Source organism: Meles meles, chromosome 4 (genome assembly GCF_922984935.1).
Source record: "Meles meles chromosome 4, mMelMel3.1 paternal haplotype, whole genome shotgun sequence".
NCBI lineage: Eukaryota > Metazoa > Chordata > Mammalia > Carnivora > Mustelidae > Meles > Meles meles.
The window spans coordinates 135087743-135221661 of NC_060069.1; the positions used below are offsets into that span (position 1 = coordinate 135087743).

General features: G+C 37.9%; 2 protein-coding genes across 3 annotated transcripts; one reads left to right on the plus strand and one right to left on the minus strand.

The window, feature by feature from the left end:
- Positions 1-12393: 12393 nt before the first annotated feature.
- LIPI (lipase I) lies at positions 12394-60609 on the minus strand. The gene is made up of 9 exons (XM_046003692.1): positions 60298-60609; positions 58194-58302; positions 55188-55289; positions 48940-49029; positions 47581-47643; positions 45718-45807; positions 29239-29350; positions 22164-22340; positions 12394-12481 (listed from the first exon to the last, which is right to left on the minus strand). The coding sequence occupies exons 1-9, from the start codon at positions 60607-60609 to the stop codon at positions 12394-12396; spliced, it is 1143 nt and encodes a 380-aa protein (XP_045859648.1).
- A 21677-nt stretch (positions 60610-82286) lies between these two features.
- Positions 82287-96101, plus strand: RBM11 (RNA binding motif protein 11). 2 transcript variants are annotated; one of them, XM_046001530.1, is made up of 5 exons: positions 82287-82412; positions 85928-86090; positions 87581-87653; positions 91858-91954; positions 93634-96101. In XM_046001530.1, the coding sequence occupies exons 1-5, from the start codon at positions 82317-82319 to the stop codon at positions 93919-93921; spliced, it is 717 nt and encodes a 238-aa protein (XP_045857486.1). In that variant the 5' UTR covers positions 82287-82316; the 3' UTR covers positions 93922-96101. The 2 variants fall into 2 exon arrangements, with proteins under 2 accessions (XP_045857486.1, XP_045857487.1); XM_046001531.1 differs by having other exon boundaries at positions 93637-96101.
- The last annotated feature ends 37818 nt before the right edge of the window (positions 96102-133919 follow it).

Below are 133919 nucleotides of genomic sequence, written 5' to 3' on the forward strand. Positions count from 1 at the left end.
AGAATGAGCCTTCCTGCATTCCGGTCAGGATATACAGAAACCTCCAAGGGACACAGCACATGTCGCCCCAAGGAAGGTCATTGCACAGGCATAGACAAGATGGAGCGCCTAATAAGGAGTCGGTATTGTCAGCCATCCCTACAAAGGAAATTTCTGTAACTTCCCCTCCCTTTTGCTGTGAAGCTTAAATGGCTCTAAATTAATAATAATAATAATAAAGTCTTAGTAAAAGAAAATGTTTCAGGCAGTCTCTGAATTGAGACCATCTGGCTAACAGTTAAGCCAGACGACCAGCTTCTAATGACTTCATAGCACAATCCTGCCCTGTCACAGACTGTGAACACGGCAGGACTTCTCCGTAACTTCTAAAGTCGCTGACACCAATGACCCATGACCAATGCCTTGCTTCTTGCCTCTTCTACCATATATATGTAAAGGCAGTAGTTAGCCCCCATGCAGACAACAGTGTGTTCTGTTACTAGGTGCTAGACATTGTGATGACTTAATCCTTATGCCAATCCTGTGAAGAAAGCGTGATTACTGCCAGCATTTCTCAGGTGAGGAAACTGAGGCAGAAAACTTAAGTAGTCCGATGAAGATCACCAGCTGGTATGTGGCAGAGCCAAGATCTGTACTCTGGAAGCCTGGCTCCTGGGCTTGGACTTGAAACCACAAGGTCTCACAGAGCTGCTGTAGGAGTCCTCCTCCCACAAAGTCAGAACCGTAGACATTCTGGTTCTCTGGAAATGCACTCCCAAGTGTTTAAGATGTGAAGTCCTGAGCGACTACCAATAGCCTTCCGCATCTTATTTTGTAAAATGAGATTTCGGGGAAGAGCGAGCAACAGTAACGGAGGCACAGCATTTTTTCACTTATAAATTTATTCATCACAACGTTTTATGCACAAACACATAGTTTGTGTGTGCTTTGCACAGTTATAAATAGATACTCAATCTGGTAAAATGTAGAGGAAGTGGGCAGAGTATTTTTAATCTTGATAAAATGCTTCAAAAAGAAGCCCATTCTCAGGCTCTTTGGGGTCAGGTATAGGGACGTTTGTGGGCTAGATTCTTTACCGCTTCCTCAGTAGCCTTGAATGTAGATGTTCCGTGTTGAGTCCATTTTTGATCCTCGTAACAGCTCGTCTACGCAGTACCAGTCCTTCTACCTGATTTAAGTGATCCGATGTCTAGGAAGTTCTTGCCATTAAGGAATGATAGTTCATGGGCATTTCTGTTGAGATCTTTTTTCTCAGAAACCAATTCCACTTTCCCCTGCCTACATTTGAAAATGCATCCTTTAATTCGTTTCTTCTAATCTCTTTCTTCGCAGTCCATCAATTTTATAGCAGACAATAAACACTACACCCACTACTGCAACTAGGAGTGATGACTGGCATTATTTTTATGTCACCTCACAATATTATGGTTATTATTTTTTTCATAATAATATAAAGGTAGTAACTCTTAGTTACTTCAGTCATTTCTAGTTCAAGTAGTACTAAATAAAGTTAAATTCATAGTACCCTTCTCGATTGAGAAACTGGGATCATTCTTCATGCTATCTTAGAATATGATAGCATAGTAAAGGTGTATAGTTATGTAGAGAAAAAGAACCGGTTTAAAAATTGGATTTTAAAAAACTGGATTTGGGGTTTTTTTTTGGGGGGGGTCTCATTTCTGCACAATTTGTGAGCACTGGCTGCCTTGTTCAAGAATCTTTTCAAGAATATCTGTATAGAAAACAGCCTTGCCGTATAGAAGCAGTGTCTCCTTCTGGAACGAAGGACAGGCTTGTTTACTGTTCAGTATAATATAGAGCATGTCCCTCTCTGGCGAAAAGTCCTGGCAAGTTAACTACCATAGTTAAAGATGGAGGTTCCCTAAGCTTGTAGTTGTTCTCCGCAGTGCAAGGTGCAGACATCGCTGGGCCCCTTTGTGTTGCCCTGTGAGAGTTGTGTACTCGGCTACGCTATTGCTAAGACCAATAGGGTTTTTTCCCTCTGAGCCAGAAGTCTTAAGTCTTCAGCCGGCATCTATACAACTGTGGCAGAAAAACTTGTTAGCTTGCAAGTAGGGTAATGTCTAGGCCCCTTCTAAGTTACTGACAAAAAATCTAAAATATTTTTAATCCACAATGTTATACATAGATACAGGTTTGGGGTGAATTAGTGAAGTGGGGGGAGGAAAGAGAAATTAAGAGGAAACGCTAATAGGGATAGGATTTATGATTTTTGCATTCTACTTCTTTTTGTTTTTCCATGTTTTTACAATCGATATGTATATAAACAGAAAAAAAAATCAACGTTTCATAAAAATAACACACCAGGTATACATACTTTATTGCCAATGTGAATTACACTTCTTTTGAAATGGTCGTTCCAGTGTTTTCAAATTTAGGAATATAGAGAAGTGATGAATTTTTCTGTATCCTTTTACACTCCATAGCTTTATAGCATTCTTATTTGTTACAAGGGTAGCTGATTCTATTGTGTTTTGTTGGTATAGGGTATTACCATCTACTAATAGCTTTAGAAAGGAGGACGCAGAGTTGGTGGTGTCTGTAGATGGTAGTAATACATAATATGTTACTGAAGTGTCTTAGATAGCATGCTTCTGTAAGCTATATATCATATATACCTTCTCTGTTGTCCATCAAATTTATATGTATTTTATATACACATGTTTCCATCTCACATTTTATTTGGGCAAAATTTCCAGATAAAAATAACTACTAACAGGGGCACCTGGGTGGCTCAGTGGGTTAAGCTACTGCCTTCGGCTCGGGTCATGATCTCAGGGTCCTGGGATCGAGCCCCACATCGGGTTCTCCATTCATCAGGGAGCCTGTTTCCCCCTCTCTCTCTGCCTACCTCTCTGCCTACTTGTGATCTCTCTCTGTCAAATAAATAAATAAAACCTTTAAAAAACATAACTACTAACAGTGATAACAGGTTTCCTTATCTTGATTCTGATTTCCACAAGAGTAACTTGGCTCTTGCATTGCTGATCCAGTGAAAACCATTGATTTAAGTAAGTATTATCATCTTAAAAATTTTTCGTTTTCCAGCATGGAGGTTCCTCAAAATGTTGAAAATAGAACTACACTATGACCCAGCAATTGCACTACTTGGTATTTACCCTGAAGATACAAACGTAGTGATCCAAAGGGGCACGTGCACCCGAATGTTTATAGCAGCAATGTCTACAATAGCCAAACTATGGAAAGAACCTAGATGTCCATCAACAGATGAACGAATAAAGAAGAGGTGGTATATATACACAATGGAATACTATGCAGCCATCAAAAGAAATGAAATCTTGCCATTTGCGACAATGTGGATGGAACTAGAGGGTATCATGCTTAGTGAAATAAGTCAATCGGAGAAAGACAACTATCATATGATCTCCCTGATATGAGGACGTGGAGATGCAACATGGGGGGTTGGGGGATAGGAGAAGAATAAATGAAACAAGATGGGATTGGGAGGGAGACAAACCATAAGTGACTCTCAATCTCACAAAACAAACTGAGGGTTGCTGGGGGGAGAGGGAGTTGGGGGGGCGCGTTATGGACATTGGGGAGGATATGTGCTATGGTGAATGCTGTGAAGTGTGTAAACCTGGTGATTCACAGACCTGTACCCCTGGGGATAAAAATACATTATATGTTTATAAAAAATAAGAAATAAATAAAAAATTTTTAAAAAGTTTCATTTTCTTTGTCGTTTCATAAAGTTTTATTTTGTCCTCTATTTTTTTGAGCTAAGTTTTGGATTTTGTACTGGGTTGAATAGTGTCTCCCCTCCTGCCATTCCCCAAATCCACATGCCCTCAAAACCTCAGAATGTGACATTATTGGAGAATTGGGTTTTGGCAGATGTAGTTAGTTAAGAAGAGGTCATGCTGCACCTTTCTTCCCTCAACATCCATATTGAGTAAGTTGGCTTGTTAATATGCCACCTTCAAAATACTTGAGTCTAATCACTACATCCAGCAAAACAAACAAGACCAAAACGACAATGACAAAAACACCACAGACCGGGGCCACCATGATCACAGCCTACTTAGTGGTTCCTCTGTTTTCCCACTTACCTGCCTAGGGGAGTGGCCTTCCAGTAATGAACTCCAAACACTGTTACTCTTCTGTTTGAATGACAGTAGTGGTTTTATGTTGTATTTAGAATAAAATCCAAACTATTACACAGCCAAGAAGATCTTTAAAACAGGGCTTCTGCCAACATCATCAACCTCAACTCCGGTCACCCTGTCTCTGCATTCATGAACTCCCGGCTCCACTCTCTTCTAACACACTTTCATTCCTCAGGTCCTTACACTTGCTATACCCTCTGCTGGAAATGCTGTTCCCTAGATCGTTGCATGGGTGGTTCCGTCTTGGCATCCAGGCCTCTGTCGTACTATCATTACCCTCTTAGGGAAGCTTTCCCCGACCATTTCAACTAACTCAGTCCCTCTAATATCCCTATATATTTTCCTTGTTATTTTTCTCACCACCTTATCACTCTCTGAAATTGATTTTGTTACCTTGCTGATTCTTTCCTTGAAGCCTACCGAGTTCAAAACCTGCTCCCTTTTGCTCATGGCTGGGTCTCCAGCAAGATGTCAGGCACACAATATACATTCAGCGCATGTTCGAAGGAATGAATGTTTACATAGACACATCTCATTTACACATTCTAGGTGCAGCACAAAGTTTGTCTTGCCACGATCCATGCTATATCTATTTCATGTTTCAGAATTCATATTGCTTGACTTTTGCTGCCTAATAAACCATCCCAACACAGCGTCTTAAAACAACCACCACTGGATTTAGCTCGTGATTTTCTGAGTGTATTTTGTTTCTTCAGGTCTGACCAATTCTACCCATCTCTATGTCTGTGGTCAATCTGCTGGATGGCAGTTGTTTGGCTGAGGTATCTTAATTTTCCTCCATTCCTTGTCTCATCCTTCCAGCAGCCTAGCTTGGGCATTTTATTATTTTTTTCCCTTTTACATAATTTTTTATTTTTATATTTATTTTTTTAATTAACATATAATGTATTATTAGCCCCAGGGGTACAGGTCTGTGAATTGCCAGGTTTACACACTTCACAGCACTCACCATAGCACATACCTTCCCCACTGTCCATAACCCCACCACCCTCTCCCTCCCCCCTCCCCCTGGCAACCCTCAGTTTGTTTTGTGAGATTAAGAGTCTCTTATGGTTTGTGTCCCTCCGGATCCCACCTTGTTTCATTTATGAGCTTGGGCATTTTAACATGATGTCTCTGGGATCCAAGTCAAGAAAGTACTTGTCAGGTCTCAGGTTGGGTTGCATTTGCTATTGTCCCAGTAGCCAAGGTAAGACACATGTGCTTAGATTCAGGGTTTGAAGGTGTTATCTACTGGAATGGTTACAGGGGGATTTGAACAAATCGGGTGGTATTATGGAAACAATCCACCCCAGGTGGAAAGCCACCATACACTGTGTATATTTGTTTCCAACAGTATAATTTTCCTGGATTTCTGGGCTACTGATGGCTAGAAAGTGAAATAATGTAAGAGAATTTGAGAGTGGAAATTTTCTTGGTCTCAGAAAAGTATTGAGTTCGAGTAGATAAACGACCATATACCTCTGGCAGGAGAGTGAAATGGAATCACAGTACAATGAGTCAATCTCTCTTCCCTCCCCATTCTCAGTTCAACCATCTGCGTCAATGTACCATTTGTGTCTGGTTATTATAACTTCCTTCTGAAGTTTGGAAGATTATAAGTAATTTTCCTAGATTGCAGATATTTTCAATCCTAGATTCTGTGTATTTCCTTGACTTGTTCAAATGAAAGGGAGGTAGGGGTGAATCCATCACGGTTGGCTTCCATCATCATAATACTATGGTGTCTTCCAAATTTTTCTTTACATTAAAACTGCTCCTATTCAAATCTACAATTATTAGTCAACTGTTACTTTCTTTGGTACAGATTATGGGGAAATATGGTTGAAATAAGTTGGCCCCTATGATCAGTAAGTCATTATTTCACAGAAACTATATCTTGTGTTTCAGAAGAAAGTTTCTTCAGCGTAGTGCTCTAGGTCATGTGGTTCCGAGAATACATTTAGCGTGATCATTAAGATAAAGTGTATTCTTAATAAATTCAAATTCTCTTTGTCACTCTCTCTCTCATCTCATACCCCCCTCTCAACTTAAAGAGTCTTCTTCTAAGAGTAAACCCACCTTCTAAATCCTTCCTTCTTCATTTACTTTGACAACCCTCATCTTGAAAACTTTTTCCACAGACACTTTCCCAAGTGAGCATCTTTCCTACCAAGTGTTAAAGAGTAACACAACACTAACATGTACGGGAGAGTAAAAAAAAACTCTTTGATAACTTATAACAAGCTCAACTGACAAAGGTCCAGTGATTTTAGAATCTATGCCTATTGCAGACATTTTTTTTTCTTTTAACCTTCAAATTGTTTCCTTTCCCAGGGAGTTTTTTTTTTTTAACTATTTTATTTATTTGACAGAGAGAAATCACAACTAGGCAGAGAGGCAGGCAGAGAGAGAGGAGGAAGCAGACTCCCTGTGGAGCAGAGAGCCCGATGCAGGGCTCGATCCCAGGACCCTGGAATCATGACCTGAGCTGAAGGCAGAGGCTTTAACCCCTGAGCCACCCAGGCGCCCCTCCCAGGGAGTTGTTTTTAAAAGACCTGAATTTTACATTCTTCAATGCATTTCGAGTGTTAGTGTTTTAATATTTGAATGATATATGTGGAAGAATTTTTTGGAATTGAGTTCTAAATGCAAATTATTCTTAAGCACTCTGTCTTGACTAACATCATCTAATGTTAAAATCTGGTTTTACTACATTTTTAGAAAAGAGTTTAAGACACAGCTAATATTAAATCTGATGTACTATGAGAGCTCTGTGATCTCTAACCAGAACAACTTGTAACATTTTGTTCTTCTAAATAGCCTGCAGTCAAATGGTGACTGCCTACTCTTCCTGACTAAGCTAAAAAGAAACTTACTGCTTCATTTAATTTTGTATTTATCATTCAACAAAAATTTATGAAACCCTTGAAACAGACCAGGCATTGGTCTCAACCCTGAAAATACCAGGATGTATAATACAAAATGTCCTACTTGGGAAGATCACATCCTCGTGATGGATACAGACAAGCAAGCAAAGAGTTAATAGTCCATGCTTTAACAGGGACATGAAATAGCATCTCTGGGAAACAGAGGAGGTGAAAGCAAAGGAAGTGATTTGTTGAGACATTAACAAGTTAACTATGGAAAAGACCAAGAAAAGGACCAAGTGAGAAGTGAGGACAAATCTGAGTTAAGGACTGGAAGGTGCTAATGGGGATCAAACAGGAAAGCTAGAAAAGTATTCAACGGAGTCCTAGAAAAATTAGGGGAATGATCTGTTGCTTTGAATCTTCAAACATTTTCTGCAATATTATGTTCCATTTGAAACACTTTAATCATGACTGTTAGCCTACATGCAAACACATTCTTCCATGTCCCTGTGAGAAATAATTCTACCCCTAGCCAAGAGCCTAGCATTCCAGAAACTTAAGCCATGATACAGAAATCCAAATTCAATTCAACACCATCTGCATAACCAGCTGTTCACCTCCTATATTTCCTTCTTTTTTTCATGTATCACATGTTCATGGGAAAAAAGAAATTATGAATGAAAATGTTATCTGTGCTTTGAAGTCCTGCATTTTCATAACCCCAAAGTCATCCACTGATGTTCTCTGACAGAGTCATTTATGCCTCCTGGAGAAGCAGACTATATTGTCTTGAGGCGGGCCTCAGGTATTTGGTAACTGTTAACAGGGTCTTCATACTAAGAGCCTAAAAGCATATTTCAGAAAACCAGCATATGTGTCTGGCAATTTGCTAGAATGGTGACATTCCACAAGACCCTTGGCAGCTAGCAGGCACTCACCAGCCACATCACAGTTTCTGAGTCAGGCTCTTCTTTTTGGAATATGCCTTCTTCTCCAGCGACTTCCTGTTCACACGTCCATCCATTTAGTCCACAAATATTTGCCTAATGCCTATTACAGACTCAACAGACAATAAACAATGAACATATCTTTCAAGTATTGTCAATTACTCAAAGGCTTTCTTTTTGCTCTTTTACTCCCCGTGGTCACTGAAGGTAATAAAAGTATCTAACTTATAGGGCATTTTTAAGTACTAAGTGAAATAGTGCAAGTCAAGGACTTAAAACAGACTGGTGGGGCACCTGACTGCCTCAGGCGGTAAAGCATGTGACTCTTGACCTTGTGATTTTTTTTTTTTAAGATTTTATTTATTTCGTTGACAGACAGAGATCACAGTAGGCGGAGAGGCAGGCAGAGAGAGAGGAGGAAGCAGGCTCCCCACTGAGCAGAGAGCCCAATTTGGGGCTCGATCCCCGGACTCTGGGATCATGACCCGAGCCAAAGGCAGAGGCTTTAACCCACTGAGCCACTCAGGCGCCCCTTGACCTTGTGATCTTACCTTCAAGCCCCACCTTGGGCTTAGAGCTTACTATCAATCAATCAATAAGTCAATCACAGACTGGTCCATAGTAAGAATGCATTGTGTATTTGCTATTAATATTATAATAACATAAAAAACAGCATTAATACATAGGCCATAAATGTTATGGCCCACTACTTACCCTAAAGATACAAATGTGGTGATCCGAAGGGGCACGTGCACCGAATGTTGATAGCAGCAATGTCCACAATAGCCAAACTATGGAAAGAATCTGGATGTCCATTAAGAGATGAATGGATAAAGAAGATGTGGTATATATATACAATGGAATACTATGCAGCCATCAAAAGAAATGAAATCTTGCCATTTGCAATGATGTGGATGGAACTAGAGGGTATTATGCTGAGCAAAAGAAGTCTATCAGAGAAAGACAATTATCATATGATCTCTCTGATATGGGGGATTTGAGAGGCAGGGTGGGGGGGTTGTTGGGGGTAGGCAAGGAAAAAATGAAACAAGTTGGGATCGGGAGGGAGACAAACCATTAAGAGACTCTTAATCTCACAAAACAAACTGAGGGTTGCTGGGGGGTGGGGGGTAGGGAGAGGGTTGCTGGGTAATGGACATTGGGGAGGGTATATGTTATGGTGAGTGCTGTGAAATGTATAAGACTGATGATTCACAGACCTGTACCCATGGGGCAAATAATACATTATATGTTAATAAAAATAATTTTTTAAAAATAAGAAAAATATTATGACCCACAACAATTTTATGAATGAAACTAATTAAAAGTATTCTTATAATTGTACCTTGTCTATTTTGGCCACACATACACACAATTTAAACAATTATCCAGTACATCAGAATGGTTTTACAGCTTATAAATGATGCAATTTGGGTTTTTTTAAGTGTATAGTTTATTAAACAAAATCTAGGATTATACTTCCTTGTCATTTCAGTCAACTATTGTGGGAACCAAGGTATAACATGATGGTTTATTGGTGATTTATTTTTTTAAATATAAAGCTTATTATGCCATGGAAACACAAAACAGGCAAATCAGTAAAACAGTAATACAATATTTAATTAGAAAAATCCTAAAATTAGCCTAAAAATAATAAAACTATGCTTTTGAGAGGACTTTGAAAGACAAAGTTGAGGCTGATTCTGTGGTGCATGCCGAGTAGGCATTCTGAAAGATAAAGAATCTAAACATCTCATCTCCCTGCTTCCTTTCCTATCTGTTCCAGAACAGTATGTCTTTAAAGCAGCCTGGCATAACGTATTTTGTGCATAATAATGTGTGTACCTTTTGTTGTCTCAGATAATTGTTGTTGAAAACTGTGCATCATTATGATCCTCCAAAAAAGTGCATTTTATTTTTGATCTATGATTTTTTTTATTTTTACAAATAAAAATTCCCTTTTTATTTTTGATCTATGATTTCCACAAGTTAAAAAAATATGATTAAAATATTGTCTGAAGACTATGAACTTGAGGTTAGAGGAGTCAAAGCCTTCTTCCTTTATCTCAAAAAAAATGGGAAGAATTAGGATTCTCGAGAAGTTATTGCAATATGGAAACTTCTAAACATTTTGCAAGTTTATGTCTTCAAGTTATCCTTGGAAGATCTTATGGCAACGAAGTTTTATTATGAGGGTTGCAGGACCCATTAATACGCTCTAAGTCTCTCTATTATGCAGAGACCCTAAGCAACCAGGAACACTGGAACAGAATTTCTGCTCCTTATAATGTATCTATAGTGCATTTTATTTAATTTTAAATGCCATTAATATCACCAAATGAGACTCAAAAGTTGTTGGGGCTATCTGGAAAAATAATTGGAGGGGATTAGAAAAGTGAAATTGCATGAGGGTTTGTGGTTTTGTTTAAGAATGTGGGAAGTCTGTGAGCAAATGCTTACCTGACAGAGTAGAGTGGGGGTCTCTGCAGACTTGAGTCCGAGGCCTGTGGAGTGAAGGGCTAGAACAGAAACGGAAGGAGCTGTGTTCAAGGACTGTAGGACAGTCTGGGGTACAGGCTGCACTGATCGGATCCCTAGACAAAAAAGTGAGGAAACTTCTACTTATTTCTGTCTGGAACACACATCTAATATTCAAGGGTCTTCACACAATGGCCCCAATTAGCCATCAAAAGACTTATGAGGCTAAAGTCATCATTGTGGAACTCATGAGTCATGGCAGGTATTATAGACTGAACTGTGCCCTCCCCTCCAATTCATATACTGAAGCTCTAACCCCCAGTACCTCAGAATGTGACTATAATTGGAGATGGGGATCTTTAAAGAAGTGACTAAATTAAAATTGAGTCCATTGGGGTGGGCTCTCGCCCAATCTGACTGGTGATTTCATAGGAAGAGGGAATTTAGACACATGAAAGAGACACCATACACAGACAAAAGACCATGCATGTAGGATACAGCAAGAAGGTAGCCTCTGCAAGTTGAGGAGAAAGGCCGTCGAAGAAATCAAGCCTACTGACACTTTATCTTAGACTTAAGGCCCCCAGAACTATGAGAAAAGAAATTTATGTTGTTTGAGTCACACTTTCAGTGGTATTTTGTTATGGAAGCCCGCAAACTAATACGGCAGGAAGTCAAAAGCAGAGAGACTGTGACTGTAAAGGACAGACTGCCTTAGAAACATACATGAAACAAACCTTGGGAGTATTCAGACTCAGGTGAGAGAGAGCTGAGACCCAGGAATCCTTCAATTTCTTCATCAGTGGAAGTAGCAAGGCCAACCTCACAGGGTCTTTTAAGGATTAAATAAATTGATATATATATATATATATATATATATGTTAATAAACTGTGTAAAAAGACAGTGATGTATGTGTTAACTATCAGTATTTTTATTATTATCATTACAGGCAGACACTAGTCAAAATATTACTCAATCTTCACAAAAATTCTTAGATTGACCGAGACATGGTGAGGTGAGTTTAGCTACTTAAGTTCACACCACCAGTAAGTGGAACCAAGATCTGACCTTAAGCCAAATAGATCAAATGGAGCACTAAACAGAAGTTATATTTATGTTCACAAGATTTACGTTAATCCAAGTGACTTCTCCAAGTGACAAATTTACAATTAAAAGCATATGGTGCCTGGGTGGCTCAGCTGGTTAAGCGACTGCCTTCTGCTCAGGTCATAATCCTGGAGTCCCCGGATCTAGTCCTGCAACAAGCTCCCAGCTCCATGGGGAGTCTGCTTCTCCCTCTGACCTTCTCCCCTCTCATGCTCTCCCTTGCTTTCTCTCTCAAATAAATAAATAAAATCTTTTAAGTAAATAAATAAATATCTATATTCACTTATTTTACTACTGCAGTCTGAGATGTAGAGAATGATACTATTTAGACAGTACTGAAGCAACACGTTTCTCTTTTTGTCTAAAAACGTAGTATCTGTTAATAATAAGCAATTACAGGAAATACTCAATGACAAACATTTGAGGTAAACAGCAACAAACAGCTTTTGGAATACATTCAGAACGTGAGGCACCTGAGTGGCCTAGCTGGTTGATCATCTGACTTGATTTTGGCTCAGGTCATGGCTCAGGGTTATGGGATCAAGCCTGGGCTCTGCACTCAGTACGAGTCGGCTTGCCCCTCCTCAACCCCTCCCCCTGCTTGTGCTAAACCTCTCTAAAATAAAATAGATAAAATCTTTAAAAAAAAAAAAAAAGAATGTATTCAGAATGTTTTATTATATGCACTTTAATAGTTTTCTATATTTTTTATTTTAAAATTTTTTTCAGGAAGTAGAAATATCTGAATCCCAGACTGATCTAAAAGAATGCATTGATCCCATTTGCAAGTTCTTTAATTCACAAACAAGTTTTTATATTTGACAGAAGAAAGCATTTTATATTTCTTTTGATGTGCATGTGCGTAGATTGAGAAATACTTCCACATTTTCATTAAGTACAAAATTGTATTTGCAAAGTGGTGGTCTATGGAAAGAGAAAAAGAGAGAGAAAAAAATAATTATTAGTAAAAAGTGGCAAAGTTTATATTTTTTCGTCATAAACAATAGGATATTCAATACCTGAGATTGATTAGTTTTCCAAATGCAGGGACAAACCTATGGCCTCGTTTCCATTCCATCTCATTTCGCTATACAGAGATGAAGTAAGACACAATATTTAGGAGAAAGAAAAAACTCTCCGTGTTTCAATTTCTGCTCTCCTTTATGCGTCATTGAGGTATTTACTTTATATGGAAGACATTTTTGGACACTGAAATAGCTGAAGCCTGAACTCAACACTTAGTGGCTGGGCCATTTTTTCTATCACGACAGGCATCATTAAAGAATGGGGCTTAATTGCATACACAGATTTTCTAATAATCTAATCAGTCCTCTTTTCCACCTACTAAAGTGGAGATGATAACCAGTAAAGAATTCTTTATCTTGGAGAGATTTTGTATTTAGCGTTTGAAGACTTCTGAAAAGTCAAGTCACTATGAAGAATCGAGCATCTTGTCTAGTTTTTATCTTCCCATTAATGTCTTTCAAAGAATCTTAAAAACCTTCTTAAAATCCTTAAAAAGGTAATCAAGTAGGATAAGAAAAGATTGGTTAAAGTTCAGGAAAGGAGCTAAAGAAAAAAAATGGTTGAAATAAATAGGAAATAAATAGGGAATTTCCTATGTGAGCAACAGCAACTTAGTCAAGGAAAAGGGGCAATTCAGCTGCACCGGTGCTGACGGCTCCCCTTTACTTGACAAATACATTGCTCTAGTTCAAGATGTACATTGTTCCCAGGCTCCTTCTAGCTTGGTTAGGACATCATCGGACAAGTTTTTTAAATATTCTACAGCATTTTTAGGTTAAGTTATTCAATTTTTAAATAACTCAATTTTCTACATTTGCTAATGTGTTTAAAAGTAATAAAATATAGACATTCATTTATTATAAACACAGATACAGAATAGTATGGTATCTTCCATTTGAAATAGTAAAAGCATCTTATATGTTAGTTAAAAAGTAAGAAAAAATAAAAATAAAAAAGGAGTAAAAAATATGTTAATAAAAAAGAATAGGGCATCTTGAAGTTTGAATTTTAATACTGTAATAAGTGTAAAATAGTAATACTTCAATCTTGTAAGAGATTTAGGTGTCAGCAAAATTAGCTTTTTGTTATCAAAGATCATCAACCTTCTTTCTTTATTAAGAAGTGTGGGAAAAGGGGCGCCTGGGTGGCTCAGTGGGTTAAGCCACTGCCTTCGGCTCAGGTCATGATCTCAGGGTCCTGGGATCGAGTCCCGCATCGGGCTCTCTGCTCAGCAGGGAGCCTGCTTCCCTCTCTCTCTCTCTCTCTCTCTCTCTCTCTGCCTGCCTCTCTGCCTACTTGTGATCTCTCTCTGCCAAATAAATGAATAAAATCTTTAAAAAAAAAAAAAGTGTGGGAATGATTCACCACTTTTCCAAACAAATGTATATATACTTATGTCAATTCTTTATCTATCCTGCTATATCTCTTAATCACTGAATGTGCCTTCAGTGTTCTGGATCTTCCTGATCTGCCTCATTTTTCAGTTGTCACAGTAGGACAAGTGTCATTAGACTTCATATTAGGTAAATTACCTCAGCCTTAATCATCGTATTCACATATTTACAATATAACATCAAGGTGAGTATGATTTTATTTTTTTTCCACAAGAAAAGCTCACAACCCCATTTCCATTAAGATATGTTCAATCAGTAATATAATAAATGCATATTTTTGAATTAAATATAATTAAATATTCCATATTTTACAAAGTCTTTACAAGCATTACAAGACAGTTTAGGCAGGTTTACAATGCGTACCCAAAGTTCACTTTCACCAAAATGTGTGAGAAAAATTAATTTTCTTGATTTTTACATTGAGAAAAACCTATCTACTACCTCTGCCATGGCTCTAAGTTTGACATCATTAGTCCTATGTTATGTTATTCTATAGTTCCTTCTCAGCAACCCATAAAAAGTTTTATGAAGTTCTTTCCACAGTTTGGCGACCGTGGCCATTGCTGCTATAAACATTGGGGTACAGATGGCCCTTCTTTTCACTACATCTGTATCTTTGGGGTAAATACCCAGTAGTGCAACTGCAGGGTCATAGGGAAGCTCTATTTTTAATTTCTTGGTGGGTATTAGGGAGGGCACGTGTTGCATGGAGCACTGGGTGTGGTGCAAAAACAATGAATACTGTTACGCTGAAAAGAAATAAAAAAAATTTTTTATGAAGTATAATTTAAAAGAATACTGTGTTTTCATGTTCAACTACCATGCAAAGATTATTGTTTTTTTTAATTTCAAAAGGGCACAGAATATTGCATTTCTAATGCTTCACTTACACAAACCAGTGAAATGAATATATTACTTTGATAAAGTATCTAAAATAATAAAAGAAACCTGTGACAAAACACTCCAAAATTCAAACATAATTCTTTTATTTTAATCCATGAATTGTTCCAAATAATAAGACATATATAAACCTATTTGAAAAAATGCCCCAGGGCTTTTGTATGATATATCACCACATCCAAGCTTATAATACTGTTTTTTAAAAGTTACTTAAGGGCGCCTGGGTGGCTCAGTTGGTTAAGCGACTGCCCTCGGCTCAGGTCATGATCCCAGGGTCCTGGGATCAAGCCCGCATCGGGCTCCCTGCTCAGTGGAGAGCCTGCTTCTCCCTCTCCCTCTGCCTGCTACTCTGCCTATTTGTGATCTCTATCTGTCAGATAAATAAATAAAAATCTTTTAAAAATAAAAGAAATAAAAGAAAAAAAATAAAATAAAAGCACAATGTCTAAACACCTATTAGTTTGGGGAAAATAAAAACCAAACAACAAAAACATTGGGGAAGGTGCAGTCTTTGATGATGCAGGAGAAGCAATGGAACTCTGCTAAGTGCCAGTGGGAATGCAAAATGTACAGTCACTTTGGAAAACAGTCTGGCAGTTTCCTCTGAAGTTAAACATACACTTCCAGTATGACCCAGCCATTTCACTTCTAGGTATTTATCCAAGAGAAATGAAAACTTATGTTCACATGAAAACCTACACGCAAATATTTATGTTGGCTTTATCCACAGATAGCTATCAAAAACTGTGAACAAACCATATGTCTTCAAACTGGTGAGTGAATAAACGAACTTTGGTATATACATACAATGGAACACTATTCATCAATAGCATTCCATTGGTAGAAGCAACAAAATGCATGAAGTTTGAATGTACGAAGCTAAGTGGAAAAAGCCACACTCAAAAAGGTACACGCTGTCATGATTCCTTTTTACATAACGTTCTGGAAAAGGCAAAACTAGAGACAGTGGTTGCCAGGGACCAGGAAGGGGGTTATGGGCACCTGGGTGGCTCAGTGGTTTAAGCCTCTGCCTTTGGCTCAGGTCTTGATCTCAGGGTCCTGGGATCTAGACCCGCATCGGGCTCTCTGCTCAGCAGAGAGCCTGCTTCCCCCTCTTTCTCTCTGCCTGCCTCTCTGCTTACTTGTGATTTCTCTCTCTGCATGTCAAATAAATAAAATCTTAAAAAAAAAGAAAGAAAAGCAGGGGGTTAGCCCAAGACAGTTTTTGTCATTCATGGGAACGTCCTGTATCTTGAACGTGATGGTCATTACATGACTCCATGAATGTATCCAAACTCATAGAACCATATACCAAAAAGAGTACATTTTACCGTTCACTCAAGTTTCAAAAAGTAGCTTTAGTCCAACTTCTCTCAGGAAGTCATCCCAGGTCTCCTGCACTGTGAATATATATTCCTCTCAGTCCCTAATTCAAAGGCCCCACTCTACTGGAAATGCCCCGAAGGGGAATTTTGCTGTAGCATCAGAGTTTATTATACAGAGATCATTACTGTTGACTGCATACACAGCTTATCTAGACCATAAGGCATCACATTTTTAAAACTCACATTCCCAATAATTTGGCAGCGCTAATTCTCATTAATTGCACATTATCTGTGCGGACAGATCTAAATGGGAAAAGCAGCTAAACGGTTACGGTAATTATCTAGGTAATTAAACTTAAAGCATACATTTCATCCAAGCATCTGTTAGCATCCCCAGCCAGGAGGGAATGTTGAGTTTTCTAACCACCCACAAAATGTATTGTTGGTTCCCCACCCCGCCCCCGGCCCTGAGTAGAAACAACTGCATCTAAATTTTATAAATTTAGTAAATGTTCATTGCTTATCCACTGTTAAGATTTTACATAAAAATTGAAATTACAACATGGTACTGGCACAAAAACAGACACATAGATCAATGGAACAGAATAGAGAGCCCAGAAATAGACCCTCAACTCTATGGTCAACTAATCTTTGACAAAGCAGGAAAGAATGTCCAATGGAAAAAAGACAGCCTCTTCAATAAATGGTGCTGGGAAAATTGGACAGCCACATGCAGAAAAATGAAATTGGACCACTTCCTTACAACACACAAGAAAATAGACTCCAAATGGATGAAGGACCTCAATGTGAGAAAGGAATCCATCAAAATCCTTGAGGAGAATGCAGGCAGCAACCTCTTCAACCTCAGCCATAGCAACATCTTCCTAGGAACAACGGCAAAGGCAAGGGAAGCAAGGGCAAAAAATGAACTATTGGGATTTCATCAAGATCAAAAGCTTTTGCACAGCAAAGGAAACAGTTAACAAAACCAAAAGACAACTGACAGAATGGGAGAAGATATTTGCAAACGACATATCAGATAAAGGGCTAGTATCCAAAATCTATAAGGAACTTAGCAAACTCAACACCCAAAGAACAAACAATCCAATCAAGAAATGGGCAGAGGACATGAACAGACATTTCTGCAAAGAAGACATCCAGATGGCCAACAGACACATGAAAAAGTGCTCCACATCACTCGGCATCAGGGAAATACAAATCAAAACCACAATGAGATACCACCTCACACCAGTCAGAATGGCTAAAATTAACAAGTCAGGAAATGACAGATGCTGGCGAGGATGCGGAGAAAGGGGAACCCTCCTCCACTGTTGGTGGGAATGCAAGCTGGTGCAATCACTCTGGAAAACAGCATGGAGGTTCCTCAAAATGTTGAAAATAGAACTACCCTATGACCCAGCAATTGCACTACTGGGTATTTACCCTAAAGATACAAACATAGTGATCCGAAGGGGCACGTGCACCCGAATGTTTATAGCAGCAATGTCTACAATAGCCAAACTATGGAAAGAACCTAGATGTCCATCAACAGATGAACGGATAAAGAAGAGGTGGTATATATACACAATGGAATACTATGCAGCCATCAAAAGAAATGAAATCTTGCCATTTGCGACGACGTGGATGGAATAGAGGGTATCATGCTTAGTGAAATAAGTCAATCGGAGAAAGACAACTATCATATGATCTCCCTGATATGAGGACATGGAGAAGCAACATGGGGGGGTAGGGGGATAGGAGGAGAATAAATGAAACAAGATGGGATTGGGAGGGAGACAAACCATAAATGACTCTTAATCTCACAAAACAAACTGGGGGTAGCTGGGGGGAGGTGGGATTGGGAGAGGGAGAGGGGGCTATGGACATTGGGGAGGGGAGGCGAACCATAAGAGACTATGGACTCTGAAAAACAACCTGAGGGTTTTGAAGGGTCAGGGGTGGGAGGTTGGGGGAACAGGTGGTGGGTAATAGGGAGGGCACGTTTTGCATGGAGCACTGGGTGTTGTGCAAAAACAATGAATACTGTTATGCTGAAAAAAATAAATAAAATGAAAAAAAAATTGAAATTACATGCATGCTTATTTTTCCTCTATAGCATATTCCAATTACTTTACCCTATTTTTTTGACCTATTAACCAATGAGTAAATTGGGTACAATAGCTGTCTATGCAAAAATGATTAAGAGGACAGGAAGTCACATATAATAGCGGACACATCTGTCTGCTTTTTCCCCCTTTCCCTTCCCCTTGTAATAAGGGACTTAAAAAGGAGAAAGCAACCAGTGTCTGTAGACTCACCACCAACCTATACCAAAGTGTGAACATTGAGTGCTGGGGTGGAAGGTTTGAAAATATTCCTCCTCCTTGATGTTCCTTCTATAAATATAGAACAAGGAAACTGTTTACCATGCAGATAGTTTTCTGTGCATCAAGAGTCGATATTCATGATAAAGCAAGCATTGGGGTGAAGAAAAAGCACCAAAATGCCTAACAATAAAGAAAAGACTAATTTGAATACCCCCACAAAAGATGGAATATAATGGCTGCCATTAATTTATATTTTGGAAGGAAAAAATGCTTCTAATCAGGTCCACGGTATTGCACAGCTCCAAGTACATTACGTTCACCTCGTTATCTATGCGAACCATGATGCCCACAGCTCAAACTGCATGATTCTGCACAGAAAGCTGGCTTGTCATTTAATGTAAATAATGAGATTCACGATTCACTTGTCACCCGTGTGATGATAAGTAAGCCTGCCAAAATATTAACAGTGATAGCTCCTGCTTGTAGCATTACATTTGAATTAAATTTTCCAAATACTCCACAACGGGAATAAATCACTATATTAATTAGTGGAAAAAATGTTTATTCCTATCAAAATAACAGCAACTAGAAGAAAAGAAAACAACAACATCAAAACCCACGAAAAGTCTGGCTTCAAATCATTGCAAAGGCACTTCTCAGCTGAGCAACCTCAGACATGTTCTAGGAAGCCTCTCAGTTTCTGTTCCCTCACTAATAAAAAGAAAATACTTAGCTCAGAGAAGTGTCGCAAAGGTTGCAAAAGCAGTGTCTGGGATGCGGTAAATCTTAAGACACTTAACCACTATTATTCATCTTGAAAACGGCTTACTAAATGTTGAAACTATTCAACTAAACGCAACGCCAAATAACTAGGGAATTTAACAGGAAGTAAGTAAGGTATTCAGGACAAAGCTATAAAATCACTGATTCAAATATTTAACTAATTTGAAAAGGGACAACGTGTCTGGGTGCCTGGGTGGCTCAGTGGGGTAAGCCGCTGCCTTCAGCTCAGGTCATGATCTCAGGGTCCTGGGATCGAGCCCCACATGGGGCTTTCTGCTCAGCAGGGAGCCTGCTTCCCCCTTTCTCTCTGCCTGCCTCTCTGCCTACTTGTGATCTCTGTCTGTCAAATAAATAAATAAAATCTTAAAAAAAAAGAAAAGGACAACGTGTCTAAAGTTATACATCAATACTCCATGATATATTGGAGTAAATTATTTGAGGAGTTACTACAATGTTCAATCTCGAGTTGTCTTATCAAGCAAAATGCTACATTACAGCTATCCAGAACAATACATAGAACCACTTCAAAAACCTAACTTACCCCCAAATCGTTTGAAGTATTCAGATCTCGAAATATCTGAATTTGAGTGACCCAGCTTAGCTATTCATTTATTGCTTTCATTCACAGGTTAACTGCATCAGCTAATCAAAATTATATTGAGGTTTTTTGTTGTTGTTAAATCAATATATAACTACAGTAAGATAAATTATAAGCCAATCCACTTTTAATTAATGTTTTGCCTGTTTTATCAAAATATTTTCAGCCTTTCTGTAGTGTCCTGTTATTTTTTTCACCTTAGAGGTCATATTATCTCCTCCGGTAATACTACTTTTAACATTCTTCATCCTACTCTCAGTGTATAACCTCTGATTGAATTTGATCCCATCTTGTCACAGAGTAAGCATAAATCAAAGGACTTACGTTCCTGGCCAATCAGAAGAATCTACTTCCCTGACCACAGTGAGGTTCAAAGGTATGTACTTGCCCAGTCAAAGTCAGTGACGTGCCAAGAGACAATAAAAACTCTTTTCCCACCCATCCTCATGGGATTTGAATTTGGAATCAAGCAGCAGCCAAGTTGGTATTATAAAGACTGCGGATAAAGCAATGTGAATGGCAAAGCCAAGAACTAGCACAGAAATGCACTTGGTCCTTTGAATGTAGCTAAGCCAGGGACCATTATCATCATCATCATCATCTTCTTCTTTTTTAAGATTTTATTTATTTACTTGAGAGTGAGTGAGAGAGAGAGAACATGAGCAGGGGCAGAGGGAGAGGGAGAAGCAGGCTCCCCTGCTGAGCAGGGAGCCCGATGTAGGGCTCAATTCCAGGACCCTGGGATCATGACCTGAGCCAAACGCAGATGCTTAGCGACTGCGCCACCCAGGTGCACCCTCCCCCCAATTCTCCTCTTTTGATAGAGATCTCATCTAAATGCATATTCTTATCATTTATTAATCTTATTCTCTAAAAACTCTTATTTAGTATGGGCAACATTCATAGAAAGGTAATTAAGGAATCAAATATATAAATACAGAAACATAAAGAGAAATAAAAAGAAAGCTCTGTGGTGAACCGAAAAACAGTGATTTCTAGCAATCCGCAAACCCGTGACTATTGGCTCTCAGTTGACTCTCGTGATTGGAATAAATCACATGTCACATATCCAAATAGACAGATGGTCAACTCATTAAAGAGGTCTTAGTGGTTCTTAGTGCTTTCACAGAGGTGTTTGTATGGGAATATGAATTCTGCCATGGTGAACACATACATCAATATCACGGGGACAAGGATAATAGGAAAACCTCTTCAGTTATGAGAACACAGAACTAAGAAAAGCATATTAAATAGACATATAAATACTGCTGAATTCTATCATCTTCAAAAAAAAAATCTAGTCATGATATGGAATGGAGATATTTGTGATATAACAGACAAACCAAGACATCTGATCGTAAAATTAAGGTACAGAGTCAGATTTTCCTCATGCTGTTACTGTATATATGCTAGAGCTTCACTTCTGCCAATATACTCTTAGGGTTGAATTTCCAGTGATATATAGAATCTTAGATACAACAGATGAAAATAGACTTTTTTTCTCTTCCCAAATAAAAATAAATTTAAGACAAAGAAAAAAATCATTGAAAGTCATGATGACTTCTATCTTCTATGACATATACCTCCTTATGCAGTTTTTAGCCATTGAGCCCCAGGCAAAAATTGTATAAAGGAATCTCAACCACTCTGTAAATATATATGTATACATAAGAAATTATTGATCAACTTCTGAAGGAAGACATCTGTCTCTCTCTTTTTTTTTTTTTTCATTTTTATTGTGTCTAGTGCAACGACTGCGATTGTGTTTTTTCTTTGCTTAGGTAATGTGACTCCAAACTGAGTTTCATTCAAACTAATTTTCACTTTTAAAAAAGTGTACTTTGTACCTTTTAGATATTCTAATATTTATGTGAAATATAACCTGAAATACACAATAAACAGATATTTGAATATGTAAACTTTTTTTTTAAGATTTTATTTATTTATTTGACAGAGAGAGAGAGAGAGATCACAAGTTGGCAGAGAGGCAGGCAGAGACAGAGGGGGAAAAGGCTCCCCTCTGAGCAGAGAGCCTGATGCAGGGCTGGATCCCAGGACCCTGGGATCATGACCCGAGCCGAAGGCAGAGGCTCAACCCACTGAGCCACCCAGGCGCCCCTGAATATATAAACTTTTAAAACATTTCTTAGCATACCAATATTTTCAAGCTTAAAAGATTATACAATGAGAGGTGCCTGGGTGGCTCAGTGGGTTAAAGGAATATACAAAGGAATCAAAATTTAGTTTTCTTACCTTTCTGGATGCGTAAGTGATTGTAACATGATACGTTGGATGTTGTAACCAACTGGGAGACATTGCAAATTTGTGTCCTGAGAATATGTCAAACTCATACTTGAAATATTTACAACATCATTTAAAAATTGAGCAAGAATCTTGATTTCTTGGAGATCATTAAATGATGTGTTCTCCCTAAAGAGAATTTAATATGTTCAGCATATCAATAAAATATAATTTAATTCTATAGTCAATGTCATGTTAACAATGCAAGATAGAATAATTTAAAGGAAAAAGGCCAAACAGTATTTGTGAAAGTTTTTGATAGAATAATTTAAAATATGACTTGGCGATTGCACTACTAGGTATTTACCCAAAAGATACAAACATAGTGATCCGAAGCACGCCAATGTTTATAGCAGCAGCAATGTCCACAACAGCCAAACTATGGAAAAAGCCCAGATGTCTATCAACAGATGAATGGATAAAGATGTGATATGATATGTGTGTGTATACACACACACACACACACACACACACACACAAAATAAGCCATTAAAAAATTAAATCTGACCTTTTGCAATGACACAGACAGAACTAGAGGGTTCTATGCTAAGAAATAAGTCTATCGCAGAAAGACAATTATTATATGATCTCACTCATATGTGGAATTTAAGAAACAAAACAAAGGATCATCGGGGAAAGGAGGGGGAAAATAAAATAAGACAAAATCATAGAGGGAGATAAACCATAGAGACTCTTAACTACTGGAAACAAACTGAGGGTTGCTCAGGGTAGGTAGTAGGAGGATGGGGTAATTGGGTGATGGGCATTAAGGAGGGCACATGATGTAATGAGCACTGGGTGTTATACGCAACTGATGAATCACTGAACTCTACTTCTGAAACTAGTAATACACTGATTAATTAATTAAATTAATTAATTGAATTTAAATAAAATAAACATTTAAAAAACTAATTTAAAATAAGTTAAAACAAAATAAAATAAAAATATACATACCTCCATACAAAATTATTTGGGGATACTTTCTGAGAAAACAATGGGACATCTTATCTTTCTGACTTGGTGTCTAGATTGTACGTTTAAGATTCAAGAAGTTCCCTTATGCTTCTTTGTTTAGACACCTTAACAACTATCAGAGTTCCCTGAGTGGGTTGGATACTCAAATAATAATTTTTCATTCTTCTGTGACATTTTACCAAGTATTTGTGAATTAAAGGAATAATTATAAAAGCTTCAGATTCAAAAGGAAAAAAATAAAGGTAGAATTAAATAAGTATATTTTTCTGAGCATTTACAGTGCACCCAGAACTGTAATAAAGTTTGACATACTTGACCTTATCTTAACAACTCCCTTTATTAGGTACTTTTAGTATTGCCATAACAGATGAGAAAACTGAGTATCAGAGCATGCAAGAGCCTTTCCTAAGCTAGTGACTGCAAAGCTAGAATGCAAACACAGTCATGTCAATGTTCTTCAACACTCTACTCAAATTGCTCATCTTTGTGTGCCAGGAGCATTGCCTGGAGTCAGTTAGATCAGTATGGATCTGTTTAACTACAAAGAGAACTCCAAAGAAGAAGGAAATGGAGGAGAAGAAGCAGAAGTAAGAGGAGGAGGAAAGAAAAGGAGAGTGAGAGGAAGGGGGAAGCAAGGGAAGAAGACAGAAGAGAAGAAAAAGCAAGAGGAGAGAAAGAAATTAAAAAAGAAAAACCTATTGTACTGGGACGCCTGGTGGCTCAGTCAGTTATGCCTCTGACTCTTGATTTCGGTTCAGGTCATGATCTCAGGGTCGCAGGATCAAGCCCTACGTGGGGCTCCACACTCAGCATGGAGTCTGCCAAGATTCTCTCTTCTCCCTCTCCCTTTGCCCCTCCCCCTGCTCGCATTATGTCCCTCTCTCTCTCTCAAATAAATAAATCTCCAAAAAACACCTGTTGTATTAATTCCCTCCTTTAAGGCAACAATGATTTGTTGAACAAAGGCAACAACACACGTAGAACACATGAAGACTGTGTCCAGTTCTTGTGCCATCTTACGTTTATTCCCACCTTTTCCTCTCTTGATTCTTCAGAACAACTAGGCCCCAAAAAAGGTTGTCATCACACTCCTCAAAGCCCATCTCTGCTCCCTGCAGGCACTGTTATTACCTCCTCTTTCACGGAATAGAACATCAGTGACCCTCTAATTTCTATCCAAGACCTTATCTGGATTTCTCAGAGATACTTCCAAGTCAGACATCCAGATGGGAACAGGCTAATTTTCCCTACAAGTTCACACCCACTTTAATGATTTCGAATACCAACTGTTTGTTCAGGATCACCAGATCTCTGCCTCTAGCTGAACTCTGTCTGCTGAGATCCAGACATACACATCTACTGTTATTCACCATGTCCACTTGGATATCTCAAGGATGTCTGCAGCTCAGTGGGTTCATATCTAAATGACATCTTCCCCAATGATCCTCCCCACCAAGAAACAAAACAAAACAAAACCCGACAGCTTTAGGATGTCGTGGTGGTTCAGTCGATTAAGTATCTGCCTTTGTCTCAGGTCACAATCCCAGGGTCCTGGGATCAAGTCCCACATTGGGCTCCCAGCTCAGCGGGGAGCCTGCTTCTCCCTCCCACTGCTGCTCTCCCTGCTTGTGCTTTCCCTCTCTCTCTCATAAATACATAAATAAATCTAAGAGGGGAAAAAAAACAACCCGACAGCTTACAAATTTCTTTATCATTTTAAATGGTGCCACCACCAATTACCCAAGCCAGACAATGAAGATTCACCTATCTATCATAAATTCCTACTGATTATACCTATGAAATATCCTGGGTCTGCTTCGAATCCATCCTCAGTTTCCATCTCCACTGCAAGCACACAGGATACCACTGTTCCTTGCCTATACTCTTGCAACAACCACCTCTCTTTTCCCCATAAACCCACTGTGACCGAATTGTTTTTCCAAAATAAAGATCCAGTCCCGGCTGCAACCAGACTGCCCCAACTAAAACACTTCAGTGGTTTTCATTTTCCCAGTGAGGAAAACAGAATCCTAGAAATGCCCTGTAAGTTCTAGTTCTTACAAAATTGAGGGGTTTTCTAACTCTCTCACATCTCTCTTGCTTTCCCTGCCTCCATCCTGAGACATTATAAAATTCCTTCAGTTCTTAAAATGGGCTATGTTCCCTCCTACTTCAGGATCTATGCGTTTGTTGACCCTTCTGCCTTGAATATAGCAAAACATATGAATTCCTGCTCATCATTTAGGTGTCAACTAATATGACATGTCCTTAGAGAAACTTAGTGCCTTCACTATCCCCTATTTCATGTTTCCATACACACTATAATTTGCTTCAAGACATTCTTCATATTTTGTTTATACATTTTTATTTATTTTTGATTACTGTTATATCCTTCATTAAGCTGTAACTTTAATGAGGGTAGGACCATGTCTATTTTTCTCATCACAGTATCCTCAGCACTTTGCACAGTCCCTAGCTCAATGGAGATACACATTAAAAATTATTTGAATAGAGGAATGATGAACATCATCATTTTACTTGTATTATGTATTTGTAAAGTCTATTAGCTACAATGGACAGAAATTATGTAAAGACAGCACTCTAATCTGTCCAGAACTGTATCCCTAATTTCTAGTACAGTTACTGGCCTATAGAAGCTTTCAAGATATTATACTGAATGATTAAATTGGTTCCTCTCCATGACCTAGCTCAGTAAATGGCACCATAATTTAAATGTTTGCCTCAAAACTTGTTTCTTTTCTTCACTTTCACATATTTAATTAATCATAAAAACTCATCTATTCTAAACCCTAAAAAATAAATAAATAAATAGATAGATAAATAATTTCGTCCAGGCCTCCATCATCTCTCACAGAAATCATTACGACAGCCACCTCTCTGGACTTGTGTCACTCTCATATCTCCATTACTCATCCTCTGAGGGAATCATTCTAACTAGAATGTCCAAAATTGATACCTCCTGTTTAAATTCCTACATTGATGTACTAATATATTTGGCATCATGTTATAATGTGTGGGTAATTTTTAGTGACATAAAAACTGATTACAGTAGGATTTGGTATAAAAATCAGGATAAGATCCTAATTTTGCCAAGTGAAAAAAATAATGCACAGGGGTGTGTACGAGAAGAAAGAGGAAGGAAATGAGGATGTAGAGGAAGAGGAGGAGACAAAGACGTAGACCAAATAGTAAATGTGCACATCCCTGAATGATAAAATTATATATGCTTCTCCTTTTTTACTGTTTGACACATTTTCTACAGTGAACAAACAGTCCCTTTCAATTCTGAAAAGGGAACAAAAGGTCATTTAAAAGTTTCTGACTTCCCTGGTTTCTGAAATAGTTCAAATCCCAAGGCATGACCGAAGCTATTACCAAAGCGTTATTAATAGAAAAACAAGAAAGCCTATGGCCAGGCTTAAATGCACAGATGTACCATTAGTATGTCATCCATGTTTTATATTCCTTCATGAAAAATGCACTACGGCAAGTATGTGAATAAAATGCATCAATATTTCATGGTGTTCTGCACAGACACTGATGTTCACAAAGGAAATCAAGAATCACAACTTCATTGCCTTCTGAACAAGCTGGCAACAGCTTCTCTAGGACTTAAGTCTTTGTGCTGTTACTGAACTCTGGTACTTTCCTGTTTCCGTGCCTTTGAAAGCGCTCTCTCTCCACTCCTGGACTGCAGTCTCTCCCCTTCAAATGCTCCCTTGCTTCCGTCTCTGTACACACACAGCATGTAAGTATTCTGCTACTACAGAACTTATTACTCAGAGCTACCAACACACATGAGTCTCCTCCAGTATTCTGTGGCTTCCTTGAGAACAATAATAGTACTATTTTATCTTGAATACCCATTATTTGGTGAAATGCCTGAATACGGTCCATTGGTGCTGAAGAGCTGGATTCAAAAACCAAGAAAGCATGGGTCTTGTAAAAACAAATAAAGGATCATACACATATGTCTTATATACATGCATATATATCCACTATTTTAAGCGATTTAAAGCAATAAACTATTATAAACTATTATTATGACACTATCAGTGCTCAAAATGAAGTGGCAAGAACTTAAGTTTCTCTTAATAAATGATGGGCCATGGGGTGCCTGGGTGGCTCAGTTGTTAAGCATCTGCCTTCGAGCCCAGGGTCCTGGGCTCAAGTCCTGCATCGGGCTCCCTGCTCCATGGGAAGCCTGCTTCTCCCTCTCCCACACCCCTGCTTGTGTTCCTCTCTTGCTGTCTCTCTCTGTCAAAGAAATAAATAAAATCTTAAAAAAAAAAAAAAGATGAGCCTTGATGTAAATGAAGAATCTGAAATCCTAATTTGATTTATTTAATATTCTTCTTTGGGTGACTTGAGGGGAAGTTGAAGAAAGGGGGAAAAAAAAAATTGATGCTCACTCATCACCAGTCCTATCCAACTACTAAATTATCTATGCAATGCCATTAATCATTTTAAGAAAATTAAAGTTTTAAGGAGCTAATATTAAAAATATGTTTATCTCGACATTTAAAAAATTTTCCCTGACTTATAAGTCAGAATATTATTTCCAAGAATGGCCTTAGTATCCCATGATGAAGTAGTCTTTATGTTACTTCAGTGCATAGGTTCTCGCTATTTTATCATAATATACTTCTTTTACTATTATTTTTCTTTGTGAATTTCAAGGTTTTAAAGACTGATGTACAAAACAAACTTCATTTGCTATGAGTTATGGATACTTTTTACATTGTAGTATCATTTTAGATTTTAAACAAAGGTTAAAATTACAAATATCACTTCCATTGTTTGCAATGCTAATGTGCAAATATATAAGCATGCAGAGACTTTTCCCTAGTTCGCTTTCATGGTGGATTAAGTTTGGACATGATGACGTATGCAGGTCTGAAGCCCAACACACTTCAGATTTCATCAATTCGGTATTGTAACTACCAAGACTACAACAACAGTAAACACTGGACATACCAACTATGCTTCTTGAAATATTAATGATGTCATCAGGAATAAGTCCAAACTTAAACCAAACTGTTCTAAATCCAGGCACAACAAAATAAAATGTATCTTTTATTTCATCACTAGACATGGTACCAGTGAGCCTTTTGAAAAGTTAGGTTATTTAATAGATTTCTAGAAGTCTAGCCCAGCAGGTTAGAAACTACAATTTTAATAGTAGCACACACTTTCATATTCTTTTGTTTAACAGGAAATAACGGATTTCTTAGTTTGAGTGATTATTAAATATACAAATATGCATTTAACAAACTCAAGCTGAGAACATTCTTTGAGATGATTAGATAACTTTAAAAATATGTATATAGGGGCACCTGGGTGGCTCAGTGGGTTAAAGCCTCTGCTTTTGGCTCAGGTCATGATCCCAGGGTCCTGGGATCGAGCCCCGCATCAGGCTCTCTGCTCAGTGGGGAGCCTGCTTCCCCTCTGCCCCGCCTGCCTCTCTGTCTACTTGAGATCTCTGTCTGTCAAATAAATAAATAAAATCTTTTTTAAAAATATGAATATATACCTACGTATACATATATACACAAAGAGTCAAATAGAAGATTAAGTTAAAAAAAAAAACCCTCTTCTATTATTTGTGGGATTTGTGGTTGGGAGTGGTTCCCAGAAATGCTGAAACTGGGTCACTCTACTGACAGAAGTTGCCAGACATTTATTCACACCACTGTGAACACAGTGTTGCCTGAAAACCAGAGAGAATTAGAAGGCAAGGTAGTTTGAGAAGAACACTGGAATGAGAGAATGAGAGGGAAAAAAAATGTTTCCCCTATTGTTTGTAGTTCCTAGTTAGTTTAACTAACTAAACAAGTTAGTTAGCTTCGTATTCAGCATCTTCCACCATAGAATCAATGTATTAAAATACACACCTGAGATTCTTTTAACATTGAACATTTTAAGGCTCAATGGATAGAAAATTGGTACCATTTGTATCATATTCCAAAGTAGATGCTTAAGAAAACAAAACATTTAATTAATCAAAGAAAAAATACCAAATTATACTTACTCATAGAGCTCTGGCTCTTCAACCTTTCCAAGATGGTTTAATAATTTAAATCTAATATAGCCATCCTCCATAGTTTCATCCAGAAGAGTCATAGTGAGAACAAAATAATAGGCTATAACACAAAAATATAGAATGCAATTCACATTATTATTTTTTTTCCTTATTTTTGGTCCCTGTGCAGATACACATGTATGTATATATGTAATGTATATATGTATGCAGTCTAGGCACATATTATATATGCACGTAATATTGAGAGCCACTCATTTAGTACATGGGTAATATATTTTATTTTTTGGCAATTTTTAACTAGACTTGAAAATGAGGAATGAAAAAGCCTGCCAGACAGTCACAGGTATGGTGCAAAGCTGGCCAAATAATTAGAGAATACTAACTGGTCTGTACCAAAAAAAATTCAGAATTTAGGTCAATGAAGCACTTTTTCTTTTTCAATAGCACAACCAAAGTAAACATGACAATGTTCCTTAATTATGTGATGAATAGTCTTAGGTAAAATTGCCTGACAAATACAACCCCCAGTTTCACTGGTTGTTTAGGAATGACTGTAAAATTAAGTATGTCCAATTCTTCTTCAAAATGTCCCAGCTAAAAATTGATACAGTAAATCTTCCAGAAGTAAGGATGCTGAACTTATCCCTATATTCAATATTGTCTGAGCTACACAGAAAGTTCTGACTCCCTGGGAGGTTTGTTTGTTTAGCACAAGAAGAATTTATTAGGGAATATGTAGTTCAAATAATTACTGAGGGCCAGAGAATAAGGCTCTGCCAGAAACACCAACCTAAAAATTACAGCCCAGAACTGCGTCAAGATCCCACTATTCCCACCTTCAAGCAAGAGCTAGCAGATTAGCTGAGATTGCAAGTTTAAGATACTTTCATTTCTCTGATGGGAAGATGTTGATGCATCTGGAGGGGAAATACCCAGAAAGAGGGAGGACTTAAATTCACAGCAAAGAGCTATTTTTAAGTGCTCATTGAGTCTACCCCTTTTACCACTTAACGTCAATATCCACTTTTCCTCCCATACTTCAAGATGCCATTATTACTTAGATGCCCATCCCCCAGTCCCAAGAACAGCTAAGTGGACTACGTTTTGCTACAATCTGGTGTAAGGTGATACCCATTCTTCTATTCTATCCCAATCTTGTTGTGATACTGTAACTTATGGACTAGAATGCGCAGTCCATCTCCATCATACCTTACGTAAGAGAGGCAGACACTAGTCGCTGTGCTGTGAACCATCTTAGAAAAAAATGTACAAAAAACAAAACAAGGACTATGAAATTTTCCTGTGAAAATACGCATACTAGGGACGTCTGGGTGGCTCAGTTGGTTAAGCAGCTGCCTTCGGCTCAGGTCATGATCCCAGTGTCCTGGGATCGAGTCCCACATCGGGCTCCTTGCTCGGCAGGGAGCCTGCTTCTCCCTCTGCCTCTGCCTGCCACTCTGTCTGCCTGTGCTTGCTCTCTCACTCTCTCTGACAAATAAATAAATAAAATCTTAAAAAAAAAATACACATACTAAAATCATGCATGCTAGCTGTTAAATGCTGCTACTAACCAGGCAAGAGTGGTAACTTCTTGTTTTATTCCTGATGCTGAGTACTACCTCCAATAAGGTAATGTATTTATCACCGAACCTCATCAATTTCTAACACAAGAGAGTTGAGGACCACTTCTTTCTTTGAAGCGACTGCTCCGCTTTAGACAAAATACTTTGTTCCACCTCACCCAATAACCCAGATGTTCAGACTTTCTCAGATGACTTCTGGTAGCATGCCACGTTGAGATGTTACAGAATAACCCCACCTCTTGCTACAAGTATATGGAAATGAAGAGTGTACAATCCCTACATCAAATACACAACCAAGCTCAGACGAAGGTAGGAAAAATATCAGGAAGCAGAAATGCAGAGGAAGTAGACGCAAAACTTAAGATGGACTAAAGCTCTGGATAACTTCAGGACTTGAGAACTGGATGTAGGGAGGCTACGGCTACAGTGTCAGCTTCCATGCACAGGAGACCCGATGCCAAGTGACAGAGCTGAAATGAAAGTCCCCGCTCAGAGCCAGAGACCTTAATTCTCTGCTTTGCCATTCAAAGAGGAACTTGGAAAATTCCTCCTACTGGTTGTCTATGAGTCTTAGATGGGGGGAAAATTTTACCAAGACTAAATAAAACTCCAGGTAACGTGGAATTTTTTTTATAAGATTTTATTTATTTCTTTATTTGAGAAAGAGAGAAAGAGAGATAAGCAGACTCTGCCCTGACCATGGAGCTGGACACGGGGCTCGATCTCAGAATCCTGACCTCATGACCTGAGAGGAAATCAAGAGTCCCATGCTTAACCAACTGAGCCACCCAGGTGCCCTGGTAATATGGAATTTAAATTAGCACTCATCACTTGGTGAAGACTCCCCAGCCCCTCCAAATTATATTAAAAATGCTCCAAGACTATGCTACATAAATTCTGGAAAAAACAAAATCCAACTTGCTCTGAAGAAAGAATTTTGAAGAGCTGACTGTAAGGGCCTATTTAGCCAGAGCCATTTTGTTGTTTATGCCATAAACTTAGATTTCCCCTGTCCCCCCACCCCCAGGAACTTACTTAGAAACAAGTCTGGGAAACCAGTAAAATATGACTGACCAGCCCCTGATAACAGAGCCCATATACCAGGACGTGTCAGGTCAGGGGGAGGTAACAGAGCCCAGAATACAAGGATGAGTCAAGCCAGGTGGAGACTCCAATCAGGAAAGCACCTCCTTAACCACCCAAGAATGTGGGCTCTGCCTTTTGGGCACCAATTCTGACCAGAGTGATAGGCTAGTTCAAATAGCTACTATAGGGTGAATGGAATTCAACTGGTCACCTGTGTGTGGCCAAGCTCAACCACATAGCCTTTGCTCTATAAAAGTCAGTCTGTGAGGCTGGGAGGGGTCGCCTCTTTGCAAGAGATGGCCCTGACCGGTCAGTCTGATTCTCGATGCTTGGCACGAAATAAAGCTTTGCTTGACCTTCGCTTTGTATCAGTCTCGGTCCTTTGACCATGGACCCAACACTGACTACTGATTAAATTTACTACTGATTAAGTTTACATATATTAAAAGGATACATGAGTCTTTATTTTGAAATAGCACAAATATTTTTCTTTAATTTTTAAGAGACTTAAAATGACCATTGAGACTAGAAAATGATAATAATAAATCACAAATAAATAGATTAATTAATTAATTCGACCAGAAGAAAACTATAGATTATCTGCAGGATACAATTACAATGACAATAAATGAAGAAAATTTATCTGAAAAGAAAATTAATATCTTCAAAGTGCTGAGTGAAAATACTCTCAATGTAGAATTCCATCTTGAATTAAATTTGCATTCCAGAGTAAGGAAAAGATAAGGACATTTTCAAGGAAATAAACAAACCGAAAGAGACCCATAGTAAAAAGTCACTAAGGATGTATTTTAGTAAGATAGGAGTTAGACTCAGAAGGAAAAAGTGGTGGAGAGAAAAGATAACAAGAAAAAAGGTAGAAAACTGGGGCGCCTGGGTGGCCCAGTGGGTTAAAGCCTCTGCTGAGGTCAGGATCCCAGGAATAGAGCCCTGCATTGGGCTCTCTGCTCAGCAGGGAGCCTGCCTTCCTCTCTCTCTGCCTGCCTCTCTGCCTACTTGTGATCTCTGTCTGTCAAATAAATAAAATCTTTTAAAAAAAAAAGTAGAAAACTAAAATTGGCAAATGGGGTAAGGATTTGTTGTAATGATAACATTCCTAAAAAATACCGATTGTTAAGTAACATGTGAAATAAAATACTATAGAACATAATATTCAAGACAGAAAAGAAACCATAGGTTCAAAGTCTCTATGAGATAAATTGGTGTTGTGATAGAATTAGATAAAATTGGGAGTCAAAATTCAATTTTATGCATAAATCATCTTGCACTTTTATACATCTAAGAAACCACAGCCTCAGAATACATAAAGCTAAAATCTAAACAAACTTGATGTCTGCTTAGAAACAAAAGATTTAAATAGGATTCAAATTCCAACATAAGAAACAAAATGTCCAGGATGTGACTAAAAACTGCCCATTATACTGAGAACAAAGACAACCACAACTTTGGTGAGAAGGGACAATGAAATGATGCCAAAATTGAGATGAATAAGATGCTGGGATTATCTGACAAGGATTTCAAAGAAGCCATCCCAAAAATGCTTCAAAGTCAGTTAGAGCCTCTTGGAAAAATGAATAGAAAGACGTGAGCAAAGAAATGGGAGCTGTTGGTGCGCCTGGGTGGCTCAGTGGGTTAAGCCTTTGCCTTTGGGTCAGGTCATGATCTCAGGGCCCTGGGATGGAGCCCCGCATCCGGCTTTCTGCTCAGCAGGGAGCCTGCTTCCCCCTCTCTCTCTGCCTGCCTCTCTGCCTACTTGTGATCTCTCTCTCTCTGTCAAATAAATAAATAAAATCTAAAAAAAAAAAGGGAGCTGTAAAGGAAAACAAAGTAGAACCTACATACATGAAAGCTGCGGTAATGTACATAAAACTCACTGCATGTGCCTGTTGGTAGGTGGATGACAGAGGAAAGAAATCAGCGAATGTGAACACAGATCAACTGGCCAGTCAATCGCAGCAATGGAAAGAAAAGAGACTGAGGGAAAACAGGGCCCTCGGATAGCTGTGCGACCACAACAAAGGTACAATATCTGTGTTACCGTGTCAGGGAGAGAGAAAAGAAAGCGGCACCAAAGAATATTCAAAGAAACAATGGCCAGGGATTTTCTAAATTTGGTGAAGAAAACAAATATGCAGATTCAAAAAGCTGAGTGAACCTGAAATACAATAAACCTGAACAAATCTTACCAAGTTGTATCATAATTAAATGTCAGAAAACAAAAAACAAAGAAAAAAAATGAAAGCAGCCCAAGACAAATGATCATTATCTATAGGAGATAGATACTCACCAATTTGAGTCACAATGGATTTTTTTAAAAACATTTTATTGATTTATTTGACAGACAGAGATCACAAATAGGCAGAGAGGCAGGCAGAGAGGCAGGCAGAGAGGGAGGTTGAGAAGAGGCTCCCTGCTGAGCAGAGAACCCGATGTGGGGCTCCACCCCAGGATCCTGAGATCATGACCCGAGCTGAAAGCAGAGGTTTTAACTCACTGAGCCACCCAGGTGCCCTGGATTTTTGTTTTTAATCTGAAAAATGGAGGTTAGCATTTTTCACACATTATGTGGCACCTTTTACAAAGGCCAAAAGAAAGAGCTCAACTCTGAAGCTCATATCCAGCAAAACTATCCTTTGAGAATAAAGGAGGGATAAAGGCATACTAAGACAAAGAAACACTTAAGGAATTTCTTATTAGCAGACTCAATCTCTTAAATATTGTAAGGGATTTCTTCAAACAAAAACGAATTGAAATCCTCTTAATGCATCAAAAACAAAGAGGTAAAAATGGGAAGGGAAGACAGCTGCATACATACAATAGATTACCCTTTTCCTTGTGAATTTTATATACTTGATGATTGAGACCAAAATTATCACACAATCTGCTACTCAAGACAATGAGTTTTTAAAGTGGAGAATGTAAAGAAAACAAAATGCAAGTCAAGTTCTCACACTTCAGGAAACTGTGAAAAATCCTATGTGCTTACTGTCATGGTGGTAGACCTCTCCAAATAGACCCATGTCCTCATCTCTGGAACCTGTGAATATGTTACCTTAAATGGCAAAGCACAATGAAGATCTCAAATAGAATTCAAATTGCTGATCAACTGCCCTTGAAATGGGAAGATTATCTGATTTATCCAAGTGGGAGCAGTGCAGTCACAAGGATTGTAATCACAAAGCCTTAAAAGCAAAAGAGGAAGACAGAAGAGAATCCTAAAAAGAGATGGTGAAGCTAAAAGGGTTGAAGAGATGGAGTGGGTGTGATGGAAGACTCAAGCCACCACTGGGGAAGAAGAGGCCACGAGCCAAGGAACACAGCCAGCCTCCGGAAGTGCAAAAACTCAAGGAAACAGGTTCTCGCCTGGAGCCTCCTGAAATGCAGTCCTACTGACACCCCAATTTTTGCAGCGACATCTGTGTCAGTCTTCTGGCCTCTACAGGACTAGAAAGATAATATATTTTTGCTTTTTTAAGCCTTTAAATTTGTGGTAATGTGTTATATTAGTGACAGAAAATGAATCCGTATTTTAATGTGAAAAAGGGGAAGCTCTTGTAACAAATACCTAAAATAAGGAAGAGGTTTTTAAAATTGGCAATGAACAAAGCTAAAAGAACGTTGAGGAGCATGATTGAAAAAAAAAAAAACCTATATTACCTTGAACACAATGGGTTTGTTTTGTTTTTTTTTGCCATTTTATTTTTTATTATTTTTTTTCTTTTTTATAAACATATAATGTATTTTTATCCCCAGGGTACAGGTCTGTGAATCGCCAGGTTTACACACTTCACAGCACTCACCATAGCACATACCCTCCCCTATGTCCATAACCCCACTTCCCCTCTCCCAACCCCCCCTCCCCCCAGCAACCCTGAGTTTGTTTTGTGAGATTAAGAGTCATTTATGGTTTGTCTCCCTCCCAATCCCATCTTGTTTCATTTATTCTCCTCCAACCTCCCTAACCCCCCATGTTGCATCTCCACTTCCTCATATCAGGGAGATCATATGATAGTTACCTTTCTCCAAATGACTTATTTCACTAAGCATGATACCCTCTAGTTCCATCCACGTCATCGCAAATGGCAAGATTTCATTTCTTTTGATGGCTGCATAGTATTCCATTGTGTATATATACCACCTCTTCTTTATCCATTCATCTGTTGATGGACATCTAGGTTCTTTCCATAGTTTGGCTATTGTAGACATTGCTGCTATAAACATTCGGGTACACGTGCCCCTTCGGATCACTGCGTTTGTTATCTTTAGGGTAAACCCCAGTAGTGCAATTGCTGGGTCATAGGGTAGTTCTATTTTCAACATTTTGAGGAACCTCCATGCTGTTTTCAGAGTGGTTGCTCCAGCTTGCATTCCCACCAGCAGTGTAGGAGGGTTCCCCTTTCTCCACATCCTCGCCAGCATCTGTCATTTCCTGACTTGTTAGTTTTAGCTATTCTGACTGGTGTGAGGTGATATCTCATTGTGGTTTTGATTTGTATTTCCCTGATGCCGAGTGACGTGGAGCACTTTTTCATGTGTCTGTTGGCCATCTGGATGTCTTCTTTGCAGAAATGTCGGTTCATGTCCTCTGCCCATTTCTTGATTGGATTGTTTGTTCTTTGGGTGTTGAGGTTGCTAAGGTCCTTATAAATTTTGGATACTAGCCCTTTATCTGATATGTCGTTTGCAAATATCTTCTCCCATTCTGTCAGTTGTCTTTTGGTTTTGTTAACTGTTTCCTTTGCTGTGCAAAAGCTTTTGATTTTGATGAAATCCCAATAGTTCATTTTTGCCCTTGCTTCCCTTGCCTTTGGCGATGTTCCTAGGAAGATGTTGCTGCGGCTGAGGTCGAAGAGGTTGCTGCCTGCGTTCTCCTCAAGGATTTTGATGGATTCCTTTCTCACACTGAGGTCCTTCATCCATTTGGAGTCTATTTTCATGTGTGGTGTAAGGAAGTGGTCCAATTTCATTTTTCCGCATGTGGCTGTCCAATTTTCCCAGCACCATTTATTGAAGAGGCTGTCTTTTTTCCATGGGACATTCTTTCCTGCTGTGTCAAAGATTAGTTGACCATAGAGTTCATGGTCTATTTCTGGGCTCTCTATTCTGTTCCATTGATCTATGTGTCTGTTTTTGTGCCAGTACCATGCTGTCTTGATGATTACAGCTTTGTAATAGAGCTTGAAGTCCGTAATTGTGATGCCACCAACTTTGGCTTTCTTTTTCAATATTCCTTTGGCTATTTGAGGTCTTTTCTGATTCCATACAAATTTTAGGATTATTTGTTCCATTTCTTTGAAAAAAAAAATGGATGGTATTTTGATAGGGATTGCATTAAATGTGTAGATTGCTTTAGGTACCATAGACATTTTCACAATATTTATTCTTCCAATCTAGGAGCATGGAACATTTTTCCATTTCTTTGTGTCTTCCTCAATTTCTTTCATAAGTACTTTATAGTTTTCTGCCTATAGATTCTTACTCTCTTTGGTTAGGTTTATTCCTGGGTATCTTATAGTTTTGGGTGCAATTGTAAGTGGGACTGACTCCTTAATTTCTCTTTCTTCTGTCTTGTTGTTGGTGTAGAGAAATGCAACAGATTTCTGTGCACTGATTTTATATCCTGACACTTTATTGAATTCCTATACAAGTTCTAGCAGTTTTGGAGTGGAGTCTTTTGAGTTTTCCACATATAGTATCATATCATCTGCAAAGAGTGATAGTTTGACTTCTTCTTTGCCAATTTGGATGCCTTTAATTTCCTTTTGTTGTCTGATTGCTGAGGCTAGGACTTCTAGTACTATGTTGAATAGCAGTGGTGATAATGGACATCCCTGCCGTGTTCCTGACCTTAGCGGAAAAGCTTTCAGTTTTTCTCCATTGAGAATGGTATTTCCGGTGGGTTTTTCATAGATGGCTTTGATAATATTGAGGTATGTGCTCTCTATCCCTACACTTTGAAGAGTTTTGATCAGGAAGGGATGCTGTATTTTGTCAAATGCTTTTTCAGCATCTATTGAGAGTACCATATGGTTCTTGTTCTTTCTTTTATTAATGTGTTGTATCACATTGATTCATTTGTGGATGTTGAACCAACCCTGCAGCCCTGGAATGAATGCCATTTGGTCGTGGTGAATAATCCTTTTAATGTACTGTTGAATCCTATTGGCTAGTATTTTGGTGAGAATTTTTGCATCTGTGTTCATCAAGGATATTGGTCTGCAGTCCTCTTTTTTGATGGGATCCTTGTCTGGTTTTGGGATCAGGGTGATGCTGGCCTCATAGAATGAGTTTGGAAGATTTCCGTCCATTTCTATTTTTTGGAACAGTTTCAGGAGAATAGGAATTAGCTCTTCTTGAAATGTTTGGTAGAACTCCCCTGGGAAGCCGTCTGGCCCTGGGCTTTTGTTTGCTTGGAGATTTTTGATGACTGTTTCAATCTCCTTACTGGTTATGGGGCTGTTCAGGTTTTCTATTTCTTCCTGGTTCAGTTGTGGTAGTTTATATGTCTCTAGGAATGCATCCATTTCTTCCAGATTGTCAAATTTGTTGGCGTGGAGTTGCTCATAGTATGTTCTTATAATTGTCTGTATTTCTTGGGTGTTAGTTGTGATCGCTCCTCTTTCATTCATGATTTTATTTATTTGGGTCCTTTCTCTTTTCTTTTTGGTAAGTCTGGCCAGGGGGTTATTAATCTTATTAATTCTTTCAAAGAACCACCTCCTACTTTCATTGATTTGTTCTATTGCTTTTTTTGATTTTTATTTCATTGATTTCTGCTCTAATCTTTATGATTTCTCTTCTCCTGCTGGGTTTAGGGTTTCTTTCTTGTTCTTTCTCCAGCTCCTTTAGGTGTAGGGTTAGGTTGTGTACTAGAGACCTTTCTTGTTTCTTGAGAAAGGCTTATACCGCTATATATTTTCCTTTCAGGACTGCCTTTGCTGTGTCCCACAGATTTTGAATCATTGTGTTTTCATTATCATTTGTTTCCATGAATTTTTTCAATTCTTCTTTAATTTCCTGGTTGGCCCATTCATTCTTTAGAAGGATGCTGTTTAGTCTCCATGTATTTGGGTTCTTTCCAGCTTTCCTCTTGTGATTGAGTTCTAGCTTTAGAGCACTGTGGTCTGAAAATATGCAGAGAATGATCCTAATCTTTTGATACCGGTTGAGACCTGTTTTGTGACCCAGGATGTGATCTATTCTGGAGAATGTTCCATGTGCACTAGAGAAGAATGTGTATTCTGTTGCTTTGGGAAGGAATGTTCTGAATATATCTGTGATGTCCATCTGGTCCAGTGTGTCATTGAAGGCCTTTATTTCCTTGTTGATCTTTTGCTTGGATGATCTGTCCATTTCAGTGAGGGGAGTGTTCAAGTCCCCTACTATTATTGTATTATTATTGATGTGTTTCTTTGATTTTGTTATTAATTGGTTTAAATAGTTGGCTGCTCCTATGTTAGGGGCATAGATATTTAAAATTGTTAGATCTTCTTGTTGGACAGACCCTTTGTGTAGGATATAGGGTCCTTCCTCATCTCTTATTATAGTCTTTGGCTTAAAATCTAATTGATCTGATATAAGGATTGCCACCCCAGCTTTCTTCTTATGTCCATTAGCATGGTAAATTGTTTTCCACCCCCTCACTTTAAATCTGGAGGTGTCTTCAGGTCTAAAATGAGTTTCTTGTAGGCAACATATAGATGGGTTTTGTTTTTTTATCCATTCTGATACCCTGTGTCTTTTGATTGGGCATTTAGCCCCTTAACATTCAGGGTAACTATTGAGAGATATGAATTTAGTGCCACTGTATTGCCTGTAAGGTGACTGTTACTGTGTATTGTCTCTGTTCCTTTCTGATCTACTACTTTTAGGCTCTCTCTTTGCTTAGAGGAACCCTTTCAATATTTCCTGTAGAGCTGGTTTGGTGTTTGCAAATTCTTTCAGTTTTTGTTTGTCCTGAAGCTTTTTATCTCTCCTTCTATTTTCAATGATAGCCTAGCTGGATATAGTATTCTTGGCTGCATGTTTTTCTCATTTAGTGCTCTGAATATATCATGCCAGCTCTTTCTGGCCTGCCAGGTCTCTGTGGATAAGTCTGCTGCCAATCTAATATTTTTACCATTGTATGTTACAGACTTCTTTTCCCGGGTTGCTTTCAGGATTTTCTCTTTGTCACTAAGACTTGTAAATTTTACTATTAGGTGACGGGGTGTGGACCTATTCTTGTTGATTTTGAGGGGGTTCTCTGCACCTCCTGGATTTTGATGCTTGTTCCCTTTGCCATATTAGGGAAATTCTCTCCAATAATTCTCTCCAATATACCTTCTGCTCCCCTCTCTCTTTCTTCTTCTGGAATCCCAATTATTCTAATGTTGTTTCATCTTATGGTGTCACTTATCTCTCAAATTCTCCGCTTGTTGTCTAGTAGCTGTTTGTCCCTCTTTTGCTCAGCGTCTTTATTCTCTGTCATTTGGTCTTCTATATCACTAATTCTTTGTTCTGCCTCATTTATCCTAGCAGTGAGAGCCTCCATTTTTTATTGAACCTCATTAATAGCTTTTTTGATTTCAACTTGGTTAGATTTTAGTTCTTTTATTTCTCCAGAAAGGGCTTTTATATCCAGAGAGAGTTTCTCTAATATCTTCCATGCCTTTTTTGAGCCTGGCTAGAACCTTGAGAATCATCATTCTGAACTCTAGATCTGACATATTACCAATGTCTATATTGATTAGGTCCCTAGCCTTTGGTACTGCCTCTTGTTCTTTTTTTTTGTGGTGAATTTTTCCGCCTTGTCATTTTGTCCAGATAAGAGTATATGAAGGAGTAAGTAAAATACTAAAAGGGTGGCAAAAACCCCAGGAAAATGCGCTTTAACCAAATCAGAAAAGACCCCAAATCATGGGGGGTATATAGGGGATAAAAAGAGGTTCAGAAAAAAAAAAAGAAAAAATTTCAAAAAAGATAACAAATAAAGAAAAAATATATATATATTTGATAAACTACTTAAAAACGTTAAGAAAGAACAGCGTAAAGGTTAAAAAAATTTAGCAGAAGAAGAGAACAGAATTGAAAAAAAAATTAAATTAACCACAAGACTAAAGAATCATGTGGAGAAAGCTTCTCCTCCTCTGTAATTCCGCTGCTGTCCTTGGTATTGAACCTACTATCCTTGGTAGGTGAACTTGGTCCTGGCTGGATTTCTTGTTGATCTTCTGGGGGAGGGGCCTGTTGTTGTGATTCTCAAGTGTCTTTGCCCCAGGCAGAATTGCATCGCCCTTACCAGGGGACGGGCTAAGTAATCCGCTTGGGTTCGCTTTCGGGAGCTTCTGTTCCCTGAATGCTTTCCGTAGAGTTCCGGAAGACGTCACTGAAAATAGCGGCCTCCCAGTCTCCGGCCCGGAGGAGCCTAGAGCCTGGGGCCCCACTCCTCAGTGCGCCCCCAGAGAACAGCGTCCACTCACTCCTGTATCCCCAGCCTCCAGCCGTGCTCTAAGCTCACCCAGCCTGCGACCAGTTCAAGGTAACCCCGAGCTGAGAGCTCACTCCTCGGCTCTGTCTCTGTAGCCGGCTTCCCCATTCTAATACCTGCGAGCTCTGCAGCACTCCGTCACCCCCGATCCTTCTGTGACCCTGCGGGACCTGGGGCCACGCTGACCCCGTGTGGGTTTCACCCCGGTTTAGCCTCTGGAGCAGTGTCCCTCAGTGGAACAGACTTTTAAAAGTCCTGATTTTGTGCTCCGTTGCTCCGCCGCTTGCCGGGAACCGGCCCCTCCCCCGCGGTCTATCTTCCTGTCATTTTAGATTCACTTCTCTGCCAGTCCTACCTTTCAGAAAGTGGTTGATTTTCTGTTTTTAGAATTGTTGTTCTTCTTTTCTTCGATCTCCCATTGGATTTGTAGGTGTTTGCAATGTTTAGATAAGCTATCTAGCTGATCTGCTACCTGATGCAGTCTCAGCCTGCTACTTCTCCGCCATCTTGACTCCTCCCTCTTGAACACATTGTTAAGGGGAAATGCAGATGGTAACAACCCTGCTGGTGAGGCCTCAGAAGGAAGGGACATGTTATTGCATACTGGTAGAAAAAAGAATACTTGCGAAATAGTCACAGAAAGCCTAACAAAATTATGTCCTGAAATTTTATGGCAAGTAAAAGTTGTAAATAAATCTGGCCTTGTTTCTTATTGGTGTTTACGGTGAAACTGGGAGAGGAAAAACATAAATTGAGATAAAAGTGTCAGACAAAAACCAGTGTGGACAGAATGATTTGAAAAATCCTTATCAGGTTTGCGAAAGATACTGAAACTAAGATTCGTCATCAGGAAATCACGCTCTAGAGAAAAATCCAGGAGCATGGCTAGACAACTCTTTGGCTTAGAAAGATCAAAAAGTCAGTAGTCAGTAACACAAAAGCCTCTTTGAAAAGATGAAGTATGTGGTTCTTAGATTTCCCTCAGCCAGCTCAGCAGAAAGCCAAAATAGAGATAGGATTATCTACAAAATGTATTTGGAGGTACCTCTCTTTTAACAGAATGAATCTCTGACATATATGGACATCTACAAGGTTTATGACAGTGTTGTAGTAGCATAAACAATGCCAGCTTGGACTGAAGGAGACAAGGTACAAGATGAAAGAATGTTGTTGGACCTCCAAAATTTTTCAGGCAAGGAACGGGCTGTTAAAACTATCCAGCTGTAAGCGTAAGTTAACCATTGATACAAAAAATAAATAAATAAATAAAATAAAGTAAAAGAAAAAAGAAGAAGAAGAAAAAAAAGATGACTCTAAGAAGCTAGAACATGGAATCATGAACCCACACAGATCCCAGGGGAAATAAATCACAGGGAATTATTCCCAACCCTTGAAACCAAATGGGATTTGCCTCATTGGACTATAAAATTGCTTCAGATTATTGCCTTCATTTCCTTTCATTTTTTCCCCTTTGAACAGGAATGTCTATGACTAGTATCCTATGCCTGACTCAGCAATGTATTTGGGAGCAGATAACTTGATTCTTGAGTTTCACAGACTCATAAATGAAGGTAATTGTACCTATGGGTGGATTCTACCTAGAGCTTTATCCAAATCTGATTTAGATTTGGAATCAAATGATATGATTTGGAATTTTTTTATCTGATGACATTAGGTGAGATTTTTTGACTTCGAGTTGATGTCGTACTGAGTTGATATTGGAGACCAACAGAATCTTACTGACATATATTGAACACTGCACCCAACAAAAACAGGATATACATTTATTTCAAGTGCCTGTGAAATAGTCACCCAGATAAACTATATCCTGGTCTATTAAAAAAAATTCAAAAATTTAAAAGAATTGAAATTATATAGAATTTGTTTTCTAAACATAATGACCCTAAATAATATAATCAACGACAGAAATCAGTAATAGAAGGACAACAGGAGGGGCGCCTGGGTGGCTCAGTGGGTTAAGCCGCTGCCTTCGGCTCAGGTCATGATCTCGGGGTCCTGGGATCGAGTTCCGCATCTGGCTCTCTGCTCAGCAGGGAGCCTGCTTCCCTCTCTCTCTCTGCCTGCCTCTCTGCCTACTTGTGATCTGTGTCTGTCAAATAAATAAATAAAAATCTAAAAAAAAAAAAAAAAAGGACAACAGGAAAATCTCTAAATACATGGAATTAAACAACATGCTTGTAAATGACCCATGGTCCAAAAACCTACAGTAGCAAACAATGCTTTCTTCTAAGATTAGGAATAAGACAAGACGTGTGCTCTCACCATTCTTATTTAACATAGTACTGGAAGTACTAGCCACTGAAACAAGTCAAGAAAGAGAAATAAAAGGTGTACAGATTAGGAAGGAGGAAGTAAAAGTTTCTCTTTATTTGTAGATGATACGGCTGTTACATAGAAAACTCTAAGAAATCTATTTAAAAAGTCTAAGAAATAGGGGCGCCTGGGTGGCTCAGTGGATTAAGCCGCTGCCTTCGGCTCGGGTCATGATCTCAGGGTCCTGGGATCGAGCCCCACATCCGGCTCTCTGCTCCGCGCGGAGCCTGCTTCCTCCTCTCTCTCTGCCTGCCTCTCTGCCTACTTGTGATCTCTCTCTCTGTCAAATAAATAAATAAAATCTTTAAAAAAAAAAAAAAAAGTCTAAGAAATAATAAATGAATTCATCAAGGCACCAAGAAACAAGCTCAATACAAAATATTCAGTCCTGTTTCTACAAACTAACAACAGACACGGAATATAAAATTTTTAAAATATCATTTAAAATCACTCCAAAAATATTTTAAAAATAATTATTTAGGCACACATGTAACAAAAGATACACATGGCCTCTGTGCTGAAAATTACAAAATGTTGATGAAAGAAATAAAAAAATCAAAGTAAGTGTAGAGACATAACATGCCTATGTATCAGAAGACAACATGGTGAAGATGTCAGTTCTCCCCAAATTAATCTATAGGTTTAATGCAATTCCTAACAAAATCCCAGCCAAAGTTTTGTAGATGCAGAGAATCTCATTTTAAATTTTTATTGAAAGGCAAATATCCTAGAATATCTAAAATCATCATGACAAAGAAGAATGAAGAAGAAATAGTCATTCCATCTGATATTAAAGCCATAGTATTAGCTATAGTCGTTGATAATATGTGATATTGGAAAAGGGATAAGCAGATAAATAAAGGACAGAAAACGGAATCTAGACCAAATAGAAATATGCCTAAACAAATATGCTTAACTGATTTTTGATAAACGTACAAAAGCATTTCAATAAACCAAAGATAGCCCTTTTTCAACAAATAGTGCTGGAGCGAATGGAAATCCACAGGCAAAAAAACAAAAAACAAAATAAAAAAAACTGGACCTCAACCTAAACCCCACATACCATACAAAAACTATGAATTACAGACTTAAATGTAACGCGTAAAACAAATAACACTTTAAGAAAAAAAAATGTGGGAAAAAAATCTTCAGGACCTAAACTCAGCAAAGAGTTCTCAGACACAAAAAACATGTTCTATGAAAAGAAAAATGATAAATTAGATCTCATCAAAAGTAAACGCTTTTACCCTTGCAAAAGTCCTTGAAAAGATAGTCAACTTATAGACTGGGAAAAAATACTTGCAAACCAAGCATCCAACAAGGACTACTGTAAAAAATATATGAAGAAAACTCTCAAAACTCAATACTTAGAAAAAATGCAGTTGGAACATGGGCAAAAGACATGAACACATATTTCACCAAAGACAATATGTAGGAAAGACATTCATTATCATAAACCATCAGGGCAACAAAGATTAAAACCACAGTAAGTAAACACTATCCACCTATTAGAATGAATAACTTTTTTAAAATGATAACAACACCAACCGCTAGTAAGAAATCAGAGAAATTGTATCACTCATACTTTGCTGGGGGGATTGCAAAATGGTACAGCGCCCTGAAAAACACTTCGTCAATTTCTTATAAGGCTAATTAGCTTCTGACCCAGCAGTTGCATTCCTAGGCCTTCATAAAGGAGAAGTAAAAATGTAAATTCACATAAAAACTTGTATATAAATATTCATAGCAGCTTTATTCGTAACAGCCAAAAACTAAAAATATCCCTGATATCCTTCAAGAGATGAATAATTAAACAAACAAAAAATCAAATCCTTATTTGAATTGGACTCTAATAAATTTCAGAGTTCCTTGAAATTACATGATGGAATTTAAGTGGGTAGGAAGAACATTTTGGAGGAAATATAAATTAGTATATAAAAGCAATCATTTGTTCACTTGTTGAAAATGTTAACTTACTACAGAATGGACTCTTGCCAGTAGTATCCAAAAACACAGTGGTCTCTTTTCTTGTGTTTAAAACATCTTTCCATAGCTCAGCTTGATAACCTAAGATTTGAGAAACATTAGAAACCAGATTTCCATCAAACAGCACACAAAGCTTTCAAATCACTAAAGCAACTAAAGAATCAATGTGTTATAATAATAATTATAACAATAATTTATGATTTTTATAACTTAAAACCACTTTCCAAATAATTTTATAGTCTATTCATTTTAATTACATTGTAAGTCAAATTCAAGATTCACAAACAAATGCCCTCCCTGGAAACCTTATCAGAGCTGCACAGACTCATACGGCTACAATCCCTTTGTAGCAGTTTTTACTATTTTTCATAAATTCAGAATTTTACATGTACCTCCTTTTAGTAAATTCAGCAGAATGATTAGATAAAACAAACACAAAATGTAGTTCCATGAGTACAGCTCCCAGTTCTCCTACGTATACACATTCATAGATGTATGATGCATGTGTAATATAAGTAAGTGTATTGTATAGATAACATCTGTTATCTATATAGATAACAGATGTTATCTATACAGATAACGTCTGTTATCTATACAACACACTTACTTATGTTACATACATAACATATATTATGTTATATACACTATATTCCAGATACCTATGTTATTAGTACATTTGAAATATTATCACACATACACATATATTTAAAATGCTTCCTACTTTATGTATTTGTCTGTTCCCACACTTCTACCACCGGACTTGAAATCTGAATGTAATAGAAAGAACACTGAATTGAGAATTAAGAAGTTTAACTCTATTTCTCACTTGTGTCCTTACATAATCCTTCTGTTCACACTGGGTCACAGTTTTGTCACTTATATGGAAAAGCAATGAGACCAGAAAAGCAATCCCCAACATGACGTCTGGAGGAAAAAAAGGAATCCCACAAGACGTCTTCTGGACAGAAGGGGTCTATGAGAAAATAGGTCTGGCAAAGCCTGCAGATTGCCTGCCTCTCCCAGCAACTCTCTATGCGCCTTAGTATAAACCTCCTGCCCAAGAAAACTGCAGAAAGCTGTTTAATTCAGCCACTGTAATTGCTTCCCATTTCATTGAGTCCCTTCGGCTTTGGAAACGTTTCTAGCAGATCCTGATCATGACACTGATAAGATGTTACATGTTCATGACAAGCTTGGGGACTGGTGATCTCTTCGGAAAATCCTGAGCAAAAAACAGCCTCTGAGATTCTTTCAGCTCTACCATTCTATTTTTATGTGGATTCTTTTTTCCTCTATAATTTCCCACCGCCAGGCTGTCGTTATCGAAAGCTGCAATACGTAACCGTTCTTGCCAAGATTTATCGATTTGGAAGGTGTGAACCATATATGATTCATGCCTACTTGCTAATAGCAAATGAAAAGCTAACTATGGTTTACACCTCTCCACTTGCTCCTATCTTACCATAAAAATAAAAAGCCTCGGTGCCACTAAAAACGCACAAGTCTCAAGAAAAAAAAAAAAAATGCAGTCTCTTTCTTTAGTGGAAATACAGGTGAATAACAGTGAGATTCCTTCACAAAGCAAGAGCAAGGATCATCATGGACCACCAAATTTGCACACTACATTGAGCACAGTTGCTTAAATTCCACTGAGCCGTTGATTAAATTCTCTTCACTAAACACCTTAAAAATATTTAGTAGGAAATAAACTGTTTTCTCTGGTTGTTCCACAGGTAATTTTTCCATAAAATGCTAACATGTTCACAAGTAAATATGGAAGCTTCCAGCAAAAATACTAACAATTATGTGATTCATTTTCCACTAAAACTTAGAGTAATTGTAAGTCTCACTTACCTAGCCTAGGACATGATTTGCCCTTGTTGTAGTCACAGTCTACACATGAACCGGCTTTGAAATCTTCATATGAAGGACAAGGAAATGAAACAAAACTGCACTTTGTTTCCAAAGAGGCCATGAACAAGTAAACTGCTCTCTGGTGGTCACATTTAATATACTGAATTCCTTAAGTGTTAAAAATCAAGCAGAGGAACGACAGATGTATTAAACCAAGTTCAAGTAAACTAGAGAAAAATTAAAGGTTACATTCTACTCAATACTACACGCTTATGAATATTAAAGTGTTGACTACAATGCACAGTTTTATCTCGTGATTAAATAAGTAGTAACATTGAAAATTTAAATTTAGTAAGCTTTTACATAATATTTATAAGAAATTTTTCTGAAGTAGTAATTACCACAGGGAAAAAATGTTCAATTTCAGTAATTTGACAAACTCCATTAACACGGTGCTACCATAGTTAGTAACTATGTGCACATCTTCCCTTCTAACCCCACACCACTAACATTTCTACTCAGTGTCAGAGAGGACCAGGAAACCAGGTAACATTAAATAAAGCTTTATCATGTCTATTTCTTTCTCCAATGCCTCACATCCTTATAACATTTGACCAAACTTCTCTAGCTGCAGTGGCCTTTTACTGTGTGTTACTTGACCAGTTGTCATTGTAGACATCAAAACATTGCTTCCTATGACTCTGAAGTGAGCCAAATTCCACACCTGGAGCAGCGGCTCGGCTACTTATTTAAGAACTGAGTGCAAGAAGGCGACTGGTTGGCTCAGTGGGTTAAGTCTCTGCCTTTGGCTCAGGTCATTATCTCAGGGTCCTTGGGACTGAGTCCTGCATCAGGCTCTCTGCTCGGCAGGGGGCCTGATTCCTCCTCTCTCTCTGCCTGCTTCTCTGCCTACTTGTGATCTCTCTCTGTCAAATAAATAAATCTTAAAAAAAAAAAAAAAAGAACTGAGTGTAAGAGATTATGAATCTGTGCTTGTATGATATCAAAGTGATGGTAAAGATTAAATCCTGATACCAAACTCATGTTACATGACACTCGGGCCATCAGGGCTTCTTCACTGACTTAGCACTTCAAATGTTTAAAATCATGAAATAAAGCTGTTGAAACCAATGCAACGGATCCCACCATGACCAGATGGAATACCTACTGAAATACCTACTGATAAACTTTATGAACTGAGAAAAATCCAATTCAGCCATTTTTTGCCAATAACTCCCCCAATCATGAGCAAGGGTGATCAAAATCTTACCCACAGATTAAAAACGAAAAAAATAAATTTGATTTTCTTTCATCATATGTAATTCATTCAAATCATATGTAATTCATTCATTGGTATACCTGATAAAATGGACTTAGGACAGCCAGGTTGTGTTTTTCCTCCATTTGGATAAAAATCTATATGGCCCACGGGCTCTTTAATGCCTAAACCTAGGAAGAAAAACACTTCGAAATTACAAAGTGAATATAATCAGGTCAACAACACTTTTACAAAATAAAATCTTCCATAAATTCCACTGAAAGTGACTCCTAAAATTTGAATTGAATATATAATAGAGGCCATTTTTTAAAAAAGATTCATTTTTCTGGTATTAATGCCTCACATTAATTCTTCATGAAAATTTTATGTCATTAATTTAACATATTTACCAGTCACCAATTTACTATGGGTCCATCGCAGTTCCAAGAGCCACACATATATAAAAAGAAAGTAAAACAGAGCAAAACTCCTTTCTGTAGTGGAAATTACATCTTAGTGGAGAAAGACATAAAAAACAAGTACAGATACAGTATGTCAGAATAAGTGCTGAAGAGAAGACACAAGGGCCCTAAGAGGACCCCAAGTGCCTGGTCAGGGTGGTAGGCTGGTTGCACTTTTAAGTAGTTTGGTTAGGGAATTTCCCATTGAGGTGGTAGAGTCCCGCAGTGACATGAAGGATGTGAGTGAGACAATGAGACAAGTAGGAAATTATGTGAGCATACCTAAAGTACTCAAAGAAGCCAGGTTAGCCAGAGCATAAGAGGGAGCACCGGAGGAAATCAAGTCATATAGGACCTTTTAGGCAAGTGGGATCATTTGCTTACACTCTGGATAAGGCCTAAGACTTGGTACTAGATTCACTAACTGGAAAAATCTCCATAAGCTTCTTCAGCTGGAACAAATTGGGCCAGAGGGACATAATGTGCAGGTATGACTTAAAGGTGTCCGTATATCTGTGGAGCCTCCGGGCACTGGGTAAGGTGCAAATACTGGGTCCACTATTAGCAATATGGGGGTTAAAACCCAGGTAAGTCATGGAATGAGACAGGGTAGCAAGCTCAGAATATTTGGGGAATGTGATAATATCTGAAAATCTTGCTGCTGGTGTAGTCCCGGTGTAGTCCCGACTCTGGACGCTTTGGCCTAAGGCACAAGAAATTTCCTACAACAGTAACTCTTGAAAGTGACCCGCAATAGATTTACTAGATTTACGTAACAAAGACAAACACTGGGGTCTGACAGTAGGACTAAGATGCAGGACAGGATTTAGTGATAGTATCTAACAGAATTAGATAGCTGCTGGTGAGGTTAGCAGAGCCTGAGGACATTGGGCGTGTGTTATGGGGGAGGGGAGTCAGTGTGTAAGGAAAGGCAAAGCACAATTCAGATAACGTCCTAAGAACTCCTTAGAATCCAGGGAAGCATGAAAGTGATTTGACTGTGACCTGGTGAGGGTATGCTACCCAATCCTTGTTTACATTCCATCATCTGCTTGCATTCTTAAATATAACCAAAAAAAAAAAAAAAAAGTCCAATAAATTGATTTTTTTTTTAAATTTTAGAGATCCTTACAATTTCCCTATGTCTGAATTCAACATGGAGTTCCAAGACTAGGAGTTCCCGGTTGGAGACATCAATTTTCTCCCATCTGCCACTAAAGTAGAATCGAACCAAGAAGACTCCTCAGGAATCAGGGAGAAACAAAAGACATATTTATATTAACTTACAAGCAGCCCTTGATTCATTCAGGCATGTTTTTCCTCTTTACCAGAAGGAAGAGGCAGAGAAGTTTGGTCTGTGTAGGTCATTCAGTCCCTTGGATTCAAGGAGGGTAAGGAGAGTAGCTATGGCTTTTTAAATAAATTTTCTTTTTATTATAATTTAATATACATGCATACAAACAAGAACATAAATCTAAAGATTATTATAAAGCAAATAGCCACTATTTGTAACTGTTATGCCCAAATAATGGGTCCGTGATTAAAGGAGCGAGACTGATATAAGGCGAAGGTCAAGCAAAGCTTTATTTCACGCCAAGCATCAAGAATCTAACCCAACGTTCGGGGCCACACCTCTTACAAGAGAGGGCGACCCTTCTCTGTTTCACAGACTAGCTTTTAAGGGCAAAGGCCATGCAGTTGGGCCTGGCCACGCACAGGTGGCCTATGAAAATGTAACATACACAGGAAACTCCACAGTGCTGCTAGGTGACCAATTGAATTACAATTTACCTTAGTAGACATTTGAACCAGCCTATTACACCTTGATTAGGATTGGCGCCAAAAAGGCTCCCAGAGGGCGGGGGTCCCTACTCCTTGGTAACCAGGGAGACAGTATGCAAACTCCCACTGATAGGATGTCTCCACCTGGCCTGACCCACCCTTGCAACTGGGCTTTGTTACCTGGAGCTGGTTTCCGGGACTTGTCTCCAAGTAAATCCCCTGGGGGAAGGGGAGCAGGGACAGTATCTAAATAGGTCCTTACAATAACTATCACACCCATGTCAAGAAATAGCACCTAGAAATCCCTAGCTCTTACCTAATTACCAGCTTCTCCCTTCCTTTAAAAATAATAACATCTTTTAATAAAATAACTCTTTTGCTATTCTTTACCTTCCAAGGATGCCTCCCAAAACATCACAGATTAGATTTGCCCATTTTGGAACTGTATATAAATTGACTCATATTTCATGTAGCTTTTGTGTAAGCCTTTTATTATAAACTTGCTTTTTTATAATAATCCAAATTGGGTGTGATTCATTATCCATTTTTATATGTTGCAGAATTGGTTTACTAATGTGATGTTTACGTAGAATTTTTTCATCCATGGTTATAATAGAGAATGTCTACAAATTTTTTCTGTAATGTCTCTCAAGTTTTGACATTTTTATGATGGCTTTTAAAAAAGTTATAAACAGTTTCCTACTCTTTATTATTCTCTGAAATCATTTGTGTAAAAGTGGTCTTACTTTTCCCTTAATTGTTTGGTAGAGATGAATAATTTGCCTAGGATTTACTTTGGGAAGTCTTTAAATTACACGTTCTATTTCATTAATAATTATAGAACTATTCAAATTTTCTTTCTTAATTTCTCAGTTTGGTAAATGCTTTTGCTTTTTCATAAAAATTTTTCTATTTTATATATCATACCATATAATTGCACATTTTCATATTTATTTGCATAACATTGTTCATTACATCATAATATGATCAATTTCATACCTGTTGTATCTATAAAACTTTCTCTTTTTTTAAGATTTTATTTATTATTATTATTATTTTATTTATTTATTTGACAGACAGAGATTTCAAGTAGGCAGGCAGGAGAGAGAGGAGGAAGCAGGCTCCCTGCTGAGCAGAGAACCTGATGTGGGGCTTGATCCCAGAACCCTGGGATCATGACCTGAGCCAAAGGCAGAGGCTTTAACCCACTGAGCCACCCAGGCGCCCCTGTAAAACTCTTTTTCTATTTTATTTTATTTTTTCATATATATATGGATTTTATTTATTTATTTTTCAGAGAGAGAGAGAGTACAAGCAGGGGGAGCAGCAGACAGAGGAAGAAGGAGGCTCTCCAATGAGCAAGGCGCCCAAGTGGGACTTGATCCCAGGACCCTGGGATCATGACCTGAGCCAGAGGCAGACACTTAACTGACTGAGCCACCCAAGTGTCCCTTTATTTTATTTTCTTTAACGATTTTATTTATTTATTTGAGAGCAAGAGAGGGAGCACGAGAATGAGTGATGGAAGGGCAGAGGGACAGGGAAAAGCACGGAGCCAGGTGCCGGGCTTGATCCCAGGACCCTGAGACCAGAGCAGAGGGCAGATGCTTAACCTACTGAGCCATACAGGTGCCCTTTTTTTAATTATTGATATTCACTGTGCCTTCTATTTTTGTTCTATTTCTTCTCCCCAAGAATATAAATTGGAGGGTGGATATATAAAATTTAAGCATTCTATATTCCTCCATTTCATGGAAAGAAGGTAAAAATGAGATATCTTACAAGCCTCATGTAAGGGTTTCAAAAATACTTTCCATACTCTATGCATCAGGAAACCTGCCATAAGAAAAGTGACTACAAATTACCAGTTTATTTCCCTGGAATTTTTCTATCTTCTGGATGTTGGACTGTAATTTTTTCCTGATATCCCAGCAAGGATGTTAGTTCAAATTATCCAATTCATAATTTTGGAAGGCCACGTAGTGTTTTAACATATACAACTGAATATGGACAAAAACTACTGGTAAGTAGATGCACTCGCTGATTAATAGGCAAGGAAAAGGTAGTGTCTGCCAGATATGTACTGACCCCAAGTATCTCATTCAGAAATTCCCTGAGACAGGTGGACATGCAGCATCAAAATTCTGTGTGCCTCATTTGCAATGGTTGTGAAAAGATTAATCAAAAGTGCCAACAATGTGGCATCAAGTGGTAAGTTAGGTCTGATAGGCTGGTCATGTTGAGATGTTGAGACTGAAAGACAATACAAATAGTTTTTTTAATTAGGAAAAGCCAAAAATGCAAAGAAAAATAATAAGCCTGGGTGGCTCAGTGGCTCAGTGGGTTAAAGCCTCTGCCCTTGGCTCAGGTCATGATCCCAGGGTCCTGGGATCTAGCCCTGCATTAGGCTCTCTGCTCAGCAGGGAGCCTGCTTCCTCCTCTATCTCTGCCTACTTGTGATCTCTGTCTGTCAAATAAATAAATAAGATCTTTGGGGCGCCCGGGTGGCTCAGTGGGTTAAAGCCTCTGCCTTCGGCTCGGGCCGTGATTCCAGGGTCCTGGGATCGAGCCCCACATTGGGCTCTCTGCTCGGCAGGGAGCCTGCTTCCTCCTCTCTCTCTGCCTGCCTCTCTGCCTACTTGTGATCTCTGTCTGCCAAATAAATATATAAAATCTTTACAAAAAAAAAAAGGAAAGAAAAATAATAAAAAGTATGAAGAGCTAATTCAAAGGCCACAGGCAAAGCTGAAGTTGGGATTTCAGAAACAAAAGCTCAGAGAACTGCAGAGAACTGGGCAACAGGTACACCATGTGTGGGATAAATAAGTGAGCTTGGATTCCAAAGAAGGAACAGAACAACAGGCATAGATAGGCTCAGTCCCCTGGCAGGTAGCTATAGAAGCTGAAAAGTTGTGCTCTGTGGCATTTATGGCATTTGTATCTCTCACAAAGGCATTGGTATGAATCACCACAAGGACAATTCAGAGGACTATGGGAGCAAATAAATTACCCAAACCAAAGAGAAAAGAAACCTAAGGAAACAGGGAAATCAGAACAGCCTTAGCACCACTTCCTCGCTTTTCCAAGGTAACCCCGTATCCTGCCCAGGCCCATAACCACAGCACATGTAAATTATCAGCTGGTCAGAGCAACAAACTTGGGAGGCTTAGAGTCTGGAATCATAAGAATCCAAATTCTGGCTCTGCCACTTGTGGCGGTGACCCTAGCTTCCCGAACAGCAATAAAAAGGGGATGATATGTCCTTATATCATGGGGACTTAGGAGAATGCCATAATTTCATTCACAGAAAGATCTAAAACACTGCCTAAGGTATAGGAAGTGCTCAATAAATAGTGGATTTATATTTACTTTAATAGTAAATTTAATAGTAATGATTTAATAGTAAATTAATTAATAATAGTAATAATAGTAAATAATAATAGTAAAGTAATTAAATTAATGATTTAATACTAAATCATCAATTTCACATGAGGAAGGGCCTCGGGGCCATCTAAAATCTTCCTTGAAAGTGTCTATCCAAAGCACTCAGGCTCAAACTACCAACAGCCTGTTGGACATTTTCTGGAAGATAATTAAAAACAATAGAGAAATTATTTCCCTGTCTTTAAGGGAGGCTATTCTCCATCTGTGCCTGACACGGTGTGTTCACTTTTACTTGATACACATCACATGAAAAGTGAGTGGAGAGAACGGTAACCTACACACAGCAGGAACATTAAGCATGGGAGAAACTCTGATCAGTTAAAATTGTCAACAGCATGAGCAAGGTGAAGAAGTACATTTTATCAAGTTTCCATTTTTCAGGGTAAGACCAGTCCTTGAAACCGGAAAGAGGGTAGGCGGATGACAAAAAGTGCCATTTGACATCACGAAATCCAAAAAATATTGTTTGTGGGAAATAGAATCATTTTATAATAATTTATATTTTATAATAATTTATAATATATAAAACAATAATTTATAATTTATAATAATGACTCCTCATCACTTTACCCACTGCTCTTTTCCCTTTTATGTTCTCCTCCTCCCCAATGTCTACAACTTTCCATTTTCAAATAATTTAGCAATAAATCCTGCATTGTTACCATTGGCATCAGAATGGATAACATCCACAAACTTCGCATCAGTGTAAGCTAATCTGTCATTAGGTGATTTTCCAGAGAATTTTGGCCCAGCAGGGTCAAGACCTGAAATTCAAGAAAGAAACTATCAATCGATGAATCAGTTCCTACTACAGTGTTTATTAGATCATGTTTGCATTATTATTGCATTATAAGCATGTCTGTATAGTTTTAGCTTAAACTTGTGCAAAAACTAATATTAAGATAAATGAAACTGGATGAATAGCAAATATCTTCGTTATCTGAATGATACTTTCCACCAATCGTCAGTTTATCAACAATCTAATGTTAAGCCACACTTAGAGATGCCTCAAAACTGTAGGTTTTATTTTCTTAGCATTTTTACTTAAGAAGTACTTAGGGATAGGAGCACGTGGGTGGCTCAGTCATTAGACGTCTGCTTTCGGCTCAGGTCATGGTCCCAGGGTCCTGGGATGAAACCCCACATCGGGCTCCCTGCTCAGCCGGAAGTCTGCTTCTCCCTCCCCAGTCCCCCTGCTTGTGTTCCCTCTCTCACTGTCTCTCTGTCAAATAAAAAACAAAAATAAAACAAAAACAAAAACAAAAAAAGGAAAAAAAGAAGTACTTACAGATAAACTGCTAGTAACTTTATAGTTAATAATAAGTAACTACTACTGCCCTGAGAGGGAGGGGAAATGAAAAATATCCTGGTCCTGTCTTGAACCTCATGCCTTATTAGTTCATCCCAGATCTATCTGCAGTTCTAGTAAGATTTTTAAGTGCCAAATACAATTTGGGATGTGGCATAAAACATACTATTATCTTATCATTCATTTTTCACAAAAGTTTCCCACATACACACAAGAAAAGAAAAATGTATTAAGAGTTCCATGGGCTATGGTATATTTGAAATTTTTTTTTTAAGATTTTATTTATTTGACAGAGGAAGAGAGAACATAAGAAGGGGAGCAGCAGAGGGAAAGAGAGAAGCAGGCTCTCTGCGGAGTAGGGAGCCCCACATGGGACTCGATCCCAAGACCCTGAGATCATGACCTGAGCCAAAGGCAGACCCTTAACTGACTGAGCACCCAGGCACCCCATATTTGAAATTTTAAATAGAAATTCTAGGCTCATGACCTACTGGCTTGTGTTAAAAAGGTGAGGAGGGAAGGGAAGGAGGTAAAATTCAACAACTTGAGAACTTCTATGCAATGTAAGATACAATCATCTCAAAAAGATATTTTAAAAAATAAAATATAATGTTGCTCATCTCAAGCCCTTCTCCTATCCTAGTTTATTTAGCCCACTTAACTGAATGAGGCAGAAATTTCTCTTCTCATGAATAATTCTGATGTAGAACTACCACATTTGCTGGACTTTAAAACCTTGATGACTGCTTGGCCTATGGAGTCAATTGAACTGGAATAAAGTGTGAGTAAACACATCTTTTTTTCTTTTCTTTTAAAGATTTTATTTATTTATTTGACAGAGAGATCACAAGTAGGCAAAGAGGCAGGCAGAGAGAGGAAGGGAAGCAGGCTCCCTGCTGAGCAGAAAGCCCCATGTGGGGCGATGTGGGGCTCCATCCCAGGACCCTAGGACCACGACCTGAGCCGAAGGCAGAGGCTTCAACCCACTCAGCCACCCAGGTCCCCTGAGTAAACACATTTTAACATAAAGCAGGATGACTATGGTGGTTGAAACAGAATGGACTGTGGATGCTAGGAAATTTTGTATAAACTTTGGCTTAGCTGTTCCAAACTCTTTGACCCCCTCCACCTACATTCATTCCATTAACCTGTTTTCACACCTGAATAATGGGGATAATATTAAAACTGATCAGAGTAAGTATAGTAAGGTTATACTTAAGGTTTGTAAACATTCTGTCTGTGCAATTCATTCACCTCTCCCTGCCCCCTTTGCTTAACTTCATACTCTATTACTTTTATTAACACTTAAAATCATTATAAATCTTCTATGGACACAGATCTCAATAGTTGTTAAAAAGCTGAATTGACTTGGAGAGGGATACGATCTTTCCATTCTAAAATCACTACCATTCCCAAATGGAAGCATGAAAATCCATGTCTGCATTATTTGGTTACTAAGCTTTCTGGACGCAGGAATTCTGTTAAGAAAATATGAGGGGTCTCAGGATCTAGACTCCCTCAATCTGGGATATCAACTCCTGATTCTCTCTTCTGGTGTTCAAATAAAATTTTTAAAAGAACTGGAATGTGTCAAAGTTTATGGAAATTAAGTATATGGTTCTTTTCTTTTTTTTAAGGTATTATTTATTTATTTGACACAGAGAGAGCACAAGCAGGGTAAGTGGGAGAGGGAGGAGCAGACTTTCTGCTACCAGGTAACCTGATGCGGGGCTCAATCCCAGGACCCTGGGATCATGACCTGAGCCAAATGCAGACGCCTAATGACTGAGCCATCCAGTTCCACTTAAGTACATGGTTCTGTATTTAGTTAGTACATGAAAAAAGTTTTATATTTAATAGGTCAAATTTTCCTCTGTATTGTTACAATAATGTGTCCTTAAAATTCACTTGGGGTGGGGCGCCTGGGTGGCTCAGTGGGTTAAAGCCTCTGTCTTCGGCTCTGGTTGTGATCTCAGGGTCCTGGGATCGAGTCCTGCGTCTGGCTCTCTGCTCAGTGGTGACCCTGCTTCCCTTCCTCTCTCTCTGTGGGTCTCTCTGCCTACTTGTGATCTCTGTCAAATGGATAAATAAAATCTTTAAAAAAAATTCACTTGGGTTGCAGAAATTGATTTTCTTCATCCCATTTCTATAGGAGTACTTCAACTCTGTTAAGAACTAAATAAGAAACAAGACTTTAGAATCTAACTAAAACAAAGCCTAGCATTTGAATATAATACAGAAAAAGAATACATATGTGTCATTTCTACTATTTGATTATTGTGCCTGATAACTTTTAAACAGAATAACTTTAGATGCTTTAAAGAATGCTAAAACACATTTTATCCAAAAAATATTTTACCTGTTATTCTTCCAAGTTGACCTTGAAATATCTTCCCAACAAATCCACTAATATGAGCCCCTAAGCTCATACCTATGAAATGAAAATTATGAAGAGATGCTCCATGGTCCTGCAAGTGAAAATGCAATGTTATAATTTTCATTTCAGAAATCACAAATTATGCCCTGCACATCAATATTCTAGAATTTGTTATTTTTTTTCTAGTTTAATGTTTCTGAAAGAAGGAGAATGGGATTTTATAATTTGAAAACAACTATATCTTTGTTCAACATTTTCCATAAGAGATCTGATTTTTCTCTATACACTTTTAGTAATACCAGTACATTTTTAAAAAACCTTTGTTATCTGTTATCTAAACTAGTAAATGCAAAATAATACATTGAGTTAAACAATTTTGTTATAATGGTAATAGACATTTTAGGGTACTTACCTTGAATAAGTGCTTTGTAAATCTCATATCTAGTATTCACATTAGTCTTATGAGGTTTATTTTTATCCTATTGCCTCAAACTATTCCTGGAACCTATTAAATGTTGATTAACATGGTTTGATACTGAGTTGCCCAAAGCCACATATACTTAACTACTGTAAGGGAAAAAGATGGACGTCAAGTTTATAGACTATAAAAACAGATGAATCAATTACCTCCACTGTCTCTCTAGAGAGATGGTTTGGCTTTGTCCAAATTGGGGGATGTAAAAATTATACTATTCCTGATTATATTCAATGATTATTATATGCCAGGTACTGGTTAAAAATTAATTTCATGGGCACCTGGATGGCTCAGTGGGTGCTTCCCCCTTTCTCTCTGCCTGCCTCTGCCTACTTGTGATCTCTCTCTCTGTCAAATAAATAAATAAAACCTTTAAACAAATACAAGAAGAATTATTGTTTTGATATGCTAACATTTACAGCCATCTTTAATTTGTGTAGATGGATATAATTCTGTACCTAGTTATGAACTGTCTTATTTTTTTAAAAAAATCTTAAAGACTCAGTTATGGTATTTTGTCTTAAGGTACCCCTAATATGTTTATAATTAATCAAGTGTGAATTGGTAAAAGTGAGGGGAAGAAGAGCTTGAAAAGTAGCATACTTCTGCCGACCTTGGAGGGAATTCTTAGTACCATTTAGATTTGTCCAGGATTTAGGAGTAGGGCTGGGGTGAGTCAGTTACATTCAGGCCAGTTTAAGGTCACCTGCAGTTGAACGATCTACATTTACTATGTCAAGCCATATGGAGATCAGTGTCTGTTGTAGAGAGAGATGTAGTGGTGATGAGCACTTGAGAGGAGGGTGATTTCTGATTTGGAGAATTCTGGGGCTTGACATCTGCTTTGAGTTGTGTTGTGCTGAATTTCCAAGGCTCCCTGAAATTGAGCAAGCTCACCGGATCCAGGGAGAAGTCTGCATGTAATGGTCAGGAGTCAAGACTGGAAGAGTTCTGAGATCAAATCTACCTCTTATCTTCTGTGTGACTTTAAGCATTTGCTTAATCTCTCTGCCTTATCTATACATTTGGGATAACCAAACTTTGTAACAATATTTTATATAAGTATTAAATGAAATTAATTCTTTTTTTCTAAGATTTTATTTATTTATTTGACAGAGACAGAGTCACAAGTAGGCAGAAAGGTAGGCAGAGAGAGAGGAAGGGAAGCAGGCTCCCTGCTGAGCAGAGAGCCCAATGTGGGGCTCGATCCCAGGACCCTGAGATCCTGACCTGAGCCCAAGGCAGAGGCTTTAACCCACTGAGCCACCCAGGTGCCCCTCAAAACAATAATTCTTAATGCATATAAGAAAAAAGTATTTATCTTACTATTACTTAGTGGTATCGCACAAAACACTGTATATTGTAAAACATATAGAATATATAAAATTCTGGGGCGCCTGGGTGGCTCATCCAGTTAGGCCTCTGCCTTCAGCTCAGGTCATGATCCCAGGGTCCTGGGATCAAGCCCCACATCGGGCTCTCTGCTCAGCGGGGAGCCTGCTTCCCCTCTCTCTCTCTGCCTGTCTCTGCCTACTTGTGATCTCTCTCTCTGTCAAATAAACAAAATCTTCAAAAAAAGAAATAAAAACTTTAGAATATATAAAATCTTACCAAAAGATTCCGAATATAGCTACTCAAACTCACAGCAACTTTTCTGGTGTTTCTAACTGCTCTGTTGTAAAGAAGAGTTGTAGCACCTCGGTTCCAGTCTACTACAATTACATTTATATCATCTTGATTCAACAAAACCCTTAGGAAGTTCTGAAGCCATGTAGGAGTGGAGCCCGTTGGTCTGTACCCATGAATAAGCCAGACTGTTTTCTTGCTGACGTTGAAATTAATGTTAAGTGAGTTACTCTGCTCAAACAGTGGCTCAGCACAGTTGAAGGTGTTCCTTGTATACATCATTAAGGAAATCTTCATTTGGGGAGAAAACAAATCTTTGAGGGAATCCTTTATACCCAGATGAGAGAATTGAAGGCATGATCTTTTATTCTCTGAAATAAGAAAAAAAAGTCAGTTAAGCTGAATACTGGGATAGTATTTGATACAATTTCTATTGCTGTTACAAAGAACAGATTTGAACTTGGAGTGAGGATTTTATTTCATTAGTATTTCCACATAATACTCCGAGCAACGACAATGTTTAATGTGGTGATTATGTAAAAGACCCTTTGAACAAGAAGCATCCAAAATTTTTAAATAAAATATAAGAAGAAATTATTGGTTAAAAATTAAGAATTATTTTTTATCTGTATAAAATAGCAATGGTGTCACCAAAATCATTATTATTGTTAGTAAAGGGATGCCTGGATGGCTCAGTCAGTTAAGCACCTGCCTTCAGCTCAGATCATGATCTCAGGGTCCAGGGATCCAGCCTTACATTGGGCTCCCTCCTGGGCAGGGAGTTCTGCTTCTCCGTCTCCCTTTGCTCCTCCCCTACTACCTCATTCGTGAGCGCTCTCTCTCCCTTTTTCTTTAAAATCTTTTAAAAATACATTGTTAATAAAGAAAGTATTATGCCCACCAATAAAAGTAAACTAATTATGAGCTTAACAGAAATTCTGCAGAATAATATATATGGATAATAATCATTCAAGAAAATATATTTCATCTAACTAGTGATCAAATAAATACAAATCAAAACAATAGGGTATCATTTTCTTCCTATCAAATTCAACAAAAAGAAAAAATCATTTTAATACATAATATCTGTGACATGGATGCTGAGAGCATAGGTTGATACAACCTTTTGAAACTGAAATTATATGGTACACATACATGTGTTAAAAATATGTGATCTTCCTTATTTTCTTCCTAGGACTTAGATTAATGAAATAAACAATTTGTATTAAATGTAAAGACATTAATAACAGGATTATACACAACTGCATAAAAACTTAAAATATCTTAAATATGATAGTATAGTATTTTCATTGATGTGTACATCCTATATGTCTGCCTATCCATCAACCTACCTTCCTACCTACCTACTTACCTTTCTTACCATCTATCTATCCTAAAAGGAAGTTGGGCAGAATGAAATAACTAAGCCAAATCAATAGCAATAGCCATACAAAGGCAGTGAAACAATGGCTGTTTTTTAATTTTCTTTTTCACAGAGTCTCAGAATTGTAATTTCTTTCCAACATAAGCTTCTGATCCCATTTTTTTTTTTTAATGAGCATATGCTTATACTGTTTCAGGAAGTTCAACTTATTAAAAGATTAGGGGAAACGATCTGTCAATTTATATCAAAAATTCACAAAACTTTTAATATAATTCATGCCAATAATTCTACTTCCAAGAATTTATCCCAAGAAAATAGCCATTTAAACATATAAAAATGAACGACTATATATTATTTTAGCACTGGAGAAATAGAAGTGATTTAAATGCCCAGAAATAATGACGTGATTAAGTAAACTACAAATGTATTTAAAATAAATACATATTATATATGTATTAAAACTACAGACATATAATGCATATTCGAAAATCCATAATAATATGCACAAATTATAACCTACCTTTTAGTTTGGAAAATATATATGTGATATTATCACAATTATTCAGAAGATAAAGGAGGAAGAAAGTGAAGGAGAGGCACAATTAGTTCCCAGGTTAACAGGTGAGAGATACTCAGACAAGTGAAAACTTTGAAACAAACTTCATTTGTCCTAAGTACTAGAGAATGAGGAAGTGGAGAGGAGAAATAAATCAAACCTCAGTGAAACATCACTGCTTACTACGCTATACAAATTGCATAGGGAATTGTGTACATCCATCTTTCCACCGTCTGAAATGTTTCCATCAGCTGAAACTCTGAGAAGGCCAAATGCAATCAATATACCCAAACTGCCGGTCCACTCCAAGCCAAGGTAGATTTTACCTGGCTCTTGGATGAGTAATGAGGAATAAAAAGTAGGATCTCTCTAATAAAGTAAGGGACTGAAATCACCCAAAACAATCAACAGAGCAATCTATTATCTACCGCCCGATGTAGCAGTAGTTGCAGAAAATTCAATAGCACTCTCATTCCAATACAAGAAAAATCATGTCTCAAAAATAGGAAGACATCAAGAGAAAATTTGTTGAGGTAAAAAAACAATAGCATAAAATTAAAAGTGGAATAATGAGATACTACAACTCAAGAAAAGAAAAAATGCAATTGTAAAATAAAAATTTGTGTTACATGTGCTAAAACATGGAATGCTCACCTGACAGTAAGAAATGAAGGAAGAAAGATTTCAATTATGAAGGGAAACATAGATATGGGACAGGAAGTGATGATTAAGTGACAAGAAGTTAAAAATCATCACTGCTGCCCTGGGGAGAAGGAACTGGAGAGGGAGAGGGTTGCAGTTATAATGACTAAGGAAATAATTGCATTCCAGGGTGTGCAAACTGAAAAGACACATCACAATCTAGAGCAAAACAGTTACTCAGACTCACCAAAAGGCTTCCTAGAAACTAGTTTGGTTTTCTGATTGACTGACTGATTGATTGTTCAGAGAGAGAGAACACGAGAGAGCACATGCAGCAGGAGCAGAAGGCAGAGGGAGAAGCAGGCTCCCTGCTCAGCAAGGAACCTGATATGGGACTGCAGCCCAGGACCCGAGGATCACGACCTGAGCTGAAGGCAGATGCTTAACAGACTGAGAAAGAGAAAAACATCCTAAAAATATCAAGGCAGAAAATCCACGTTAAATTAGAGGAATGAAGTCACGATGACTTCAGATTTGTCTTCCAAAACAATACATTAGACAGATAAAAGTGTAATGAATGAAAGTTTTAAGTGAAAAAAAGTTTGTGGCCTAATGATTTTATATCCTTCCTAAAGTACACCATTCATAAATGACATAGTACAGTTCCTGACACCATCGCTGTTAAATAAATGTCAGGTTTACTGAAGACAAGATTCACAGAATCTCATAGTATTACTATAAGATCAAAAGTTCACATGGAAATAGGTAAGACACCAATACAAGCATATACATTATAAAACTGAGTGAAACATACATGCAATATCAAAGGCATTCTTATTCAAATGTTTGCTAAGAAAATTTAATTATTAGTATAAGTCAATATACTAATAAAATGGGACTATAAGTTAAAAGGAGTATAAAGAAAGTAAGTGTGGTACAAAAATTCCTTAACTGGGGATTCAAATGATGTCAGTTTTTTAAAAATTTTAATAAACAGATAAGTGTGGCTTTAAAAAGATATTGAAAACCTTAATGTTAACCACTGTGCTATATAAAACAGTACTCATAACTTTGTACACGCTAAAAAAAAAAAGTATAGCAAACAGTGTATATACACAAAAGATAAGAAAATGAAAAAAACATAGAAAGTAGAAAACATGAAACAAAATGACACAATTACACTAGAGGAGAAAACATATATGATACATAAAGTTATGTAATTGTATAAAAACTGTCCATTAAAAAGCAAAGAATCTCAGATTTCATTACAAAAATGAGCACTGGGTGTTTTAAGTGATTAATCACCAAAATTACTCCTGAAACCAACACTGCATTGTATGTTAACTAACTAGAATTTAAATAATATTTCTAAATGATACTTAGCTGTAAGTTTAAGAAGCACACAGGAAGTTTTAAAGAAATGGGGGAGGTATATTCTACACAACATAAAATAAAAGGAAAGCTGGTTGGTGTACTCGATTATAAGAGTACCTCCAATTCATCACTCTTTCTTGAATCCATGCCATTTTCCCTGTAACTTTTGAGTCATTCTTATACTATCATAAATTAGTGATTTGCCTCATTTCTTGATATGGGCACCAACATACAATTTGCCATGGAAAATAGGACCCTGCTAGACATAATGCAAGCAGAGGACTGAAATGGGCTTGCATGTTATAGAGCTGGCCTCTCATACTTCTGCCATCGCCATGAAAATATCCTTGGTCTGGCTGATAGAAGAGGAGAGAGAGGGGCAAAAGAGCCAAGTTGATGGTTGTTGCCTAATCAATTCCCACCTTACCCCACCCAGTGTGCGTAATACTTCTTTAAGTCATACGCTACTGAGGGAATGAGTTTTTGTTTTGTTTCATTTTGTTTAGCTTTACTGGGTCATCATATAATTGATTACATTGGTAATATTAGTATCAGGTAGAGAAAATAAAAACAGAAGTTTTCAAATGATAAAAAATGTTAACTAGTGTATATTAAAACTCCTAAAAAACACTAAACTGACTCAATTCTGGTAGATTAAGTTAGGAGCAGAAAAATAAAGTTCTAGGTATCAAAAACTTACCAGAATCCCCAATAAGACTGTCAAATTTCTCAGCAGAAACTTGCAGGCCAGAAGGCAGTGAGATGATATATTTATATAATTAAAATGATGAAGAGAAAAAATTTCTAACTTCAATTCTGTAACTAGCAAACTCTCCTTCAAAAATGAGAGCAAAATTAAGATATCCTTAAACGAACAAGAGCTGAGGGAGTTTATTACCACAGACTTGCTCTACATGAAATGCTAATGGGAGCCTTCAAGTTAAAATGAAAAGATGTTAGACAGTAACTTAAAGTCATATGAAAATATAAAGAGCTCTGGAAAAGGCAAATGCATGAACAAATATAAAAAACAGCATTTTTGTATTTTGATTTGTAATTCTACTTTTTATTCTTTACAGAATTTAAGACAAATGCATTAGTATAATTATAAACCTATGTTAATGCTATGCAATATAAAGATAAATTTTTTGTCATAATAACTGAAAATGAGGAAAGCACAGAGCTGTAAAGAAGTAGCTATTTATGTAAAAGTTAAGTTTTTATTGATGTCTATTTTTTAAAGTTAAGTTAGTATCAATTTAAGAAAGTTGTCGTAACTTTAGGATGTTACATATAATCCATATGATAATCACAAAGAAAATAACCTACAGAATACACACAAAAGAAAAGGAAAAGGAATCAAAACACGTCACACAAAAAATCAACTAAACACAAATAAAAGACAGAGGAAATAAAAGACAAAAATCAGCTATAAGACATATAAAACATATAAAAAACAACAAAATGGCAAAAATAAGTGCTTCCCTATCAGTAATAACTTCAAATGCAAATGGATTAAACCCCCCAATAAAAAGAAACAGACTTACAAGAGTGGATAAAAAGCCAGCATCCAACTATATGCTATCTATAAGAGACTCACTTTATATCTAAAGACATTTATAGGTTGAAAATGTTAGGATGAAAAAAAGATATTCAACACGGAAAGTTACCAAAAGAGAGCAAGGATACAACCTAAATGTCTAGTGAATGAATGGATAAAGAAAATCTGGTATATAGACATAATAGAGTATTATTCAGTCACAAAAATGTATATCCCGCCATCTGCAACAAATGGATAAAACTAGAGGGCATTATGCTAAGTAAAATGATTTTTTACAGAGAGAGAGGTTTTTTTTTTAAGATTTTATTTTATTTATTTGACAGACAGAGATCACAAGTAGGCAGAGAGGCAGGCAGAGAGAGAAGAGGAAGCAGGCTCCCGGCTGAGCAGAGAGCCCTACATGGGGCTCAATCCCAGGACCCTGAGATCATGACCTGAGCTGAAGGCAGAGGCTTAACCCACTAAGCCACTCAGGCGCCCCGAGAGAGAGTTTTTTACCAGAGGTTTGGGAGGGATAGGCGGGGAGATACAGATCAAAGGGTAAAAACTTCCAGTTGTAAGATAAAGAAGTTTTGAGGTCTAATATGCAGCATGTTGACTATAGTTAATAATATGAAACTGTATATTTGGTTCCGTAATACTACTATAAACTTGAAAGTTGCTGAGAGTAAATCTTAAGCATTCTCATCACACACACATAAAGTGTTAATTATGAGAGGAGATGGATGTATGAATTAACCTTGATCTTGGCAATCATTCCACGATGTATATGTATATGTGTATCAAACATCACATTGTACAATTTAAATATACACAATTATATTTGTCAATTATTCCTCATAAGGTTGCATGGTGGGGAAAGAACAGACTGGGATGCCTATACTTCCATCAGAGAAAATAGACTCTAAGCTGAAATTCTTATAAGAAAAAAAGAAAGACAATGATAGAATTAAACTAGAAGAAAACTTAAGAGAAAACTTAATGACTTTGGATCAAAAAGTCATTACTTTTTGAACATTACTAAAAATAGCACAGACAATAAAAGAAAAATAGATGAATTGTACTTCATCAAAATTCAAAACTTCTGTGCACTGAAGGACATTATCAACAGAGTGAAAAGGCAACACAAAGAATGGGAGAAAACCATCTATCTGATAAGGCATTTATATCCAGAATACATGAAGATTTCCCATAATTCAATGATGACAACAGCAGCAAATAAACAACCAAATAAAAATTTGGCAAAAGATTTGAATGGACATACAGGTAAAGATATAAAAATAGCTAATAAGCACATGAAAAGAATCTTAGTATCACTCATCATTAGAGACATGTAAATCAAAACCATAATGAGATACCACTTCAAATCCATTAGGACTTGAAAGTTAAAAAAAAGTATGACTATTATCAAGAAACAGAAAATAACAATTGTTGGCAAGAACATGGCATTGCTGTCCATTGCTGTCCATTGCTGATGGGGATGGAAAATGGTATGGTGGTTCCTAAAAGATTTAAAAATAGAATAATCATATAATCTAGAAATTCCACTTCTACATATACACCCAAAAGAACTGAAAGTGGAGATTCAAACATACTTATAAACCTATGTTCATAGCAGCATCATTCATAATAACCAAAAGGAGGAAGTAATCCAAGTACCCATCAACAGATGAATGTATAAACAAAATCTGGTATATACAAACAATGGAATATTATTCAGCCTTAAAAAAGAAGGAAATTCTGACACACGCTACAACATGGAAGAACTAATTGAAATCAGCCAGTCACAAAAATATAAGTACTATATGATTCTACTTAAATGAGGTACCTAAGGTTGTCAAATAGAAACATAAAGTAGAATAGTGGTTGCGGGGGATGGAGAGGTAAATGGAGAATTATAGTTTAATAGGTAAAGAGTTTCAGTTTGGAAAGACAGAAAAGTTATAGAGATGGATAGTGGCAATGGCTGTACACCAATATCAGTGTACTTAATATCACTGAACTGTCACTTAGAAATTATTAAAATGGTTATTTTTATGTATGTTTTATCACAATTATGCTTTATAGACTCCAATTCCTATCAAGAGAGATATCCAGACTCCTCTTCTATGAACAACTAGAATTGTGGATAAAATGTATATATAAAAGTTTAGACACTAGACAACAAAGGGCTCAGAACTGTGATCTCTATAAAAAGGAAATAAATTATTTGAACCCTATAATCTAATATCTCTCTGCCTGGAATAATCTGCCATGCAGGAAGGTTGGACCCAATGGAAGCAGGGTGGTGTTCCCAAACCAGGGAAAAAGATGGGAGTTTAGGGAGGGTAACTAGAATTTGTATCAGATGCCGCAATGGAAGGAGATGTGTGGAGGCAGAGTTCTGAAATCTGCAGTGGGGTCCCCATGAGTAGGTTGCTGGATATAAACCTATGTATGCTATTACTATTATCTTACTATTATATTACTGTGTAACCTATTCCACAAAGAGCTCTAAGCTGAACAATTCAAAGGTCACAAATGCTCTGAAAGAATAAAGTTCTGGGGAGACAGAGTCTAAGGACCTTAGAGAACATCATGGACATTCAATAGAAACCCTAGAAGGGTCTTTTAATTTTAGGTCTTTTTTTTTTTTTTAAGATTTTATTTACTTATTTGACAGAGAGAGAAATCACAAGTAGGCAGAGAGGCAGGCAGAGAAAGAAGGGGAAGCAGGCTCCCTGCCGAGGAGAGAGCCGGATGTGGGACTTGATCCCAGGACCCTGAAATCATGACCTGAGCCAAAGGCAGAGGCTTAACCCACTGAGCCACCAAGGCACCCCAATTTTATGTCTTTTAATTTTAAGGGAGTTTAATTAGCTCTGGTGTAAAAGATACCCATCTTTTCTCCTTCTCATTCTCTCAATTCTGCTTGCTTTGATTTGGCTTCATTTTCTGGCAGGGAGCAGGCTACGTGTCTGAAATACTGAGAGAAAATATTAATGATTTTGAGGTAAGCAAGGATTTCTCAGACAAGTTTACAATGAGTGGGACACGTAAAAGAAAAAGCTGATAAATTGGACACTGTCATAATGAAACATGTCTGCTCCTAAAAGGACATTGTTAAGAGCATGAATATGCAGGCTTGCAATATGTACACCTGAAAACCACCTGTGTCCAGAATATGTGGGGTTGGGGGAATGTGCATTTTTATATACACAGACAGTAAAACATTCAAGAACTGTCAAAAGAATTGAAGACACTTAACAAAAGATGGTATAATGGCCAATAAGCTCAAGAAAGAATGTTCAACATCATACAATGCCAAGAAAATATAAATTAAACCAAAATAATATATCATTATACACCCACTAGAATGGCGAAAATTAAAAAGACTGATGAAACCAAATATAGGTGAAGATACAAAGCAACTTCAAGATTCCTTCATTGCGGACAGAAGTGACTAAATGGTACAATATTTTGGAAAACAGTTCGGTAGTTTCTTAAAATGTTAAATGACCCTAAAAAGTCACTTTCAATTGTTAGCCCATGAAAAATGAAACACTTGGAGCACCTCGGTGGCTCAGTCAGTTAAGCGACTGCCTTTGGCTCAGGTCATGATCCCATGGTCCTGGGATGGAGGTCCACCAAGCCTCCTGCTCAGCAGGGAGTCTGTTTCTCCCTGCCCTCTGCTGCTCCCCCTACTTGTGCTCGCTTGCTCTGTCAAATAAATAAATAAAATTAAAAAAAAATAAAATAAAAAGCACTTGTCCGCAATATTTATAAATTCACAGAAACTATTTTCATAAGGACCCCAAACTGGAAAAAACCTACATGTCAATCAAAATGAGTATGGATATATAAATTGTGGTATAGTTATACAATGGAATACTATCCAGCAATAAAAAGGAATGAACTGCCCGTACATGCAACAACCTTGATGAGTCTCAAAAACATGATGCTAAATAAACGACTCAAGAAAAAAAAGCACATATTGTTTGATTCCGTTTGTATGAAATTCTAGAAAAGGGATATTTAATCTTGAGTATCAGAAAGTAGATTTGCTTAGAACCAGAGATGGAGAGGGGATTAACTGCAAAGAGCTCACTTTTGGGATGCAGTAAAAGGTTTTATATTTTGACTTACAAGACTGTTACATGCTACGTAAAATGTGGTACACATATTTTTTGAAACTCATCACTGTACTCTTAAATGAGAATATTTTATCGTATTATGTTATAACCTCAATAACCTCAATATAACCTCAATAAAGTTAAGACTTACAGCAAATGTCAACTTTTTTACAAAGTGTGAAAAAATACAAATCTTAGCAGATCATTTTTAAAAGATAGAACACCTCTAATATCAAACATAACAAAGATAGGACAAACATGCCCACAGATCCATGAAGCAGAGATTACAACTCAAGCAACAATTCTGAAGCAAAATTCCCAAATAATACACAATTAAGCATCCATAGTCCACAACACAGTCCACAGCATAAGAGTAGGACAAAAAAAATTAATTTTAACTAATATTATTTTACATAATTAAAAATAGTATATTTTATTAGAATGATAAAATATTACCTATTTCATTCCAATAGCAATCATCATATTAATGATGAAACACTGGTGACATTATTTCCATTAAAATTAAGAAAGTATAAAAATATCTGCTGCCACATAATCTAACTTAGCAATAGTATAAGAAAAAGAAATATGATATAATTGTTGGATACAGACATCATTATTTGTTTCATGCGATATAATATTCTACCTAAAAATATGAAAATAGGAACTAAAAAAAATTAATCCACTGGGAAGTTGTAGTATAGACATATAAATATACAAAAACCATTAGCCTTGGGCTCATATTAGCAAGTCAATATAAAATATAATAAAGAAAAGTATTAAAACACACAAAAATATTATTATTAACATTGTAAATATATTTTATATTTTCTCAGCTCCCCAGTTTTTCTTTTTGAAAACTTCCCCACACCCCAACACTACGTGAATTTTTGGAACTAACTATAAAGACACGCTCTCCCTTCATCCAGGGCCAATCTGAATGCCCAATCAGCCTACACCCAGGATTAGACCACAGGAGGATATGAAATTCAAACAGGTCCATTTAGGACCTTTTGGGGGAAGTTGAGAGAGAAAGTGGCTTTCTTCCTTCCAGATTTCAAGCTATAAGGAAACACATCCTGAAGCTACAGACGGTAATAATTTTTTTCCAGTATCAGATCCAGTGGTATTTAGTGTAAAAATTTTCAGTTATATGAGGTAATACATTTCTTCTTTCCTTAGCTAGTTTAAACCTGGTTCCTGTGATTTGCAAGTTAACTAGCTCTTTGAAAATAGGAAGAGAAAAAGAGGAGAAGGAGAGATGAAGAAAAGGAGGAAGAGACAGAGAAAAGAAGACCAAAGGGAAAAATGAAAAATACAATACCCTTAAAAGAAAACTACAAAGCTTAAAAACCTTACATAGGAACAGAAAATATCTGAATAAACACAGAGATATACCATGATCCAGAAAGGAAGAGAGATTACAAAATCAATTAGACTCATATTAACTTATATGGGTAATGTGATTCTAAATTAAGGTCGCAATGAGATGTCTCCAGGAAGGGAATAAACGCCCAAAGAAAATAAATGATTTTTTTAAAGATAATGAAATCATAATTTTATAGCAAACGGCTATAACATTTCAACAAAAACAGAAAACTGTCAGGTATGATAATAAAATCATAAAAATGATTAAAATTATGTTTATATTATAAACCGATTAAAAAGAAGCCCCTGAAATTGAACCAAGAATTGATACACAGATTGAAACAGAATGGTAACACCCAGAAATAAACCACATTACCCATGATAAAGATGGCAATTCATAATCAAAGATAACAGATTTTTTTTTTTTTAAGATTTTATTTATTTATTTGACAGAGAGAGAGATCACAAGTAGGCAGAGAGGCAGGCAGAGAGAGAAGGAAGTAGGCTCCCCGTGGAGCAGAGAGCCCGATGTGGGGCTCGATCCCAGGACCCTGAGATCATGACCTGAGCCGAAGGCAGCGGCTTAATCCACTGAGCCACCCAGGCGCCCCAAAGATAATAGATTTTTAAATAAACAAGGACTAGGATAATTGATTCTAGAAAAGTTAAATTATATGAACTAGAAGAGTATAGTCAATATGTGCATGACCTTAGTTCAAGGAATGACTTTCTAGCATAAAAACAAAAGAAACTATAAAGTGTGAGACTAATAAATTTCACAGCACATAAATTTCAAACTTGGGTGCATAAACACTATACACTAGCCAAAAGACAAGAATATATAAGCTAGGGAAATATTTTCAATGCAAGGTATGAAGGAAATTGATATACTTACATATAAAATACAAAGGAAGAAAATACCCAACTGAATATCAAGAGAAAGATATAAACAGATATTTATAAAATAGGAAAATGGCTCATTAAGTCATCAAAGTGTGCTTAATCTTCTTAAAAATCAAAAAAAGGTTAATTAAAATAATATTCCCATATCATTTTTATTATTATACCCATTGACTATTAACATCAATGTTTATGACAGGATTTTTAACAGTGACTATTTAGCAGTCAACTAAGTACACAGAAGCAGATCCCCCTCCTCTCCACCCCAAGGAGGGGGCCTGATGAGGAGCTTGATCCCAGAATTCCAGGATCATGACCTGAGCCGAAGGCAAATGCTTAACCCACTGAGCCACCAGGTGCCCCTTGCCTTGCAGCTTTGAATGTTGACCAAGTCAGTAACAGAGGAGCCTCAAAACCCAGCCAAAAAAAAAACAACAAAAAAAGCTAATACATCCTGGAAAGGTTTAACCCGACTTCCTCTGATACTCCTCTGAAACCCCACTCTCACCCTCAGAAGGCTCCATGAAAACCTCTTCTCTCCTTTTCCTCATTTCTGAAAACAATACATATTTGTTGACAGCGATAACAATACCATCAACGATAGTAATAGTGCTTAGTGGTTATTCAGCACTCACTCCAAGTCAGGCACTGTGCTGCTTTATATTTGCTATCCTGTCCCTCATTTTATATATGAAGATCACATAATTAAAGAACACTAAGGAGTGACATCTGAAAAGCACAACCATACTCATGGCACAAATGATCATGCAAACAGTTGAGCAACCTAAATTCACTAGCTCCATTATATTTATGTGCAATAAAAAGAATGAAGATCTTTTGGGGCCAGCAAACTGTCAGGTATGAAACAAAAGACTGACCTTACGCCTACAAAAACACAGGTTTATACGGCCCAGAGTCAATTAAGCTGCAAAACTGTAGCCAGAACTTTAGTATCTCTGAAGGCTAGGGGCAGAAGGCAAAATAAGAGGTAAAAGTATGCTTAATCTTTGGGTTCTGAAATAATCAGAGCACATTTAGAAAATACACACTATTTAACAAGTCATAAGTAACCACAATATTCCATCAGTAACTCTTCCAACTGAGCAAATCAACATTCAGAAAATTGCGGAAAACGAAGCTGACTACACAAACAAAATAAAGTAGATGTCTGGTAAGTCTTTAGATCAAGAATTCTCAAGCATGGGTTTAAAAATGAGGGTTAAAAAAGACTGTTCAAAATGATACATCCCCAGTGATTCTGATTTGGGAGGGAAATATGCATTTTAAAATGCATACCCCAGGGCGCCTGGGTGGCTCAGTGGTTTAAGCAGCAGCCTTCGGCTCAGGTCATGATCTCAGGGTCCTGGGATCGAGTCCCATGTCAGGCTCTCTGCACTGAAGGGAGCCTGCTTCCCTCTCACTCTCTCTGCCTGCCTCTCTGCCTACTTGTGATCTCTCTCTGTCAAAATTAATAAATAAAATCTTTTAAAAAAAAATGCATACCCCAGGGGATTCTGATACCCATAGTCCATACAGGTCTACCCCAACTGTGTAATGTGAAGGCCTACACCTGGCAAGTACTTTGAGACAATTACAGAGAAAATGTACATGGGAGAAAACGCAGTGGATTATACTAACCTAATTTATAATTGACCAAATCACACACTTATGTTACCTCCTCTGGGCTTTGCCACACTGGGAGACAGCATTATGACTTTCACTACCACTTAAAAAAGAGGAAACCGAGGTTCACAGAGCTAAAGTGATTTGGCCTTGAGATAACAGGCCAGCAGGACTTGAATCTGGATCTTTTAAATGCAAATTTCATGTTCTTGCAGGTTACCCTTATCTTAAACTTTTGTGCTAATGCTGCTTGTAGACATGTGATTTTAGCCAATCAGTAGAAATAAATTACTAGTCACATCAGAAAGATTTTTTAATACAAATTATACAAACTTATACAAATTTTATAAAATTTTTATACAAAATATGAATTTTTATACTTCGTAGAGAAAAATAATGATGAATTTGTTGAGTCAATGAGCTCAGAGTGCCATGGGTTTTGGAAAGATCACTGCCCTACGAAGCCTACTAAGCAAAGTTCTACAAATTTCTACACTCTCCCTTTTCAAAGTGTAGTTCCACATACCCACAGGCGTTAACTGGGAGTTTATCAGAATTGCAGAATCTTGGGCCTCACTTCCAGCCTGTGGATAAAAATCTCTAAACAAGATTCCAGAGTATTTTATATTGCATATTACAATTATCTTAGAAAAATGAGTCAGTTTCTCCTGAATTTCACTGTCCTCAACTGTAAAACAAGAAAGAGGAATTAAGTATCTTTAACATCTCTTCCAAGTTACTGGAACAGGAGATTTGGCAAGCTATGGCCTGAGGGCCAAATCTGGCTGGCAAGATCAGGCAGGTTTTTACATTTCTAAATGGTGGAAAAGAATTAAAATCATAACATCCTGTGACAGGTCAAGATTGCAACGAATTCAAATATTATTGTCTATAATAAATTTTGTTAGAACGCAACCAGACTCATTAGTTTATGAATTGTCTACAGCAGTTTCCGTATTACAATGACAGAGCTGATTAGATACAGCCGAGACTGCATGGACTTCAAAGCCTAAAATGTTGACCATCTGGCCTGATACAGAATTATTTGCTGACCCTTGCAGCTACAACTACCATTTAAGCACTTAATATGAATCAGAAACTGCACTAAGACTATATATGAATATAACTTGAATATATGTGCATATAGATACAAATCTGTAAACCGTTTGTTCAGCTATCTCTCCATTCCCCTTTTATTCCATTAAAAATTTTTTTTAGATATTTGAAGGAGAGAGAGTGTGAGCCAGGGGAAAAGGGCAGAGGGAGAGCAAGAGAAAGAGAATACTTAGGCAAACTCCCTGCAGAGCACGGAGCCCCATGGGGAGCCCTACCAGAGAGGCGATATGGGCTCCCCATGGGGCTCCACACAGGGCTGATTCCAGGACCCTGAGATCACGACCTGACCCCAAATCAAGGGTTGGCTGGCAGCTTAACCCACTAAGTCAGCCAGACATCCCTCCATTTAAAAATGTTTAAAACATCTGATAATCCCGGGTTTTCAGAATTTTTTTTTCCTTTTTTAAAGGCAGATGCAATCATGTAATGATTTTCATGTTGAGGAGTGTGAGACCGGCTCTCTAAGAGGCACGTATCAAAATCTCCAGTGGAGAAGGAAGGGGAATTTATAATTTGAATAAAACATACTTAACATGAAATTAATTACTGAAAATCCAGCAACTTCCTGGGCACGTGGGATTTCGAGGAAAATGAGAGGGAGCACCAAGTATACGAATGATTTTGAGAATAACTGAAATCTTTAATTTCCTTATTTTCTATTTACTGTCATTAATATCTAAAGGGCCTGCTATTCTATTTCAGTCAACAGAGACAGAAACATACATAGTAGTTATATCAGAGTTTTCCCAATTGAAAATTCAGGTAATTCCTAAGTACTAATCAAAACAATAATCTTAGAAAGTTTGCCACAGGAGTTTGGAGTATAAACTATGATTCTAAAATAATGCAAATAAGAAATGACACAAAGTTAGGGGCTAGACTTTAAATTTCTCTGACTTCTAAATTAAGATGCCACTATCATACATTACACAAATATATAAATGCTTATCAAGAAACATCTAAATGAGAAAAATATAATAAACTGTATGCTAATATTACTTAGATTCTGCATTTGCTTATAAAATTCAAACATTTCTAGAATTTGATCAACCCAAATATCCAATTGAAAAGAAACAAGAAATAATTTGAATTTCTAGGTGATATTTTAAGGTTATTCAAGGATGCATTCAAGAATTTTTTTCTAAAAGGAAATTTAAAATAAAGAAAATCATCCGCCTTTTTGCAAAGGCACAAAAATCTATTCATCATGAATTTTAAATTTGTTACTTATTATCATAAAGTAGAACAAGTAGTACGAGTTCTACTTTATTACCAGAAAGAAGTAAATGATATCACCAATATTAGTAAACTTTATTACTATAAACCAGTAAACCAGGAGAATAAAATTCTATTTTATTACTCTAAACCCATTTTTGTTTTTGTTTTGTTATACAAAAAAAGTTGTAGTACGTTTACTTTGTTTGCTTGGCAATTAGCAACTTAGCTATGTAAAAAGTTTGCTCAAAAGTAAGATTACTTGAGCACTGAAATTGAAACAACATGTTTAGTAAGTCATGATTTTCAAATACTGAATTAATTTCTCTATTATTGAATTATTCTTTCTTGTGAATTTTTCTGTTCTCTATTTACATCTTCCTGTAAAAGGATTTCTAGTAAGTAATAAAATACAGAATATACAATTTAAGAAACACATACATATACACACATAAATATACAAACTTTCTTCATAATTACCCATTTGATATAATTAGTACCCAAATCATACTATTTTTTTTCATACTATGATGTCATAAAATTCTCTATTCCAGATTCATAAGACTGTACTGATTATCTTACACACAATTTGGTAAGATAAATCAAATCATTTAGTTCTTACCAGATTCTGCCCAGCACATCAAACAGAGAAAAATGTATACTTTCATTTGGAATCCAATAAAAGTAAAAGCAGCACGCAGACTCAGCAAAAAAGAAATTCTGAAATTCATTAAGGTTTCTCTTTGGTAAGATTGTCGGAGTCTGGTAGGTTTTAACATAAAAGATAACTAACCTTTTGCTCCTCCCTGTTTGTAGAAAAGGTAGGGTAGTTTGTCTTCTCTTATCTAGCTTGTGGTGGTGAGAGAATTTTTAAGTCAAAACTCTAAGAAGTCACCAACAGCGGCCCAAGTTAAAATTTAAGGGAAAGAAAAACTAATTATATCTTTCTTTATTCCTCTTAACCTCAAGATTTCAGAAGTGGTTAGGAAGAATATGTCTGTTCAAAGCCTAGAATAAATGTGATGTTAAAAAATGCTAGAAATAGAAAGAGTCAGAAAACGTTGTGGTTTATGTCTATTTTGATTACAAACTAAGTTGTCTTCATACACCATAAAATCAATAATAAAATCCATATCCATCAAGCTGTCAAATATAAAATATGGCTTTTTCATGTTTGTGTAATTTTGCAACCTAAACTCAGTGGCTATTCTAAAATTCTAAAATGCTGGGTTGCCCTTGAGTTCTACAATTGGAAAATAAAAAATAATTTTGTTTTTAATTTAACAAACATTTTAAAATTATGGGATTTATTTTCCCCCCAACATGTTAACTCCATTTTCCCCCTTACTTTCCTTCCAGGAATAGACTTTAGTCCGTCTGGAAAATGGAGAACTGTTGTAAGTACATGCGTGATCAGTTCAAAAATTGTTTGTTTTTTTTGTAAATTCAAGTCTCTGTAAATTTCCAAAGATACTTCAAGAACAGAAGTCCGTAATTCATATCATCGATCAGCAGAAACTAATCAAGGTCTGGGAGGTATTTCAAAGAATCCACAAACAAAAGGAGGTATTCATTTAAAAACCATGAAAAATCTAAAAATCATCAATTTAAACTGTTTGATCTCCAGGCATTTTATGTGAGACTTCACTTTTAGAAGGAGCCCACTACTATAATTTGACTGGAGACCACCAATGCACTCCTCTCAAATGCACTCAAAGATAGGAACAAACCACATCATTTTGGAATGAGGGAAGAAAGGTAATATAAATGTCATACATGTTAAAAGAGATTCTTAAGTTTATACTTAAAAGACAAATCTTTCCTATTTAACATTTTTCTTTTATCTTGTGCTTTTGATGTGACTCTGAAATATCAATCTTATACATTATTTTCATCTTAACCACTCTGAAGAGCTCAATTGAAAATATCAACTTGGCATGTAAGACAGTACGCTACATAGCTGAATTTCAAAATGTAAAAAACTATACAATTTTCATAATTTTTACTTACTGTCAGTAGTAATAAAATTGAAATTACCATCCATTGCATTAAATAGCAAAATACTGAGAAATGAAAAATTATATAAAGAGTCCACAGTTTAGTAAGAGACTATTTCCATGCTTATTTAGTGCTCCTTCAAAATAAAAACTGACTTTAAGTTTACAGACATGGATACAATATAGATAATATAACAAAAGTGATAATGAGGATGATAAGGATAAAGATATAAAATTGATTGAGCCCTGTGAGGGGCACCTGGGTGGCTCAGTGGGTTAAAACTGATTGAGCCCTGTGTACCACGTACACTTCTACCAGGCACTTTACAGTAATTATAATGGGAAGTTAAGTAGTGTATACTGGAGATGGGGGAGTCATTGTTTATAAGAATTTATTTTGGCACAATCTTTTTGTGTAAATTAGAAATATGTGTCAAAATACTTAATGGTCTTACCCTTTGATTCAGCAATCAAATGTCCAAGATATTTTCCCACAGAAGTACTAACCCATGTGCACAAAGACATATGAGCAAGGATGTTAATCTCAGCATTTTTATAATGGCTAAAAAAGGGAAATAATGTAAATGTCCAACAGCAGGGTATTAGTCTAATTATGTATGTACTGTGGATTAAAATTAATGATATAGATAAATCAATATTAATGGTATAGAAAGTCTCCATTCCATAGTTCAAGGGGAGAAAAGACAAGCTACAAAATAATATGTAGAGTAAAATTTATTTTACTAAAATATGTCTTAATATGCATAGATCGAAGTTAGGTTTTCCTCCAAAATGTTTATCCCTGCATGGTAGACTTACTGATGTTTTTTTTACTTTATTTCTTTAAGCATTAAAAATATTTCTTTACCATAAGCATATAATACAAGTAAAACAAAAAAAGCTCTATTTACTTGGGACAAATATGGTTAGGATAATCAGAATAAAGAAAAAACGAAGGTAGGAAAAAAGTGAAGACAAAAGTGAGGTCAATTTTAGCAAAAGCATCCACCAGAGTCCCTTAACACTATTTGATCAAGTTTCTCCATTCACTCATTCATTTATGCAACTTTTATTAAGCATGTACTGATTTCTGGGCATAATGTAGCTGAACACACAAAGTAAAGACGTTCATTTATTCAAACTGTATTATGTCAACAACTATTTAAGATACATCCACAGGTATGTCAGGGATTGTCCTAGGTACTGAAATATGTTTACCCTACAGAAATTCACAGTGAGGAGGGCTTGAAAAATGTATGTCTATGGAACCATGGCGCCACACAGCAGGGAAGCCAGCTAATCTAGAATGCAGAGTTCAGAGAAGCCTTGTAGGAGATGCTGCCTGAGCTGGACTGTAAAAAAGATTAAGAGTCAGTTGGGCAAAGAAAGGAATAAAGAAGCTCTTGTTTTAGATAGGTAGATAGATAGACAGATTTATATACATAGCTTATAATTTTATATATTATATATAAACATTTTCATTTTTGAATACATGAAGTTAGGGGTATAAAACATCCTGATATGAGTGAAGAAAGGCTAATTCTTTATAGTATTACACACATTTAACCCATTAAATCTTTTTTTTTTTTTAAAGATTTTATTTATTTATTTGACAGAGAGAGCTCACAAGTAGACAGAGAGGCAGGCAGAGAGAGAGAGAAAGAGAGAGAGGGAAGCAGGCTCCTTGCTGAGCAGAGAGCCCGATGCGGGACTCGATCCCAGGACCCTGAGATCATGACCTGAGCCGAAGGCAGCGGCTTAACCCACTGAGCCACCCAGGTGCCATTAAATCTTATATTTGACTAATGGTCCAAGAAATGCTGAGAATAAATTATTTTTTAGCTACTGCTAGGTTCATTACAATGTGTTACTTATTCACTATAAGTCAGGAAATACAGTAAGCCTAAATTAGGAAAATGGTACATATTTAGGTCAAATGCTGAATAAACAGCTAACTGCATGAGCTTACTTTCAGAGTTTCTAATATTAAAAAAGTACTCTAGAAGTCTAAACACCATAGGGGCGCCTGGGTGGCTCAGTGGTTTAAGTCTCTGCTTTCCGCTCAGGTCATGATCTCAGTGTCCTGGGATTGAGCTCCACATCGGGCTCTCTGCTCAGTGGGGAGCCTGTTTCTCCCTCTCTCTCTGCCTGCCTCTCTGCCTACTTGTGACCTCTCTCTCTGTCAAATAAATGAATGAAATATAAAAAAAAAAAAAAAGAAGAAGTCTAAACACCATAAACTCAGGTCCTGCCAAAACAAAAAAGGATGTGATAAAAATGCTAAAATCATACATATTTGTTTTAAATAAAAAAAGTATGATGCAAACTTCAATACAGCAAAACAATATGGTTGCTAATTATACAGCTAAAAGTTTCTATCATTCACAATCAGAAAGGTACACTACAAATTTTACAATGAAACCTGAAGATCCAACTCCCAGATCAGCTGTGAATGAGGGGAAGTTAAAGAAGGAATATGTTCATTTGGGTAAGATTTATGAGATAAAATGAATTTAAAATCAATAGTACTACACATAATTGAGAGCTTCAGGTATTCATTCACTTGATCAACATATATTTGTTATATAACTGCAATGTGCTAATTTCCTTAATCCCCTTTTACTGTACCACAACAATGTTGAAGAAAGAAAGAAAGGAAAAACGGAGACAGGACTTACATACTTAGGATATCCACAGAAGGTGACTACTAAAGTTACTGAACCATGATTTTGTTGGGAAGTCTGTCTCTCTTCTTATGCTGAAGGCTTTAGGAGGACAGCTCTTTATACTTAAACCTTTGCTCCCCAAGGATTAAAGACAGTGCCTGGCACATAGCAAGCATTCAAAAAATACCTACTAAATGAAGTACTGTAATTACATTAACCCTACCCACTCCTTAAGAAATAGAACTTGAATTCCAAAAAGAGAAATTGCTTGAAGTCATAAAATTAATGTCAGAGTTAAATTAGAATCAGAGTTCCAAAGATGTGTTCCTTTTCGTTAGAAAAGATGGGGCTTTTTTGGGTCCACCAACCATGTACACTCATGCCTCCTTCAAGGCAAAGGGAATTATCACCACTCCTAACTAACAGCCAAATGATGTCCAGATTACTTGTATATTCATAGGATAATTTCAGAGTCTTTCATAGACCTATGGATTCTTCAGAATGGAAGCCAAGTTAACAGTAGACAGTTGATTTATCTATCTACTGAGATTCTGAGTGGGTTTTCTTCTCCCTTTCTTTTCCTTTTTTTTTTTTTTTTTTTTTTTAGGATTCTTTTTTTCCTAACCCTTCTCAAGAACTGATTACTCACCCACTGTATACAAAGTACAGCCCTGATAAAAGTATAAACATTGACTACCGCTACATGCCGGATTCCATCCTCAAAAATTCGGCTTCAGTCACAAAACTTGCTATACTCTTGGTAGCGTTCCTCGGGGTAAGCCGTTTTCTCAAGTTTTCAAACGCCTTCTGGCGTCCACCTGAAACCTCAGTGGCCCATTTTCAAAGACTTCTCTCGAGGGCGCTTCCTAGGTAAATAAACTTTAATTCTAGGACCCTACTATATTTCACATCCACATCTATGTATGCAGGATTTATTCTTTCAAAAAAGTATTTTATACTGTATTAAAAAGTATTTTATATAGAAGTATTTTGTATAAAGTATTTTATATAAACAAGTATTTTATACAGAATATAAATTCAAACTCCTAATGATTTATTCATTCACTCCTTGGAAACAAATCTTCCCCCATTATCCTGGGAGCTCCCTTACTGCAGCTAGTACGTCTTAAAACATCTCTACAGACATTTTACTGAAAATGTTGACTGAATAAATGCAAAGTCAATTAATAGTGCTGTATCTAGGAAAATGGAAGGCACTCCACAAGCTAGACGCCAAAACCCCGAGCGCAGTAATCTTTTTTATTATCCTCACTCACTCCCCCAGAGTCTGCGGGATCCCAAGCACGTGGAGGCGCGATGGGCGGCTCCCTCAAGCCTCTGGGGGGGGGCGTGGCCCCGCCGCCTCGCCACGCCCCTGGCGCGCGCGCTCCCGTCGCCGGCTCCGCTCCCTCGTTCCGAGCGGCGCAGAAAAGAGACGAGAGGGGGCGGGGTCTGAAGACCTCCTCCATCCTCGGGCCGAGACCGGAGGGATGTTCCCTGCTCAGGAGGAGGCCGACAGGACGGTGTTTGTGGGGAATTTAGAGGCCCGAGTAAGGGAGGAGATTCTTTACGAGCTATTCCTTCAGGTATCGTCGGCCGGGGGCGGCGGAGGGGCGGGCAGCGTCGAGCCGGAAGCACAGCCGGAGGGGCGGGGCGCACCTGGACCACCCGAAGCCCGGCCACATTCCCGCGGCATCCTGTGCCTAGGTTTATAATTTTGTTCCGTTTTGGCACACCTGCCCCTAGGTGAGCAGCTGGTAGTGAAGTGATAGAATTTGTGCTCCATCCCCATAGTAGAGCCCTGGGGGTAGGCGGTGACTTGGCTCCCCCCAGCCCATATCCCCCACCCCCCGCCAAAGCTCTCTCCGCTTTGCGGAGGCTACCTGGGCCTTGGGTGTCTAGGGCAAAAGAGAAAACAGCCGTGTCACTACCTTCCTTCACGCCTTACATCCAGCGAAATGACTGGTATAGATTTTAAAACGTTGCCCTATACATTACTTACTCCCCCAAACCATTTCATATGGAGGGTGTTTTTACTCCAGTATGATCAAGTGAGATTTAATGATTCGGACAGTCAAATCATGACTATAACCAGTTGATTCCCTGGGCGGTTCCTTACATTTCTTTTCATGCCAAGAAGACCTTTTGGAAACTTCTCGAGACTTAGGACCTTCATGAGTAAGCCTTCTGTGCCCTGTAAACACTCATCTATGGTATACATGTAGGTGTCACTTCTAACGTGATCTACTCATCCAGCCGTTCGTCTAGCCGTTTACATGACAAACACGAAATAAAATGCTGAACATACAAATTTAAGAGCTAGCCCTTGGTCTTTCTAAAAGGGGAAATTTAAAATTAATTACCATGATCTAGGGTAATCCAAAAAGAGAAGGACACATAATATATTGTAGTTGTTTGGGGATATGAACTCTAATGTCTTAATGTCTAACGTCGATGGGACTTTGGGCAAGTAAATGAATATCTCAGTCCTGCAGTTTTCTTTAAATGTCAAATGGTAGTAATAGCATCTACAATATGATGTGGTGGGAAGATTAAATAAATTAATCCAGGTAAAACAGAATTGAACTTGGCATTTTTAAGTGCTTGCTGCTGCTACCGCTACCAGTAATAGTACTATTACTAAAACTGCTAATACTAATTTCAAGAGAAATCAAGAAAGACTTCCCCCTATCAGAATAAGGGCAAGTTGCAAGGCAGACAATGGCAAAACTAAGTTTCTAGGACTAAGTGATAGTACAAGCGATGAAAAGTGTTCTCTACGTAGTTTTTGAAAGGCCCTAACTTTCTGTCTTCTGTTAATTTCAAATACAATTTCATAAAGACAATCCACCGCCTCTCCCCATCCCCTCCCCCAGGAACACAGTTTCCTTTCCTGGACATAAAACCTTATTATTTGAAAAATACGGTTGATTTTAAGGCTTTTATGCTTACTTTTCTAATTTGCCCTTTTTAATCTGGTCTGATAGTTGTCTTATAGTTATTTCCCCCAGTATCATTTGAAACTTATCACTCTAACAATGAAAACAAAAAAAAAAAGGAAAACTGAAAGAAAAAACCTTATAGTTCTTTTTCCCCTGAAGATTTTCTGATGTTGAGCCTCCAAAAAAGAGGAGGGGAGTTGGTGAAGGGGTTGGGGGTAGGCATAAAGACCCCAAGCATGCACTTACATTATTTTTAGTCATTAGAAACTGGATCAATACGAGTTGTATGGATCTACAAGATGGATAGATAGATATTATATATATAAAATCTCATTTTAAAAAACAATTTCTACCTAAACAAAATATTCATCTCTTTTAACAGATCAGGCAACCAAGCATATGTTTTTATTTTTGCCTAGGTCCTTCTGTATTCTGTAAAGATTTGCTAAAGTGAGGTATCTTTTAGAAAAACTTTTCAAAACACATGAACTTAGTCTTCAGAAAGACTAAAAGATGATGGGATTGTTACTACAAACAAGTTTTGTTGAAATGTATCTTTAGAAATGTTTTGGCATATCTTCAAATTTATAAAATTTAAGAATATTCTGTTCATTGATGATTTCATATATTTAATATCTGTAGTAGAACAGTACTGATTAAAATTGATTTATTTTATTACTGTATATTTATCCTTTTACTAGTTTTAGGTTTACTAGTTTCAAGTTTCTGATTATCCTTCGAGGTGAGAAAATCAGGTTTAAAGTTTTTGTACTTTGACTTAGAAATACTGAAGTAGACATTTGGAGGATGAAAATATGAATTCAGTTTCAAATATGTTGAATTTGAAGAAGAGTCACACAGAGGTCTCTAAGAGACATGAGTGTAAGAAACAGATTTGTTGATGAAGTGGTCCTTGAAACCAGAAGAGAGGATGAGCTAGTCCCAAGAAAGCAGAAAATGAAAAAAAAAAAGACTGAACCCTAAAATATAGTATCATTTTAAAGATGATAGTTAACATTTTTCTTTAGAATTAAAGCAATTTCTTTATCCAACTTGACAGAGAAGAGTAATCAATCATTAAAGTACAATTAAAAATTATGAGACAGTTGCCATTAAATCTTAGTTGTTTGTAAGTCTTTGTGGGTGCCTCCTGTAATCATTATCATGGAGGGCATGTAATTTTTTTAGTTTTATTGTTTTTTACAATATTTCACTCTACTTTTTTTTTTTTAAGATTTTATTTATTTATTTGACAGACAGAGATCACAAGTAGGCAGAGAAGCAGGCAGAGAGAGAGAGAGGAGGAAGCAGGCTCCCCGCTGAGCAGAGAGCCCGATGCAGGGCTTGATCCCAGCACCCCAGGATCATGACCTGAACCGAAGGCAGAGGCTTTAACCCACTGAGCCACCCAGGCACCCCGTTCACTCTACTTTTTTACTCTCTTTTACTAATTGTAGGTTTTACTATCAATACAATCTAAATATTTTCAATTTGTTTTATTCCATTTTAGTAATACATGATGGAATAATATTCTCCCAATGTTGGAATTAGAACCTTTCTCATTTTTCACTCAGATAAACAAAATCTGCTTAAAAGTTGTAAACTTTCTAAAACATTTTTTTTCCTTTGGGAATATTTACCAAATGGGATTATTAGATCAAAACACATGATAAATTAGTTTCTCTTGTCAAAATTGTTAACTTTGATTAAAAAAAAAAATTAGGCTGTGCTACAATAGAACACTTTTTTAGGCTCACTCAACTTGACATGAGGTTTGTCATTTCAATTTGCTTTTGAGTTATATACAGTTAATACGTATGGAGATAAAATAGTATTTTATTCTTCTTAGATTTAAATGCTCTCTAAATTGTTTTTGTTAAAGTTACCAGAGGGTAACATTTCTTTTAAGATTTGGAGCTATTACCCAAAATTTTCTGTTCTTAACACCATGAATGTTTCCTTGATGAGCCAAAAAATACCAGAAAGTGTGATGAAATACAGTATTTACTGTTAGGAAATGCATTATTAACAGAGCTACATAAGACAATTATTGCTAACAGGTTTTTTGGAAGTCTGAAGTTGAATATACCTGATTTATCTGAAAGTAAAAAAAAAAAATCTTTAGATTTATGAGAAAATAATTTTTAAGTTTTTTATAGGCTGGGCCATTAACCAAAGTGACTATATGCAAAGACAGAGAAGGAAAGCCGAAGACTTTTGGATTTGTCTGCTTTAAACACCCTGAATCGGTGTCTTATGCCATAGCTTTGCTGAATGGAATTCGTTTATATGGAAGACCAATTAATGTACAGTATCGATTTGGTAGGTCTTGCCACTGATGTATCTTCCAAGTGTGTTTTGTTGATGGTGTTGTTCTCGGAGGTGAAACATTGTGTTTTCATAATGTAAGACCCCAAAAGTGCTCCTGTTGTCTCTGTTAAATTTTCTCAGAATACATGTAGACATTCATAATGTTACATGGTTAACTAGTATTGCCACTCCTATAGCATCTTTTCTATATTAAAATTTAAAGTGTTCTTAGTACCAGCCAGCAAGTAGCTACGATAGTTGCTGTTGGCTGTTTTAAATTAAGCAAGTCTAAATGAATTGGGGGCACAGAGCTCTAGCCTTTCATACATCAAGGCCATTTGCTCATCTTGTCAACGCTCGCGTATGGTGTCAAATGCCTACTGTTTGGAAGGTAGAGTGAGCGCCTTAATCATTCTCTTGGGAACATTATACTCCACATCCTGCCCTGGATCTAAGCCCTTGCAAGAGTAGCTGGCCAAAAGCAGCCACAGAGTGACCCTCAGTCACTGTGGAGAAGAGCTTCCAGACACAAATAACCTCAAATGCCTTGTCCTACACACCTGTCAAAAGCGGGTTTGATAACCAGAGAACATCGTACTAGCACTCTACCTCTCTCCTGTTCCTGTGTCTCCCTCCCCTAAATGATGCAAGCCTGTTGACAGATCCGTTGTTTGTTGATTTTCTTCCTCTTGTTAAACTAAAAACAGGTAATAAGAAAACAATACCTCATTGCAAAGGAAAAAGTTCCTCCTTGTGTTTCTTTCTTTTATTTATATTTTTTAATGATTTCGCAAAGGTAATTGGCTGTATCATTGCTTTCAAGTACTGTTTGGTTAACTCACACAGACTGGTAAATGGGCCAGAATGTACTGTGTTCTGACACGTCCTAGCCAGCTGCTCAGCATCCTCTGTGAGGTTGCATCCATTTTGGCCAGTGCAGTTTATTTTTTTTTAAAGATTTTATTTATTTATTTGACAGAGAGAGATCACAAGTAGGCAGAGAGACAGGCAGAGTGAGAGAGAGGGAAGCAGGCTCCCTGCCGAGCAGAGAGCCCGATGCGGGGCTCGATCCCAGGACCCTGAGATCATGACCCGAGCCGAAGGCAGTGGCTTAATCCACTGAGCCACCCAGGTGCCCCGGCCAGTGCAGTTTAAAGAACTCTTGCATTCTCTGCAAGATGCAGATAACACTAATTTTTTGCCATTGTTAGCCTATGAGTGTGTAGAATAGCACAATATCATGTATCTTATGGTCCCATGTCAGTATCGTTCTTCCATACAGCCATATTTTGGACAAAGCTTGGTTATAATTCAGTCATTCATTTGTTGTAAACGATCTGTAAATATTACTTGGGAGATCAAAGGTATACTCAGGTACTTTATATGATTAAGGAATTTTAACCAATGCTACATCCTTTTAGGTTTGGAATTTTTCTATGGTTTAACAGTAGAACTTCAAAAAATTGTACCATTAAGTTATTTGTTATCTTTTTCTTATACAGGGAGCTCTCGCTCTTCTGAACCAGCTAACCAAAGTTTTGAGAGCTGTGTTAAGATAAATTCACACAGCTACAGGTAATTAAAAATATTTTTTCAAAAAGATAAAGCAAATAAATATGGGAAAAATAAGAGGGGGAAACAACCCATGAGAGACTGTGGACTCTGAGAAACAAACTGAGGGTTTTGGAGGGAAGTTGGGGTGGGGGGTTGGGTGAGCCTGGTGGCAGGTATTATGGAGGGCATGTATTGCATGGAGCACTGGGTGTAGTGCATAGACAATGAATTTTAGAACATTGAAAAGAAATTTAAAAAAATAGAAAAGTTCCCCAAAAAAGTGTTCTAAGGAATAGTTTTAATATTTTAATTAAAATATTTTAATAATCAAAATATTTTTATTTAAAGTTCAGCTTTAATATTTTCAATAGTAGATAAGAAAGATTTATATTTCTAGTGTTCTTTATGATTTACCTTGTACTTTTCATAGATGTAAAATCATTTAAGCTTGCAAGGTGCCATTGTGATGGATCATAGAGATGCTGTTATCCATATCTTATACTTAAATAGAGATGAAAAAGTTAACTAAGTTTCAGGGTCATAAAGATGAAAAAGTGATAGTTGCTAGGCTTGAAATTAAGCCTTCTGACATTAAGTCATTGTGTTATTTATTGTACTACTTTTTAGAACTTCTTTATGATAATTTTCCAAATATTCTAAAATTTTGTATTGGCTGATTTCTTTTTTTTTTTTAAAGATTTTATTTATTTATTTGACAGAGAGATCACAAGTAGGCAGAGAGGCAGGCAGAGAGAGAGGAGGAAGCAGGCTCCCTGCAGAGCAGAGAGCCCGATGCGGAGCTCCATCCCAGGACCCTGAGATCATGACCCGAGCCGAAGGCAGCGGCTTAATCCACTGAGCCACTCAGGCGCCCCTGTATTGGCTGATTTCTTGATGCAACAGTAGCCTCTATAAGGACTCTGTCAGGCACGTTATCCCAGAGGTCATGGAAAAGAAAGGCTCTGAAACTGAATTAAGATGTCCAAATTACACCATTTATTAAACCAATTTAGAAGATGCAGTGAAATGCAACAGGAAAAATCCTAGATAGTTCCGCACACTTAGCATCGGGTACAGGAGGACCAAAGGACCAGCACGCTCTCTTCTGGTTACGCTAATATTCGTGTGTCATGTTTCTTTCTGTTGCATCAGCCTTCCGTAGTACTAGTGTGATTATGAGGGCTAGAGTCGAGGTTTAATAAGGGTCTCCGTGCATATGGAAAATTCCTGGAGCTAATCTTACTCGTCCGCTCTCTCAAAGAGACTTAGGGGCAAATACACGGAACCACAGGATTAACTTCCTGGCTAGTCTGCCAGATGCATCCAGATTTTAACTGAATTTCTGAGGCAGAGCAAAGACAAGAAGAGCAGCGTAACTGTTAGCCCAAGGGTGACCTGATGAGGACTTGCTGTTTCTTTCCCGTTTTGGTCTCTAACGCTCTTACTTATTCCACATACTATCGATTGAATCTATCTGTAGTGCACTTGACAGGATAGTAACTTTTTTTATTGTCTATATTTAACATATAAATTCTGCCTGTATCTCCCAAGTGATTTGCTTATTCTGTCCCTAACAAGGTTTTATCACTGTCCCATAAACTACTAGCTTATTTGGAGTCTATTACAAGCATTTCATCCATCTTGTTTGTTTGTCTTCTGCAGCAGAACTGAATATTCTCATGTAAACTAACAGTAGCTGAAACTCTTCTATCTCCCTGAGGCATAAGAGAGTGTCACTGACCTGGCAATTACACAGGCTTATCTATAGGAAAAGTATTGCCTCCTAAATAAAACACAGTATGTTCCACATCTTCATTGTTCCCAGCATTTCTGTATCAGTGAAATCAGGAGGAGTTAAAAAGTAGGTGCTGATATCAAATTATGTGAACTTAAATCTTGCTTTTGCCATTTTATTAATGGTATGACCTTGGACGAGTTATTTCACCACACTGTAACCTGTCTCTAAAACAAGGATCATACCTTGGAGATTACTGTGATAATCAAATTTTGTAGTACAGTGTATTTAAAATACTGGACACATAGTAAGTATTCAGTAAATACTTTCAGCCAATGTTACCAGAAAGGAGGGAGTGATTTACTATGTTGGTAGGGAACCTAGTATAGACTCATGAATTAAGCCGTGTATGTAATATGAGAGTTTCCTCTCTCCTACTAGTGGGAAAACATACCTAATTTTTCTCAGGAATGAAGAGGAAACAAGCTATTGCTATTTGGACAGAGGTAGAAAGACAAGCACTTCAAGATGTCATAACTTTTGTATTCTGTGTTTACGGTTGGCAAACTAAATCATCTCAAATTCTAGAGTAGAAAATCAGAATTATATGTATATTCTGTAACAGTATACTTCATTGGCAGTACCTTATCTTCTAGTATTTGTTACATTATACAGGAAAAATGAGAATAGGTTATAGTGTCCTAGAAGTAATGTGATGGTGTACATGGTATAGCCTTAGTCTTTCTCGGGTCTTTCTTTGAAAAGGATTTTTTAATGCTTCTATTGCCTCTCATACCATTTGTTTTTAATAACTGGTTCCTGTATTCGTTGTCTCACAGTTCTGGAAGCTCGAAGTCCGCGATCAAGGTGTCCACATAATTAGTTCCTTCTGAGGGCTATGAGAAATAATGTTCTGTGTCTCTCCCATAGTATCTTCTGGTTATTTGGCAGTCCTTGATATTCCTTGGCTTGTAGACACATCACCCACATCTTTACACGATGTTCTCCTGTGTATACCTGTCCTTACCTTTCCCCTTTTTAAAAGACAACAGTCCTGTTGGATTAGTGACTCATCCTATTCCAGTATGACCTCGTCTTGAGCAATTACATTCGCAACAACCCTGCTTCCAAATAAGGTGGGATTCTGAGGTATTGGGGGTTAGGACTCCAACATAGGAATTTTGGAGTGACACAGTTCAGCTCATAGCTCTTCCCAGTTTACATGTGATTCATCTCTCTAAACAACTATGCATTCCCTGGGAGTCACACAGGAAAGATAGTGGTTTTGGAGAATCTGCAGCTGTTTTCATAATGGTGCTAGTCTCAGCACTTCTGCTACTGAGGTCATAACTTCCCCATTCTATAATTTCATTGCATTTTTTTCTTTGTTTCTTTACTATCACGTACTCTACACACACGTTCTGGTCTGCTCCAGCCTTGTCTCCAAATCAGACTGTTAGAGTTTCCCCCTTCTTCTCCTTGAAAAATTTTTCATCGTCATATCCGTAATTCCTCCATGCTTCTTAACCGTCATTGTTATATGGAAGTTGCTCTTTTAAAGGTTATCAGGAGCCTTCTGAACAATAATTCAGTAGTTTCAATGCTTATTTGGTTTACTTTTTTATAACTAACACCTAATTTCTTCCTTAGTGAAATTTACTCTTCCACTGGTATTCACGATACTGCTCTCACCTCTTATAAATAGGACGTCCACCTCTCCATCTTAGTCCTGTCGTTCACCTGCCCTCAGCTTTGCCTCCGCCTTTCCCACAGCACACCTCCTTTCCTAAGGATTATTAGTATTTGCATTAAAATTGTGGAATGCTGTGGAGCATGTAGATAAGTGAAGGCTAGCTATAGAATCTAACTAGTAATTGTAACTGAAATTTATTAAACATCTTCATAGAAGCAAATATTACACTTGTAAATGAAACTTTAGCGTTAGTCGTTAAATTAGGAATTTTTATTATCTTAATTCATGTGGTTAAAAAAATCCACAAATGTGACTTTATGGTAACATTAGCAGTCCATTTAGGAAAGAGCATAATTTTTATAGCTAAACAGTGAAGATATTTTCAACAATAAATTAAAGAAAATTTCTATGTTTCTTTCATTTCTTAAATCTGTAGAAGATTGAATGTACCCTTAGTGATTACTAATGACTTGCTTTTGCTCTCTTCATATCCAAGTGCTTATTTCTTTATATACATATAACGCTGTTTAACATTTTCCTGTCAGAAGGCCAGATGTGACTTTTAAGTATTGAAATTTTGTTAGGTAGCAACTAATAAGACTTAAGGTCATATTATGTCACTATATTATCAGTATAATATCTGATTATTTGTGTGCCTGTGTTTAAAGTTAATCTTAACTGAGTTGTCTTAGAGAAGCTTTGTTTTTTAATTACAAGGACCTTTTCTTTTTTTAAGAAAAAGACATTTTATGTAGGGATTTTAACTTTCTGTTAATTTTTCTTTTGCCTCCCCAAAGAAATGAAGAAATTGTGGGCAGATCTTCCATTCCCATGCCGTTCTTTCCAATTAATAGTGCAGCTTTACCTCAAGAATATTTTTTCTTTCAGAAGATGGTAAGTTTAATATATTTTGGTTCAATTATCAATTCAGTTAATTATATCAATTTTTTCAAATATCAATTCAATTAATAATTCAATCAATTCAATTGATTCAATTAATTGATATTAATTAATTAATATTAATTGAATCAATTCAATTAATAATATTTTGGTTCAATATATAATATGATACAGACTGTGATGGAACTTTAAAGTTCTCAAACCTAAACCTGGGGTGAAGGCAGAAGCTGCCCTGAGCACTGTCTCCCCAATGGCAGTCTGCTTGAACGCAGTCATCTTCAACCTCACACCTAGTCCTTTAGCAAGTGTGTCAGCACAAGAGGGGTGGATGGTAGTGACGCTGCACTGTGGTCCAGGTACAACTGGAGGGGAGAGTTCTCATTTAAACTTTAATTTAATTTAGATTCTCAGTGGTAGGGTAAACTATGTTATTTCCAGAGACTCTCAATAATATGGTTCTGGCCTAGAAATCATAATTATGGTCACAATAAGTTAAAGGGGAACTTAGGAAATTTTTTTTCTTCCAACTTCTCATTTTATATGTAGTAAAATTAAGGTCCAGGGATATTAATCAGTAGGCCCAAGGCAGTACACCTTATCAGAGACAGATGTGGAACTATAACACAGGTATTGTGATTCACGGGGCATGATTGTTGTGAACATCCAACATGTCTGTGAGCGCCAGACTTTTCAAGTAGCCCTTTTCATTTAGTTTGTGAACAAAAGGAAAATGGAGAATTTAAGTTTTGGAAAAAAATTTTTCTTAGTTACAGTGAGATAGCAAAAACAACCTGTTCTCATCCAAAATTGTCAATATCCTTCTTCCCAGCGTTTATTATGAGAAACACAGACACACAGCACACGCACATACACACGTGTGTGTGCACGCACACGGAGTTCATGTTATCTCTAGTAATCTGTAGTCTACTTTGAATAGTTAAAAATTTGAGTTAGAAACAAGGAAGGGTCTATCTTAATAGTTGACAGAAATGCTGTACCATCCATCCTATGGCCATTAGCCACATGTGAGACTAAGGTGCACAGTTTTTAGTTTTAATTTAATTTTAACTTTTATTAAAATTTAAAGGCAGATACTTGGTTCAGTTATTAGAATATTTTTAAGAATATTTGCAGAAACTTGGGTATGCGAATCTACTTTTTTAAATGCAAATGTTAAGTAATCTAAATTCAGATCAAGTATTTTCACTGAAAATGTAGCATCCAAATTGAGAAGTGCTGTAAGTATAAAATGCACATCAAATTTCAAAGACTTAGTGTAGAAAAAGGAACGTCAAATATCTCATTAATGATTTTTATATTGTTTACATGTTGAAACTACAATATTTGGAATTTGGGGAGATAAATAAAATACATCATTAATGGCAGCTGTTTCTTTTTTATTTCTGTATTGTGGCTACTAGGAGATACAAAACTGCATATGTGGCTTGTGTTCTGTTTCTCTAAGGCAGAATCTGTATTGTAATAAACTGTACACTACCTTGAATCTTTCCGTTAACGATTTAAGGGAACTACCACATTCCTGTTTGAGAAGGTCACTGTCCTAACACGTGGTTTAGTTTGCCGGTAGTTTTTTGTGCAATGCATGTAAAGTGTTAACTTTTTCTTTTAATGTTTCGGACTTGTTTTGCTAGATGATTGTCCTTTTTTCCCAGCAGTGGCACGCCTATAATCCAGCCCTGCAGCTGCCGTACTATGAGATGGCAGCACCGCTTCCTAACAGCACATCTGCAACGTCTTCACTGAACTGCGCTCCAGATCTGGAGGCTGGACCCAGCTCCTACGAATGGACTCACCAACAGCCCAGTGACCCTGACCTGTATCAGACGAATAAACGGAAGAGGCAAAAACAAACCAGTGACAGTGATAGTAGCACAGAAAACAAGAGAGGAAATGAATACAGCCAAAAGTTCCGAAAGTGTAAGAAAAAGAAAAGATATTAGCATTATGTTCACACGAAATTTGTCTACCCTGGTCTTCATTCTCTTAGAAAAAAAAACAACAATCTATATTCTTCTAGACCAATTTCTTGTGTTTTTTTGAAATATATAATACGACATCTGATTTGCTACTTCATTTTTGTCTTGAATGACAAAAACTTATAAATAATACAGTGTAGTACTTTTTGTAACAGTATTTTTGACACATTGTCGCAAGAAATATGAGTTGTTATATTTTAGTACTAATGATGAAATTGCACGAAATTATCAATCAGAAGTCACTCACTGAGCCCTTGTGGATAAGGCCCCCTGCTCTCCTAGGCTGTTGCCTGCACGGAGTGGTGGGTTTGGGCAACTGTTTAGGAGTCTCATGTTGTTCCTAACAAAGAGGGAAAAGGAGGCTTTAGTTTCCTTTGTGAATAACATTTTTTTAAGTCTATATATGTTTCTTCTGAGCCTTACTTTCTTACAGGTTTATTTCATAAAATGAGAATATCTGACAGTGATACCAAAGGAAAGATGACTATCATGGGACTAGTTTTCAGATCCTTCCTTTTTTATATGAGTGTATATAAACAAATACCTGCGTGTTTACTTCTCACTTAATTGTAGTTTGTGAAAATTAGTTGGCTATGACAGTATTTATTATGCACCTCTTTTGCCAACTGGGTTTGAGATAGCATATTTGACATACTTAAATCTTGATAATGAACAATAAATAGAATGATATTTCATTAATATATGATACTTAATGTTTCTTATTTCTGGTTTCTTATTTCTGGTTCATTTATTTTTAGAAGACAAATAGAGTACATGTAAAATTCATGGTTTATTTGGACACTGTTAACTTTGTGGCTCATCATAAGCATACACGATGCTACGTATGAACTCCAGTGACATAATGATGACAGTATTTATTTACTAAGGCTAATTAAGAGAATCCTGCAACTTTCATTGAGGGGTACCCACCCACTTCGATAGGAAAAGCCATTTATAGGTACCTCTTTTGCAGGTTGCGTAGCACTTTATAGATCTTTATTTAAAATGATAAAGATGTTTTTAGCAAAATGAGTAATTGAATTTAACTTTTGATTATAAATACACAGTGCAGTAGAGTTTTGAATATAAATATTAATCCATTTCCATCTGATGAACATAAAAACTTAAATACTGCTTGATATAGCTTGATCTATATATGTTGTATGCTCCTGAATAATCAGACTACTTATTTTTTGCCTTCACATTTTTGCAATTTAAAACATCTTCAACTCTTATACCTATGGTTCACCTTCACCCAACAATATTTCATAGTGATTGACATTATAGAAAATATGTACCTAAGAAATGTCTCTTAGCAAGTAAGAGTGTGTATTTGTAAGAGAATTACCTTGAAATACTGTTACATGAACCGAAATCTTAGAACTGCGAGGAATTCTTGCAACTTCTTCCATCACAGGCAGGAATAACCCCAATCCCAACTTTAGAAATTCAGACAATTTGAGCCAACCAGAAGAAGGCAAAGACACCTATTGGCCCTTGCTGTCTTTCATTTTTAAAAAAATAGAAAACTTTCCTTAAAATGTTACTATAATCGACAGTTCTGTATAATTTTAAACCATCAGTTTTCCCAGTGCTGTGTCTGAGTTAAAAATTCTATAAATTATTTGCCTTAGAGGGTTTTATTTTTCTAATTTTAATTCTCTATTCTCACAATGTACTTTTTTATGTATGTGTACATTCTGTTGCAAATGCTAGGAGAACGCTGGAATTTGAGAACCAAATTAATTATCTTTTTATTCTCATATTCACTAATTTTTTAATGAATTTTTGTAATGCATCAGTCAGTGGCAAAACCATTGAGAAAAATTACTTTAATTGGTCAAAAAGATGAGTGCAAAACACATCCTTGAAATCTTTACTGAAATAATGCATCCTGAACTATGATTCAAGATAACTATGTGTAGCTACTAAGATGGTTGTCCCCTTTGAAATCTTAGCATTAAATGCAATTATTACAAGATTAGCGATAACTAATTTATTACAATGACATAAAGTTCTGATGTAATAATATTGGCCATCTGTTTAGAGTGTAATGAAAGAAAAAGAGTTAATTATTACACTTTCTTTAGCACTGTCTGGGTGCAGGAACATTGTACACCGAGTAGTCAACCTCTTCCTTTGTATGGCTAAATTCTAATAAATTATCGGGCAATTAAAAAGCGAAGTTTTCATCTCTTGCCAATGCAGTACTTCTGAAACCGTGTCCCCAGACTGTCTCCTCCAGTGCCTACTGAACATTCCCTCCTGAATGTCTCATTAGCAATACAAACTCAACACTTTCAATATTACCCCAATTTTTTCGTCTCCCAGTTTCCTGCCCCATTTTCTTCTGTGATCAGTGTGGACCAGTATTTCACTATGGACTGGGTGCTGGAAGGTTGGAACAATTGTTGACCTCACTTCAGTGACTGAACAGAGAACTGTTTCAGTCTCTCTCAGCCTGTGTGCCTACCTGAACAATGATGAAGCACTCTAATGTTAAGTACTTAAGGAAATTAAAATAAGCCTAAATATGTTTAAGGACTGGGCATATTCTTCCAGTCCTTATGGGAGGACTGTCATGACAGATGTGGTTTAAATAGCAGCCCCTGGATGATAGTGTGGCTGTTTTGTTCCCTTGTCTTCCTTGTCCCTACAAAGAAAGGCTGGAGGAGTAGGCTTGGCTTTTAGAACACCATCCTAAAGAACTGATGGGACACCAACTGAGCTACTCAGGCCTATAGTCAAAGCTCAGTTTAAAGTGTCCGTATCCTACCTCTATTTCCATTTCTATACATCTAGCAAAGCTAGTTACATCAGAAGTAAGAGCCTCTCGTTAATGTATTTCCCATTAAGAAATGTGAATTAATAGCCTGGATTTGATTTTGGGTAAAATGAGGACTAATACACAAATCTCCACAGAAATTATATTTGAATGCAGAAAGTTCAAGGGACACCTTTTTTTTTTTTTTAGATTTTATTTATTTATTTGACAGAGAGAGAGATCACAAGTAGGCAGAGAGAGGGAGAAGCAGACTCCCTGCTGAGCAGAGAGCCCCATGTGGGGCTCGATCCCAGGACTCTGAGATCATAACCTGAGCTGAAGGCAGAGGCTTAACCCACTGAGCCACTCAGGTGCAACGGACACCGTTTTAACAAAGGATGATGTCTGCTTCTGTGCCGCAAGCCTGAGGAAGCTCAGTGAGCACAACTCCAGTTTGCAATCAGTGATATTTGATCAGAGTGGGTTCTACAGAGTCACATGATACTGCAACTGTGGACTAAGTCAATTAGCAGTCATGCCCGACCTGCAAAAATTACTTCATGTGCCTGCAAAAACTGCCTTAGCAGGTGAAATCAAGTAGTCTATTATCTGGTTCCCTGTAAAATTTCCTCCCGAGCTCCCAATACCATCTTGTTATAATATTAACAGGTTATATAAGGATTAAGAAACACATGGGCTACTTGCATTATAATTAGAAGACCTAAACAGTATGTAAGAATAGACCATCATAAATTTCCTGTGTTATAAACTCGGGGAATAATTGGCACCTAACAAGCTTACAAATATTACCTGCTGCAAGGAACCTGGATCTAACAATAGCTGTTTCAGCTACTTGACCTTGTTTGGAGAGCTTAAATGAAAACATGCTTTAAATGAATAGTGTTGATCAGTCCAACACACTATTTGAAACCTGGTAATTATTGTCTTTGCTTCTATTTCTATGTGAGACAATTAGTAATACCCCGAATAGGAAAACAACTCTCGCCCCAGATGCTTGCCCCAGGCTGACAACAAATCTTCATTGATTTTATCCCACTTCCAAGTTAATCACAAGGGAAACATTGCAGACTCTCCTGCATGCCAATCAAAACCCTGGGAGTTATTCTAGACAATTCCATTCACTGCATTTCTAAGTGGTCATTAACTTCTCATTCTGACCTTGTTCAGGTTGTTTTCATTTCCTGCTTGGAGTATTCATTAGAGCAAATCAATCAACAAGGAATGATTATCATTCCAAACACAGATTCTGGTGCCGAGGCCACAGCGTCAGTGGAAAAATTTGATCCCAACATTCAAGGAGTTTATATCTTCCGGCTGGGATGGACAGTTAGAAAGGTGATTTCAGGATAATGCTACAACATAATAGAGGTAAACATGGAGTGCAATGATGGGAGGGCATGAGATTCTCCATTTCTCAAGAAAATTAATCCTGGGAGGAAGAAAGGCAATCACCTGGAAACACACACGCAAAAAAAGGATAGTTGGGGGTGCCTGGGTGGCTCACTTGGTTAAGGGACTGCCTTCAGCTCAGGTCATGATCTCGGAATCCCAGGATCGAGTCCCCGCATCAGGCTCCCAGCTCCTTAGGTAGTCTGCTTCTCCCTCTGACCTTCCCCCCACCATGCGCGCGCGCGCGCTCTCTTTCTCTCTCTCTCTCTCAAATAAATAAATAAAATCTTTAAAAAAAAAAAAGACATCTGGTAGTCCAACAATTTTCCATTCACATTTTTAGCCTTGTTCTTCACCTGTCCTTAGAAGAGTGTCTCCAAGTATCTGTGCAAGTAAAATGGCTTGCCTCCTGTCAGTATCACCCCAACCTCTTAAGGATACAGGAACTTGGGTTATGATGATAATTAAAAAAAAAAAAAATCATGTTCTTAGGGAACAGTCTAGTGGAAAGAGAATAGGTAAGATAAATAACATATGAAGTTGGATGTAAATAACTGATAACTGCTGAGGAAAACAATTTTTTTAAGGAAATGTTTAGGGATTAAAAACTCAAAGCAGGAGAGAAAGAAAGTAAGCCATCTCTTACTTACATGAGGGAAGAACGCCAGGCAGAGGAAACGGCAGATACAAAGGCCCCCATGGAGGAAGCATTCCAGGGAAGAAAGGGAAGGAAGCTAATATGGTGGAGGAGGTCGATCACAGATGAGATGTGAGCAGAAGTTACCGGGAACTCATAGGCCATTGTGACAACTCAGACTTACATGCTTAATGGGGATGTCTTGTGCACCGGGTGAGGGGAATGAGGGTGGGGCAGTATCAGACATATCGAGACTATTGAAGTTATCTAGTCAAGAGAAGATGGTTGTTTAGCTCGGAACAGTAGCAATAGAAGGGATCAGATTCTAGATGTATTTTAAAGGTAAAACAGCATTCTAATCCCGGGAAAGAGGGAATGAAGGGTGAACAATGAGTCCAAGGTATCTGCTCAAAGCAACTGGAAGAACTAAGTTATCATTTATTGATATAAATAAAATTAATATGGCTTAATATCCTATGGAGGATCAAGTTTTGGAGCAAGATCTTGCTCCAGAACTTGGGGCATATAAATTATGATTTGTGTATCAGAAATCTAAGAGGAGATATCAAGACATTTGTATAGATAAGTCTGGAGTCCAGAAGCAAGGTTGAGGTTGAAGATTTAAACATTAGCATGATTGGCATATCGATGGTATTTCAAGTCTCAAGAATGGATAAGATCATCTGAGAAGTGTGTGTAGATAGAAAGGCGATGAGCCCCAAGGTCTGTGCCCTTTTAGTATTGCCAGGATTTTGTACCTTAGGGAGATGAGGAAGAACGTCCAGGAGAATGGCAAACAGAACGTAGTGTCTGGGAATCCAAGTGAACAAAGTGTTTCCAGAAGGAAGAAATAATTAGTTGTGTTGAATGTTGTTGATAGGTCAGGTAAGATAGGGACTCAGAATTGGTCACTGGACTTAGCAATGGCACTTCATATGAGACAATTTGTTGTTTTTTTGTTTTTTTTTAAAGATTTTATTTTTATTTATGTATTTGACAGCGTGCGCGCGCACGTGAGAGAGAGAGAGAGAGATCACAAGTAGGCAGAGAGGCAGGCAGAGAGAGAGAGAGAGGGAAGCAGGCTCCCTGCCGAGCAGAGAGCCCGATGCGGGACTCGATCCCAGGACCCTGAGATCATGACCTGAGCCGAAGGCAGCGGCTTAACCCACTGAGCCACCCAGGCGCCCCATATGAGACAATTTGGATGAATGATTCTGGCAAAGCATGACCAGAATGATTTCAAGTGAGGATAGAAGAAATAACTGATGAGCAGCAAGCAGAGATAACTTATTTGAGTTTCTTGCTCTGAAAGGGAGGAGCAAAATAAGACCCTAACTCAAGGAAGGTATGTGATTAAGAGAGATTTTTCTTGGGTTGGTTAGTTTTCTTAAAGATCTAGAGAATGTCTAAAATTTTGTTATTGCCTTTTTCCCCACTCTCTGCTACTTAAATAGGGTTTTTTTTTATTTTTTTCTTTCTTTTTTTATCCTTACTCTTTTTTTTTTTTTGAAGATTTTATTTATTTATTTGACAGAGATCTCAAGTAGGCAGAGAGGCAGGCAGAGAGAGAGGAGGAAGCAGGCTCCCTGCTGAGCAGAGAGCCCGATGCAGGACTCGATCCCAGGACCCTGGGATCATGACCTGAGCCGAAGGTAGAGGTTTTAACCCACTGAGCCACCCAGGCGCCCCTATCCTTACTCTTATTTTAAACAGGTTTTTGGAGGAAGAAGAGATAAAACTATCTGGTCTCAGCATGTCAGTGTGTCGGCTTTAAAAAAGTTCTTACTGATTTTTAAATCCTCTTTAGTTTAAGAAAATTCACAATCATCTATCTATCTATCTATCTATCTATATAATTTTCCAGTTTATTTTTTGTGTTTTCTTGCCAGAGAGGAAGATTTTAATTTTCATATGGCTAATATATTGTCATACATATAAGTCTTTCTTATAGTTTGGGGGGGTTCTCCCAGAAAGCCTTCCACAATCAAAGATTAAGAGAAAATCTATTGTGTTCACTTTAAGAATTTTGCCAAATTCAGGGGCATCTGGGTGGCTTAGTTGGTTAAGCATCTACCTTTGTTCGGCTCAGGTCATGACCTCAGGGTCCTAGGATTGAGTCCCACATTGGGCTCTCGGCTCAGTGGGGAGTCTGCTTCTCCCTCTCACTCTACCTCTTCTTCCCTACTCATGCCTTGTCTCCATCTCTCTCTCTCTCTCAAATAAAGAAATAAAATCTAGAAAAGAATTTTGCCAAAGTCAACTTTACATATAAATCATGGATTGTGCAGTTCTTTATTAGGATATGAAGAGATAAAATATTTAGATTTTTGTACAACATAAGCAATTTTTAATTCCTTTCTGAATGCTTGCTTGCCTGAAGGTTTTTTATATTAAAATAGCAATTGTGTTCTTATGTTAGGTAATCCTGTAGAGGATACAGTCCTGAGGGATGGAGTGATTACTCCCACTAACTGCATTTATTGCCTCCACCCATTTTAATGGGAGTGTGAAACAGAAACTAAGTTGAAAAGATGCCAGCCTTTTACATAAAATAAACAGTATAGTCAGCAAAGGGCTCAAATAAAGTAGATTTCATTTTCACCTGAGGTGACAAGGTGAAGTTTATGAAGGTGGTGATATTAAACTTAAATTTAGAACAATGTGGGGTGTTTTGAAACATCCAGAATGAAGAGGTTATTTCTCAGCAAAATGAACAGTTTAGAGGTAGGAAAATGACAACGTAATCAGAATATGGCAAATAAAATTAGAGGAATTTAAGGAACTGAAGTAACATACAGTTGATGTCATTTAGAAACTTGTAAGTCAACTAAAATTTAAGTCGGGGGAATCTTAAGTAATAATATGACACACATTAAAACAGCCTAGGAAATAGATCTGCTGTCATCAAAAAATGTTAAGAAAATAGTTGAATGAACCCCTAAGGAAAGTATTAAATTGTCAGCTGTTATTCAAGGAGCAGGATTTTCTGAAAATAATCCACATACCTACTTTGATGAGGAGCTAGCCAAAATAAGTATTTCCTGGTGCTTCTTCCAGGTGTAAGGGTTAAACTCCAGCTTGGTTTCCCTGGACAAGCGGCTAACTCCCACTTCCTCCACCCCCCACAAGGGGCACTGCAACTTCCCAAGGTCTTCAAACTCAGGGCATCACCTGCAATGGCCACACAAACTCACAGACACACAACTTCCGCTTCTCTGAGGGAATATGGGAGGAGGGCAAACAGTGGCTTTTCTTGTCTTGCTCTGTGGTTTTTGTTTTTGTTTTTTTTTTTAAAGATTTTATTTATTTATTTGTCAGACAGAGAGGGAGAGAGAGAGAAAGAGCAGCAGGCAGAGAGAGAAGCAGACTCCCTGCTGAGCAGGAAGCCCGATGTGGGACTGGATCCCAGGACTCCAGGATCATGACTTGAGCTGAAAGCAGACGCTTAACCGACTGAGCCACCCAGGCATCCCTTGCTCTTTGTTTCAATGGTATCTCCTCTTCAACCCATCAACGGGACACTGAGAAATGCATCCTGAGTCCTATCGCAAGACACTTGGTGACTCCAAAGTGACCCATCTAACAGACATCAAACTATAAACTACTTTATGAAAACAAGGACACAAACATTAAGAAAACATGTCCCTTTTCCAACTATCACACTATAATATTTGAGTTTAACATCATGGGAAGAAATGGTATATATTCAAGATGGATTGTTTTTATTACCACGCTGGATAGGATTAGGAGGAAAACTTTTCCCATACCACCCTAGGTACAAGTAGTCTGGGGCCTGAAAATGAAATTGGCAAAGGTTAATTAATTAATTTTGTTGGAATTATTTGTCTGACTTAATGACTTTAAGAGAAGTTTAATTCACAGGCGTGTGGGTGCCTGGTATGAGGACTGGCTCCGCTTAAGTCAGCAAAGGGAAGGTAGATAAGATTTCTTCCTGAGAAGGGCCGCTATTTGTTCAGATGTTTTCAGTCTAAAGCTATCCTCATACCACTCTGGTGGGTTATCAGTCCCTTTAATAGCAAATATGCTTGCTTGTTTATATTTATGTAAGGAACCCAATACCACATTAAGAATAAAAAAAATTAGTCCTTCTTAAATGGTGAAAACTCAGTAACCCTGAACTGTATTTACTGAGTTAAGGCATTTTTGGTTCAACTAATATGCCCCTGTATGCACATCCGTATATCGTCCTTTTCTTAAGTTCAAATGCCTGTACAATACTTCAGTCTGAAAAACTGGCATGTGTCCTTAGCCAGAGATACTTAAATTAGTGATTGTATTGCTTTAAAATTTAATTAAGATCTCCTGAGCTCAAAAACCTCATTCCTAGGCAGTGGGCAAAGCTTAGGGCCATGTCACAAGATTTTGGAAGGCAAATCAGACTGGTCACATGGCCCAGTTCCCTCCCTCAGAACATGTGCGCACAGGAAGAATCTGATCAAAATAAATGTCATGTTCAGAAAATAAGAAGATAAACTCCAAAACGTCAGCCTATGGATTGTATGTGAAATTGGGAGTGAGACGGTTACAAGCCATTTCTTTGATGGAAATCTCCGGTCTGTCTTTCTCGCAAAAGGGTACGACCTCCACCTTCTACCTACAGATTATCCAGCTGTCCACACACAGCAGCTTCTTCCCTCCTTGTCCCCCTCAAAACAGGACTAAGACAATCATTCTGATCCACTGTCCCCCAGAAGCAAGTGGAAGCTTATGAAAGAATTGTGCAGAATATCTGAGGTATTTTTCTGAAGAACATTCCAGAACTAAATTTTCAGGCAATAATAAAATGTTCTAAAAATGTTCTTAACTGATTAATCAAACTTCCTTTGTTTACTGTTTATTACTGGATTTGGGGAGTAGAAACGAATGAATGAATGAATGAATGTGGAACTAAGGCTGCACAAGTTTAATAATAACTACTGTGTACTCAGGCCATCGCATGCCAGACTTCAGTCCTGAGAAGAACTCCCTATAAATAAACTCTAGGGTCCATTCCCTTGTCCAAAAACACACATCTTTTTTCAGCAGAGAAAAACCAGAATGTAAGTCTTGTGAGGCCTGACCTGTTCCAGTGCTCTAAATACATTACTACACTGTTGGCACTAAAAATTTATTTACAGGATCTATAATAACTGGTCAGTGCTTTTGAATGAAAATTTGTAAACAGATATCATAATTATCTCATGCTAGGATTGATGTCATTGTCACTTCTACATATAAACCTGGGCCCAATGGTCAGTGTGACTAAAAATGAAGCTCTACATAAAGACTCTGTCCTAACTTAGGATAAATTTCAAATCTATTGAAGTCACTCTGGGTAAATTCAATGGAGGCTTTCCAACACTATTCTTTGCAAGTGAACCATTTTATGACAAACCTGCTTTTTTATCCTTTGATACCCTAATCCTATTTCAGTTCTATGTCCCAAATTTCAATTGCCTTTTTCCATAGAAAAACACCACTTAGGAAATATAAACATGAGAAATTTTATTAAAAAATTTTATTAGGTATAGTTGACAGACAACGTTCCATTAGTCTCAGGTAAACATCATATTGATTCAAAAACTCTGTATGTTTTGCTAAGCTCACCATACAATGCTATTGCAACATCATTGACTATGTTCTCTGTGCCACACCTTTTATCTCCATAAACATGAGAAATGTTAAATGGACTAGTTGAGTGTTTGTGTGCTTGTTTAAGAAGATGGACATCAGTAGCAAAAAATTTAAAAGAATTCTTTTAAAAGATTTTATTTATTTATTTGACAGAGAAAGAGAACACAGGTAGACAGAGAGGCAGGCAGAGAGAGAGGAGGAAGCAGGCTCCCTACTGAGCAGAGAGCCCGACTTGGGGCTCGATTCCAGGACCCCGGAACCTGAGATCAGGACCTGAGCCAAAGGCAGAGGCTTAACCCCCTGAGCCATCCAGGCACCCCTAAAAGAATTTTTTAAATGCAAGAAAACTACCTCCTGCAAAGATGAGTGGCAATGAAAAGCCACATTCTTAATGAATTTCAAATACTTCACTTTTTGTGTTTGCTTGGTTAAATTTTTACATCACGCAAAGGCGGGTACCTGCCAATATGCCTGAAATTGAGGCATATTGACTATTTTGAGGGTCGAAAGGTATGATGTAAAGCAGGGTTGCTGCCCATGTGTGGAGTTGTATGAGGTTAATAATCATAATAACCACTATTTATTCAGGTTATTGCATGCCAGATGTTAGTCCTGAGGAAAACACCCTATAAATAAGGATGAGGAAGTTCTCCCTGGAATTGTTAAATTCAGTATGAAGAGTCTATAAAGAGTCTGGTCCTCCATTGTGAAGCTCAGGAAACTGATCATGTCCACACACACATTGTGGATTGCCTCCTATTAAATAATCTCATTTAAAGACCAATCCTCCTTCACCACGATCACATCATAAAAGCCATTTTGAAAAAAGGACTCTGTTTCCTTAGTCACAGATGTTTGGAGCAGCTACGCGTACAAAACCCAACCCAAACCAATCCTTGTCACCTTCCACTTGTGGTCAAAAGCACTTGGTTGCGCTTGGCACCCAGCATGACTGAGGTGGTTCAGTCATGGTCTCTTCTGCTGGAAAGTACAAAAAGGGAAGGGAAGAGTGGCTTTATTTTTTTAAAAAATGAAAATTTGGGAGCTGCCTCAAGCTGGCTTTTCATCTTGTGGGTAAGGAAAACAGATGAAGTCCTGCACAGAAGAGAACATAGATGCGTGGTGAAAAGCAAAGACAAGAGAGTAATAAAGACATCTGAGACCCTCATTCATACAAATCTACCTATGCCCCCTGTAATTTTATAATAAATTCCCTCCTTTCACTCAGGTCTTTGATTTACATTTGCAAAATCTTTCTGAAGGGGTCACTCAGGGTAAGTTGCTTAGCAGTTCTTGTTTTGGTTTCCTCTTCAGAAAGATTATGCTAATTAATACTTCTAGCAGCAGCATTAGGTCAGGCTGCTGTAACAAAGTACCGTAGCGTAGACCTGTGGCTCATAAAGAAAAGAAATTTATTTCTCACACTTCTGGAGGCTGGGATGTCCAGAGTGCCGTTATGGTAGTTTTGGTAAGAACACACTTTCGGGTTGCAGACAACACACTTCTCTGTGTATCTTCACACGGCAGAGAGCACGAAGGTGAAGCAAGCTCTCTCCTGACTCTACGGGTACTAATCCTATTCATGAGGGCTCCTCACTAACGACCTCATCTACTACTAACCATCTCTCAAACATCCCACCTCCTAATACCATCACCTTGAGGGGTGAGTTTTCAGCATACTGTCTATGACAGTGTGAGACAGATAGCTCATTTCTCAACAACCTCACCCTCATTCTTGTATTTACTTTCTTTTATAATGGCCAATCTAGTAAGCCAAGTATGCTACTTTTCCTGTTTAAATGTTCATGTATTTAGTTATAAATAAAATAAAATATAAATAAAATTCATGAAGAAAAAGAACGTGAACCTAATTTTTCTAAATTATGGATCATTTCTAGTCTATGTGAATGAAGTCCTTTGTCCATTCTTTCCCTCCTATTTTTCTTGATTAACATTTATAATTGTTGCAAATATTTCCCTGCATATCATTTGCTTTCAGGTTTGTTTAGGTACCTGTGAGCTAGGAGAATTTAGCTTGTACTCAAGTCTACCATTTCCTCCTTGGTGGTACCTGCCTTTGCGTGACATTCTCAGGAAGGCTTTTTTTTTACTATTAAGTTATGTGACTATTTCTGGGTTTTCCTCTGGCATTTTATTTAATACTTAATATTAAAATATATTATCAAGTGGCACCTGGCTGGCTCAATCTGTTAAGTGTCTGCCTTCAGTTGGAGTCATGATATCAGGGTCCTGGGATAGAGCCCTGAGTTGGGCTCCCTACTCAGCAGGGAGTCTGCTTCTCCTTCTCCCTCTGCCCCTCCCCACTCCCTCCAACTCATGCTCCCTTTTGGTTTAAGTTCAGTATATAACCTTATTCATTCTCCAAATGGTTAATTAAAATGACTCCTTTGTTATATAATAAATCCTTACTTGTTTGTGTTTCTGTGCTTTTTATTCTATTTCATTGAACGATCAGGCTTTATAATAAGTATTACATTAATTACTCTAGCTTCAGAATATAAGATTTTATCTCCACAGCCTTTTGCCTCTCCATAAAACATTTAAATCGATAAAATTTTGTTGCAGTTAAAATAATTTTTGTGCTTGTTTTATTGTATTGATGTAAAATAGTTTAAATTCAAGAACTCCTTGCCAGTGATTAAATAAGGAAACTGGTAAAATAATCATCTTGAAGGATTAATTTTGCTTTGGGATTCTTTTCACGTCTTTTCTAATCTGAGCTTAAATTCCAAAGAATTAAAGTCTTGGTAATTTATTTGAAAAATATATATGCAAAGGCTGCCCTCTTGTGTCAATGTCATTTACATTTTGTCAATCACTTTTAAGTAGTCTGATATTTATGGCAAAAGGGATAAACAGAATCAATATTTTTGAACATTTTATTTGAATGTATCATTAGAAATAAATAATAAGATGGGACACCTTGGTTGCTTCGTAGACTGAGCAAAGAATTCTTGATTTCAGGTCAGGTCATGATCGCAGGGTCATGAGACTGGGTCCCCACACATATTGGGCTCCACGTTCAGCAAAGACTCTGCTTGATTCTCTACCTCTCTGCCCCTCCCCCATAAAGAAATAAATCTTTAAGAAAAGAAATAAATAAGAGAAAGTGAACAATCTAATGTTGCTCTCTTTTTTCTTTTCTTTTTTCTCTCACCTTTGTTGAATTGATAGCTCTCATATCATGACATTTTTCTTCAGCAAATTCTTTGCCATTTATAAAAATGTGTTGATTCTAATTTCAATGGTATTGACACATAAGACTTAAAAAGGACTAAACATCCTGTAGTTCTCAAACATGTATATCTATGTTAGAGAGGTGTTTCTCTGTGGATAGCCCACCAATAGCATTGTCCTTTAATATTCACAACCAGGAAGAGGCTAATCTGAAATTCATATAACATGACCTCTAGTCCAAGAGCAGGAAATACTAGTGTTATTGGAGAGAGTCAAGCTGGAAGAGACTTCAGAAGACCAAGAGGCTTTGAAAAACAATAAGAAATTGTTATTGAAAAGTTTGGTAACATAGCTTCCTGTCATAATGTAAAGAATAAAGAGGGTATTTAATGAATTCATGGACCTAGCTGGAGAGATTTATAGATAGAATGTGGAAAATTTCAACAGGCTTCTGGTTTCCTATAATTAAATACAAGATGGAAAGTGGGGATGGGAAGAGGAAGAGAAACTAAAGAAGGAACTGTACCATTTTCATTTGGATTTTAAGAATTTAGACGAAATATAAAGGATCCGAGGATTTGAGGTTTGAAAATAAATTTGGTTTTCATCCTCAGCTATTCCCAGAAAAAGATTCTCAAAGAAAGAAATAGCTTTAGCATGTATAAAATCTAGAACACTACAAGAAATTCAGGGTAAGGATTGCAAGTGTGCAGCTTCCATAAATCCCCTTATTGAGACTTTAAAAATGAAGCAAAACAAAACAACACAAAAAAACTGAATGCATCCCTCTTAGGGCTCTACAGGATCATATAGATTTACCCCACAGCCTCCTTATTGTGGCTCTTGGCCCAAGGTCTCTCCTTTAAGAGCCTGTTTCAGGAAAGGAAGGAAGGAAGGAAGGAAGGGAGGGAGGGAGGGAGGGAGGAAGAAAGGGAGAAAGAAAGAGATAGAAAGAAAGAGAAAGAAAGAAAGAAAGAAAGAAAGAGAGGGAGGGAGGGAGGAAGGAAGGAAAGAAGGAAGAAAGAAAGAAAGAAAGAAAGAAAGAAAGAAAGAGAAAGAAAGAAGAAAGAAAGAAAAAGGGAAAAAACCGTGTGTGTGTGTGTGTGTGTGTGTGTGTGTGTGTGTGTGTGTGTGGTTTATGCTTAATGTCATGAATTTAAAAAGTAAAAAGTAAAAAGAAGTCTTTGGATTTTCCCAATTTACTATGGGCAGGAAGCAAGCTGAGAACCTCACTTTGTTGCAAAACTTGGCTATCCCATCTAGATAAAAACCCAAAATGCAAAACCAAGAACTTAGAAGGCAGTGCCAAGAACCAAGGAGAATCATTCCCAGGAGCAAACTGTCCCTAATTTTGGATTTCACAATTACTAACCCCAGTTTGCCTCTGATTCTTTCTCTACTGGAACTGGAGATCCTACTGCACTTATTTTTGGCTCCCCATCATGCGCTCTTAGAAAAACTTTAAAACTTTAGGGACTCCTGGGTGGCTTAGTTGGTTAAGCCTCTGCTTTCGACTCAGGTCCTGATCCTGGCATCGAGCCCCACTTCAGGCTCTCCGTTCGGTGGGGAGTCTGCTTCTCCTTCTCCCTCTGCCCCTCCACCTCCCACTGCTTGTGCTCTCTCTCACTCATGCTCCCAATCTCTCTCTCAAATAAATAAATAAAATCTTAAAAAAAAAAGACTTTGAAACCAAAAAGTTCTCTTTAGTTTACAGCTTATTGGAGAGAGAGAAGAACCATCCCCAGAAGCCAAAGAACCGCACCCATGCCTGGATCTGGTTTAGAAGACGACCCCGAGCCTGATGCTGTACCATGAGAACCCCAGGGGTCACAGGAGGGGCTGAACGTGTTTTCTGTATAATCAGAGAGCAGGCAGATTCTCACCCAATAAAGGTGACCATAAGTTCTTTGGCATTCTCCTCTTTGAATTAGGGGGTGTTTGTATCTTCCCTTTGAATCTGAATGGGCTCTCTGAATGCTTTGGCACAGAGAATATGGACAAAGTTATTAAGTGCCAGTTTCTGGGTCTAAGCCTTAAGTGACTAATGGTTCTGCTTTCTGTATCTTGGAATACTCACCTTCGGACTGTTGAATCTTCCTGTAAGCACTTACACTTCCTGTAAGTGTAAGTGGAGAGGTCCTGAGATGCCCAGAGAGGGAAAAGAGCATAGTTGACTCCAGCCTTCCTACAATTCCTGCAAAGTGCAGGCAGGTGAATGAATCCGTTTTGGATCCATCAGCTGAATACCACCAAAATAACTCTGGCGAACACCGTAGGGGGAAGAAGAACTTCCCAGCTGAGCCCTGCCTACATCTCTGACCCACGGAATCATGAAATATCATAAAATGTTCTGATTTTTAGCCACTTAGGTTTTAGCCACGTTGAGGTCATTCATTGCACTGTCTTTGGTGACGGGAACAACGCTTCAGTGTGAGACACCTCAGTCTGCGCCGGTGGGACACAGAGAGAAAGCATCATGTCATTTTAATAAGGAAAAGAGGAGGGGCACCTGGGTGGCTCAGTGGGGTAAGCCGCTGCCTTCGGCTCAGGTCATGATCTCGGGGTCATGGGATCGAGTCCCACATCGGGCTCTCTGCTCAGCAGGGAGCCCGCTTCCCTCTCTCTCTCTCTCTGCCTGCCTCTCTGTCTACTTGTGAGCTCTCTCTGTCAAATAAATAAATAAAATCTTATAAAAAAAATAAGGAAAAGAGGAACTCCTATTTCCCTTGCTCTTCTGGGGGTGAACTTGGGGCCTCGTGTGCAGGTATCATGTGTTCCCCATACAATACATTTTTTCCTGCACCACCTTTACTGGGTTTGTAAGCTTTTTGAAATTTGGAGTTCAATAACTGGGGACTATTTAGATGTAATACTCTACATTTTCCTCTCAAGCTTTATTAATAGAGATTGTTATGTTTTGGTCACTCCTTGTTGTCTCATATCTTTGGAATTCAGATGCAGCTTTGGAGGGGATATTTTTTCATCCCTCTCTAAAGTAGCTCTGCCAAGCCCAATTTTCAGAATCTTAATGCAATCACATTGGTTTTATTTGCTTTTAGATACTAGTGAGATGGAGAGGCAAGAGCTGATTTTTTTTTTGTCATGTTCCATTAACCAATGCAAATAACTTTCCATATGCTCACCGAATAATTTAAATGCATTTCTGCAGTCAACCTGCCTTGAATCTTTTGGCAACTTATCTGTTAACTGGGGAATTGAGACCTCTGTGGCACCTCTCCCTCCTTACATTTCGAGAATGAGTAAAATTACAGAACTTCAACCCTACCAGTTAATCTGTAAAATTTTTAATGCTCATTTAATTTAAACCATAAAAGATCCCATTTAATCATATGCTATATCCATAAACAGATATGTTTAAAACCTAGTCTTAAGGAGTCTTGGGAAATCACTCGCTTTAAAGCTGTTCTAAGAATTTTCGTATTCTGCTTGGTGTTGATTTTTGGCCTCTTCTCTGAGCTGGCCACCCGTGAAGCTGTCTCTTGGCCTTCTTCCCTCACAACTAAGTCTGGTTGGGGCAAGCCACACAACCTAGAAAAGCTTCAAATCCATTTTAATCTTCTCAGGTAGAGTAAGATTAAAAAGCTCTGTTCATCTCATGAAATGTCTTTTATTTCTTCACATTTCATTCAGGGAGACAAAGTAGTCTCCTCCCATCTTTTTTCTGAATTCATCCTGTTTATTCTCAGTGACTGTCATGCAGATGCAGCCTTGTTATTCTCAAGCTTTCTTTCTTTTTTTTTTTTTAAGATTTTATTTATTTATTTGACAGAGAGAGAGATCACCGGTAGGCAGAGAGGCAGGCAGAGAGAGAGAGAGAGGGCGGGGGGGGGGGGGGGTGGAAGCAGGCTCCCCGCTGAGCAGAGAGCCTGACATGGGGCTCCATTCCAGGACCCTGTGACCATGACCTGAGCCAAAGGCAGAGGCTTAACCCACTGAGCCACCCAAGGGGCCCCTATTCTCAAGCTTTCTAACTCCAAACATCTAAGTGGTTTTAGGTGCCCTAATATTCCAAGAGCTATTAAATTAGAATCTAGATCTAAGATAGTGTAGAATATGAGGTATTATATAAATAAGAATCTGGATTCTATAGCTGTTTTGTGATTCTATCAGAGTTCCAAATCCCTCAGTAGACTGGATTATTTTGAGATTCCATCCAAAGGAACAGCTGTGTACTGACAAGATGTCTCTTCCTCGGGTCTCCTCAGTGCTAATAAAGGAAGACTCCATAGTTCTGTGACATTCTGGTGAGAGCTTCACCATTCTCTCTCCCCACAGCTTCCCCATCATTATTTTCCCCGAGACCATCAAGATTAGTCTTCTTATGGTGTTCATCTTGATTTTCTTCAGTGGTTACAAAAAGCACATTAAGTTATTCCTCATCTCCCAGACTACTGGGACCAGAAATTTGGGGAACATCCCTTCTTTTTACCCATATTCTACCCCTTCCCAATTCCTGAACTTCCTGCTGTGAATTTAGCATTCAGCCTTTCAACGGAAAAATCCTATCTCCCTAACCTGTTCCCATACTTTCTTGCTCTAACTAAAACTAGATTCTCCTCTGAGGACACGGGTTCCCTTGAAGCCTTCTCAATGGGCGACCGTTTCCTCACTTCATGCATTGGCCCTTTACTGCTTAGCCTGGAAGAGAGGTCATTGTCTCTTTCCCTGACATTGCCACTTCAAGATCTTTCTCCCTTCTTCTCTCATTCCGAATATATCTCCTGCCATACCTCTTCATTGCATCATTTACTACTTTCTCTCATTTCCTGAATCTAACTCCTGGCTCACTGTCAGTGTCTTTAACACAATTTGCATCAAAATTTCAGTGATGGCAATGAACACCCAGCAGATCCTTCCAAAGCATTGGTCTCATAGTTCCCTGAACTCTTCTAGAAGCTTCTCAAGAGTTGAGAACTCCTGTACTCATACACTCACTCCGACGCTCATACGTTAGACTTTTGCCCCATCACCAAGAAATGCAACTTCTCCATATTTCAGTTTCAAGAATTCTACACTTCACTGAACAACTTCTATCTTTCCATTAGCAGGTGAGGAAGATAGAGATTATAAGAGCTCATATAACCACATTTTAAACCTTGAGCTAATGTAAGCTATAAAACGAATGTAGGCTACAGAACTAATGTAGGCTATAGAACTAATTAATGTGAGCTGTAGAACTAATTATAGAACTAATGCAGGCTATAGAACTCATTTCATAATATTGCTTGACAACTCTATTAGGACTTTGAACTGTTTTTCCCTATCATAGATAATACTATGCCAGATACCTTTGCACAGAGTGCTGATTATTAATGAGTTTATTCACTATATGAATTTCCAGAGGTTCATAGATTCAGAAAGATAATCTTTTAGTACTCCTGCTGCATTAGTTCAAAGTGGCTAGCTTTGCTCGGAGGAGTTTTAATGAGGACTGAGAGATATGAAATCTTTTTTTCTTTTATACTTCTGTATTGCTTGAGTTTTAAAAGAAGAACCAGCATTTATGAATCAGTGGTAGAGCTCTTTTAGTTTTAAAAATAAAAGACAATATTAACCAGTGATTCACAGAAGACAAAAGACAAAAAGAAAAGTTCCAAAGATGAACTTTGAGGCCAGTATGAGTATTCGCTTATCCTTTGTAAGAAATTTAGTTTTTGCCTCTTTATACCTTCAGGATTTTTCTCTCTACCATTTTTTTTTTTAAATCTGTAGGTATATTCAAGGTGTTATTTTCATTTCATTTACAGGATATTTAAAGGTGTGAAGGTATTCTTGTTGATTTTACCTGAGAAATGCTTTGCTCTTCTTCCAATTTGGCTCCCCCCCCCATTTGTGGGATATATAAAATCCCTCTTTTTCTCATGCACCTCCCTTTTTATCATGTCTTATTCACCCTCATGCCAACCTGTGATTTCTTTGTGGTTCTCCCCACATGTTTAGTTAATGTGGACATCTCTCGTGTCATGAGGCAAATAAACATGCTCACTATTACATTGCTTTAAGTAAATAATTTTGGAGTTACCTCTTCTCCTCGGAAACTTTTCGAAAACTTCTTCTCTGTGGCTTTATCATACATTTTAATTTTTCTCTCTTAAAATGTACTCATTTTTAAATGAGAGCTCTCCTCAAGCAGTGTTTACCAAATTACATGGAATGAGGAATGAGTTTGTGTCCATCGTGTGCCAACTTGGGTGCAATTCCCATTCTTGTGTTGGGACTTTATCCAGATTACTGTTTCAGGAGCATGTGCTGAGTTCATAAGCTTTTTCATTACTTAGAAGGCTTCTATCTATTTCTGTCCTGAAGGAATGAGATGAGTCTTTTCTATATTCACCACCTGGGTTTTTAACATTCTGAACAGATTAATGCACGTGGATCTCTAGAACCCTCAGTGTGCACCATGGCCAGGGGGTTCCCGACCCCATCCCTATTTCTAGTGCTTAATTTGTGAGCATGGCCTTTTGCAGAGGGTAGTAAACTGCCACCACCAGTCTTGATTTTGGGTGGCCCCTAGTTCTATCCCATGGGTATTATGGGAATTTTGGTATCTACTTAGGTGTAGAAGAAGTTGAAGTAGGATGTAGATAATGATATTGACATTACAAGGTATCATCTACTACTAACATCTACTATTAGCTACAGAGGAATAGCTGTCAATTTTCTATTTGTTAATGATTTCCAAGCTTTGAAACAGGAAGGGAATGGCCGGGATGCAGGGAGAATGCCCGGCTGCCTTCTCACAGCTAAGCTGACTGGCTTCTCACTTCAAGCAGCCTGGCAGAAAATTTCCTATGATTCAGACAAGTTTACTACTGTGGACTTTTTGAGTTTTTCTTCTCTTCTGCTTCGAGAATCAAGTATTTCAGTCAGGAGCTGAGTGAGGCAAGTTAATTATAACTATTTTCTTAAAAAGACAAGAGGTCATCAACCAACTACTTTTTATTTGTGAAATGTAAAAAGGAAACACAACAAGCATGTGGGAAAAAATAGCATATGAAAGATGCATTTTATTTTCAAATAATTCTGAAAGAAAATGCAAACCAGTGATACTTTCTATCACTGACTCTATCTTTTACTAAGAAAAGCATTTAGATAAGTGCTATGGGCACAATTAATTTAAACAGAAAGAATAAATGTGTGGTAAAAATTTCATTAGTTCTCTTAATGGCAGTCTCATATCATGAAAGCAAGTTCATCTGTTCTGTCCACATAGCTTCTGAGGAAGATATAGTACCTAAGTATAGTATTTAGTCGATCTAAATAAAGAGGCAAGTTTGAAATTATTTTTTTTTTAAAGATTTTATTTACTTATTTGACAGAGAGCGATCACCGGTAAGCAGAGAGGCAGGCAGAGAGAGAGAGGGGGAAGCAGGCTGCTGAACAGAGAGCCTGACTTGGGGCTCCATTCCAGGACCCTGAGACCATGACCTGAGCTGAAGGCAGAGGCTTAAACCACTGAGCAACCCAGGTGACCCTTGAAATAATTTTTAAAAGATGAGTTTACTTGATTTCAGCTCAGGTCATGATCTCAGAGTTGTGGGATTGAGCCCCATGTTGGGTTCCGTGCTAGGCGTGGAACCTGCTTAAGGTTCTCTCCCCGCCACCAAATCCAACCCCTCTCTCTCTTAAAAAAAAAAAAAAAAAAAAAAAAATTCCTCTCCCTCTCTTAAAAAAAAAAAACGAGTTTATTTGGGAATAACAGAGGAATTATAAATTGGGACAGGCAAGCAAATGTACTGAGGGTTTGGGATGGGCTATATTTACAAGCAGGGGATATAAAGAGGGGAGAGTTCAGTTAGAGTCTGATAAAATCTAAACAAATGGAGACCAGCCTCACAAATTTGCCGAGCAGACAAAACTAGTCCAGTCATGCAGACAATGTTCAATTCTGCCCCTTTGCCAGTCCAACCCGTCCTGGGTCATTTTTTGTTCAAAGACTCTGGAAAATAAGCCAAATTTTCCAAAGTCAGTATGAAGCAATCCCTGATTACTTCCCTATCATTAAAAAAAAAAAATCCAAATATTATTACCAATTTTCTATAAATTTGGTATTTGGGGGAAATCAATCTCTCAGTCCTTAAGTTTTGCTTCTCTGAAAGCAGATGTATGAGATTTTTCTATTTTATATTCTCTGGTTCTGTTTTAGATGGACATTCTTTCATAGTGCCTTTGAATCAAGCAGATGGGGTTGCAGATTGATTTTTCTTAGCACTCATCTGACAATATCAGTGTCTATTAATACTTAAGCCAGTGTTCACTGGTAAATAATTTGATTGCAAGAACATATGCATTTTAACTGACATACCGTTTCTTAGGACATTTTCAGAAATTGCCATATGCCAGTTGTCCTAAATTCTCTGGATAACATGTCTGAAGTCTATATCCAATCCAAATCAAATATAGAAACATCGGCCATGAAACTTACACCATTTCTGTTCTCAGTTGATTCGTATGCTAAGTGGAAAACAATGATCTATTTCACATGTGAAGGATAAATGCAACTAAGACTGTCTTAGACACCTTATAAATATTTAGTAAATATTATTTTTCCTTATGGACTACCAAAAAATCTAATTCATCATATTTATTGCAAGAGTTCTCTCTGTAATCATAAAAGGGTGCGTGGAAATGGACTGATATTTTTTCCCATACGAACACTTAAAAGCAAGGCTCTGTTCCGCGTCAGTGAGAAAACACTCAACACAGCGGCACCATTTAATAGCTTTCAATATTAAGACAAGGATATACTATAGCTATGTACAGTTTTCCATATCTCTGGTTATGTTTATCCACTGAGTCAGATAATTGATACAATTCTCCAATTCAAGTTATCTGTGTAAGGATGAATTTTAATATTTCTTACCCTGTAGAAAACATGATTAGAAAGAAAGATATCTCATTTCCTAAAATGGTTTACCCATTATCTAACTAGTGTAGTTAGATTGTGAAGGATAAATTGCTACCATGTGACACAGCAGGAAAGCGAGTTAAAATTCTTAGCAAGTCCAAGGCAACTCTTTGGGGATTCCAGAGTGCAGTGATGTCATAGGGACATGGCCAGATCGTGCAAGTGTTCACCAGACAACTTTACTTATTCTATGGTTTTACTGATGCAAAACATTAGTGTTTTGACTCATCATCCCCTTTGCTCCTATTGGATATAATGATCATGAAGTCCCTTACGAAATTCATTTTTGTAATGAGAAATAGGAAAAAGAAAAGTGACACCTTACATGTGTCTGAGGGTTGTAATATGGGTAGTAAAATCCAGTTGCCAGTGCCATTAAACAAAACAAACAAAAAACAAAACCTGCCCTAGGCCTCTTTTAAACCTTCTCATTTTAATGATTTCCTCTGTTCCGCAAAACATGATGAATCACGCTGATATGTGGCCTAGTGAATTACCTCCCGGAAGATATTTTCATTGTAGATTGTTCATTGAGAAATCATTTCTTTTCAGAGAAACCATGTTCTTGCAAAATAAGTGGAAAAATACTTAATGTCTTTTTTTCTTTTTCTTTTTTTTAAGATTTTATTTATTTATTTGATAGACAGAGGTCACAAGTAGGCAGAGAGGCAGGCAGAGAGAGAGGAAGGGAAGCAGTCTCCCCGCCGAGCAGAGAGCCCGATGCGGGGCTCCATCCCAGGGCCCTGAGATCATGACCTGAGCCGAAGGCAGAGGCTTTAACCCACTGAGCCACCCAGGCGCCCCCTTAATGTCTTTCTAATCAATTTCTCAACAACTTAAATAAGTTACAAAATACAGTTATATAGAAATTGTGCTGGTAACTGGCTTAATCTATTGTAAGTGAACTGTTGGAAATGAATTAATCTGAACAGCTGACAGGAGTGATTAGGCAGCAAGTCTTGGTTTAGAATACCTTGAGACGCTATTAGAGGGCAATGCTTTGTGGGAAATTAGGAAACATACCAGCACTGCATAGAAACGAACAGGACAGTGTGGGAGAGAGTGAAGAAGGGAAATTGAGAAAAATAGAAAGGAGAGCAAGAGAGAAGACAGACGATCAAAAAAGTATGAGACGGAACCCTTTCTTGGTGGAAAGCACCACGAGATAGTGTTTTAGATTCAATTTCAAATTATTTACAATTTCCGATTACTTCACAGCAATGTCAACCTGGGTCATCCATCTAGTTTATCAGTAAAGTCAACTAGGCCCGGAAAGACCTTCTGTGTGGGTGCGCACCTGCACGTGTGTTGAAAATGAGGAAAACTGAGTTCAGAGTTTGAGTTAATAAGGTGTGTAGCAGAGCCAGTGTATTATCTGTATTAATTTAGTGGAAGCAAGAATTTGAAGACAAAGAAGACTATAGCACTCCTGAAGTCTTGAGGGACTCCCTACATACCTGATAAGACATGGATTTGGGATTTGAATCAATCTCATAATCTTAAATAGTAGGAAGAGTTCAGCTATCACAGAAGATTCTAGATGACATGCACATACACACACCTTTTTATTGAGAAAAAGATTAGCATGGATGGAGCTTTTAAGGGGTTGACTGGTTCATGGTGTCAGATAAAAGAGTCTCAGGAGTCCAGTAGACTCTCCTAATTACTAGAAATGTATCTGTATTTACATCTATTTGCCAAAAATAAGGGATAAAAACCCATAAGGAAACTTCAAAGAAAGAAAAGCATAGCCCAAACACTTACCCCTCATAGTGGGACAGCAACAAAAGTACTCTAGACCCAGAATCTGTAGAGAGCTTGAGCCAAAGAAGGTCCGAGTGTGACTAAGAGTGTGATCTGTTGGTTATTTGCAGAAAGATCATCCAGATGGGGTGACCCCCCATCCACTGTGAGCTCCTCCTTTGAGCAGCAGCCCTGGGGCCTGTGTCTCCTGGTAGCTCTGGAAAGGTGTGTCATACCTACCGATGACTTTATCAACTCTCTCTTTTTTTTTTTTTGCATGAATCCAAAGTTTACTTTAGAAAAAAAATTAAAAAAAAATTTTTTAAATTTAATTTAATTTTATTTCATTTTTAAATTTTTATGATAGAAAGAAAGCTATCGTGTTACTACATCAATAGAAGTACTAATTCCAATGCTGTGGACTTGAGAAATGAATTTAATCAAAAGAGTTTTATGTTACAAAATTCCCAGCATATCTAAAGAGTGGTTAGTATAGTTAGAATAGAGGGAGGTCAGTATATCCTAAAGCGCTAGGTGACATTTTGTGCCTTCCCTTAGAAAACTATCCCTTTAGAATTCTGGGCCATAAGTCTCACATTTGGGGCACCCTGAAACGCAGTTTGGGGTTCACTTGATTTTACTGTTCTGCTGGTTGGGAGGAACTATAAACTGCTTCTTAACGGCCTAGGAGAAACTCTAGAAATAGAGCAGTATTGGGCATTGAAGGATTTGGCTGTTGACGTTGGAAGCTGTTTGTCCTGATAGGAGCTGGTCTCCCCCTCTAAAGGGAAATATCCTGTCCCCGATCAGCTATTGACCTAAGGGTTAAACCCAATGGGTTAGAGAATGAAAATCCTAGCGATGTTAGAGTGAAATACATTATTCATTCACCTCATGTTCCCATTCCATGGAGATCCCCAAAATAATTCTCCATGGGCTTTTATTCTAAATCTTATTCACTTGATCCTATGGAGATACAGGGTTCTTCATTAAAAAAAAACAAAAAACCTATTAATCCACATTTTCTGATTGTATGGACATATTGATAAAAAGTGAATGTCCTAGAGATTTAGCACATATCTCTTCCCCATCTGCCCTGGACTCAAGTGAGACCACGGTCCTGGAAGCATATGTCAGATCCGCAGAATGAAACTTTTCATTGCTTTGTTGTGTCAGTGTCTACACTCGATGGGAGGCAGTGTTCACAGGTCTTTCCAGTTTGCATTTGTTCTTTCAAAGCCCCCCCCCCCCCCTTAGAAAACCTGTTTGCAGTTTTCTGTTGTGTTTCATAGTGTTTGCACCTTGGAATTTGAAGCTCTGTTTTTCACTTAGGGTGAAGGAGTTGAAACTGAAACAGCCAATTCTGACCGTGCACTCCCACTATGTCCAGCCATGACAGCTAATGCAGACCACAGGTGGTGAGGCCAGGAAGACACCCCAACAGTCAAATGCATGAAAGCCTCAGTAATAAAATGCCAATATAAGGTTTCTTTATTTTACTATAATCCTTTACCATGTTCCCAGGGAGAAATTAGCTAACAAAATTATCTCCTCACAACCTAAGAAATGAAAGGAAACTAAAGTCCCAAAGACTGAAATCAAATAATCTTGCCTTGTGAGTGAAGGCCCCCAAACTCGCTAAAAATTTTAAGTGAGAGTCCAAGGAAATTTAAATATTTCATGGTTTTGTGTTCTTCTCAGTAGCGACCTCAGCAATTCTCCATGTCATGGAGCTGGGTTTCCTTGGTGGCCGCATCTGGGTTCTGCCTCACAGTCTCCCTAAGTTTCCCAGATCCAATTAAAGCAACCGGAGGGTGCTCCCATCCAAGGGTTTATTATGGCAATTTGTTTTATCACATCTGGAAGGGCAAGTTGATTTCTGTACCCATTTCCTTTCTGAGAGATATTCAGAGATTGCTGCCTTATAAAATTTAGAAAATCCCTAGGACAATAGCCCCGGCTCCCAGGATTTTTGAAGTTCCTTATTTTGGTACTCACCCAAATAGAAAATCCCTAGGGCGATAGCCCCGGCTCCCAGGTTTTTTGAAGTTCCTTATTTTGGTACTCACCCAAATATTCAGAAGTTTATCACCTCAGCTGTCCCCTTGCAACCCTGATTACTCATCCTCTAAGCCTGCATGGAGAGTAAGGGCTGAGTCCCACGACTCAAAGAGGAGTTTAACAACCTCCATTTTGACCTTAGCCTATACTTTCTAATGTTTAAGTTCCTCTTTCCAGCTTATCTCTTAATTTAGGCAGAAGACCCGGCAGGCAAAGCGTCCTTTGATGGGAACCTGAACTACCCCCACCAGCAATAACGACTGCCCAGACTCCAAGACCCCACATGATTGACCCTAAGACCTACCCACTGCCTATACCTGCTGACCTTTGTCCCACATTTTCCTTCCATAATCCTAGAAAGTATTTTCAGCAGTTTGGAGACAGTCTTTGAGACATCAGTCTGCTGCCTTCCCAGTGCTGGCCTCACTGAAATGAATTCTTCTTGTTTCATCAGCAGTCACGTGTCTGCCTTTGGATTTTGTCAGTGGCAAGTGGCCGAACCTGGTTTATCTGAGATCTCCATGGCCAGGTGCTCCTGCACCCTTGGGCCCCAATTACAATACTCCCACTTCAGACGCCACTCACAAGTCTGCGTTATCGTCTGTGCTTCTGACCAGTTGGCTCTGGATCCCATACCAACAGCTCCCTCCTTGCTAGAGGAGTTCATATATATATGAACATATATATGTTCATATTTCATATGCTAGAGCTGCTCACAGAACTCAGAGAAACATTTTACTTACTGGGGCACTAGTTCTATATATATATATCTTATCTCCACATACACTAAGGAACAGCCAAATAGAGATGGCTAGGTCAAGGTATGGGAAAATTAGGCAGAGCTTCCGTGACCTCTCTCCGAACATATCACTCTCCCCAGATCTCCATGGGCTCACCAATCTGGAAGCTCTCTGAGCCTATCCTTTTGGGTTTTTTTTTAAATGGGAATTCCATTTTAAAGATTTTATTTATTTATTTATTTGACAGAGAGAGAGATCACAAGTAGGCAGAGAGGCAGGCAGAGAGGCAGGCAGAGAGAGAGGAGGAAGCAGGCTCCCTGCAGAGCAGAGAGCCCGATGTGGGGCTCGATCCCAGGACCCTGAGATCATGACCTGAGCCAAAGGCAGTGGCTTAATCCACTGAGCCACCCAGGCGCCCCTCCTTTTGGGGTTTTATGGCAGCTTCAGAACCTGGGCATGGATGACTAAATCATTGGCCATCCACAACTGATTCAACCTCCGGCCCCACCTCCTCTTCAGAGGTCAAGGAGATAGTATTAGAAGGTCCAACCTTCAAATCACAGGGTTAGTTCGGTCTTCTCTCAACACCTTCCATCTTCAGGTGGATTCCAAATGTGACTCATTAACCTAACAGGACACCCCTTTGTACCTCTCATCTCTTAGGAAAACCCAATGTTTTAGGAGCCCTGTGCCAGAAATGGAGATGCAGACCAAACATTTATTTCTTATTACAGATCACAACATCCAAATTCAGAGTCACCCCACTGGAGGGTGGGGAGTGTGGCCATTTATCCTTGGACTCCCATCCCCCACCAGTTAGGAGTTGCCCTGGTATACCAGCTGCCCATGCCAGCCTTTCTAGGGCCCTGGAGAACCTACAGACATCAGGAAAGAGACCTGCAGGTAGAAAGCTGTGAGCTATGGGGCACTGTGTTTAACTGCCAGGGAACTCAGATGCTCGGACATCTGGGGGAGGGGGATGCATATAGTGAAAGATGTATCTCCAGCATCTGCTACATACTGTAGCCTGCAGTTTTCCTGGGCTATCCCCCTACTGTTTCAGCTAAATTCAAGAGTTTCCAGAAGTTTCTGAGAAGTTAACCTTGGAGGATAATTCTTTTCCTTAAGTGAGCTGAACCCTAGTGCTCCTTTCATTTTAGTTTTCTTTTGCTTTCTGGTCCTGACTCTAGTCTTGTTTGCTCCCCCCCCCTTTTTTTTAAAGATTTTATTCATTTATTTGAGAGAGAGAGAGTGCAGGAAAAAGCACATGGAGGGGAGAGTTGGGGGTGGGACAAAGGGAGAGGGAGAAGTAGACTTCCCGCTGAACCAGGAGCCTGATGCAGGGCTTGATCCCATGGACCTGAGCAGAAGGCAGATACTTAACTGACTGAGACACCCAGGCACCCCTGACACTGATGAAGCCTAATTGGAAGGCAGACAGATGCGGGGAAAGAGGAAGCCCGGGACAAGAGGCCCCACCCTGAGAGGAAACCACCCTTAAAAGGATTTTACACCACCTTGGAAGGAGCCCTCCACCCTTTCCCATGTGGTAGACAGGTGATTAAAAGCCTGATTGGATGACAGGTGCAGGGAGGGTTAGATTAAAACAGCCGGAGAACAAGCCCATAAGAACCCCTAGATTTATAAACCCCAGTGGTAACCCTCTCAGGTTCTCTCCCCTCTCGGGTTCCCTCCCCTCTCAGGAGGCTCACACTATGACTTTGCTATCGCCCAGGAAACCTTGCTTTGTGACCCACCCCTCTGTTTGCCCTACCCCTTCATTCTTCCAAGCCCGTAACCAAGAACGGTGGGCACCAACGGCGTAAAAACCCTGCAACAACCCTAGTCTTGTTTTGAAAGGCCACCCACGGTGGGATAGATTTATAAAGCATGCACAGTAAATTCTGAGTCTGTGAGAAAGAGGGATTGTACAGATCTATCCCAACTTCACTCACTGAACTGGATTGTGTCACCCAGAAAGTATTGTTCTCTGATCAGAACAACATCTAGTCCCATCTTGGACTCTTCTGATCAGATCCCTTCAATAGGCATCATCTCTACTGTGTCTTCCCTTCAAAAACTGTTCCCCGAGATTCTGGAACGTATTTCTCAGAGTGAGGGCAATCTCCATCACCTCTGCATTTGCTTGATAATGGTTTGTGTATATTATACTGATTTTACCTGCTTTTTACTTTCACATTTACCCATGCTTTATACAATCCTTTGATGTGGCTGCCCTACTTTTTAAAGGATGTGTCACAGTTTGGATCCTCCAGGAAGTAAATTTTGAGATGGGGTTCAGTGTACAGGAGGTATATAGGAGAGTATCCTTGGGATCAACACCCAAGGAGGGAGATGTGAGCAGTAATGGGCAGAGGGAGACATTGAGCATCCTATCATAATCAGAGCTATCCTGTTTTGGACTGAAATGACCTGGGCTTTATACCCCAACCTCTACCAAACTACATTTAATGTAGGCCACCCCACAGTGCATGGCCTTGAGCAGTGCTATAAAGACTGAATAAGAAACACAGGACAAGAAAGAAGAAAGAGAAGGAGAAGGAGAAGGAGGAGAAAAAGAAGAAGAGGAAGAAGAAGGGAAAGGGGAAGGAGAAGGAGAAGGAGAAGAAGAGAAGAAAACACATAATAAGATAGTATACACCCAAATACATTAATAATAACATGAAATATGAGAGCTCTAGATAAATGATATTTTCACACCGACTGTTTTAAAAGCCCACCTATCTGCTATTTACAATAAGCCAACTAATGGGAAAAGATACTGAAACGTTGGAAGTAATAGAATGGAAAATTATATACCATGGAAACGTGAAAAAACCTGGCGTAAATGTAGTAATATCAGGAAATAGGGACTTTATTATTTATTTATTTATTTGACAGAGATCACAAGTAGGCAGAGAGGCAGGCAGAGAGAGGGTGAAGCAGGCTTCCTGCCGAGCAGAGAGCCCAATGCAGGGCTCGAACCCAGGACCCTGATATCATGACCAGAGCTGAAGGCAGAGACTTAACCCACTGAGCCACCCAGGCGCCCCAAGAAATAAGGACTTTAAAGCAAACACTATTACACATGATAAAGTGGGCACCTGAACATAGTAAAAGGTTCAATTCATTAGTATGATATAAATCTCAAATTGTATGTACCTAATATCATCCTCAAAACACATAAGGCAAAAATTGCCAGGGATATGAAGAGAAATAAAGTCACAATTATATTGGGAGATTTTTTTACATCTTCATACATAATATAAAGAAGCACATACACAAATCAAGAAAGGATTTTGAAAAGCTGAACAAGGCAATTATCAACTATAATTAATTGATACTGATATCAAAATGTTGATAATTCATGTTAGCTATTGATATCAATTTAATTGATAATTCCATTATTCCATTATTTGACTATTTATTTCTATCTGCCTCTGTATCTGTCCATCATCACATCAACAAGAACACTTAACAATTAAGAAAGCTGAACTTAAACTGGGTCATAAAACAAGTCATTAAAAATTATAAAGATTTTGGGGTGCTTGGGTGCCTCAGTCGTTAAGTGTCTGCCTTCGGCTCAGGTCATGATCCCAGGATCCTAGGATTGAGCCCCACATTGGGTTCCATGCTTAGTAAGAGGCCTGCTTCTCTCTCTCTCACTCCCCCTGCTTGTGTTCCCTCTCTCCCTGTGTGTGTGTGTCTCTCTCTCTATGTCAAATAAATAAATAAAATCTTTAAAAAAAAATAAAATAAAACTGTAAAGATTTCTGTCATATATATCAGCGGTTCGTAAATTATGAACCACAGGCCACATTCAGCTTGCTGCTTATTTTTTTTTAAAGTGTGTTTGTTGTAATAATCGAGACACACCCTGTCTGTGGCTGCTTCCATACGGCAATGGCAGCACTGAGTGGTTTTGTCCTCAGGGCCCTCAGGATTTGTGCTTCTAACTTAGTGATCTTGGTTCCCAGTAGAGTAATTCTTTCCCTAGGGGACCCTGTAATTTGGTGCTATTACATTGGAAGTTGAGAAGTTGAGCCTACCACCTGGCCACTTTGAGCTCCTCATGCCTGTAAATCAATAGGCAAAAAGGGAGGTAAATGTTCTGAATGGGCAATTAATTCTGATTAGGTAGAGAACATGGATTGCTACTATATAAGGCATGAGCAGATCTGGAATTCAGGAGTTCTCCCTGCATTATCTCAAGTTTACAGCGAATGGAGCATTATTTAAAGTGTCCAGCAGATGGCGCCCAAGTAACATACATAGTTGATTCGGGGGCTCCTGCAGGCAAGTCCAAGATTTGATTTCTTCCCGCTGCAAATTCGCTGTCCTTTGCCTTGGAAAGGTAAAGTCTGCATTTGCAATTGTAAACGCTAGTTAGCCAGCCTCCTGCCTCTATAGAGAAGCTGCCTGTAATTGCTTGTATTACTTGGGGTGTAGAAAGAATAAAGGTTAAACCAATATCTTCCAGCCTTTATAGACTGACTGATATAGTTTTTATAGAATCATAAAATATTCTTGAAATGAAATCCAAAGTGTGTGGGCATAAAGACAGTACTTTATAGCCGTATATCATATATTTTAATTGAAAAGTCACATTTGAGAGATGTGCTCAATTTTTAATCCATACCATGCATACTATTTTGTTCTATGGTTAGTGTTTAATCCTAAACAAGAACACTTGTTAAGCTTTATTTGATCTTTTACAGGAATTCCCCCGTCACCTGAAATGAATAGCTGAGATTTTATAAGGGATTTAATTTAAATTTGCAAAGCTATAGATAATCAGAAGCACTTGTTCAACAAAGTTGAAGTTATAGTGTACAAAGGATTTAATTGTTTGGGGCAAAATGGTTGAAAGCAAAGGCTCAGGGGACAATCTGGGTGCATACACTTCTTCTGTACAATTTGGAGCAAGGTTCTTAGACTCACTCTGTGCCTCAGTTTCCCCAGCTGTAAAATGAAAGTAGTTATAGCTTCTTCTTCATAGAATGGCTCTGAGATAACATGAGTACAAATAAAGCACTTAGAATATGTCTGGCATATAAGAAGCACTAAATGAGTGCTGATAATATTATCACTATTACTCAACAAATTTAAATTTTGTGAACATGTGTCTAAAATATTAAAATTTTACTGTATAATTTGGACCACTCATTTAGGGTAAATGGTTCTTTATTTCTTATTGGAATATTTTATGCAAATCAAAATTTCTTCATAGAATTCAATGTTATTATCTTTCATTTAAGTAGCCTGACAGAGTATATATAATTAAGTTTAAGTGAATTTCAATTAAATCCAGATTTAATTCAGGAATCAGAATTAATTCCCTCTCTATTTTGTAAATGGTACATGCTGGCTCACTATACCAATATTTACATTCTTGATAATTTAAATATATTTTCAAATTTTATACTTAAATCTAATAAACAGTTTGGAATGCACACCTTATATATTTCAAATGAGGTATCCAAGTTAATATATTTCAGTTAATTCTATAGCTACAATCATATAGTTCTAAACTATAATCACATAATCATATCATATAGCCGCTATAGTTACAAACGTTTATTCAAGTGACTTTGATGAAAGCACCGGAAGGTTCTTCTCTCCCCAAGAGTCTCATTTTGGGAAATTGCTGCACCTGTGTTACACTGAGACCCTAGCAACAAAACTTCAACAATTTCACTTTGATTGCATTGAAAACATGTCAATATTCCTGACACTTAACATACACACTTCATACAATCTCACCCCATACATTTATTTTACAACCAAAGAAATTTTCTGGTAAAAATAAATTTGCAAAACCAAAGAGCATATAGCCTACCAAAGAATGAAACGTACTTTGATCCAATAGTAACTAAAGTTTTATTGTGCCGCCATAAAAATACATCAGTGAAAAAGAATAGATATTTTAGAAGTAGGTACAATTATACATGATAATTTAGAATACAAGGAAATATATAACACTAATGGCAAAAGGGACAGTATTTAATTAGCAATGTTGTGATAAATGAAAAATTTATTTAAAAGAATTATATTCATGTGTTTTAACATATTAAAAATAAATGCCAGTTAGATTAAAGGGGTGGATTTAAAAAAATTCAAGTCTTAAGAAAACCAATTCTCTCAAAAATCCTGCAAGATTTTTAAGTACTAATTGCATAGTACGACTGGGAAAACTTATCTCAAAGAGATTAAGCAACCTACCCAAAGTCACTGAGCTCATTAGAAGAAGAGTAAAGAATCAAACACAAGTTCATTTGAATATAAATCTGTAATTTTCCATTACAATTCTATATAAAGTGCTTAGAATAGTGCCTGGCATATTTTGAACTAGATTAAGTATCATTAGTGGTGGTGTCGCTGTCACGATGATTGTGATCCACAGAGCTGGAGGAGTGTTGCGGAACCAGGAGGAAAAATATAAGTCATTGTATATACTTTTGCATAATGTTGCCAAAGTTAACCGGAGCCATGGAAATGTTTAAACCTCCTGAACTAATAATTCTTGGTAACTCACTTCAAGGAAGTAATGAAAAGAAGTGGACGGGGACCTCTTCTGCACAAAGAGTCCTTTGTGACAGTAAAAAATTGAAAATAATCTAAAATTTGAAGAATCACCATTACTGCGTTAATGAAATTATACCTCATTAGCAGTAGAATATTAGGGAGTTAAAAAAAATTATGTAGAAAATATAGCAAAAGGAAACCATGGTAGCAAAAAGGAAGAAAAAATTGCAACTAAACGCAGTAATGGAGCTTGTAGAAAGAACTAGAACATAAAAACACTCATATATAGGGCGCCTGGGTGGCTCAGTGGGTTGGGCCGCTGCCTTCGGCTCGGGTCATGGTCCCAGGGTCCTGGGATCGAGCCCCGCATCGGGCTCTCTGCTCAGCGGGAAGCCTGCTTCCTCCTCTCTCTCTCTACCTGCCTCTCTGCCTACTTGTGATCTCTCTCTGTGTGTCAAATACATAAAATCTTTAAAAAAAAAAAACAAAACACTCATATATAGAGTGGCCATCAGAGGACGATGGAATTTGGGTGATTCTTTTCTTCGCTCTTTTTAAAAATCTTTTTTTGTGTTTGTTCAATTCATAAAACTGTGAGATAATACATTCAGGTGATTTGCTTCATGTATTTAAAAGCATAATTATTTCAAATATGAACTTAGGTGTATTTGACATTTGAATTAAAAATAATGTGACCTTTAAATTAGACAGTTTTAGCTATTAAGAAGAAAGAAATTTAACATATTAAATAATACATATTTTCATTTTCTTTTCCATTTTGTCCAAATTGGATAAAGTTTTTTTTTTCTCTTTAATCCTTAAATTAACTCCCAATTAACAACTAATCATTGGAGGGAGAATCCATGTCTAAATTTTTGTAAGGTCTACTACAGTTAAGGCTAGTTAATCACTTTGGTAGTCTTGGAAGAATCTAAAGCTTTTTTGACTTCTCCTATTCATTAATGTGCCTTTTAAAAAGCCAAATTAATAAAACTCTTGCTTCTATGGCTCATCCTTATCCCACAGATTCATCTTGTTAATGTTAATGGGAAGATAATGACTACTTTCCTGTGTCATAACCACTACGTTTTCTTTAATAGATCAAGATTGATGGTGATTCTAACTAAGTTAAGAGAATATTGGCCAAGTGGGGCACAAGGAAAGAGGCAGAAATTGTGCACAACCTGACCTCTTTTTAAGCTTTTAAATACATGTGATGTTATCATTTCTCCTGCTAGGTACTTGAAAGACATTAGCTTTACTTTGAAAAGATTTTTTTTTTTTAATAAGGAGCCTTGTTTGCCAATCTTTATCCTTTATTGAATTCCACTATCTGCTGTTCCCAATATTGTAAATACTGTAATTCATTGGCTCTAAGATGTCAATGATTAGGATTTACCATTATTTCATGGACCGCTAAGGAAAAACAATATCATCAACTAAACTACGAGACAATGTTTCTTATCTCACATATGTCTTCTTTTATATGGACATAGAGAATTCTTTTAGGCTTTAGAGAGAGGTTTTTATTTATCACTCCCGTGCCTACATTAAAATGATATACAGAAGTAAACCAAATCAACTGACACGTTTCTAAAACTTCTCTGTACTCAGATCCAACTTTTATGAATCTCTCTTCCAAGCAGAGCTGTTGTGGTTCTCTTTGTCCCCACCCTATGGTCCCCCTGTGCCGTCAAGAACTGGGATTGGTGGACGTTCTTTTTTTTTTTTTTTTTGAAGATTTTATTTATTTATTTGTTAGAGAGAGAGAGAGAGAGAGCGACCACAGGCAGCCACAGGCAGACAGAGCAGTAGGAAGAGGCAGAGGGAGAAGCAGGCTCCCCGCTGAGCAAGGAGCCCGATGTGGGACTCGATCCCAGGATGCTGGGATCATGACCTGAGCCGAAGGCAGCCGCTTAACCAACTGAGCCACCCAGGCATCCCATTAGTGGACATTCTGAAAAGTGTCCCACTCTTTCCCAGTTTCTTCCAAACTGCTGACATCCATTCTGCAAATTTTCCTTGTAGTTTCCTTGAATTTTGCCAGATAGCAAATTCCTTGTTTGCCTTTTCCCTTAGGTTTTTGCTTAAAATCCTTTTTCAGAGAGACTTTTGCTTGTCACTATAAATTACAACATCACTCATAGTCTATTGCTTCTTCCCCTCAGTATTTCTCCCCCTAGCACGCTATCCAACACCAAAAGATTTATTTATGTGTGTGTTCACCGTCCCCCCAAACACAAGGGAGTGTAAGTTTTATGTGGGCAAGATTTTACTTCCTCTTTTAATTTTTAAAAAAATTTTATCCAACACCTAACACAGTGACTACTCCAAAATAGATATTTAATGAATAACAGATGAATGACTAAATGACTATTCAACTGAATGGGAAAACCCAGAAAAAGTATTCATAGTTTGCAGGAATTGCCCTCCCTTTGAAATGTTGGCTTTATACACTGAGAAAATGTCTTCCTCTCTGAATCCCATTCTATGAGAACAACCCCACCCCTTTGTGCTGACTCCATCTTCCCCCCGCTGTGTTAATATCACTGTGCACACAAGCTGCCCCAGCCCTTGGGTTTGCTTGCATGGTTACTTTCTATTCTGAAGAGCTTGGTGGTAAAACTGCTACTGGTCAATTCTTAGTTTATCACAGGTGACTCTTTTCAAGGGACTTATTTTCTCAAAAAGTCACGGATTTGGTCGTGTGGACTTCTTTAGATTCTAAGTGGAAATAGCATACCAACTGGCATAATAAAGGCGCTATAAATATTAGCAATTATTAAGCTTGGAGCTTAACATCTTCAAGGCTCTGTTCTAGCATCTTACGTGAGTTTGATCAAAACTATTCAAATCTACTGTAATAGATTTGCATTATGCACAGAATGTACAGAAAGAAACATGTACAGACATGTGTAATTTGGCTAAGTAAATGTTCATTTAAAAAAAGATAAATGTGGATTTTGCCCCACATATGTCTCTTTGGAAATCAAATAATGATTCAGGTAATGATGGGGAAAGATAGAGAAATGAAGAATACAATTCTGGGGGTGCCTGGGGGTTCAGTTGGTTAAGTATTTGCTGCCAGCTCTGGTTATGATCTCTGGGTCCTAGGATCGAGCCTCTGCTTGGCAGGATGTCTGCTTCACCCTCTCCCTCTCCCCTCCACCCCACTTGTGCTCTCTTTCAAATAAATAGCATCTTAAAAAAAAAAAATACAGTTCAGCTGCATATTTAGCAATACTGAGTTATGGGCAGATTATGTGTTTTATATGCTTTCAAGTAATTTGCGTCATAAAAAGCATGAAAAAAAAAACCACAAAGAAAAAGTGTTTAGGTTTCTGCCCACAGTATTTCCTTATCGGAAAATGATTACTTCCTGCTATTCTTGTGAGTGGCTATAGTTTGTTCATTACGTTCTAACTTGTGAGCCTTCCCCAACTAACTAGAAGGTGATCCATATCTTGATTCATTGTTCTGTAATATTGCATCTTATTCATTTTCTTCATAGCACCATACATTTTTTTTAAGATTTTTATTTTTTTATTTGATAGAGAGATCACAAGTAGGCAGAGAGGCAGGCAGAGAGAGAGGAGGAAGCAGGCTCCTTGCTAAGCAGAGAGCCCCATGCGGGGCTTGATCCCAGAACTCTGAGATCATGGCCTGAGCCAAAGGCAGAGGCTTAACCCACTGAGCCACCCAGGTGCTCCAGCACCATACATTTTGTAGTTATTTATCTACTTGGTGTTCTTGTTTCTTTTTGGTCTCTCCCACTAGGATATAATCCAATGAGGATAAGGACAAGTCACTACATTTTCAGCACCTACCAGAATGCCTAGCATATAGAAATAGTCATTTAATGTTTGTTAAATACATTGATTAAATAAAGCAGTGAAGATTTGAAGAGATTCTCTGGAAAAATTTGGAAATTTCTTTTTGCTAAATGATGTGCATACAACTGTAGGGGGTCAAACAAAAATGATCACAAGTAAATTGTTACCAGAAGATGACCAGACTTAGTAGTTACTCTCACATATTTGCAAATCACTGTTGTTTTTTTTTTTTTTTTTTTTTTTGAAGAAAAATGAAAGGGTAGCATATTAGTATAGTGGAAAAGCAAACACAAAGAATCCTGGATTTAAGAAAATCAAATACTTTGCCTTGGGTTTCTCTCTGACTGTAATGGTGGGAAAATCATTAAGCTCTCTTTTGTCCTCTCCTCCTCTGTGACATGGTGGATTTAGAATAAATCCTTCAAAACTTGAGATCTTTTCTACGATTGCTTTGTTTTTAGCTTCTCTGGTGTTGACTTTTACCTTTTGTAATGCAGTCGAAATCAGAGCAACTTGCACTTGCTTTTACTACATGGAATTAATAAGGGACTTTGCTTTTTCGCCTCTTACTTGTGAAAATAGAGAAAACGAATCACGTTTAAAACGGAGTCAGGAAGCCCTGAAAGGGGGCGCTCTCACTCAGTAGAAGAAGCACACCTCGCACTCCCCAACTGAAGAAACCCAGCAAGAAGGAAGAATTTCTCCTATACCCATCAATAGCCCAGCCAATGAGAAACTGCCACACCGAGCCAATGAAAGCCATCACCACTCTGAACTCCGCAGAACAGCCTCTCCCAGCTTCTTCCCTCCTCCTATGAAAGCGAGCCCCTCTCCTGTGCTCCCCAGACCTCCCTCTGGTTTGCCAACCAGGGCTTCTTATTGCAATTCCTCTGCTGTTCTCAAGTTAACTCCTGTTGCTGGTGAAATGACTGGCTCTTTTGTTTTGAAGGCCAACTTGTTCTTCTCACTCCATTTTGCTATTGGCTGTCATTTTAGGAAGAAGGCAGGGATTAAAAAGTTGGCAATTTTTCTTAATGCTGTCAGAGTCTTCGGTCTGAGCTTCATAGAGGAAAAACCTGTGCATATTCAACAGAAAAAAACCAAGGCATTCTAACTTAAAAAATGTTTGATTGTCCCTGTCAAAATCAATACCTGCCCTTTGGCTGCTAAATGCTATTGTGATCAGTATGGAAATTCTGAAGAAATTTGCTTATGCTTATTACTGGGGAGAAAAAAAAAAAAAAGCAGCCATGTCCAATCAAGAATAAAGCTACCAACTCCAAATGACGAACCTACACGTGCATTTCCATGTATGTAAAAGAAAGCCAAGTTCACTTTTTTTTTTTTTTAGATTTATTTATTTGACACACACACAGAGAGAGAGAGATCACAAGTAGGCAGAGAGAGAGGGGAAGCAGACTCTCTGCTAAGCAGAGAGCCCGATGCGGGACTCGATCCCAGGACGCCGAGACCATGACCTGAGCCGAAGCAGAGGCTCAACCCACTGAGTCAACCAGGCGCCCCCAAGTTCATTCTTAACAGGCAGCAGTCTGTTGTCAGACTCAGGCGGAAAGTTGTTCCATCTATCCCTCCTAGGGCATATTTGGAATCGATCTGGTGACGGATTGTTTAAATATAACTCACAAAGATTTATACTCTGAGATGTTTCCGTCTCCAGTTGCATATCACTTTTTTTAAAAAAAGACTTTATTTATTCATCATTTGAGAGAGCAGGACAGGGAGAGCACATAAGCAGGGGGAGAGGCAAAGAGAGAGCGAGAAGCATGCTGCCTTCTGAACCAGCTGGGAGACTAATGCGGGGCTCCATCCAGGACCCGGAGATCATGACTTGAGCTGAAGGCAGACGCCCAACCATCTAAGCCACCCAGGCGCCCCGCCTATCACTTTTCTATCCAATCTGGACAGCCACAGTGACCGTCACAAGCCTTTTCAGTTCTTGCGTCTTAATATTTTACAGGTTCTTTGTCAAGTGAATCCAATCATTCCTTAAATCACTCTTGTTCTCTTGTGGAGAAGCAGATCTGAAAAGTCAGCCTCAAATTCTGCTCACTGGCCTTGCTTTACATTTCTGGTTTCCAATCTGGGCAGGGCCCTAACCTTTAGACGTTTTAGATATGGCTCTAAATGTAATATGATTGCAATGTTTACTGAGTGCTTACCTGCGTGTTAGGTCCTATGCCTAACATGTTAATCTGGTTTCTAATTCAGTTTCTAGTACAGTACTTCCGGTGCCCTGTGAGGCAAAAATTAGGCTGAAAAACTGAGGCTAAGAAACAAGAAGCAAAGTGATTTGCGTAGTTTCACACAGGTAGCAAATGCAGACTGAGATTCTACCTCTGGTCTCACACTCAAGCCCTGCTTTCAAACCAGCCCTCAGTCATCTCCTTTCCTATGTGGATAAATCATCTGGGGAACCGTGAGCCATGGAGGTGCAAAGCTTGTGTTGAAGAATTATGTGCCTGTTTAA

Bases quoted from the DNA above. Each gene is read 5' to 3' on its own strand.
- RBM11 (XM_046001530.1), top strand. From the start codon at position 82,317: ATGTTCCCTGCTCAGGAGGAGGCCGACAGGACGGTGTTTGTGGGGAAT. The intron at 82,413-85,927 runs GTATCGTCGGCC...AGTTTTTTATAG, and splicing joins TTTACGAGCTATTCCTTCAG to GCTGGGCCATTAACCAAAGT. The intron at 91,955-93,633 runs GTAAGTTTAATA...CTTTTTTCCCAG, and splicing joins ATTTTTTCTTTCAGAAGATG to CAGTGGCACGCCTATAATCC.
- LIPI (XM_046003692.1), bottom strand. From the start codon at position 60,609: ATGAAGATTTCCTTAATGATGTATACAAGGAACACCTTCAACTGTGCT. The intron at 55,290-58,193 runs GTAAAATATTTT...CTTGAATTTCAG, and splicing joins TCAACTTGGAAGAATAACAG to GTCTTGACCCTGCTGGGCCA. The intron at 12,482-22,163 runs GTAAGAAAACTA...CTCTTTCCATAG, and splicing joins TCACTTACGCATCCAGAAAG to ACCACCACTTTGCAAATACA.